The sequence below is a fragment of the Triturus cristatus genome, chromosome 1_1, assembly GCF_964204655.1.
Source record: "Triturus cristatus chromosome 1_1, aTriCri1.1, whole genome shotgun sequence".
Classification (NCBI taxonomy): domain Eukaryota; kingdom Metazoa; phylum Chordata; class Amphibia; order Caudata; family Salamandridae; genus Triturus; species Triturus cristatus.
Genome location: NC_140579.1, coordinates 389,286,290 through 389,430,468, shown reverse-complemented (window position 1 = coordinate 389,430,468; position 144,179 = coordinate 389,286,290).

Sequence of the window (144,179 nt, the reverse complement as noted above, 5' to 3'; positions counted from 1 at the left end):
ACAAGAACAAATTCATTTTGGTTGTAGACATGGGGAGACTAAGTGATTTGACCAGAATCACAGAATGTCGAGCTGAAGCAGAAACTCCAACCTGGTTCCCCAGTTGCAAAGTCTGCAGTTCTGGAAGTAACACCACATCCTCTCCCCTAAGTGCAACATTTAATCAAGTGGTCAACTGGATAAAAAAACATAAAGGTAACAAATAATTTAAAAGTGCTTTATCGCTATTTGAAAACTCAGAAAATATGTCCTTATTTTAGTCTTTTAGAGCACTAACCATTATTTTGATGCCAATAAGACCCTCTCATTTATGTAATTTCTAAAGGAAATGCTCTAGGTATTACAGTTTTGATTACATCAAGATGACGTCAGGCGTTCCACACTTTTGTAATAAATATAGAATGTTAGCAATCTAGTTGTTCATTAGGATACTGTTGAGAGGGAGAGGCCAGGGGCACGGACTCTGAAAATTGAAGGCAGGTAGGAGGGTGCAAAGGCAACAATTTAACCACACTGAGCAGGCAGGAAGGGCCGTGGCATGCACAACAGACTATGGAGGGCAGTGGAAAGGGGGGCAGGGGCAACAAACCAACAATACAGGACTTGCAAGAGAGGCTGTGGCAATGTAATAGACCATTGTGAGCAGAAGGAAGAGGCAATGGTAGTACAACCATACATGCCAACAGACCCGATTCAGCCAGGAAACGTCTAATGTTTTTAAGCTCAAATGGGCTTTATTTGATCTGTCTCCTGTCTACAATCTCCTCTTTTTCAATGTAACTCAAAGGGGAAAATCAATACCCCAGTTTTTTTTTCAAAATCTCCCTCTTACCAAGTTCAAAATGTTCACAAGTATGGTACATTGGATCATGGAAGGAAATGGGGTAGGGACATGGACTTGGATAACAGATGACAGGAGGGACATGGAGAGGTGCACCAAACTGACCCTGCAGGGCAGGCATCAGGGTTTGCAGCAGGACAATACACCACACAGGGCATGCGGGACGGGAGTGCAGCACAACAATCCATAGAAAGCTAGAGGGAGGGGACAGGACCATGCACATGGACAACAGAGAACAGAGGGGCAAGAGGCAATGGTAGCTAGCTGACCATAATGGACAGACAGGAGAGAAAGCTGCAGAATAACAGACCATAAAGGGCAGGAGGGACGGATCAGGGGCATTACAATGGAACAGACAAGCCAGGAGGGATGGAGTAGGGATCTGCACATGTAAACAGAGGGCTTGGGGCAAGGGGGCAGGGCAGGAGCAGCAAGATAGCCATGGAGGTCAGGCAGGATGGGCATTAGAAGCAAGACACACCATGAAGAGCAACAGTGAGACTGTGATGGCATACGCACAGACCATGGAGGGAAGGTGGGAGGGGTTCAGGGGCAGCTAACTGACCACACAGGGAAGGTGGGAGGGGCCATGGCAGCACAGAAGACCATGCATGGCAAGTGGGAGGGTCAGTGGCAGCACAATGGCTATGATGGGCAAGAAGGAGGGTGCAGGGGCATGCACAAAGGCCGATGGAGGATAGAAGGGAGGGTCAGGACCTGTGCATAGACAAGAAAGTTCAGGGGAAGGGGCCTCACAACAGACCACACGGGGCAGGCAGGAGGAGCAGTTGCAGCACAACAGACCAGGGAGGGCAGAAGGGTGTGGCAGTACAATGGACCATGTAGGACAGGAGGAAGAGGATAGGGGCATGGCATGTGGACAGGCAGGGTGGAGGTGGCAGGGACAGGTTACAGTCATCTGACAATGCTAGGCAGGTGGGAGGGGAGTGGCATCTCAACAGAACACTCAGAGTAGATAGGAGTGGCAGGTCCATGGAACATGGTGGGCAAAAAGGATGGAGCAGGGGCATGCACAAAGACATTAGAGGGCAGGGGGAAGGAGAATAGGGGCAGCAAGCTAAGCACAGAGTTTAAGCAGGAGGTCAATGATGGGGCATAGAATTGGGCAATGGAGGGCAGGAGGAGTGGACTGGTACATCATACTAAATTGAGGGCAGTGGCAGCACATCAGACCATGCATGGCAGGAGGGAGGAGGCTAGTCCATGGATTCACACAACAGAGGATAGTGAGGAGGGGGATGGGGCAGCAAGCTAACTGTTCAGAGAAGGCGGGTATTAGGAACTTTATTGTTTTTAAAACGTGTGTCTGTGCGAACTACTTAAAATATGAACAAGTATGCAGCATAATCTCACTTTTATTCAGGAAGAGGAGGACGTTTGTGACTGTGACTCCGGGCTCACTTGGCAGAAACTCCCCCTGACCCTTCACCCCCTATCGCAAAATGTAATGCCCGTGAAAAGGGTAGGTGAACACAGTGCTATATAGAACATAGTCCTGAGAGCACAATTGAAAATGAAAACTAGATATAGTGTATGGTATAAACTATGCACCAAAAAGTGTGATATAAGATGAACCGGGCGTGAAATATAATATGCAATACATTGTGCGCAATGACAGATTCATTGGAGAGCGCGAGATAGCACAGGCACTAGCGCGTGCTATGCGATATGCGCCTTGGAGTGTAATATGCACAGGGCAGTGTTGTGTAACCTAACTAGTCTCTAAAGTTGTAATATAAAATATGTGCTGGGGAGTGTAACATTGCATATGCACTGTGACAAAGATATGGATCCCAGATTGTAATATGTATGGCATAGCACTGTGCGTTATAACATAGGCATCGAGGAAGGCACGTTAGATGGGGCAATATAACCTGTGCGAAGACAAGTGTGGCATGACATATTCACGGGGTGGTGTTACAGTGCACATGGGCTAGAGAGTGTCATAGCATATGCACTAGCTAGTGGAATACAACACAGAGGTGTATGGCACTCAGCAGACAATGGTGGGTGTAACACAGCATTGGGCTCTGCCAGGAGCGCGCTGTGACTCTCAAGTGATGTTCGTCCCCTTTCCAGAGAGTAAAATAAAAAGTATTACACATCCGGCAGTGGATGTGTGTTTTATTAACTGTGAGGGGGGTTTCTTGCATAGTTTTGGTCGAATTTTTGTCGAATCCCCTTTGAATGGCTTGGTGTGCATGTGTATTAAATGTGCCCGTCAATAGCTACCCATGTTTGTATAAATAAACGACAAGGGTGTCTACCGGGATTAGGCACGGTAGGGCATCAGACATGTCAGAGCTTCACTAGTGGTGTAAATACATTCCACGTGGATTCATTGTATGCATAGTCGCCTTTTAATGAATATCACGCAAATCATCATGGTGATAGGTACGTACGGTTTGTCCAGCATGTCCTAGGTGTGTCTATAAATATATATTTTTTTAAAATAATAAAAAACAGTGGCCGGCCCTGGGGATAGGGGTCAAAAAAATATAATTAGGAGACAGGCCCTGGGGGATGGGGTCATCAGGGCCAATAAATTAGAATAAGAAGGGGAACCACACAGCCCCCCTTCTTAAAAAATTAAAATAAATAAAAGACTGGCATCGTGCCGGAGGCCACGCCCCCTCCTTGCAGCACTCTGCAAACGCGCCCCCAGGCGAGTTGTAAGTTGGCGAATTAATTCCTCTTCAATACTGAGGGTCCCTGAGGGCCAACTAGCCCAACAGGCATCTCCAGTATGCGCCAGGGAGCTGCGCTGCAGACAGGTGTTCTGAGGCCAAGCCCCTTTTTACACCTCTCTAGCAACGCAGCTCTGTGGCGCTTACTGGAGGTACCTAGTGGTCTAGTTTGACCCTAGGGACCCTTAGGATTCAAGGGGACTTAATCTCTCAACTTAGAACAGCCACAGGGCGCGTTTACACAGTGGTGAAGGGAGGGGACGGGGCCTGAGGTGACGTGTGCAAACATGCACTATGGCACGTTTTAAATTGGGGATATAATTTTCCTTCAATACTGAGGGCCCCTGGGGGCTAACTAGCCCACCAAGTGCTTCCAGTAAGCGCCACTGAGCTGCATTGCAGAGAGGTGGTCCAGGCCGTGCCACTTTTTACACCTCTCTGCAACGCAGCTCTGTGGCACTTACTGGAGGTACCTAGTGGGCTTGTTGGACCCTATGGACCCTCAGGATTCAAATGAACTTAATCTCCCAACTAAAAACGGACACAGGGCGTGTTTACACAGTGGTGAAGGGAGGGGACGGGGCCTGAGTTAACGTGTGCAAAAACGCCCTGTGGCCTGTTTTAAGAGGTAGTTTTAATCCCCCTGCCCTATTATATACTAGGGGCTTACAGAGGAGGTCATGCTAATCACAGGGGGACCCCAACGCATAATGTTCCCTAGTGTATGTAGGTGTTTTCACTGTAGTCTAAGTGTCTTTTAACATAGCACTGGCTCTAGGACTGGTTAGTCAGACTCAGTTACCACCAGTATCCGTCTGAAAAAGTTGAGGGTACAGGATGATTTTGCAACAAGGCTTCTTTCTGCTCTTCTTTTTGTTCTTTCTGCACGTTATCCTTCTTCCTGCACTTTTCTTCGTCTTTGAGGACTTCTGTTGCTTCTTTCTGCACTTCTTTTTTTTTCTTTCTGTGCATTTTTTCTTCTTTCTTCACATGTCCTATCTCTGTAGGCATAGTTAGAAATTAGCATTTAAAAAACCTTTGAAATTCACAGAAAAATCCATAGGTTTCAGACACGTTATAGTTAGGACTTAGCATTTAAAAAACCTCAGAAATTCACTGAAAAAACCATAGGTTTCAGGGGTGTTATAGTTAGCTGGACTTTTCACTTGTACAAAACCATTGAAATTCCCCCGTTATAGTTAGTTCAGCTAACTATAACTCGCGCGCCCGCAATGCACTGCTAATGACGTCACATATTACATCACTCATGACATGGTCAGTGACATCACTCATGACATCACTGATGACATCTCAAATGACATCACTGATGACATCACTGATGACATCATCCTTGTGATAGAGTGGTAGACCTCCTCTCACCCTAATATAACCTTTTATACACACATTCAAAAATAGAGACTAAACTTTTCAAAACAATGGACATACCAATACCAGTTACATCAACCTCTTCAGTAATTCTAAGATCCACATACACATCCACTCATTCACCAACAGTCCTATACAGTTACTCATATATGTACTCACTCATCATATGTACTCATACACCTATACATCCTGTTACACAATGCCACTCATCCATAGAGTTACTCACACACATAGTCACTCATGCTAATAAAGAATCAAACATACATTTACTTGCATATACAGTTATACACACACCACCACACTTACTTCTACGGAAACTTACACATACTTAGTCTTTTAAACAATCACTTATAGAAACACATACTTATTCATACAGGAACTCTTTCAATCTCTCACTCTCACATATACTCACTTATACACACCAATAGTCACATATACTAGTTTAAAACATATGTAGTTACTCATAAAGACACTATTGAGACAGTCATTCACTCACTAACACACCCATACACACACTCATCCACCCATACAGTTCTGCACACATGCTGTCTTCAACACATACAAAGAGTGAGTCACTCATTCATGCACCTATGCACTACGTAATACCCCCCACCGAACCATGCAGACACTCAGACTGATACTCAAAAAACCAACTAATAACCTATATAGACACCCATGTAGCTACTCATCAAACCATGCAGCCACTTATACACAAAGTGAGAGACTGATACAGATATTTACATATTTAAACATTACTCACTAAGCCATGTATTCACTATGATACACTTAATCAGTCAGTTACACAATCAATTTTTCAAAAACAAATCATCCATTTAGACACTTATATACCCATTTATTCTTCCATCGACCTTGAGATATACATATATAAAACATATTTAATTTTCAGAAAAACACACATTCACTGGATGATGTCATCAGTGATGTCATTTGAGATGTCATCAGTGATGTCATGAGTGATGTCACTGACCATGTCATGAGTGATGTAATATGTGACGTCATCAGCAGTGCATACCAGGCGTGCAAGTTATAGTTAGCTGAACTAACTATAACGGGGGAATTTCAATGGTTTTGTACAAGTGAAAAGTCCAGCTAACTATAACACCCCTGAAACCTATGGTTTTTTCAGTGAATATATATAGATATATATATTACCTACTGGCGGTCGCCAGTAGGTAGTTATAGTTAGGACCAAGTTTCCATAGGAAGAGCATTTATTGTTTTGCTTATAACTTTGGCATCGTTTGATGAATCTTCATGAAATTTGCCAAACCAATTCTTTGTTCATATCAGCTCCTATGTGGGAAGTTTGGGGGTGATTCATCAAGGGGGGGCCAAGAATAAAGGGGGGTCCCAAAACATGTTTTCTCCATGCAATTTCCATAGGAAACTTTAGACAAGGCTACAGGTCGAACGGGTGAACGGAATTACCCCAAATTTGGCAGGGAGAAGGGTCTTGGTCTAGAAAGGAGTAAATCCGTTCAGTAGTTTTTGAGAAATATCGAAATTTACAGATATCGATATTTGGGAATTCTGCGTTACGAGCACGAGCTTCCTGCTTATTGGCTGCGAGCGGTTGCAACTAGCAAGTGTTGGCCGCCATTTTGTGATTCCATCGAAGCGAGTAAGGGGAAAAAAGGGCAAAAAAAGTGGGAAAGAGGAGGGTAGGAGCACTGTAACCTCTGTGGGGTGTTTAGGGTGTGCTATAGACGGGGTGTGAAGCGAAGTATTCACCCCTAGCGGTGTGAAAGTGCTGGGCTACGGAAATTAAGTGAGGTATTGCCTAGAGTCTGATGCTGCTAAGGTGAGCTGGTGCGGGAGTCGGGGATGAAAGCGTGAGCCCAAATTGTGTGTCTTATGCTGTGAAGTCATATGCCACTGCACTACACCTGTGGAAGTAGTGTCAGCATGTGTTTATACCTACTAGGATGAACTACTGACCCGTACTGGTATGAAAGTGCTGGGGTATGGAAAATATGTGAGGTATTATGTACAGTCTCATGGTGCTAGTCTGAGCTGCTGCCGGACTCAGGGATGAAAGCGTGAGTCCAAACAGTGTGTCATATACTGTGAAGTCATGTGCTCTGGCCGCTGTGCCACATCTGTTGAAGTAGTGTCAGTATGTAGTTATACCTACCCGGAGGAACTTTTGCTTCAAACATTGTAACTTGTGTATGGTGCTTAAGGGGTGTTATACAGTGAGTGCGAAGGTAAATTCACGCGTATCAAATCAATTTGGTATTTGTAAAATGCAAACTACTCACTCCTAAGGGTCTGATGGCGCTGGGGGCGTAAGCTGAGCTGCTGACGGACTTGGGGTAAAGCCGGTGAACTACTGATCCCTACTGGTCTGAAAGTGCTGGGTACGGAAATTAAGTGAGGTATTGCCTATAGTGTCATGCTGCTAAATTGAGGTGCTGCTGGACTCGGGTATGAAACCGTAAGCCTGTGTTTGCTATGCTGTGAAGTCATGTGCTCTGGGCGCTGTGCCACACTTGTCCAACTTGTATATGGTGCTTAGGTGGTGTTGTACAGGGAGTGCGAAGGTAAATCAATACGGTATTTGTAAAGCGCAAACTACTCACCCCTATGGGGGAGTAGAGGTGGTGATCAAAGCGAGAGCTCTGTGCTGCAAAGTCAGATGGTCTGGCCGCTGCATCACAACTGTGTGGAGAATACATTTTGGCGAGGGTCCGGGAGTTGCCGTTACCTGGCCCTAAAATAGCGGGCCTAAGTTGTCAGTTATAGGGTGGCTCTAAAGAGAGCCCTTATGTTGATTAGTTGGATTTACATATAAGTGCGGATGCACAGCTTCAAGTTATTCAGGAAAACTCGATTTCCGTGATCTGTGAAGTGTACTCCATCACTTCTGTAGATTTCAGCCATATCAAAACGTATGTTGTTGTTGTAGATGGACCCCATTTTGTGGTCTCTGAGGTATGCAGACACAGCTTTGTTGAGTTTCTTCCTAGATTTTTCAATCTGAGGACAAAATTGTTTTGACCATTTCCACCTCTGTTTTTGGCATATATTGGAATATACAAAGACAGTTTGAGGCAAAAGTGACATCAATTGTCCAAAGGTGTCCTTCAGAAGCATTTACAAACCTACCCCAGTCAATGTGCCTAGGTCGTTTCCACCACAGTGCACAATCATGAGGTCAGGGTTTTGGAGATGCAAACAGGTCTTTAACCAAAGGCAACAATTGGTGCCACTTCAATCCTCTCTGTGCAAACCATTTAATGTCCACATTTTGTAAACCTAGGTCTAAGTCAATACGTCTCTGTTCTGCATACCTCTTGCACCAGAAAATATAGCTATGTCCTATGATCCACACTAGCATTTTGAAGGTATGGCTGGAAGGTATGGAAAGATGTCTGTAGCTCATGCAGTTCCTTGGTAGAATTAGAGATATGTTTAAAGAAGGGGAACTACTTTTTATTGCCATACAAAACGATACGTGATGGGGAGACGAAAAGCATTCTTTTTTTAAAAGTAGGGTGCACATTCGTTTTGTGGAAAAGCATCTTTGTGATTGGTTAAGAAAAAGCAGTTTCAACGAGGAGTACATATCATAGGATAAAAGTTGTCAACTCAACCACACCTGCTACTTGCATTTGGAAGGCACTGTTCGAACTTAAAACAATTGTGAACTTTTAACCTGCACGTGCCGTTAAATGTTCGAGAAAATGTTGCAAAAAAATTTGGTTAAGTTTAAAAAGATTGATGAACTTTTAACCTGCACGTGTTGTAGAATGTTCTAGAAAGTGTGTTGATAGAATACGTTGCACTTGTGACTTCTATGTGTTGTTGAATATTAAAAAAAACTGTTTATATGGAAAATTAAAAAGAAACCAAGAGAGAGAGGTTTTGAAACCTAAAAGAATCAAGGAACTATTCTAATTTGTTCTTTACATGTATTTATGTGTGGAGCAACAAAATTATAGACAGAACAGCACCAGGAAGAGGAAGAAGCAGGGAGTGGGGGGACGGGGGACGGGGGAGATGGGAAGAATGGCAGACATGCACAATTAAGTATAGCACAAGTATAGACAAACAATGGCCATAATGAAACACACCAGCAAGGAGCACAAGTCACACAACTCGCCAACATCACACCAGTGAACGAGCATTGAAGTGAAAACCACGCTGCATTCATAGAGAAAGTGTACAAAGGCAGGTTGTTGGTGTTGTGGGATGTCTGTGACCGTGGTGATCATGGATGAGATGCCCATCGTGTGGCACATGGGCAAGTTCACTGTCTGTTACGTTGCAAACAGCTGCTCCTCCCTCCCACGAGCTGCCACACTTTTGCATGGTGCGGTGTTGTATCTCGTGCACACGTACGGCACACCATTGTAATGCCTACTTGCGCATGTGCTGCTGCATTCCAACTACACCATCACAGTGTCGTTTGGAGGTGGAACATGCCACTTTACAACATTGACTGCTTGTGACAGGCCAGCACACGCCGGTTGCGCATGCAGGAGGATGCGTGCGTAGCTGCATGTCCAGGCTAACTGCCAACGCTGAGGTGATAGCACACTGTGATGTTGCAGGGCTGGTGCTTATCATGCTAACACAATGACCAGAGGGACACACTTGCTCTGATGCGGGTTTAGGGGGCGTTGGCGGTCCCGGAGTTGTCCCGAAGAGTCTTGTGGCCCTCATGGGTATCCCTGTATCATGCTCATTTATTCTATGGCACCTGTAGGTGTTCTGGTGTGGCTCTAGGCTGTGTTCTCTTTCATGGTGCAGGTAGTCGTCCTGCTTAACACCATCAGAAAGCAGGTGTAAAATCCCTGGTGCTAATGTGGCTTATCGCCAGAATTTGTTTCGCATTGCAGTTGGTGTGAAAGTTGTGATGTGATTTTTTGCGTGTGCAGGACAATATACGAACTGGGCAGTGTATCTCGTCAAGATCCAGCACCTGAGGCCCGATTCCCAATCAATATAAATACAATGAGGTTTCGTAAATGATTTTGTGTGTACACTGTGAGTGCAGCCACTACGTCAGTGCAATTCAATATAGGATTTTAGTATTTAGAATAAATCGCAAAGGTGCACCTCGTGTCTTTTTGCACGGGAACGGCAAGTCTGCATTTCATTATCAGCACTTTAATGGAAGTAAAGTTGAGATAAATCTAACACAGTATTCAGAAGTTGCTGGAAACTGCATCACCAGTATTCCTGCGATAAGTCCTACAAGATTTAAGACCATGGTGGACTTCATCAAATAACAGTAAAAAGAACAAGAAAGAGTTACAAAGCAGTTAAGAAAACAAACAAACGTTATTAATTTTGTTTTTCAAACTTTATTTTTTTATTAACGTATGAACGATAAAGTCATAAACAAAATTTATCCAAAAAAATACAAAATAACAAGGTGGAACACTGCTGTGGGGACCATGGATGTGGACGACAGAGCCTGGAAAATAAAGCACAAAATAAGGACGTGTGTAATGCGCATATGAAAGGAGAGAGACATAGAGAAAAAGAGAAGGAAAAAAAAGCCAGAGAGAAAAAGAGAGGGAAGGAAAGAAAGGGAGTGAGAAAGGGAGAAGGAAGAGAGAGTTAGAGAGATAGTAGGAAAAGAAGGAAGAGAGAGAGAGAGTGAGAAAGAGAGAGAGAGACACAGCCGCCCCTGCATATCCATGAGCAAATAATTACCTGGTCCACCGGAGTGTGCAGCAGTGGGCACTCCACGTCCCCGTCAAAACTCCGCGCATCCCAGATATGTCGCTGAGTCATGAATGGCAGAGACCACATCATCTTCTCCACGGCCCGGTAGATCTCACACATGTTGCGGAGTCCTGAGTCATCAATGGCGGAGACCACATCAGCTTTTGGGGCTGCTAAGCTTGTGGAAGTTAAGTTTGTGCCACGTGGTGGTAGGCCCCTGATGGCCATATGAGCTTCGGGTGGCACTAAACCTGTGCATCTGAAGTCCACGCCAAGGGGGTGGTAGGCCCCTGAGGGCTATACAGATTAGGGTGCGAGTAACCTTCTGTGGAAGTTTTGAAAGACTCTTTATGGTTGAGACACGTGGAGTGTCCGGCATCTAGTCAGCACTGGCAATAAAGGATGTGATGTTGTCGATCTAATATATTTGCGTGGTCACATGGCCTGTGACATGTGTTCCGGACTGGTGTGGTGTGTGTGCAAACCTGCCCTGAGGGAGTGGGCAGGAGATGTGGAGAACTAGACCACTGACCTGCACACCAACAGCGAGTACGCCTGCGACAGGTAGCTATGTGGGGCCATAGTCGGAACGTAATCTAAGTGGCGTGGCATGGCGTGGCGTACAGCGGAACTGGGCAGGGATAGCTACAATGGCGCGGATGGCTCATAGTACTGCATCTGTGAGTGGAGTGGAAGGGCCGCAGTTGTCCCTCTGCGAGCCTGGGTGGGAACTGTTCATAACTCACACTACATAAGTATTGAAAAATCATTTTGTGATTCAGTCCGTCAGCTGGCATTTGTCCGAGGTATTTGTGAAAACATATCAGAGTTCTTTCTGTGATAGATACCCCTTTGATGCTGCCTCTCCCCACATCAGCAGGTAACGCACCCTCTTCCCACATTACCATCATACCCCCAACAACCTTCTTGGGCCCGGAAGTGTCCCTGTGCGGTTGGACAAAGAAGAGTCTTAGACATGTATAGATTTACATATAAAAAAATGTATTTAAAGAAATGAACAACAAATAAGACTGAAGGGAGTCTGGTGCTGTGGTTGCTGGCGCGAAGTTGGGGTGACTGCCATTCAGGATTCAGGACAGAGTTACACATGTGGGATCGGTTTGTGTTAAAGAGGGTTAGTGGCAAGACGTGCTGTTGGCCTTGCATATGGAAATATGCCTCACTGATTAGAGGGAGTCTGGTGCTGTGGTCGCTGCCACGGACTTGGGGTGACTGCCATTCAGGACTCAGGACACAGTTAAACACGTGGGATCGGCTTGTGCTAAAGAGGGTTAGTGGGACTAGGTGTCGCCAGCCTTGCATATCGAAATATGCCTCACAAATCGAAGGGAGTATGTTGTGTGGTTGCTGCCTCGGACTTGGGCTCACTGCCATTCAGGACTCAGGACACAGTTACACATGTGGGATTGGCTTCTGTTCAAGAGGGTTAGTGGCACCAGAAGTATTGACAGTGTATGAGCCTGTGATGATGCTTGGTGTGGACGGGCTGCACTGGTAGCAATGTGTCTTGGCTATAGGACTGCGTCATGTGGAATCATGACTCTATCTGAATTGTGAGGCCTGCTGATCGTAGTGTAGGCCAGAGGTAGCAGTGATCAAGGACCCACAGCCACGTGCATACATTGGTGGCGTCACCGGCCTGCGTAGTGCAGGTTCAGTGGCACCACTTGTCGCCAGTCTTCAATATGAAAATACTACTCACTAATCGAAGGGAGTGTGGTGGTGTGGTCGCTGTCATGAAGTTTTGGGTCACCGCACATGGAAATATGTCTAACTGATCAAAGAGAGTTTGCTGCTGTGGTGGCTGCCATGGACATGGGGTCACTGCCATTCAGGACTCAGGACACAGTTACACATGTGGGATCGGCTTGTGTTGGACAGTGTTAGTTGGCACCACGTGTCCAAAATTCAAATTGCGAGGTCTGCTGCCCGCAGTGTAGACTGCTGAGTGTTCGTTTGTACTTGAAAATGAATTTGGTGATTGTACTAAAGGTATAACTGATATAAAAAATGTTCAAGAAGAAAGGATACTAAGTAGATTTGAGGCCTGTAGTAGTTACTTGCCTAGTGACTCTGTAGTTAATGAATGAAGAAATAATTTGAATTGGGAGCCCTAGTGAGTACAGTGTAGGCGTATGATGAAAAGATGAAATAAGTATAGAATACACTGACGAAGTGTTGTATTTTCTGAGTACAATCTTGTTGTTAGAAATTAGCATTTAAAAATGGAATTGCGAGCTGTACTGCCTGCAGTGTAGACTGCTATTCCATTTTAGTTTTCATTTGAAGATTCAATCAATCAATCAATCAATCAATCAATCAATGCATTTGTAAAGCGCGCTACATACCCATGAGGGTCTCACGGCACTGGGGGGGGGAGGGGGGCCGCTACTGATCGAAGAGTCAGGTCTTGAGGAGTCTCCTGAAGGCCAGCAGGTCCTGAGTCTGTCGTAGGCTGGGGGGGAGGGCGATCCAGGTCTTGGCAGCGAGGTAGGAGAAGGATCTGCCGGCGGTGGTGGTTTTCCGGATACGAGGGACTGTGGCGAGGGCGAGGTTGGCTGAGCGGAGGCTTCGGGTGGGGGTGTGGTAGCTGAGTCGGTTGTTGAGGTATGTAGGTCCGGTGTTGTGTAGGGCTTTGTGTGCGTGGATGAAGAGCTTGAAAGTGATCCTCTTGTTGACGGGGAGCCAGTGCAGGCCTCTTAGGTGGGTGTGATGTGGCTGCGTCAGGGGACGTCGAGGATCAGTCGTGCCGAGGTGTTCTGGATTCGTTGTAGTCGTCTCAGGAGCTTGGTTGTTGTTCCTGAGTAGAGGGCGTTCCCGTAGTCGAGTCTGCAAGTGATAAGGGCCTGGGTGACGGTTTTCCTCATGTCGGGAGGGATACATTTGAAGATCCTGCGGAGCATGCGGAGGGTGTTGAAGCAGGACGCGGAGACGGCGTTGACTTGCCTGGTCATGGAGAGGGTGGAGTCGAGGATGACCCCCAGGTTGTGTGCGTGGTCTGTGGGTTCCGGGTCTGTGCCTAGCGATGTGGGCCACCAAGAGTCATCCCAGGCTGAAGGGGTTGGTCCGAGAATGAGGACCTCCGTCTTGTCTGAGTTCAGCTTCAGTCTGCTGTCCTTCATCCAGTCGGCAACGGCCTTCATTCCTCTGTGGAGGTTGGCTTTGGCGGTGTGGGGGGTCTTTGGTGAGGGATATGATCAGCTGGGTGTCGTCGGCGTAGGAGATGATGTTGAGGTTATGTTGACGTGCGACGTGGGCGAGCGGTGCCATGTAGACATTAAACAGCGTCGGGCTGAGGGAGGATCCCTGTGGGACGCTGCAGATGATCTCGGTGGATTTTGAGCGGAAGGGTGGGAGCCGGACGCTCTGGGTTCTGCCGGAGAGGAAGGATGTGGTCCAGGCCAGGGCCTTCCCTTGAATACCGGCGTCATGGAGGCGTGATGATAGGGTGCGGTGGCAGACTGTGTCAAAGGCTGCTGATAGGTCCAGGAGGATGAGGGCGGTTGTTTCTCCTCTGTCCATCAGGATCCTGATGTTGTAAGTGGCAGCGATGAGGGCGGTCTCGGTGCTGTGGTTTCTGCGAAAACCGGATTGGGAAGGGTCCAGGATGTTGTTGTCTTCGAGGTAGCGGGTTAGCTGTTTATTGACAATCTTCTCTGTCACGGGAGCAGGGAGATGGGCCGGAAGTTCTTGAGGTCCTTGGGGTCCGCCTTGGGCTTCTTCAGAAGGGCGTTGATCTCGGCGTGCTTTCAGCTTACCGGGAAGGTTGCTGTCTCGAAGGAACTGTTGATTGTTTTTCAGAGGTGGCTTTGTTGAAGACGTGGTGAGGGCAGGGGTCAGATGGGGATCCGGAGTGGATGGAGTTCATGGTTTTGATGGTGTCTTCGTCGCTGACGTTGGACCAGGCGGTCAGGCGGCTGGTGCGGGTGGTGGTTGCAGGGGTGATGAGCTCGGTGGCGGTTGCGGGGGTGTCGGAGTTGAAGCTGTCGTGGATGCCGGTGATCTTGCGGTGAAAGAAGGAGGCCAGGGAGTCGCACAGGTCCTGTGATGGTGAGATGTCGTTGGTGTTGGAGCTGGGTTTGGAGAGTTCTTTCACGATGCTGAAGAGTTCTTTGGTGTTGTGTGCGTTGTTGTCTAAGCGGTCGTAGGAGGTGGTCCTCTTGGCGGCCCTGATGAGTTGGTGGTGTCTGCGGGTGGCGTTCTTGTGGGCTGTGCGGCTGTCAGATGTTCGGTCGTGGAACCATTTCTTCTCCAGCTTCCGACAGGTGTGCTTGGAGATTCGGAGGTCTTCGGTGAACCAGGCGGCTGTCTTGCTGGTGTGGTTGGTTGTGGCGGTTTTAAGGGGGTGAGGGTGTTGACACAGTCCTTGATCCACTGTTGGGGTTGGTTGCGGCGGTGTCTGGGTCGGTGGGGTTGGCGGGTGGTCTCAGGGCGAGGGTTGTAGTCAGTTGGTCCTTGGTGACCTTGCCCCAGCAGCGGTGTGGCAGCTGTTGGGTGCGGTGGTGTGTGGTGGGTTTCCTGAAGGTGAAGTGGACGCATCTGTGGTCGGTCCAGTGGGGTTCGGTGGTGTGGTTGAAGGAGACGTGGGGGCTTGTGGAGAAGATGGGGTCCAGCGTGTGTCCAGCGGCGTGGGTGGGTGTCGTCACGAGCTGTTTGAGTCCTAGGTTGTCGAGGTTGTCGATCAGGGCGGTGGAGTTGGCATCGTTGTTGTTCTCGAGGTGGAAGTTCAGGTCCCCGAGGAGGATGTAGTCTGTGGAGGCGGGGGCGTGGGTGCTGACGAGGTCAGCGATAGTGTCGCTGAATTGTGGTCGTGGTCCGGGAGGTCTGTAGACGAGTGTTCCTCTGAGGGTGGTGTTGGGGTCGGTGTGGATCTGGAAGTGCATGTGCTCGGCGGTGGTGAGGGTGTCGTCAGTGTTGGTCAAGATTCTGATGGTGTCTTTGTGGATGATGGAGATTCCCCCTCCCCCTCCGTTGGTGCGGTCTCTGCGGGAAATCTTGTAGCCCTGTGGGATGGCTATGGTGATGTCTGGTGTTAAGGTGGCGTTCAGCCAGGTCTCCGTCAGGAAGGTGACGTTGTTGTAGTAAAGCTATAACTGATATTAAAAAAGTTCTTGAAGCAAGGATACTAAAAGGATAATATATAGGGTGTAGGACTGTGATACTTACTTGCCTACTGGAGTCTGTAGTTCCATATGGAAATACCCCTCATGTGTGGTGTGTGGTGGTACGGAGTTGGAGTGACTGCTATTCAGGACTCAGGACACAGTTACACATGTGGGATCGGCTTGTGTTGAACAGAGTTATTGGCACTACGTGTCGCCGCCGTTGTATATGGAAATATGTCTAACTGATCAAAAAGAGTGTGCTGCTCTGGTTGCTGCCACGGACTTGGGGTCACTGCCATTCAGGACACAGTTACACATGTGGGATCGGCTTGTGTTAAAGAGGGTTAGTGGGACTACGTGTCGCTGGCCTTCCATATCGAAATATGCCTCAGTGATCGAAGGGAGTGTGGTGCTGTGGTCGCTGCCAGGGACTTGGGGTGACTGCCATTCAGGACTCAGGACACAGTTACACATGTTGGATCGACTTGTGTTGAACAGGGTTAGTGGTAGTACATCTACATTCCTAGTTTGAATTTTATAATGAGTACGTCGGCAATAAATATAAACATAGTTGGCATTTTCACTAGAAACTACTTTAAACTATGTTATTTCTTTTTCAAACTTCACAACAGTATTATCTTCCATTTGTTGATCAACACCTAGACATATCCAACTGTTATTTTCTGTACAGTTCTCTTGACTAGCAAAGAAACGTAAGTCTATATCATCACAAATTTGTTTTATAACATTTATATTAAAACTCGATTTTGTGCCGCAGGAAAACCTAGACTTATCCAGATGGTTCCTGTTCACTTTGAATATAAACTTATCGATCCGAACATTGGTAGGATCTAATTTCTCGATGTGAAAGTATCTTCAAACTGAAGCTGTAAATTTTTTTCGCAAGTGTCTTCTCCTATGAAATTTCTTCCCACATTTCTTTCAATTCTGTCTTCTCAGAGTTGGTAATATATGACAAGACATAGTGAGAAACAGCAATTGAGTTATGTGCATCATATTGTATGTTCATATTTGCATTTCACATCTTCAAAATCTCCATATTGTAATCATTATTGTACTTCGATGCTTCTGTTCTGGGTGATTTTCGAGTGATGGTATGTCTCATTGCTGACATAAAACTGTTCACTCTTCCTTTGGAAATTACTGGACATGGAAAGGGGAAATCGACAGTTTGTGTAAAATTTATCTTTTGTGTTATGTTTTTGTCGGCAATACTTTCCACATTGATGACTTTAATATGCAAATACGCCACACTAATCGAAGGGAGTCTGGTGCTGTGGTCGCTGGCAAGTTGGGGTCACTGCCATTCAGGACTTAGGACACAGTTCCACTTGTGGGATCGGCATGTGTTGAAGACGGTTAGTGGTACCATTTGTCGCCGGTCCCCCACAGTGTAGGGCAGAGGTAGCGGTGAGGTAGGGTCCACAGCCACGTGCATACATTGGTGACCCAAACAAACCTTGCGTAGTACAGGTTCAGTGGCACCACGTGTCACCGGTCTTCCATGTGGAAATACCCCTCGGTGATCGAAGGGTGTCTGGTGCTGTGGTCGCTGCTATTGAGGACTCAGGACACAGTTACACATGTGGGAACGGCTTGTGTTGAAGACGGTTAGTGGTACCATTTGTCACCGGTCGCCCACAGTGTAGGACAGAGGTAGCTGTGAGCTAGGGTCCACAGCCACGTGCATTCGTTGGTGGCCCCACCGGCCTGCGTAGAGTAGGTTCAGTGGCACCACGTGTCGCCGGCCTTCCATATGGAAATACCCCTCACTGATCAAAGGGAGTCTGGTGCTGTGGTCGCTCCCATTCAGAACTCAGGACACAGTTACACATGTGGGATTGCTTGTGTTGAACAGGGTTAGTTGGCACCACGTGTCGCCGGTCTTCCACAGTTTAGGCCGGAGGCAGCAGTCAGCAAAGGCCTACAGGCATTTGATGTTAACTTGAGCTGCACAGATTGGGAACATTTGGTCTTCTTAACCCATTATAATCTCTTACACAATTTGCATCGCTACTAATGTTGAATTGTGAAGCATGTAACTGTAGTGTAGGGCGGAGGCAGCGGTCAGGATGGAAGCACAGGCACGTGGCATTGAGTTGAGCTGCACAGTTAGTGGCACCTGGAGTACTCAGCGTGTGCGCACCCTGCGATGAGACGTGGTCCCTGCCGGCCACACTGGGAGCAATGTGTTTTGTCTAAAGAATTCTGCGTTGATAAGGCCACGTGGCGATGAATTATGGTGTAGTGAGTTAGTAGCACCTGAATCACACAGCGTGTGCGCACCCTGCGATGATGCGTGGTCTGGGTGGGCCACACTGGGAGCAACGTGTCTTGCGAACTGGACTGCGATATCTGCAATTGCCCCTACATCTGAATTGTGAGCCGTGATGTCCGTAGTGTAGATCGAAGGCAGTAGTCGGTACAGACATAAGTCTGCGGTGCTGTGCCGCTGGGTTCACAGGGTCACTGTGTCGAGGAGGCCCGCGGTTATGGCGGCTGCCACGTGCCAGGGTGAGGGCTGCCGTTCTGACAGACTCGGTGGTCTTCCCACAAGTGAACCACGTCTAGTGCCTGGTCTATTTATTCATACTCCTACGCTGGAGTGGCAGCCCACTTCCCTTCCGCTTCCAGGGGGGGACAACAAAGCTACATGACCGAGATCTTCCCCACTGCCTGAGGTAACATGGTTGCGTCCACTGTGCACTGCAGTACAAGTATCAATAGTATATCTCCACATGTAGAGGTTTGTGCTTTGCATAGTGAGGTTTGTGCAGCACATGGGCGTTACACTTGGCATTGTGTGCTTTATCAGTGATGGGTAACTTGCCTCCTTCATATACAGTTGGTTGCTCATCTCCCATCATCTATTGTGTGGCTCAGGGGCATGGCATTTTGTTCTGTTTTGTGCTGCCTCGGTGGTAGTAGGGTGGGTGGTCCGGGGGGGAGTTTCTGGTGGTGGTGGGGCTGGGTGTTGTGGCGCTGTTGGGTGTCAGAGCTGCATGATCAGTAGCTGTATCACGTGTTGGTCTTTAGATGTGGCTGTGAATTGGGTCGAAATAATGGAGTAGATACTCGACCTCCTTACACCAGTTAAAGGTTGATGTTAATTTGTTACTGCTAACTCGGCTTATCACCTGCTTTTTGGATCGCATTGCAGATTTGGCTGGTTGTTGAAAATATGGGGAAGTGGTGTTTTCGTGGTTTTTTTGCATGGGAACGCCTACTGTGCATTTCATTAGCATTAGATGTGGCTCTTGTTTGTGGCGATTTTTTTGGTGTAAGGTATTGATGGAAGAGTGGTGAGATTTGCAGTTTTCACCAAGTTGAGAATGGGATGATAATTAAAAAACAGAAAAAAAGATAGGTTTAATGAACGTTATAAATAGAAATTAGCATTTAAAAAACCTTTGAAATTCACTGAAAAAACCATTGGTTTCAGGCACGGTATAGTTAGAAATTAGCATTTAAAAAACCTTTGAAATTCACCGAAAAAAACATAGGTTTCAGGCACGTTATAGTTAGAAATTAGCATTTAAAAACCCTTGGAAATTCACTGAAAACACCATTGGTTTCAGGCACGGTATAGTTAGAAATTAACATTTAAAAAACCTTCGAAATTCACTGAAAAAACCATAGGTTTCAGGCACGTTATAGTTAGAAATTAGCATTTAAAAACCCTTGGAAATTCACTGAAAGGACCATAGGTTTCAGGGACGTTATAGTTAGCAATTAAAATTTAAAAATCCTTAGAAATTCACTGAAAAAACCATGCCTACCATTGAATTTTCTGTGAAAAGAGCCCACCCCAGCAGACTGGAATTCTATTGTCTAAGGTATGCTGCTATTCCCAACTGAACCTCTTAATGTTGTTTCTGAATTATCCTAATCCAAATAAACCCAGAGCTCCTCCTCATTATTTAGGCCTCGTGGGGCCTTGGTCTGCAGCTCAACAATGTAGCGCGATTCTAGCTTTCTAAGCTTCCTAATTCTGTCCTCTCCTCTCTCACTTTTCGGGACCTGGTCCAGACAGAAAAACTTGAGCATATTTGCATTTGAGTGATGTTTGTCCTCAAAATGCCGCGCTACCGGATACGTCATATCATGGTTTTTTATTGCACGCATGTGCTCAATTATCCTCTTCTTTGTTGGATGAATAGTACTTCCAATTTAGTTCCTATTACACGGACATATCAAGCAATACACCGTGTAATCGGAATTGCAGTTCATAAGTTTTCCAATCTTCCGCTTAGTTTTCCTTCCTGGAATACTGAACTCTTTAGTCTTCTGGCTATTTCTAAAGCTTTACAGCTCATACAGGGATACAATCCTGTTATTAGATCTTTCTTTTTGGGTCTCTTCATAAAGTGGCTCCTCACTAATTGGTCTTTAAGTGCCGGTCCTCTTCTGTATGTGATCAGGGGACTAGATGGAATTATGGGTCCAATTATGTTGTCAGCTTTTAAAACCTTCCAATTTTTTCTAAAAATCTGGAAAACCTCAGTGGAGCTGGTAGTGTACTCTGTAATCATTCTGACCATCCCTTCGGCTTCTGGAGTGCAGCCTTGTGGCTTTACAGTTTCTAGCAAAAGATCTTTCCTTGCTACATTTTTTATTTTCATTTTAGAATTCACCAGAGTTTCCTTTCTGTACCCACGATTTTCAAACCTGTGTAATACATTATTACTTTCTTTTTGAAAATCCTCGTCTAGTGAGCAGTTATGTTTCAGCCTCACCAGTTCTCCATAGGGAACACCATTTATAACGCTCTTTGGATGAAAGCTATTGGCGTGTAAAGTGCTGTTCCCAGCTGTGGGTTTTCTATAGAGAGTTGTTTCAATCTTGTTTTCTTTAATATATACCATTAGATCTAAGTATGGTACATTGGTGTTGCTCATACACTCTGTGATTTTTAAATTCATGTTGTTATTGTTCAATATTGCTATGTATTCAGTTGCCTCTTCAATTGACCCCCTCCATATGATGAAGAGGTCGTCAATATACCGGGACCATAGAACTATTTTTTCAAGTACTATTATATATATATATATATATATTCACTTAAAAAACCATAGGTTTCACACATGTTATAGTTAGGTGGATATTTCACTCGTAAAAAACCAATGAAATTCCCCCGTTATAATTAGTTCAGATAACTATAACTCGCGCGCCCGCAATCCTCTGCTCATGACGTCACATATTACATCACTCATGACATGGTCAGTGGCATCACTCTTGACATCACTGATGACATCATCCTTGTGATAGAGTGGCGGTCGCGCGAGATATAGTTATCTGAACTAACTATAACGGGGGAATTTCATTGGTTTTTTACGAGTGAAATATCCACCTAACTATAACATGTGTGAAACCTATGGTTTTTTAAGTGAATTTGCAAGGTTTTTTAAATGCTAATTCCTAACTATAACGTGTGTGAAACCTATGGTTTTTTCAGTGAATTTGTACGTTTTTTTAAATGCTAAGTTATGTATGTAATATAATTTTTTTTATATATTTATTTTACAATAAACTACGTATTACATTTTTTTTTTTTTTTTATGGTTTTTCACCGTGCACGCACGGTGCATGCACCCCCGCGATTTAAAGAATTTTTTTTAAATGTTTTTTTCTGCCTTCGCGGTCCTTCAGGGACCCCCTGACAAAGGCTAGGGGGTCAGGAACTCTCTACCCTGCCCCCTTTTCACGTTCGCCACCTTCTTTTTCCACTCTCGCACTGAAAACAAACAAAATGGCGGCCGACACTTCCTGATTTCGACCGATTCGAACGTTGACTGACATGTAACAACCAATCAGAATTACGCTCGCGCACGTAAGGGTCCGCGCAGGGTGCGCGCACGGTGCGCGGCTATAGATATGTATGTGCTTTTAACTGCAATTTTCTCAGGAACTACTGAACAGATTGACTCCATATATGCAAAAGGCACATCCCTGACCTGAGGACTACCTCTCTGCCAAATTTCAAGTAATTCTGTTCAGCCGTTCGGGCTGTACCTTCGACTAAAGGTCCTACGGAAAAATGCATGGGGAAAACGTGTTTTGGGCCCCCCCTTTTTTCTCGGCCCCCGCTTGACGAATCCCCCCGAGACTTTCAGGGTAGGAGCTGAGCGGAGCGCCCCATTAGTTTTGAAAATTTCGCGAAGATTTGTCAACCGGCGCCAAAGTTATTCAAAATAGAATTTTCAGATTTCCTATGGAAACACGGTCCTAACTATAACTATCTACTGGCGACCGCCAGTAGATAATATACATACATATATCTAATTGCCACTCATGTGTGCATTCACGCACGGCGAGAGAAACGGACAACTTCATGTGCTGATTTTGCCAATGCAGCGTTTATTTTTAGTTGTAGGTGCAGTCAATCATGACGCGTTTCAGCCAACGCAGTGGCCTTGGTCACATGATCGCGCTACGTGAAAGTGCATATTTTATTGGGTAACCTGATACCATGTGACACTGAGTCTGCAACTAGTATAGACATGGAAAGAATACTACCATTTATGCCTGGATGTTAAGCTATCGATTGAAAGCAACTGTTAAACAAAGTTGTAACGAGGAAATGGTGACATGTTTAAAAATCTGACATAAACTTAATTAATTTGGTAAATAGTCAATACGATCTCATCTTAGTGAATACTTAATATTAAATGTACAAATACTGCAAATATACAAGTTTCAACTATAAAAACATATCAAAATACCGCCTCGCATAAAAACTGCAAACATGCTACTAATACCTAAAACATCCTTTGAGCTATAAATAAATAAATATTACTTAATAAGAGCAAATTCAGTGTGCAAATACTGCTTTGTAAACATGAGGTTCATAATCCATAATCATAAGCTTGATGAATAGAAAAAAGCTCTACTGGATACTTATTAGCGTCTCTAGCGCAGAACTATTTCTAAAGTGCATGTGTAAAGTGCCTAAGTGCAGGATGTGCAAAAAACATGAATACAGAAGTGCAAAAAATGTAAACATACAGATAAGCAGCTGTCCGAAATATCTCCAGATTGGAACATTATACAGTATTCCAAAATTTTAAATTACCACTACTATCTAATAGGGAGCCTTGGAGTCCCCAGGTCTAGCCCAAGATTGACTTGGGGAAAGTAACTGCAGTCATGTAGTATTATGTGCATACTGACATCTCTAGTGCCCCAATTAGCTATATCACTAATGTAATAAAATGGACACAGAGAACCCTGTTGAAATACAGTCAGATAATGTGCAAAATTGGCCGTTGGGGATCCTCATAGAATGTAATCTCACAGGTAGTTATGCAGATCTTCGCATAAATTCAGACCATGTGGTGCTTTAGTATTCAACTATGTATTGTGATTCTAGTTTTCTCGATTACCCCCACGTTTATTGGGGTGCACACTGTCAATGACATAATACTGCAGAACATTCAAGTTGTTGTTGTGTTCTGCTTTGATATGTATTGCGACAGGGTATGAAGAATCCGAATTAACAGTAGCGCATAAGTGTTGTAAAATACGCGCAAAGGCCTGTAACTTAGTACTACCAACATAGCGTAAACCGCATTTGCACTGCAAAACATATACGGCGTATTCAGTACGGCATGTAAAGTGACCTCTAAGTTTAATAGAAATGTCAGAAAAGGCAGTGGAGTAAGTAGTAGTATTAACTCCAAATTTACAAGCAAGGCAAGTGCTGCACTTACAAAAGCCTTTCTTGGGCGATAACCAGCTGTTTTTACTATTGCATTCTGGACTGGTTCTAACCAAGTCATTAAGTTTAGGGAAAGATTATAGCAACCTTGAAAGAAAAGTACCACTCGTTTACCAGGTGTATATCTATATAGATTGACTAGTAGCAATTCATAAGTGCAGCTCCAACAAATTGAGATATTTTTAAAATCATTTATTGAATATTTTCATAAAAAGTAGTCAATAATAATATACAAAAATATTATTTTCAAATTATATCATTAATTCCAACTGATTGAGAATATGATACACCACATATATACACATAAGAAAATTGATACTAAATTCAAATCAAAATTGATGAAAGCAAAGCGGTGGATAGAGACTACACGCATTTCGGCAAAGAATGCCTTCATCAGGACACCGTCTTATTGCATTGTCGCTTTAATTGCTATCAGGTAACATTTTTTAGTATAGAGGATGCGGTACCAACATCTCTTTTTGTCCAGTAGCCTCTCTATACTGCAAAGATTTTATATCTGTGAAAAACTAGAACGAAGGCTTAGAATAAAGTAGGCCCAGGGTTAAAGACACGCTGGTAGTTGAGGAAAATCCGGATAAAGAAGATCTTATTGAAAACAATGGAGGATAATTTTTTTAGAAAAGTAGTTATGAACGGGCGTACTGTCAAGAAATTTGTCGGTCTTGAGAGTGTAGTAAAGCCGCTTTTATTCCAAACAGATGATTCTGACTTGTATGCGGGTATAATCTCTGATGGGATAATATCTGGTGGATAGAGTAACGCCGTATATCAAGGGGGGGCCTGATTTGAAAAAGAGCTTCGCTAGTCAGCTGGCGATCGAATTGATGGCCCCCCTTGGGGGGAATAAAAGCGGCCAGCTTACTGGAGGTAAGAGGTAGGCTAGTTGGCCCCTAAAGGACCCCCAGCAGCGAAGGGGACTTCAATCCCCATCCATGAGCGTGCCAGGGAGCGTGTTTGCAGAGTGGTGGGCAAAGGGGGCATGGTCTGCTATGAGAACTTAGCAATCCTGATGTGTGGGACTTACTGGAGGTAATAGTTGACCCCCAAGGATGTCCTTGGGGGCCAACTACCCCACTTGTTACCTCCAGTAAGTCCCACACAGTGGGATTGCTAAAATGTCTTCGGAGGCCATGCCCCCCTTTCTCCACCACTCTGCAAATGCGCCTCCTGACAGACAACAGGATGGGGAATAAAGTCCAATTTACTTCTGGGGGACTTTCTGGGCCAAGAAAACCTCCTGGTACCTCCTGTAAGTCTTATGCAGTAGAATTCTTGAATGCTGGTCAGCGGTCCAGCACCCTTTCTCCACCACTCTGCAAATGTGACTACTACTTAAAGAAGCATCTTTCTGCATCTCTGACTTAGAGGTAGTTTTAATCCCCCTGCCCTATTAGGTACTAGGTCCTTACAGAGGCGGTGATGCTAATCACAGGGTTACCTCAACGCATAGTTTTCCCTAGTGTATGTAGGTGTTTTCACTGTATTCTAAGTGGCTTTTAGCATAGCACTGGCTCTAAGCCTGGTTAGTCAGTCAGTTACCACCAGTACCTGTCAGTAAAAAGTTGGGGGCACAGGACAACTTAGCAATAAGGCCTCTTTCTACTCCTCTGTTGGTTCTTTGTGCATATCTCTTGCTTCTTTCTACACCTTTCTTCCTCTTTCTGCACATGTCCTACCTCTATAGGCATAGTTACAAATTAACATTTAAAAAAACCTTTGAAATTCACTGAAAAGACCATAGGCTTCAGGGACGTTATAGTTAGAAATTGGCATTTAAAAAACCTATGAAATTGACTGAAAAAAACATTGGTTTCAGGGACGTTGTAGTTAGAAATTAGCATTTAAAAAAACCTTTGAAATTCACTGAAAAAACCACAGGTTTCAGGGACGTTATAGTTAGTTGGACATTTCACTCATACAAAACCAGTGATATTTGGCCGCTTAGTTAGTTCAGCTAACTATAACTTGTGCCCCCACAAAGCACTGCTGATGACGTCACATATTACATCACTCATGACATGGTCAGTGACATCACTGATGACATCTCAAATGACATCACTGATGACATCACTGGTGACATCAACCATGTGATAAACTGATGCATCTTCTCACACCCTAATATAACCTTTTATGCACCCACTCTAAATTACAGACTGCCATACTCAAAACTATAGAGACTCCAACACCAATAACTACATACCCACTCATGATTCTTAGTTCTACACTCACATCCACTCATTCACCCATGCAGTCACTCTTACGTTTGGTCACTCATCAGTACAGGACTATCATATGCACTCATACACCTATATAGACACTCACACACTGCCACTCATCCATAGAGCTACTCACACACCTAGCCAGTCAGGCAAAGAATTAATCACACTCCCATTTACTCACCTATACAGTTATACACACACCACCTCACTTACTCATACAGATACTAACACATATTTACGCTCTTATACAATCACTGATACAAGCACACACTCATCCATACAGCCACTCTCACAATCACTCACTCTCACATATAGTCATTTATATTCTCCAACACTCAACTTCAAAATAAGCTTTATTCGATTGCGAAGAAACAATCATAAAAGTGCAATAAAATATAATTACAGCAACAATTCATAGGTAAAAACAAGTTCATAGGAATTCATTTACTCAGAATTTATAAAATTTCCATAAAGATAAAACTTTGTTAAAACTGACAGAACCCCCATTTAAATTAGAGAAACATTTAGGTGAGCATTTGTTTTCTTTGACTCAGGACCTTTTTCAGGAAAATTGCTGTCCTGTAGACAGAATGCACGTTGTCTAATTGTTGTAAAGCCAAAAGTGCAGGTTGACATTGGCGAAGCCCAAACAATTTTAATACGGTTACTAAACACAGTCTTCTAGCAAAAGAATAAATCTACAAAAAAGAATAATATGTATCATAGTTTGTTTAGAAGTATTATTACAGGGGCACAGCTGAAGGTCGTGAGACAAATCGTTCACTTTAGGGAAAGTGACTCATCTACTCCAACACTCACATATATTGCCTTTTACATATGTAGTTACTCACACATATACCACTGAGACATCCATTCACTCAACAACACACCCATACACACACCCACCCACCCATACAGCCCTAAACAGATGCACTCTTGAATCCATACACCCAGTGAATCACCCACTCACACATCTAGGCACAGAGTCACACACACCCCACCCACACAAACACTCAGGTACCCATACAGATACTCAGACAACCAATCAATAACCCATATAGACACTCATGTAGCTATTCACCAATCCATGCAGCCGCTTACACACCAACAGACAAACTGACACAGACGTTCACACAGTTTAGTCACTAACCCATGCATTCAGTAAGATACGTTTAATCACTCACTTATAGAGTCAGTCATGCACCTACCAAATCATCCATTCAGACACTCATACACCCATTCATTCTTCAATACGACTAGGCCTATATATATGAAACATATTTAAACTTTACAAAAACCCACAGTCACTGGATGATGTCATCAGTGATGTCATTTGAGATGTCATCAGTGATAGCATCAGTGATGTCACTGACAATGACATGAGTGATGTAATATGTGACATCATCAGCAGTGGATTGCGGGGGCGTGAGTTATAGTTAGCTGAACTAACTATAACGGCTGAATTTCACTGGTTTTGTACGAGTGAAATGTCCAACTAACCATAATGTCCCTGAAACCTGTGGTATATATTTCAACAAAACATACCCAGTTGAAGACACACTCGAAAAGCAGATGAATTCCACTGATTCTTTTAATAAAAGGAGACTGGCATTTTCATTCAGATGTATTTAATTGCCTTACGCGTTTCAAAGCATTCAGCTCCTGGTTCACAGGCTCAATAATGCTGCACTGGAGGGCTTTTAAATTAAATGAACATTTTGCTACAGCACAGAAACCTACTAAAGGTAAAGGAATTTTGAAAGTGCACTACTGATCCCAGCAGGCAACACTTAGTTGAACTCACCTGTAAGGCCCACTGAAGGCTAATTAAATGGACATGCAGAGGGGGAGTGCCTTTTCACCATTTCTGTGCAGTATCATGGAGCCTGTGACCAAGGAGCTGTGCTCTGAAACGTGTAAGGCAATGAAATGCATCAGAATGAAAATGGCAGTTTCCTTTTATTAAAAGAATCATTGGAATTCATCTGCTTTTCGAGTGCGTCTTCAACTGGGGATGTTTTATTGAAAAAAAACAAAAATATATATATATATATATATATATATATATATATATATATATATATATTCACTGAAAAAACCATAGGTTTCACACACGTTATAGTTAGGAATTAGCATTTAAAAAACCTTAGAAATTCAGTGAAAAAACCATAGGTTTCACACATGTTATAGTTAGCTGGACATTTTACTCGTAACAAACCAATGAAATTGCCCCGTTATAGTTAGTTCAGCTAACTATAACTCGCGCGCCCGCAATGCACTGCTGATGACGTCACATATTACATCACTCATGACATGGTCAGTGACATCACTCATGACATCACTGATGACATCTCAAATGACATCACTGATGACCTCACTGATGACATCATCCAGTGAATGTGTGTTTTTCTGAAAATTAAATATGTTTTATATATGTGTATCTCAAGGTCGATGGAAGAATAAATGGGTATATAAGTGTCTAAATGGATGATTTGTTTTTGAAAAATTGATTGTGTTACTGACTGATTAAGTGTATCTCTCACTTTGTGTATAAGTGGCTGCATGGGTTGGTGAGTAGCTACATGGGTGTCTATATAGGTTATTAGTTGTTTTTTTGAGTATCAGTCTGAGTGTCTGTATGGTACGGTGGGGGGTATTACGTAGTGCATAGATGCATGAATGAGTGACTCACTGTTTGTATGTGTTGAAGACAGCATGTGTGCAGGACTGTATGTGTGGATGAGTGTGTGTATGGGTGTGTTATTGAGTGAATGACTGTCTCAATAGTGTCTTCAGGAGTAACTACATATGTTTTTAACTAGTATATGTGACTATTGGTGTATATATGTGAGTATATGTGAGAGGGAGAGATTGAAAGAGTTCCTGTATGAATAAGTATGTGTTTCTATAAGTGATTGTTTAAAAGACTAAGTATGTGTAAGTTTCCGTAGAAGTAAGTATGGTGGTGTGTGTATTACTGTATATGCAAGTAAATGTATGTTTTATTCTTTATTAGCATGAGTGACTATGTGTGTGAGTAACTCTATGGATGAGTGGCATTGTGTAACAGGATGTATAGATGTATGAGTACATATGATGAGTGAGTACATGTATGAGTGACTGTATAGGACTGTTGGTGAATGAGTGGATGTGTATGTGGATCTTAGAATTACTGAAGAGGTTGTTGTAACTGGTATTGGTATGTCCATTGTTTTGACATTTTTAGTCTCTATTTTTGAATGTGTGTATCAAAGCTTATATTAAGGTGAGAGGAGGTCTGCCACTCTATCACAAGGATGATGTCATCAGTGATGTCATCAGTGATGTCATTTGAGATGTCATCAGTGATGTCATGAGTGATGTCACTGACCATGTCATGAGTGATGTAATATGTGACGTCATCAGCAGTGCATTGCGGGCGCGCGAGTTATAGTTAGCTGAACTAACTATAACGGGGCAATTTCATTGATTTGTTACGAGTAAACTGTCCAGCTAACTATAACATGTGTGAAACCTATGGTTTTTTCACTGAATTTCTAAGGTTTTTTAAATGCTAATTCCTAACTATAACGTGTGTGAAACCTATGGTTTTTTCAGTGAATTTCTAAGGTTTTTTAAATGCTAATTCCTAACTATAACGTGTGTGAAACCCATGGTTTTTTCAGTGAATTTGAAAGGTTTTTTAAATGCTAATTCCTAAATATAACGTGTGTGAAACCCATGGTTTTTTCAGTGAATTTGCAAGGATTTTTAAATGCTATTTTTTTTTTTATTCTTCATTTTTTTCAAACATATTTTTAATTTAATTTTCTTATCTTTTATAAAGACTATGCTTAAATTTTTAAAATCCTTAAATATTTTTTTTATATATATTTTTTAAAATAAACATGTAAAATTTATTTCCAGTTTTTTTTTTATTTTTTTTTATAGTACGCGTACCGTAAGCTCACGGTAAGCGTACGGTTTATGCAACGCCCGTAATCTATCTACGCTGCTTGCGTATAGTTCCGTACTTTGCGTAGCCGCGCGTACTGCGCGTGGGACGCGTGCGCGCTTACGCAACACGCGCACGTTACGCGGAAGTGCCGGGGAGTGACTGTTATGCGCATGCGCGCAAGCGCGTGTCTTTTTTACGCGCACGCGTACTTTTTGCCGTAAGCGTACCGTAAGCGTACCGTAAGCGTACGGTAGGTCATGTGATCTTGAAACACAACTTTTGATTGGTTGAAACTACTTTCAGTTCTAGAACTCTCCTACACCACACCCATTCCCCTCATTTCTGCTTGTGATCCCTTGGGAGAAGGAGCTGGTTTGTCTTTGGGATACGATGGCAGAACAGCAGAGCTCTTCTGAGAGTGAGGCTAGCACCAGCAGCACTGTCTTGAGGCAGAGAGCGAGGAAAGTAAAGCCTTCTTACGTTTGGGAGTATTTTACTTTTCCAGAAGGCCAGCAAAAGGTGAATGCACCCTTAGTTACTTGCAAGCTGTGTAAGCGTGTACTTTCTAGAGGTAATCCTAACAGGAAGTATTCCTTTGGGAATCACACCATGAAGAGACACCTCCAGGAAGTACACAGAAGGACACATGGTCATCTTTTTGGAGGTAACTCTTCAGAAAGACGAGCCAGTACATCCACAGCAGCTCAGCCTGGACCATCATCTGCAGGGCAGACTCCTTCTTCTGCAGGTCAGGTGAGCCCTTCATCTGTGGGGGGAGAATCTCCTTTTGCTGGCCCTCTGGAAATTAACCCTCGGTTTGCGAGGGTTGAAGTACGGTGCGCCACTTGTCACGATCTAATTACTTATAGGGAGACCAGTGTTTCCCTGGTGAACAGTAAAATAGATCAGCACACTTGTCGTACCGTCTAATATTCCCAATCTTTCTTTCCTCTGTCCCTGCATGAACACAACGGTTCTTTTAAGAGCCAACCTTATCTTTCATCTTTTTTTTTCTTTTTTTTTAAAAACTTTTTTTTTTTTTTTTTACCGTACGCGTACGGTAAGCGTACCTTTTTTTTATTTTTTAAAAAAAAACACTAAAAATCATTTATCTCATTACAAAGTCCTTGAGAGACTACAATTTTTATTTTTAACTTACCATACTCACTCAAAAAAATATTTATTCATTTGTTTTTTTAAAAAATAGTTTTTAAAATGGTTGTAGTTTCCGAAAATTTTCTATATCGATCTGAAAATAAAGAAAAAAGTATTAATATTTTTTATCCATTTTATAATACAATACACATATTTACATTTTTTACAAAAAAATATTTTTGCCTTATTTTTGCTGTTTTCAGAATATATTGCATTTCACTATTAATTGTGAAAGCAATTGCATTCATCATTTTACAGCGGGCAAAAAAAATTAACAATCACAAAGATTGTATTAAAAAAGCCCAGAATGTCTTCTCACTTAAACTTATCATTACAGAAATGCATATTATTCTAAAAAAATATCATCTAAAAACAATACTTTTTTCTTTAAAATACCGTCTGATATGTTTGTTTCAGAAGTATAATCACAATATTATATCTCAAATAACTCCAAAATACATCTGATTTTATTTCCTTTAGGCCAAATAGTATTTTTTTTTTTTTCCTGGAATAAATTTCCAAGGGAAAACCATTAAAATTCTAAAGTTTAATCTGTCCAGATCTCACCAATTCTCTGTAACATTTTGGTTCACGAAAATTTTTTGAATAATTTATTTAGTCCACAATAGAATTGCTTACTTTTCCACATGGCCAAATAGTAATTTTTTAAATCATTTTTGAAAAAATTTCCAATGGCAGTCCAATAGCATTCCATAATTTAAAATGTGCAGAAGTTACCGATTATCTCTAAATTATTGGTTTTTGAAAATTGCATTAAAATTTAAAAAAGTCCACATTACAATTGGTTATCTTTCCTTTAGGCCAAATGATAATTTTAAAAATCTTTTTTCTACAAAATTGCAATGGTAATCCAGTAAAATGGTAAAATTATTTTGTCCAGATCTTGCCAAATCTCTCTAAAATTTAGGTTTCAGGAAGATTAGATAGGAATTTGCTAAATCAAAAGGCAAACGTTGTTTGAAAATCAATTGGGAATCATTACACAGTGTCCAGCCTTTTTCACATTTTAGATAAACTGTGTAATGTCCAGAAGTAACAGTAGGTCCATCATGGAAAATTATTGCAACAGTTACAAAAGTTTTTCCTGAAATTGATAATTGCTGTCCTGTAAACTTCTTTATTAAAGTATCCAATTTTGATCCATCAGCTCTACATCGTTGCATCATTAAAATTACATACTGTCCGTATTCCCTTAAAATTAATGTTGAAAACATGTCAGAATTACACTCACCACATTTCATGCTATGATTTGCATCTTTAACTAATTTTGCAAAAGTGACTGTTTTACTCTCTGGCAATGTCAAATAAATAAACCTTTCATTATCAACAATAGAGCCACATATATTATAACAATTATCACAACTATGTTCCCATTTATAAGAGAGACCAAAAAAAATGTCAATGGGAACTCCTTCTTCTTCCACTACCTGAAGAAAATACATCAAAAATTCGTGTGCATCTTGCTGTTCATTTTGAGAAAACTGTGTTCGTCCTGAACATACATCTAAAAGTTTTCTAATTTCAGTAGCACTTTCTATTTGAGTTTTATCTTTACTCAGCTTTTGAAAAAGGAGACTGAGCTCTGAACAGAATCTTTTTCCCTGATTTACTATTATCTGCTCTTGCAAACTTTCCAGATAAAATGCAACATTCAGCACTACATTAGCGTAGCAGTTGACACCAGAGCTATTTTCAAAATGACATCCTACAACCTGTTCTTCATTTTCCTTATTCTTTTTGCTTGCAATTACATCACTCCTCTTTTTTTTCCTCTTCTCTACATCTTCATTACAGATATTCTCATTTCTCCTTTTACGAGAAACTACACGTTTCTCCAACACAGGATACTGACCTAAATGAGGAGCATAGCTTCTTCTTAATCTATTATACTCCTTTACACAGTTTGTATCAGCACTAACTTTTGAGTCATCAAAGTCTATCATGAATAAACCTGATAATGTTTTGACTCGTGACAAAGCTACATATGCCATACCTTCTTTGAACACAGTTGAACCAATGTTCACAAATGCACAATCTACAGTCAATCCTTGAGACTTGTGGATAGTTACAGCATATGCTAGTGAAAACGGAAACTGCTTCCTACGTACATATAAGTCTTTCACAAGCATGAAACGAACTGAACAACGACAAATGTCTTTAACTTCCTCTATCTGATCAAATTTTATCTGTAAACATTCAATTCCTTCTTTTTTCTGATAATTAATAAAACCCACAACTCTTCCCATCGCTCCATTCACTAAGCCTTTCTCAACATCCAAATTTCTCCTTAAAAACACTCTACAGTTCATGCAAACATAAAGATTTTTTTCTAATCCTGCTGTTTTGGAGATGTTCTTCTCTAGTGAGTCCAATTTATTTTTCAGTTTGCCTGTTACTGTGACTGTAATTCTTCCATCCTCAATTTTGTCCACTGCTTCCAATTTCCTGATGTCTTCCTTTTCCAATTTCAAAAGCTCCTCATTAAATATTGAGCATTCACGTAGAGTTGGCATTAAGCAGATGACACTTTTGTTTTCTGCAATATTCTTGTATATTTTCTCTGCAACTATTTCTTCCTTTGGAAATAAATTATGTAGCAGCCGACTCTGTAATGCTTTTTTCCCAACATCTGTGAGTAGTCCAATCCTGATATCTTTCAGAATACTTCCATATTCTTCATCGTTTGCTTGCCTCATATTAGTTGTAAGTTCCTTGTACTCAAAGAAGGACCAAATATTTGTATTTCCAATGCTTCCCAATGACTTCTTTGTGTCTTCATGTGTCACAGTATTAAACACTGGTTGTCCTTTAACTGGAGTAAGTTGCAAAAGATCCCCAAAAACTATGACGTGTTTTCCACCAAATAACACGTCATAGTCTGTCTTCAAAATTTGCTGCATTCTTAAATGCACAAAGGCAAGCATTAAGTTTGATACCATGCTCACCTCATCAATAATGAGAACTTGCATCTTCTTCAATACTCGTGAAACTTCCAAGGATGCTTCTCCAGTTAGCTTGTTGAATTGTATTTTGTTCTCATGCTCCACTGGTAACATTAGCAAACGATGTAAGGTGATTCCTTTTATGTTATATGCTGCTAACCCAGTTGGAGCAGTAACCACACAAGACAAAGTAGAATCCGTTTTTTGCTTTAGGTAGCTTCTGATGACTTTAATTAGGAAACTTTTTCCAGTGCCAGCTTGTCCGCTTACATACATCCTGATTGGATGAAATGATGTGCATGAGCACTCTTTTTTGATATGTAGAAATCCGTGATCAATTTTGTTTTTGATCTCTTCATAAATTTGTTGCTGCTCTTGATTCAGTTGTCTTTCCAAATTTTCTAAGTCTATAAATTCTTCTTGAGCTTGATTCATAGCCGTTTCCACTTCATTCATGGCTATTGATGCTTCATTTTCAACGATTGGTTGTCCTAGGGGATCTTGACTGTGTGTTCCTGAACTTTGGCTGTCCTGAGAACTGTCTCTAGCTATTTCTGCTGCAATTGTAGTTTCCTGTTCAATTTCTTCATTTAACATTTGCAGATAAGTTGAGAATGTACTGCATTGTATGCTGTCTTTGCAAGCATTAAAAGAATCTTCATAGCTCTGGAATTCTCCCAGTAGTTCATCCTCTGTACGCCATGGTTTAAACAACTGTAAAAGAGCCAAGTAGTAAAATTCTTTCTTGTCGGTAGTGTCGCAACTCAGCTTCCGGTGATTTATCAAACTTCCTTTGGTTTGCTTCACCAAACATCCTTCTTCACCAACAACTTTATATTTTCCACTGTTGATGTCTTCTGCAGCTTTCCGTGAATAAATGTAGTTCTGTAACACTTCATAGAGACACATGTTCTCCAGATGATGACTTCTCTTGGGATAATATGTGTCCAACATGTTTGTTTTCAATATGTCTGTACTTTCTGGGTCATTCTCAGCCAAATATTCAATTTCTCCAACAGATTTCAGTACCCGATTTCTCATTGCTGCAAGGCCTAAACTTGCCCAAATTATTCTTCTTGACTTCGAGTAGAGACTTGCAGAAGATAACCTATCTGAACATTCGTAGGATCCAATTTCTCGATGCGATAACATCTTCAAACTGAAACTGTACAGCTTCTTACTGACAGTCTTCTCGTGAGAAATCTCTTCCCACATTTCCTTCAATTCTGTTTTTTCTGATTTCGTAATGTAAGACGTTACATATCGAGCAACAGCAATGGAATTGTCAGCAACATACTGTATATCCATGTTAGCGTTCCACATGGATAAAATGACTGGGTTGTAGTCATTTATATTTTTTGATTCTTCTTTTCTTTTAAGGTTGTAGGTATTCTTAGGTGATTTTCTTGTGATAGTATGTCTCACAGCTGACATAAAACTGTTGACTCTTCCATTTGTAAGAACAGGTCTAGGAAATCCAAATCGACATTTAGTGTAGTATTTTTCTTTGCTCTTGTATTTCCGTCGACAGTATTTTCCACACCGATGACTTTGGAAACGTAGAACTTGCTCCTTTAACTTGTTCTCTTCTGTGCTTTTAGGTATAGCACATGTTGCATATTCTTCAATGTAAGATAACACTGCTTCATCAGTATCTGTTCCAAACTTTGGGGCATCCTTGATCCACAGCAGCATATGAATATGAGGAGCACCTCTTGCCTGGTACTCTTTTCTCCAAAAGAAATCCACTACTTCTCCAAGGGGTGGATTTTTTTTATTGCAGATGAAGGACATCATAGCCTCAAATCTATGATTGAAATATCTGCAAACATTAACCGGATCCAATGAGCACAGTTCTCCTGCTGTCTTGTATTCGATGTTTTTAATGTTTGAATTGGCCTCTCGTAGAAAATCCAGTAAATCATCCCAAGCGTACTCGGCACAGCTTAGGGTAAGGAACCATGTTGGTGTTCCTAAATTGCGTAACATGCATTTTAGTTCACCATGGCGTCGGTACCAATATTCATTTGTCCCACGCTGACAAGCCATCAGATTGATCAGTTGTGTTTCCAAATGATCATCTCGGTGCTGCACTTTCTCCATAAAATCCTTAGCAGACACATTTTGTAAATGTACTCCACTTTTTAAAATGTGATTTACTGCATAAGACAGTGCAGACAAGTCGCTTTCAAATAAAAGATGGAACAAATAAGGAATACTTTGTCGAAATCTGGGATCTTCAGCATATAGTCTTGTAGTTCGATACTCTGAAGCTGGAATCTGTTCTGGACGTTCATCGTATCGTCCTCCTTTTCCTTTAGGAAACAGCTGGGGAAAACATCGAGCTTCCAAGCTCTCCTCCCATACACTCACGGGATTTCCTTTTGCTTTCTTCATCTGAAAGAGATCAATATTGTCTCCCATAACTTCTTTCGAATGGAGAGGATGTATGCTAAAATGTTCATAAATTTCTTCTTCCTTTGACTTGTCCACTTTTTCAATTTGTCCAGTTGGTGTTTCTGTGTCTCCTTGTAAATCTTCTTCTTCTTCTTCTTCTATATAAATTGATTCATACCATTTGTTATTTTTTTTCAAATACAAATTTGCTCTTTGTACTTTCCGCACATCTACCAGCTCCTGCCAAATCTTCTTATTCTTTGTAGGTACACCATTAACCAGAATAATTAATGGTTCAGTTTCCAAAGTATCCGCATCAATAGTTTCCATATTTTTTTTCAAATCCAAGGGCAAATACACCACTCTACCTTTTAAACCTCTCAGTAAATCTGAAGGAGGTAATTTACCAGTTTTGGGCTCCATACGTACTATGGTCTGGAACGGATGAACACATTGAATGAGTATAGACTCATATGTATTTAATTCAGAAAGTTCAGCAGGAATAGCATCCAATTCTAAATTATTATGTACAGCTCTGGTCGGCATTCTATTTTCCTCTAACTTGTTGTAGCAGTATTTACAAATACGCTGATCTTCACCCAATTCAAAACAATTTTCAAGAAATATATATGTGGCAAAATCCATCCACTTATAATTATCTTCATTTTCACTCTTTCTGTAGAGATCAACATTCCTAGTTTGTTTTCTATAATGAGTTCTGCGGCAACAAATACAAGTAACATTTGGTCTTTCATTAGAGATTATTGCAAATTTTGTTATGTGATCATTAAATGTCTTACTTACACAAGGTTCTACATTCTCTTCCACTTCTGCCTCATTTACTGTGTCCTTCTCTGCACTGTTTTGTTCAGGACCAAAGTAACAAAACTGAATTTCATCAACAACCTTCTCTACATCTGATACCGTTCCTCGGAACAGAGCCCTATTCAATTCATTTAACTTTATTGCTGGACTTTTGGCAAAATACAACCGTCTCACAAACTTTCTCATTTCAGTATGATGAACAGCCAGCATCCTAAAATGATGGAAAACACTATTGCACACTTTTCTAGATAGACAAGCAAGAGAATGACCCTGCAAACCAGTATTCTCTCTCACTCTGCATGGATCCAGACTTTGAAGCACCTTAATCTTTTGTTTTACACTTTTTTTACTATATTCTCTTAGAAACTCTCGAAATCTGTCAATAGATTCCTGACGCACAGTGCAAATACTACTACAATTCCAAGTGTACACTGGGGCTTTAGGACGTCTCCCCATTGCCTCATCTGCCATCACTTGTACCTCATCTCTTGGAACCATTATCTCCTTCTCCATTATGCAACCATTTTTTACTTCGTATGAACGACCTCTGGTGTCAACTGCATGCAGCAAACTATTACTTTGAAAATAGCTCTCTTCATTAAAAAAAGGTTCACTACTTGAACTATGCATCCACTTTCCTAAAAAAACTTTACAAAAGTTTGTTCTGTTCACTACTCTTTTGCTTTTGCTTTGTGATTTCAGTACATTAACCATTTTATCTAATGTACGCATCCTATTCAAAATTAAAATGAATAGTTTCCTTTTTAATTCTAATGCCTTTGCTGCAATGGCTTCAATTTCTTTTTTTCTCTTGTAATATTTTGCCTTTTGCTTATATTTCTTTATATCCTTTATCAAATTGGACATAACTCTTCTCTGAAACATTTTTCTACGTATCTCTTTAAATGCTGTTTTTCTGTTTATGTTAAACTTTTCAATTGCAGAAGGTATATTTGCATTAACTAAATTCTCAATTTTTTGCTGTTCTCTATTTTTTGTTACATTTTTCCGAGAACAGACATTTTGTACATTTTTCTTTGTTTTGAATATTTTGTTTAGAAATTGTTTTTTTTGCTTACCAGAAGATTTTTTCTTTTTCCCAACATCAGCATCTTCTACTAACTTTGGTCCTCCAGTTGTCTTCAAATATAGTTTTTTTTTTAGCGTTTTTTGAACTCGAGATTTTGTAGGCATCTTAAATTTTGTTCACTGTTCTTCAGCAATACCTGAAAAAAACTAAAAAAAAAATCCGTTATTGTATTTAAATATATTACTAAATTTCTTTTCACAATAGTCACAAAACGAAATTTCTTTGCCAATTTGAATGCACACAAACTGCTCTTTTTTTTGGGCAAGTGAAAATCTCTTTTACAAACTGTCACATTATGAAACCACTTTTCAGATTTTTTAAAAAGCCCATGTCCACAGTGCTACACTCCACCAAGGGCAACCAGCCTTAGTGATGCTGAATGTATTTGCATTACAGACTTAAACCTGAAAACCCCACTGGCTTGTACATACTGTGCATGACTATACACGGCAAGGACATGGGTGTGTGCTAAGCCTCTGCTTCTTCCCCAAAAAATTCGCTCCCCCTTTCCATCTAATGCAACTGTGAAATCACCAGAGCAAGACGCAATAAATCTCTGTCTATAATTCTTCTATGCACACAGAGTCATGTTTTCACATTAGTGCCAAAACGAAATTTCTTTGCCAATTTCAAAGCACACTTACTGCTCTTTTATTTTTTCAGGGGCAAGTGAAAATCTCTTTTTACAATTTGAAATCACTTTTACAGACTGACACATTATGAATCCACTATTTTTGCTTTATTTAATTGCACGTGTCCAAGCTGTTTTTTTTTCAGACCACCACCATGTGCATTCTCTGTGACTGCCTACACTCCACCAAGGGCAACCAGCCTTAGTGATGCTGAATGTATTTGCATTACAGACTTAAACCTGAAAACCCCACTGGCTTGTACATACTGTGCATGACTATACACGGCAAGGACATGGGTGTGTGCTAAGCCTCTGCTTCTTCCCCCAAAAATTCGCTCCCCCTTTCCATCTAATGCAACTGTGAAATCACCAGAGCAAGACGCAATAAATCTCTGTCTATAATTCTTCTATGCACACAGAGTCATGTTTTCACATTAGTGCCAAAACGAAATTTCTTTGCCAATTTCAAAGCACACTTACTGCTCTTTTATTTTTTCAGGGGCAAGTGAAAATCTCTTTTTACAATTTGAAATCACTTTTACAGACTGACACATTATGAAACCACTATTTTTGCTTTATTTAATTGCACGTGTCCAAGCTGTTTTTTTTTCAGACCACCACCATGTGCATTCTCTGTGACTGCCTACACTCCACCAAGGGCAACCAGCCTTAGTGATGCTGAATGTATTTGCATTACAGACTTAAACCTGAAAACCCCACTGGCTTGTACATACTGTGCATGACTATACACGGCAAGGACATGGGTGTGTGCTAAGCCTCTGCTTCTTCCCCAAAAAATTCGCTCCCCCTTTCCATCTAATGCAACTGTGAAATCACCAGAGCAAGACGCAATAAATCTCTGTCTATAATTCTTCTATGCACACAGAGTCATGTTTTCACATTAGTGCCAAAACGAAATTTCTTTGCCAATTTCAAAGCACACTTACTGCTCTTTTATTTTTTCAGGGGCAAGTGAAAATCTCTTTTTACAATTTGAAATCACTTTTACAGACTGACACATTATGAATCCACTATTTTTGCTTTATTTAATTGCACGTGTCCAAGCTGTTTTTTTTTCAGACCACCACCATGTGCATTCTCTGTGACTGCCTACACTCCACCAAGGGCAACCAGCCTTAGTGATGCTGAATGTATTTGCATTACAGACTTAAACCTGAAAACCCCACTGGCTTGTACATACTGTGCATGACTATACACGGCAAGGACATGGGTGTGTGCTAAGCCTCTGCTTCTTCCCCCAAAAATTCGCTCCCCCTTTCCATCTAATGCAACTGTGAAATCACCAGAGCAAGACGCAATAAATCTCTGTCTATAATTCTTCTATGCACACAGAGTCATGTTTTCACATTAGTGCCAAAACGAAATTTCTTTGCCAATTTCAAAGCACACTTACTGCTCTTTTATTTTTTCAGGGGCAAGTGAAAATCTCTTTTTACAATTTGAAATCACTTTTACAGACTGACACATTATGAAACCACTATTTTTGCTTTATTTAATTGCACGTGTCCAAGCTGTTTTTTTTTCAGACCACCACCATGTGCATTCTCTGTGACTGCCTACACTCCACCAAGGGCAACCAGCCTTAGTGATGCTGAATGTATTTGCATTACAGACTTAAACCTGAAAACCCCACTGGCTTGTACATACTGTGCATGACTATACACGGCAAGGACATGGGTGTGTGCTAAGCCTCTGCTTCTTCCCCCAAAAATTCGCTCCCCCTTTCCATCTAATGCAACTGTGAAATCACCAGAGCAAGACGCAATAAATCTCTGTCTATAATTCTTCTATGCACACAGAGTCATGTTTTCACATTAGTGCCAAAACGAAATTTCTTTGCCAATTTCAAAGCACACTTACTGCTCTTTTATTTTTTCAGGGGCAAGTGAAAATCTCTTTTTACAATTTGAAATCACTTTTACAGACTGACACATTATGAAACCACTATTTTTGCTTTATTTAATTGCACGTGTCCAAGCTGTTTTTTTTTCAGACCACCACCATGTGCATTCTCTGTGACTGCCTACACTCCACCAAGGGCAACCAGCCTTAGTGATGCTGAATGTATTTGCATTACAGACTTAAACCTGAAAACCCCACTGGCTTGTACATACTGTGCATGACTATACACGGCAAGGACATGGGTGTGTGCTAAGCCTCTGCTTCTTCCCCCAAAAATTCGCTCCCCCTTTCCATCTAATGCAACTGTGACATCACCAGAGCAAGACGCAATAAATCTCTGTCTATAATTCTTCTATGCACACAGAGTCATGTTTTCACATTAGTGCCAAAACGAAATTTCTTTGCCAATTTCAAAGCACACTTACTGCTCTTTTATTTTTTCAGGGGCAAGTGAAAATCTCTTTTTACAATTTGAAATCACTTTTACAGACTGACACATTATGAAACCACTATTTTTGCTTTATTTAATTGCACGTGTCCAAGCTGTTTTTTTTTCAGACCACCACCATGTGCATTCTCTGTGACTGCCTACACTCCACCAAGGGCAACCAGCCTTAGTGATGCTGAATGTATTTGCATTACAGACTTAAACCTGAAAACCCCACTGGCTTGTACATACTGTGCATGACTATACACGGCAAGGACATGGGTGTGTGCTAAGCCTCTGCTTCTTCCCCCAAAAATTCGCTCCCCCTTTCCATCTAATGCAACTGTGAAATCACCAGAGCAAGACGCAATAAATCTCTGTCTATAATTCTTCTATGCACACAGAGTCATGTTTTCACATTAGTGCCAAAATGAAATTTCTTTGCCAATTTCAAAGCACGCTTACTGCTCTTTTATTTTTTCAGGGGCAAGTGAAAATCTCTTTTTACAATTTGAAATCACTTTTACAGACTGACACATTATGAAACCACTATTTTTGCTTTATTTAATTGCACGTGTCCAAGCTGTTTTTTTTTCAGACCACCACCATGTGCATTCTCTGTGACTGCCTACACTCCACCAAGGGCAACCAGCCTTAGTGATGCTGAATGTATTTGCATTACAGACTTAAACCTGAAAACCCCACTGGCTTGTACATACTGTGCATGACTATACACGGCAAGGACATGGGTGTGTGCTAAGCCTCTGCTTCTTCCCCCAAAAATTCGCTCCCCCTTTCCATCTAATGCAACTGTGAAATCACCAGAGCAAGACGCAATAAATCTCTGTCTATAATTCTTCTATGCACACAGAGTCATGTTTTCACATTAGTGCCAAAACGAAATTTCTTTGCCAATTTCAAAGCACACTTACTGCTCTTTTATTTTTTCAGGGGCAAGTGAAAATCTCTTTTTACAATTTGAAATCACTTTTACAGACTGACACATTATGAAACCACTATTTTTGCTTTATTTAATTGCACGTGTCCAAGCTGTTTTTTTTTCAGACCACCACCATGTGCATTCTCTGTGACTGCCTACACTCCACCAAGGGCAACCAGCCTTAGTGATGCTGAATGTATTTGCATTACAGACTTAAACCTGAAAACCCCACTGGCTTGTACATACTGTGCATGACTATACACGGCAAGGACATGGGTGTGTGCTAAGCCTCTGCTTCTTCCCCCAAAAATTCGCTCCCCCTTTCCATCTAATGCAACTGTGAAATCACCAGAGCAAGACGCAATAAATCTCTGTCTATAATTCTTCTATGCACACAGAGTCATGTTTTCACATTAGTGCCAAAACGAAATTTCTTTGCCAATTTCAAAGCACACTTACTGCTCTTTTATTTTTTCAGGGGCAAGTGAAAATCTCTTTTTACAATTTGAAATCACTTTTACAGACTGACACATTATGAATCCACTATTTTTGCTTTATTTAATTGCACGTGTCCAAGCTGTTTTTTTTTCAGACCACCACCATGTGCATTCTCTGTGACTGCCTACACTCCACCAAGGGCAACCAGCCTTAGTGATGCTGAATGTATTTGCATTACAGACTTAAACCTGAAAACCCCACTGGCTTGTACATACTGTGCATGACTATACACGGCAAGGACATGGGTGTGTGCTAAGCCTCTGCTTCTTCCCCCAAAAATTCGCTCCCCCTTTCCATCTAATGCAACTGTGAAATCACCAGAGCAAGACGCAATAAATCTCTGTCTATAATTCTTCTATGCACACAGAGTCATGTTTTCACATTAGTGCCAAAACGAAATTTCTTTGCCAATTTCAAAGCACACTTACTGCTCTTTTATTTTTTCAGGGGCAAGTGAAAATCTCTTTTTACAATTTGAAATCACTTTTACAGACTGACACATTATGAAACCACTATTTTTGCTTTATTTAATTGCACGTGTCCAAGCTGTTTTTTTTTCAGACCACCACCATGTGCATTCTCTGTGACTGCCTACACTCCACCAAGGGCAACCAGCCTTAGTGATGCTGAATGTATTTGCATTACAGACTTAAACCTGAAAACCCCACTGGCTTGTACATACTGTGCATGACTATACACGGCAAGGACATGGGTGTGTGCTAAGCCTCTGCTTCTTCCCCCAAAAATTCGCTCCCCCTTTCCATCTAATGCAACTGTGAAATCACCAGAGCAAGACGCAATAAATCTCTGTCTATAATTCTTCTATGCACACAGAGTCATGTTTTCACATTAGTGCCAAAACGAAATTTCTTTGCCAATTTCAAAGCACACTTACTGCTCTTTTATTTTTTCAGGGGCAAATGTAAATCACTTTTACACACTGACACATTATGAAACCACCATGTGTAACTACAACAAAAACAATTCCCATTTCTATTATTCATTTCTTAAGTTACCACATACATACCCTCTCAAACTGTAAACTCACCTTTAAAATTAGTTAGTTCTGAAAGAAATGTGACACTCAAACAGCAGATTATCAGAGCCAGGATCTCTGTTGTGTTCACCTGTCTCCTCTCAGCAGAACCAGATAATGGCAAACTTTCCCTCTATTTTTCCACACATATACATGTAAGTTTCAAATCTCAGTGCTTCCCCCTTTTTTTTAAATGTAATCACACATTTCTATTGGTTGAAAACCAACCCTTTTCCAAAAGTACCCTGCCCCCAACTTGACTTCTGCCTAGTACCCTTCCCCCAACTTGACTTCTGCCTGCTACCATAGCAACAGCTCATGGAACACTGCTGTGTGCAGTTAGGTCAGAAGTTCGACACACAATGTTTCAATTCCACAGAGCAAGAGTGCTTGACTTTTCAAACCTAACAGCAAATCCATAGTACTGTTCTTTGGTTACACATTTTTTTGTACCAATACAAAACATGCTTCTATTAATTTTCACATACAGCCTAGTTTTTATTCTGGAATGGTTTGAAACAGCCAATCAGTTCTTTTTAATTTGTAAAAAATATGTATGCCTCCATTTCCAAACTGTCTTTCTTTTCTTATTGCCATTCTACTGAAAGACACCTCCTGAGTGCATCCAGTTCTCCTTTGAAGATGTTCACAGTGTGGATTGTAGGGCACAGCTATGTCTTCTGGAGTGAAAAGTTTGCAGAGAAAACAGATATGGTGAGAGACCTTGCTTTGCCAAATGTAGACATTAAATGGATTGGTCAGAGAGGGTTAAAGTGGCACCAATTGATGCCATTGGTGAAATCCTTCATTCAAATCCAACACCCTGACCTCATAATAGTGCACTGTGGTGGCAATGACCTAGGCACTTTGACTGGGGTAGGTCTGGAAATGCTTATGAAGGACACCTTTGCACAACTGTTTACACTTTTCCCTAAAACTGCCTTTGTGTTTTCCAACATATGCCAAAGGCAAAAATGGAACTGGTCCAATCATTTCTGTCCGCAGATTGACAAAGCAAGAAAGCACGTCAACAAATCTGTTTCTGCTTTCCTCCGTGACTATGGTATGGGTGCCATTTACCACAACAACTTGCGTTATGACATGCAAGACATTTATAGAGGAGATGGTGTGCACTTCAATGATGAAGGGAACAGAGTCTTCCTCTTGAACCTTAGACTCTGCATCGGTACTTACTTGTAGGTACCACTTAAAAAATCACTTCATAAACACAACGGCTCTTTTTAGAGCCCCCTAATATCTAAACTCTTAAATCTGCTTTTCATTTATTTATTTTTTTTTTTTTACCGTACGCTTACCGTAAGCTTACCGTACGCGTACCCCGTGATTTTTTTAAAAATCAATAAATGTTTTTATTGTACTTTTCTGTCCTTCTTTGACCCCCTTACAAATGTTAGGGGGTCTGTAACTCTCCTCATTGCCCCCTTTCCTTGTTTTCACTCTTTTTTTTCAGAGTGAAATACACAAAATGGCGGCCGCCGCTTCCTGGTTTCGGCCGATTCGAATGTTTACTAAGATCTAAGAGCCAATCAGAATCGCGCTCGCGCACGCCACCGTACGCTTACCGTAAGCGTACGGTAAGCGTACCGTAAGCGGGCTCAGATATATATATTGATTTAAAGGCTATTTTCTCAGAATCTACTGAACAGATTTACACCAAACCTACAAAAGGCACTTCCTTGACCTAGGGACTACCTCTCTGCCAAATTTTGAGTAATTCTGTTCAGCCATTCGGGCTGTAGCTCGTTCTAAAGGTCCTATGGAAAAATGCATGGGAAAAACGCGTTTTGGGACCCCCCTTTTATCTCAGCCCCCGCTTGATGAATCCCCCCGAGACTTTCAGGGTAGGAGCGGAGCATAGCGCCCCACCTATTTTGAGAAATTCGCGAGGATTCGTCGACCGGCGCCAAAGTTATTCAAAATAGAATGTTGAGGTTTTCCTATGGAAACGTGGTCCTAACTATAACTACCTACTGGCGACCGCCAGTAGGTAATATATATATATATATATATATATATATATATATATATATATATATATATATATATATATATATATATATTCACTAAAAAACCATAGGTTTCAGGGACGTTATAGTTAGTTGGACATTTGAACATTTGACTCATGTAAAACCAGAGAAATTCGCCCTTTATAGTTAGTTGAGCTAACTATAATTTGCGTGCCCGCGATGCACTGGTGATGACGTCACATCACTCATGACATGGTCAGTGACATCACTGATGACATCACTGATGACATCTCAAATGACATCACTGATGACATCATCCAGTGAATGTGTGTTTCTGTAAAGTTTAAATATTTTTCATATATATCTATGCCAAGGTGTATTGAAGAATGAGTGGATTTACAAGTGCCTGAATGGATTATTTAGTAGGTGTGTGGCAGACTGTATAAGTGAGTGATTGAACATGTGTTACTGAATGTATGGGTTAGTGACTAAACTGTGTGAAAATCTGTATTAGTATCTCAGTTGGTGTATAAGCGGCTGCATGGGTTGGGGAGTAGCTACATGAGTGTCTATATGGGTTATTGATTTATTGTCTGAGTATCTGTATGGGTGCCTGAGTGTCTGTGTGGGTGGGTGGGGGGGTGTGTGACTATGTGCATAGATGTCTGAGTGGGTGATTCACTGATTGTATAGATTAAAAAGTGTATCTGGGAAGGGCTGTATGGGTGAGTTAGAGTGTGTATGGGTGTGTTAGTGAGGGAATGAATGTCTCAGTGGTATATGTGTCAGTAACTACATATGTTTTAAGGCAGTATATGTGAGTGTTGGAGTATATAAATGACTATACGTGAAAGTAACTTATTTGAAGAGTGGGTGTACGAATTAGTGTCTGCTTGTATCAGTGATTGTATAAGACAGTAAGTATGTGTTAGTATCTGCATAAATAAGTGATGGGGTGTGTGTATAAATAACGGAGTTGGTGTGTATAACTGTATACATGAGTAAATGGGTATGTGATAGATTCTTTGCATGACTGACTAGGTGTGTGAGTAACTCTATGGATGAGTGGCAGAGTGTGACTGTATGTATAGGTGTATAAGTGCATATTATAGTACTGTATTGATGAGTAACTGCATGTATAAGTGACTGGATGTGTGTGTAGACCTAGGAAATAGTGGGTGGTATGTAGTATCTGGCATTGTTGTGTGTATGGTTTCAAAAATAGTAGTCTGTATTTTAGAGTGTGTGTATCAAAGTTATATTAGGGCATCAGTATGTGCATCAGATTATCACGTGGATGATGTCATCAGTGATGTCATCAGTGATGTCATTTGAGAAGGTTTTTTAAATGCTAATTTCTAACTATAACGTCTGTAAAACCTATGTTTTTTTCAGTGAATTTCAAAGGTTTTTTAAATGTTAATTTTATATTTTAATATTTATAAAACCTATATTTTTTCTATTTTTTTGGGTAATATTTTGGAACTCTGTTATCCTTTTTATATCTTCAAAAAAAGTATGTATATATTTTTTTTAAACTAGACTCCCGTACCAGTAGTGTACCAAGCTCCATCACCACACGAATCCTATCCGCCATATTGCTAAACTCGTAAAGGATGCGCATTCCGTATCCGACGGCTTCGTAGCACAGTGTCCTGCCTAACATCATATACGTTTAAGGTCGCGCCAGCTCCTAGTTTGGTATGCGACGGGTGCATGGTACCAAGCCGCGCGTTACGTCACATATGTCTGGGGTTGCACCAGCTGCGCGTTCAGTATGCGACGAGTGCACACTGCCAGGCACTGTGTTACGTCATAGACGTATGACATCGCACCGGGTACGCCATTCCCTCATTTTTAGGTCTCGCCTGGCGAACGCAGCACGAAAACGCTATCGCCAGCGAAATCTATTGTTTCTGACTTGCCTCGGAAGTGGGACAGGAGATGGGCACGCGCAGGGCGATTGGCGATTGGAGCCTGTAAACGCGCACGTACAGCCCCGCGGTGTGCACATCTCTTGTCCTCCTTCCGTCCTCGCAAGGCTCATGCAATATCCCTTTTTTTTTTAATGCACACGCGAGCTTTAAACTGCAAATTCAATAAATCGCACACTTCTAAACCCTAGTACTCCACCGTATAAGCATTTCGCGTGTCAGCTTTAGATACAATTCTCCAACAAACAAAGCGTTTTGTAAGGTCTTGGCAGTATAAAGCATGCGAGCTCCAAGCGCAGCGCGCTTTACACTTACAGCATGCCTCACCCCACTTACCGGCTCTTGTGGGGACTCTGTGCTTCTCCTCGGCTGGTCTCCGTCTTCAGCCGATCACTGCAGCAACACGGGGGCTCCGTCTAGCTCACAGGAGATCCACCTGAAATCTTGCTTTGGCTGCACCATGCGGCATTCACGAAGGCGGGGTGTGCTCCCGCCGGACTTCCGGTACTGCTTTTTTTTTGTGCTTTGGGCGCGTTGGCGGCCCCCTCCCTGGGCCGCACCAAGCCAAGCAGCATTTATTCAGGTGCCGCCACTGGGCATAAGCCGCAGGCCATGCCGATGTGCACACTCACGCCGTGCCTACAACGCACGAATGGCGCTCTTTCACTTTCCCTTGTTGTAGGAAGCGGTGGGTGTAACAGCACCCCTGACGGCTTATGAAGATGGGCGCTGAGCGGGCGGGACAGGGACGACAGGCTGAAGTACCAGCAACCAACTCATGCCCGTCCCAGGTCTCGAGTATCTTGCATGTGAGTGTGCTAGGCACAGCCCCCTCACTCTTAGACCCTCTCCATATGCTGCTTGTCTCCCTCCTTTCTCCTCTCCACTACTCTTTCCTTCCTTCCTACTTTATTTCTTATCCCTTCCCTCCCCACCTTGCTCCCGTTCTTACTTTACTTTCTTTTCTCTCTACTTCTTTCCCTCCGGACTTTCACTGCCAATCTTTTCCTTCTTCCTCACTCCTTCTTTCCTACCAGGTTTCTTGCTCTCTTCCTTCCTTCCTCCCCGCTTCCACTCCCACCTTAGTCCTCTCTGGAGACCCTGTTTGCGTCTCAGCCGCGCTTGTGTTTATTCTCTCCCTCCACCCTTCCCGGTCTCGTTAAAAGTTTGGCCTGGGGACTTTGAAGCTTGCCAGAGATCTGGTCACCTCTTCGGTAATGCGAGGAGCGGTGGCATCGCTGTCGCACAGGGTGTCCCCGGGCACTTCCGCTGTCCTGTACACAAAGGCTCGCATGTGCGCACGCGGCGCGGTGACCTGTTTTAAACTTCCCCGCTTACGAAATGCTTCACGCTGTATTTAAGGCATGGCGGGGCTCACCACCACTTCACTACAGCCGCCAGGCACAAACAGTTTCACACTGAAAAGGACTACGCGTATTTGTACTTATTCTTTTAGTCTGCCAGTTTCTTCACAGATAATTTTTTGTATTTATATCTATTTTGGAAACAAACTAGTGAGTACATTTGGGATTGTCACCTATCGACGCGTTTACATCGAACAGGATATCCTGGTGGTAGCCCCGTTTGTCTTCTTCGGTGTGATCATCCCCACTGCTTAGAAGGAGCAAGGAAGCAGGTGTGCGACCAGGGCCTGGGATGGTAGCACTAGTGTCCCCCCTGTGGCCCCTGCACCTGGCCCCATCTCTGGGCTCCTGTGCTCTTCCTGCGGGTTCCTGCTTATCCAGCCCAAGCAGACCGAGTGGGGGCACCGGTACTGTCCCCCCTGCGTGCAAAGGCTCTTCAGGTGAGCGTGGAAGTCTGGCTGTGGGGTGTGCTGTACTGTAATTGTATTTGTATAGCGCTTCATACCAGTGACGAGGCATTGAAGTACTGTTAGTAAATGCAGTAAACACTAAAGACCCCTGATTGCTGATTCGGATATATTTGGGTGAGCTCTACAGCACCACATCTGCCCCTACTCCTTCTTATTTTGCTTCTACCCCCATACATGTATATTCACCAACAATTGTGAGTCCGTCCCTTTGTAACAATTGACACTAACCTCTATCCCGTCATGTTGCATCTTGTAAAACCTGTTATTTTTTAAAGCACTCTAATACCTTTGGGTACTTTTCGCGCTATTTAAAATGCATAAATATCTCATTCACAATTCCTCTCCTTCGCCCCACAGACATTTCAACACCATTTTCTGCTTCATTAAATTACCTGCACCACTAAGGACGTCACACCACCAACCACATCACTGATGGTGGCATCATATGCCGCCAGGAAACACGCTGTTAGCATGTGTCAAGATCTGTTGTTGATCTCATCTATATCCCCATCATGCCAACAGTCACACTGGCTACCCCAGTGCATTCTGGCAATTGCAGTCTCGGTCAAGAACAGGTCAAGCTCATGATATATCAGAATTTCTTACTGCTTGATGGGGCAGTTGGTCATTGGGCGCACTGGAGCTGCTGGACCGTTCTTAACATGGAGTGTTCAAACCAGGGCTGGTGTTACTACCCATCTGGCTGCATCTAGGGCTCCCGGTGACATGTACCGGGGGTGACAAGGAGGGAGGACGGGGACTTCACTGGCTGGGGTTGTGCGCCAAAGGTCACACTGCGCAAGGACTCACTCCTCAGCCAGAGCACGGAGAGTAGATAGAAAGTACTGAAATCTGCACCCTGTAATCCACTACCCCCTCACCATCCAATCATAATCAGGGCTCCCGAGCCTCCCGCGACATGTACCAGCAGTGACAAGGACAGATGGCGGGGACTTCACTGGCTGGTGCCATGCGCCGCAGGTCACACTGTGCGCAAGGGCTCACTCTGCAGCCAGAGCACGGAAGGTAATTACAAAGTACTTTGCCCTCCCTCCCCCCAATACAATCATAATTAGGGCTCCAGGGCCTTAAGGTGACATGTACCGGGGGTGACAGGGAGGGCGGGGACTTCACTGGCTGGGTGCCATGCGCCAAAGGTGACACTGCGCAAAGACTCACTCTGCAGCCACAGCATGGAGGGTAGTTACAAAGTACTGAAATCTGCACAAGGATCCAGCTTCGCAGTGCCCTTTATTTCTGTTTATCGCACATTCATGTAGCACTAACTATGGAGAGGTTGTGGCCTTAGGGCCACAGCTGCCTACTTTGGAGCTGGGGAACCAGATTTGAGCCTCAACGTCGGCTTGGCTCAACTTCCTGTGATTCTTGGCAAATTTCTAAATCTCCCCATACTTAACTAATGAATGTATCCTTGTGTAACATAACTGGTGCTCATATAAAACGCTCCAATACGTTCGTGTGTAGTTTGCGCTATATTAATCTGCAAACAAAAAAAAAACTCGCCACGAAGGGCCTGAAGTGCTTTGCATGAGCACCACTTCCATTACCAGGGACACATAGCCCAGTGCATCTGCAGCTGTCTTTACTAACCCCCCACCCTTTCTGTAGTTGCTGTTTTGAACTAACCAATGCTTTTGACAGCCCCCCCCTCCCCACGTCCCCCGCGTGACCCACAACGTCCTGCTCCCTGCCTCCATTCCCATTGCTTGGCCATAAAAGTCAAGTTTATGGCCTCGTAGCCATGTGGTGATCTCTCGACCTCTCTGAAAGTGGTGCGGCCTGCATTGATGTGTGTGCCACTGATCGAGATTTCTGTAAACTGAGCATTGCTTTGTCTTCCTCCTACTTAACATTTCTTCTACTTCAATGCAAGTTAATCTGTAAATGCAATGCACGCTGTGTTTGTTCTCAATCTTTCTCTTATCTGAGCGCAAATACTGGCATGTGTCCCCGAATCCTTTCATTGCTCACCAGAAGACGGCTTCGAGTGGTTGGCTTGCTTTTTGTTTGGGGCGTGAGTAATGTCATCTATGTGTGCACACAACCGTGACACATGGTTCAGTGCTGCAGTGTCTGCTTCTGACCTTCACGCCTCACCACAGACCCACAGCACCCCCTGACACTGCCGCCACCCCCGGACACAGAGAACCTCTCAGCCGTCGGTGCTTTAACCACAAGGGCTGCCCTGCACTAGCCCTGTGCACATTCCGGTGCTACACCCAAGCAAGCCACATAAGTGAATTCAGAGAACTGCATTTGTCAATACAACAAAGGTCACGCTGGTATGTTATTAACTGCACCATTTTACTGTGTTCACCAATGACACTCAGGTTAAAAAATGGAAACTACCATTGGCAAAGCAAATCTGCCTTGTATTTTGAGTGCTGCCTATGATATTCTAAAGGCCTGTTGCTGTAAAAACAAAACATACTTCTCTCTATATACGAATGATCTTTGAGATAACTAATCGCTTATGTGATGATTCAGTGTACTTTTGCATACGAAATGGCCCCTTGTGCATTGCAATGCAATAGGTGTTGTTTTTGTTATTGTAAATAACAATGCTTTTTAATTTTATTAAAGGCATTGGCATTTACAATGCCAATAACTCCATAACTCGCAGTTGCGAGACCTATTGCATTGCAAATGCTTGTTTTTTTTATGTCTCAAAACTATATCTAAATAAGTTTAAAGTGTATTTGAGAGCAAGCGATAATCTAAAATATTTTAAACATTTATATATTTCTAACTGTAATAAACTTATATTATGGTAAATATATTTTCTCCAAATCACGTCGGGTGCGGCCTCCTTGCGCGCTCGGTGCGTGATTGCCATGTGACCCTCAAAAAAGGCATTTGATTGGTTCATAACATTTCCCAATGTAACAGTTGGAGGACCCCACCCATTTTAGTCATTCTCTCTACAGCGTTTGTTGAGAGACAACTCTTCTGCTTAGAGAGCTTTTTTGAAAAGTTTTTTGCTGTGTACACATATCTTATAGTACACACAACATGCAACGATCATCTTGATCAATATTCATGCACTGTACAGTAGCCTTTCACGTGTGACGGCCATGCATCTGAAACGTTACATCAAAAAACAAATGTATGTTACGCGATGCCCCTGGTGTGGGTGTGGGTGTGTGTGTGTGTGCGCATTATTGTGCTGCCTTTCGGCCTGGGTATTGGTGGCTCGAAGGGGTATCATCAGCCACGGGCAGAGTGTACATCCTAGATCACATGTGACAAACATTAAAGAGTAATTTGTAGATTTGTGTTGCAGTATGCTCTGGTGTCAGGCTTTTCCAGTATAGTAGTGTGTCATATGTGAGACTTTCAGATTCACATTTGACATGCATTGCTTGACTGTAATGAGCGTTACCACTGTGTATGACGTAACCTCACTGCTGATGATCCTCCCTCCATCCAAACACATTCACATATGTGCGCTTCGCGATAGCGGCTCTTTCAATAATATCGCACACCATTGACATGCGTGTCTGCGCATATCCACCAGCTTGACAATGACATGTGATGTTGGTCATTCAATGTTTTCGGGCAGCATCTCATTAGCGATAGTTGCCGCCCTCCCGGTACATGCTACATTAATGTAAATTGCGGATTGTGCGACGTCAAAGCTGCAACAGGGACACACACATAAGTTCACTTCCTGCCCAGGCAGGAACTGAACAACGCCCAGGTCCCCGGAATAATTATTCACACCCCTACGCTGGCCTGGCGTACTCAAGCCCAGCCCACTTTGCGTACATATAAATAGGATAACGACGCCGCCACATGTCCCAGTTCTTCCACACTGCCTCAGGTGATATGGCCGCATCCACCTCGCATATCACAATGCGCAAGAAACAAAAAGGGATCCATGAGGTGTACACCATCCTGGCAATCAAAACTACATCTGAATTGTGAACCCTGCTGGCCATCGTGTTTGGACACACACCAATGATAGCAGGTGAGCAGTGGGGCCTGGGTGCACAGGGGCTGCATTTGAGCACGTTGCGGCGGGAGGGGTGAAGTGCATCAGCCTGGGTGCGCAGGTGCAAACAAGCTATGTTGCCGTGCGTAATGATGTGATCTCTGACCTAATTCAGTCACATCTCTGTCTCATTTTAAGGACCTGCTGGACCATACTGTAGGCCTGAGCCAGCGGGCAGCGTTGCCCTACAGACATGTGGCATTGGCTTTTGGGGCACTGTAGTGAGCTGACTACTAAGTGTACATGCACACAGGCTTGCGCCACTGCATTGCACGCGCACATTATACTTCTAGCATGCGCTCTGTTCCTTTGTATGTGAACATTGGCATAACATATTATTATTTAACCTTGTGTATTCCCGTGCACTCCAACTCCTCTTTGAACCACGATTACCACTAACAGTTGGTAGATCGTACTTCAAGAAGGAAGGATGCACTCAACTGATGTTCTCTATTAAGCTTGAAATAAACCTTCATTTACCTTAAGACGTTTCCACCATTATATTATTTCTCCCTTCTCAGACACTGAGTTAGTGGCACCATAATCGGCGGAGCGGATGCTCAGCCCATGATGAGGCCCTGGGCATTCTGATGCCTTCCATCATGGTATCAAGACACCGTCCCCGACCGGAGACCTGCTGTGCCACCCTAAGAGCGGCACCCCGGAGATGGAGCTCGTACCAGCACGTCGTTGGACACACCGGTTGTGGCAGGTGAGCAGTGAAGCCTCAGTGCGCAGGAGCTGCAATTGAGCACAGTGCGGGGGAAGGCGCTGGAGTGCATCAGCCTGAGTGCACAGGTGCAGGCAAGTGATGTTGCCGTAGATAATAATGTAATCTCTGGCCTCATTCATATCTCTGTTTCATTTTAAAGACTTCCTGGCCCGCACTCTTTCTCGCGGACCCAAGCATCCCAGACACACGGGTGACGGGAGGTGAACCGTGAGGGCTGGGTGCAGTAGGCCAATGCTCTGTCTCCTCCTCCCTCTGTTCTTTTGACTCTCTCTCCCCTTCTCCCTTCCACCCACTCGCTCTCTGTCCCATTCTCACTTTCTTCCTTTCATTCTGACTACCTTTCTTTTTCTCTTGGACATGGCACACATACTTATGTTTCTTTTTTCTCTTGCAGGTTTTTTACGCTACTTCCGGAGGAGTCCCACCCACTTATTGCATGTTTTACTGTTGTTTGTTCGAATAAAGTTACGTTTCCATTTATTTGTGTTGTTTTAATAAAAGTTATGTTTTTTTACCAATAAATAAGTGAGTGTATGGGTCTTCTTTTTCTGACAACACTTGTCTGTAGTTTATTGTGAAAATCGGCGGTTGATAGGAGGTTATGAGGGAAAACATTTGTAATTTTGCGGTGCACCTACAAAATATAAACCAACAGACTATTACATAAATGAAGCCTGGGTAATTCTACAACTGCAAGGGTTCTATGAGTGTATCACTTTATAACACCATGAGTACTGCCAGTGTGATTACAGAACCATTAAGGCACTGCCTAGGGCCACCGAGGCTTCAAGGACTGGTGAGGCTCATCCTGCATATTTAAGTAAAGCCCCGGAGGTTGCCGATCCCCGGACTTGAGTAGGCCTCGAAGCCCCCAGAACAATTAGTAAACAATACCCGGGGAGGTGGCGATCCCCTAGGCTGCAAAAAGTCTCTGTACCCTCCCGCGCCTAATTTACATGTGAGATTAAGGTTCCCAGTGCTGCAGAGACCCTGCAATATAATAATAGGATTGGCCCCGGAACTTTACCAACCAGGGGGCTCATTTAAATGAACGGGCGAGACCCAGCTTCATTTTTTTTTATCTCCATTTTTACCATCCGGATCCACTTTATTGAAGCGATACAAGGTTTTCCTCATCTCGCTTCAACGAGGCAAACAAGGATTTGCTATCACAGGGTGGAAGCCATGCTCCCGCCCTGTAATAGCAAACATAAATTTCCAGCCGATGCACACCCCGGGACATTGTATGAGCTGCGCCTGGGAGGTGGCGCTCCATAGGGCCATGTTGCATTGGTTACTGCATAACTACAAAATTAGTATAAACACATACTAACACTACTTGCACACGTGTAGTACAGCGACCAGAGTGTAGTGGAGAAGCAGAGGAAGCCCAAAATCAAAAAATATAAATCCTACTAGAGGTAGGATCACATAGTTCGATGAGCCGACGACCCTGGGATGAGTAGAAACAGCTTTACCAAGAAAACGGGTTTTCAGCAGAACGCAAAGAAGCTCAAAATATTGGTGAGTGCTGCCTTCTTTTTACCTTCTCCCGCTTGTCGCCAAATTCATGTAGTGAAGAGGAAGACAGTAGTGGATCTGATAAGTAGATTTATTGCAGGAAAAGAAGACAGCTTAAACAGCCACCAACAAGAGCAGACAGCAAGGCAACCGTCTTCTCGAGCACCGTGTACAAACTCCCCAAGATTCCCCTCATGACAGCCCTACATTCTAACATTACATACTTACATTCTAGTAGCATTACATACTAACATTCTACTATGACTTACATTGGAATACTACACAGTGCACTTGACTTTACAGCAATGAGCTCATGGTTTCATCCATGAGTCTTGAGACCGGTATGGGTGAGTAGTTTGCTTCCCACTCCCTGTATTGTATAAACGCAAACTAACACTACTTCCACAGGTATGCTACAGTGCCCAGAGCACATCACTTTACAGCAATGAGCTCACGGTTTAATCCCCGAGTCTTCACACTGGTAGGCGTGAGTACTTCGCTTCTCACTTCCGGTATAGTATAAAGGCGCGGTAGAGGTCAGTAGTTCACTTCCCACTCCCTGTATGGTATAAACGCTTACTAACACTACTTCCACAGGTATGCTACAAAGACCAGAGCACATCACTTTACAGCAATGACCTCACGGTTTAGGCTCTCGGTTTCATACCCGAGTGTAGCAGCATCTCATCTCAGCACCATGTCACTCTGAGCAACACCACACTTTCAGACCGGTAGGAGTGACTACTTCGCTTCACACTCCTCCACAGAGGTTACAGTGTGCCTATCCTCCTGTTTCCTACTCTTTTCGCCCTTTTTCCCCCTTACTCATTTCAACGGACTCACAAAATGGCTGCCAACACTTCCTAGTTGCAACAGCTCGCAGCCAATAAGCAGCAAGCTCATGCTCGTAACGCCTCAGCCAATCAGATGGCAGAATTCCCAAATATCAATATATGCATATTTCGATATTTCTCCAAAACTCCTGAATGGATTTACACCAAATAAACAAAAGTGTGCTTTCTAGACCAAGACCCTTCTCCCTGCCAAATTTGGGGTAATACCGTTCACCCGTTCGACCTGTAGCCTTGTCTAAAGTTTCCTATGGAAATTACATGGAGAAAACATGTTTTGGAACCCCCTTTTTTCTCGCCCCCCCTTGACGAATCACCCCCAAATTTTCAACATAGGAGCTGATATGAACAAAGAATTAGTTTGGAAAATGTCATGAAGATTCATCAAACGACGCCAAAGTTATAAGCAAAACAAAAAATGCTCTTCCTATGGAAACTTGGTCCTAACTATAACTAGGTAATATATATATATATATATATATATATAGATATAGATATAGATATAGATATATATGACACTGGGGCTCTCGTTTTGTCCTGAAAGCAATTTCAATTATGTCCAAACACGTGTTGATATATATAAATTTATCCGCAAAATGAAACTGAAAAAATATTTTGAAATAAAAAATTCTAAAAAAAGCACAGCACCCATGACAACTATTGACGATGAGCCAGAATCCAATCTAACCACCTCAGATATTACTACTCTTCTAACTATGGCCAATCTTAACAATCAAGACAACACTATTGGGTCTACACAAGAACAAGCAGCAGAACTGGGCATCAATGTTTGTGGCAGAGTTAAGTCTCCCTTTAAACCCAAATCCACCTTTGTCCCCATTATGCCACGAGACGCAATAGATATTTATCAGGACATCATTATAGACGAAATCAAAAAGCTACGTCTTACCACCAAAAAGCGCAAAATGGGAACCAATTTCAAATTCAAACAATATCAGAATTTGATAACGAAGCTACAGAATCACAATGAGGTCATCATTAAACAATCTGATAAGGGGGGTAACATAGTGTTATGGCCCAGGGAAGAATACTTGATGGAGGCAGAGAAGCATTTAAATGACCCTCACTGCTATGCAAAATCTAATGCACAACAGTTAACAGTGCTAAAGACAACTGTTTCAAAGCAGCTTTTCAAATGGAAAAGAGACAATCTAATCACTAACGATGAATTCAACTATTTACGAACAGAATTCCCAATAACGCCAGTGTTGTATTTCATACCTAAAATACACAAAGAAATCTTGCCAGTGCCAGGAAGACCAATTATCAATGCAAGAGGAGGAATTCTGGAAAAAATCTCAGAATACGTTGACTTTCATCTCCAAGAATTGGTAACCACTCTACCTTCATATATCAAAGACACCACTCACTTTTTGGAAAAACTTAAAGACATTGTGTGGTCATCCGAACATTTATTGGTGTCTCTTGATGTGTCTGCGCTGTATACCAGCATCAACCATTCGGATGGTATCAATGCAGTCAATTTCTTTTTGGGTGGTAGGCCGATTGAATTTTATCAGCATGGAAAGATGCTTGTTGAAATGATTAGGTTATGCTTGTACAACAATTATTTTTTATTCAATAGAGATATCTACCATCAGATTAGAGGAGTAGCAATGGGGGCCTGTTTTTCCCCCAGCTACGCGTGTTTACACGTGGGCTGGTGGGAGGAACAGGTCCTCAAAATAGAACACAAGACAATATGGGATGAGCGCATCACAGGATGGATGCGCTTTATCGATGACATATTTTTTGTTTGGAAAGTATCTGAAGTACTGGTTAAAGAATTCATCAATGCACTTAACAACAATAATCTCAATCTCCATTTCACGGCAGTGGTCAGTAATAGGTCCATTGATTTTTTAGATGTGCAAGTCTGTGCTGACGAAGGCAGTATTGAAACTACACTCCATAGAAAGAACACTGCGGGAAACTCAACGCTTCATGCGTCTAGTTTCCATCCCTCTCATCTAATAAAAAGTATCCCTTATGGGGAATTCTTGAGACTTCGTAGAATCTGCAGTACAGATTTCTATTTTGAAAAATGTATCAAAGAGAGCAAGATCAGATTCTTGGCAAGGGGGTATAGTGATCAAATGATCAATATGGCTTTGGCTAAAGTCTGCACCCAATCCAGGGATGATCTACTGTCTAGTACCATTACCACTGAACATAGGAACAGGGGATGTGCAACCTCTGAGAACACTGACAGGAATCCAATGAGATTTATAACAACTTATAGCAGTCAGCACAGAAAAATCAGGACTATCATCAACAAGCATTGGCCCATAATACAAACTGATATGATACTCACTCAGTTATTTCCTGATCCACCAACATTGACATTCAGAAAATGCAAATCTACGCATGATGCCTTAGTCAAATCAAGTCCAGAGTTGACAGCTCCAACTAACAAAACCAGCACCATGTGGCTTAAACCACAAAATGGGTTTGTAAAATGTAGTACTTGTAGGGCCTGCAGGTTCGGAATCAACACCACCCAATACACTACTATATTTGGTGCTGATAAAAACCAAATCAAGGCCAGATACAATTGCCGCACGGAGTTTGCAGTCTATGTATTGAGCTGCACTTGCAATCTTAAATACATAGGTAGCACCAAGCTCCAGGTGCATGTTCGTATCCTTCAACATCTTAGGGCGATAGTCAACTCCGACATGACATATCCTGTGGCCAGACATTTTAAGGCAGTCCACATGAACAAATTGGAGGACCTCAAGTATTTTGTTATCTCTGCTGTTCCACCCATGAGAAGGGGTGGTAACAGAGAGAGAGCACTCAGGCAATTAGAGGCCAAATGTATACTTGAATTGAACACTCGCACACCGAATGGTTTAAACAATGGGGAGGAGTTATACAATTTTTTATGAGGTCATACTTGTTGGTGTTTGTTTGATGTCATCATAATTTACTGTAAAGGAAAATAATTTTACATGTTACTGTGGGAATTGAATCTTTTATATTGCATTTTATTGAAATTTTGAAAAGTCTTTTTATACATTTTTGTATTTTGTTAGAAATTTTAAGAATGTATTTTTATAGATCTTTTTAAAGGTTATTTATAATATTGTCGAAATGTTTACATACTCTATCAAGTTCATTTAGATTGAAGTAAGATTATTGATAGTACAATGGGATTCAAGTACACTACATGTTGATTTTTCCTTTCCTTTTCTTACAACGGTCATTGATTAGATAATCTCCTCGTATCAATATGTACTATCGAACACCTATTTTCTATGAGGTTTACACATTTAGTAATTGAGATTCTGGTTATTTTATGACTTCTTGGCTTCTAATTCTCATTTACGCAACAATATCAAGTAGAATCACAAGTGTCCATTTTGATGTAGAATTTAGAGTTCATGGGTACATGTCCCTCCAACAAATTATATGTCTCTTACCAACTGGAAACATATTTTATAATGGGTTAATGAATCTTACAACTTCTGTTTCCAATTTCACTTAATATGATTTTTAATCACAATGGATATAATTGTGATTATTTTTTACATTATTATTTTTAGCACTTTAGAAGACTTTCACACAAAAATAATCCAAACAGTTTTTTTAAACCTTTTTGTAGGGGATTGACTTTTTTATAATTATGACTGTAGACGCCAGGTAAAAAGTTATATTGGAATTTTTTCCTAATTCTATACCAACGACGCCATGCAATATGGTGCACGAAAAATGATGTTCAGGTTTCATTGAGGTATTGGTACCTACAAATGTTTAACTATTTATTGTTCATTGATTTGCACATTTGCATATTTGCACTATATAACATATCAATTATTTTAAATTATTTATTTAATTTATATAATAATTGTGGTTTTTACATGATATTAAGTGTACAGTCATTGAGGAACTAATAACTGTTTGCTCGCTACGTTTTTGGAAAGATCACCCTACTAAGAGTATTTCTTCTGTGTTCACTGCATCACATGACGCAATGAGTGGCACCTGTGTAAGTGCTTTATATAGTGAAGTTTAGTACTTTTCATTATGTGATCAAGCCCACTTGTTGGGCGAAACGCGTCATGCTGCCATGCCGAAGCGTCTATTTGCCTAAAAAATAAAAGAAGAAAACCACGCACCTACCTTGGAGTCCGTGTCCCGATTTTTTGCCTTTTTGAATTGGAGGTGACAATAGTGGGAACTCTGGTGTTTGTTCATATATATATATATATACACACCAGTAGGTAGTTATAGTTAGTACCTAGTTTCAATACAAACAGCGTTTTTTGACTTGGGTTAGATCTTTAGCGCCATTTAAAGAATCTTCATGACATTTTCCAAAAGAAGTGTCAAGTTGGGTCTTGTTATGCATGGAAAGTTTCAGGATGATCTGTCAAGCAGGGGCTTAGAAAATGGGTGGGGGCTAAAAAAGTTGTGTTTCCCATGTTAATTCCTATAAAGATTGTAGACATGCCTACAGCCCAAATCGATGGACGGAATTACACTAAATTTGGCAAAAAGGCAGATTTTGGTCCAGAACGCATGGTTTTTGTTATTTGGTGTCAATTTGTTCAGTAGTTTTTGAGAAATTAAAGGAAATCCAAAGTTGTATATCTAGGATCTCGAAGCCTTCGCGAATATTGATGAGCTCGTGCAGAGATCTACAGGGCTCTGATTGGCTGCCAACACTTCAATCAGGAAGTTTTGGCAGCCATCGTGGAACTTGATTTCAGCCAAATCCTAAAAAAAAAAGAAAAGAAAATGAAAGAGGGGCAGAGTATGAATCCCCTAATCCCCTATTCTTGGTCCTGGGGTCCCACAGGTACCACACCAGGGCAAAAGAAGCATTAAAAAAAAAAATTCTCAGTGAAATTCTCGAATATTCGTGAATATCGCCATGAATTTAAAAAAAAGTGGGGTCTCCTGCGCTTGTTATAATTGTGGCCCCTGGGAAGGCCATGCCCAGGGAAATTTAGATTTTCTTCACAAAAATGGATAGGGGCGCTCAGGGCCCCCTTGAAGGGCTTAATAATGCCTGAGAACCAGCACCTCCCCAAGGCTAATGCCAATCTTAAGCAGGGGTGTTGCGCAGACTCCACAGGCCTCGGGGACAACCACTACCCTGAGGCTATAAACAAAAAATGATATGGGGGGGCTGCACAGACGCCCCCAACCCTGGGGACCACCAGCTCCCGGGGCCAATTAATTTTTTTAAAAGAAGGACAGACCCCCCCTCCTGAGCCATATCTGGCCCAGGGGACTGCTACCCCCAAGGCCGGATCCTGCTATCTCTCGAGGTGCCCACCCTCAGGAGGAAGCTGTTTGCTTTTGCTTGGCGGGAGCTGTGACAGCTCCCACCAAGCAAAGCCAAACACTCCGCTTCAAGTAAGTGGGAGCTGTTAAATTGCTCGCGCTTGCTGAAGCAGAGCTTTCATCTCTTTCCCTGCCCACAGACATGCTTGCAGGGAAAGAGATGGAAGTATTGCTCCCACTCACAAGGAGCATCCTTTCCGGCAGCTCCCTGCGTGTGGGAGCAATGCTGGCTCCCGCACAAGGCGGGGAGTCGCCTGGGACTGCAGGGCCTTGAGACTCCCCCTGCAGTCCCCAACATGCATACTGTGTGCCCTGGGTGGGGCCAGGGCACCCAGGGAGACATGGCTAGGCCCTAAGGTATGGGATCTCTTGTGCCAAAATCAGCCCAGGCCCCCCCTCCCCATGTGTTAAAAAATGATATTAACTTCCTGGTTTGGGGAAGGCAAAGCAAATATGTTTCCTCTCGTATTCCATGTTGAAAAACAATGTGAAATCCTTAATGGAGGTGACTGCATCGTTGATCTATTGGAGCTCAATCTGATTTGGGGTGACTGCGATGTGTGATTTCTTTCTCGTCGTTTCCTGGTGAGAGCAGAATCCATGATTCTCCCTTTTAATTTTCCTGAAAGCACAAATGCTCCAAATCATCTCCAAGCTCCGGCCGTTTAGCCACGCCCCATTTTTCTTAGTAGAATGCAAAGGTCTTCCCGCCTTTTCAAAAGTTGATGGACAGCTTAACAAAAGGCCCTCAAGCACATTTCCAGCCAATTTTGGTGACACATTATTGATGCAGAGGAATATGGGGACATCTCCACCTAACAAAGAAGCACTTACTTCATTTTGTTAAGGAGACGTACCCCTGTTTGGTGGAGATTCACCTCTTTGTAGTCTTGTCATCTTCTTTTGCCGAGGATTCACATTATCACAGATTTGTGGATGAAGATGCTTGAGGAACAATCACATTGCCAAAATTACATTCACAGCTCATGGTCCTTTAGGCAGCTGTAGTGTAGAATATTCACAGACATTTACCCAACGAGGTAGCACTTACTAATTAACAAAATGAAAGTACTCCAGGTGGGTAGATGTTTTCATCAAACCTGTAGACTCCTCTTGGAAAAAATTAGGTTTGAGTCTGGCCCTGGTTCTGATTTCACAGAAATTAAACCTCAACAGGAAGAACGTACAAATATAAAGATAGCAGGTGCCCCAGTTGAAGCTCCACTTCAGAAAAGCACAAACAATCCTAACTTCTTGGGCTTGGCAATGGCAAATCAAGTGTGTTTTCTCTCGTATTCTACTTTGAAAAACAATATTAACTCCTTAATAGAGGTTAATTCATCCTTGAGCTATTGGAGCACAATTTGATGCGTAGTGACTGCGATGAGTATTTTCTTTCTTGTTGTGTCCTGGTGACAGCAGATTTCATGGCTCTCCCTTTTAAATGCCCTAAGAATGCAAATGCCCAAAATGCATTGAACCACTCACACACCCACTCAGAGACATACAAAGACAGTCACACACCCATTAACAGACCCACTTATAGACACACACAGGTACTCACAGACCCACACAGACACTCACACCCACTCATACACTCACACAGGCACTCACAGACCTACTCACAGACCTACAAAGCCACTCACACACCCACTCTAAAAGGCGACTGGTTACAGTTAGGATTAAAAGGGTACAAAAACGTAGAAATTCACTGAAAAAACCCAAAGGTTACTAGGACATTACAGTTAGGAAAATGAATTAAAAACAACTGAGAACTTCACAGACAAAACCCATAGGTTACAGGGAAGTTATGGCTAGACTCAGATTTCTCTCAAACAAAACATTGAAATTTAGCAGTTATAGTTACCTGAACTAACTATTACTTACGCCCCTTCAATGCACTGCTTATGACCTCACATATTACATCACTCATTACATGGTCAGTGGCATCAATGATGACATCACCGATGCCATCTCAGATGCATAAATGGCCCCACAGACCACCACCTCCCAGGGGCCGGTCCGTCAACTACAAAGAGGTGGGGGCATGTGGCCCCCCTTCAGAAGCCATAGACGGCCCTGGGGACCACCACCCCCCAAGGGCTGGCTCCTGCTATGTTCCTGGGGGCACGCCCCTGGACACAGCTGTGGGCTGTGAGTTGACAGAAGCTTTCACAGCTCCTCCAACTTAGAGCAAACAATCGGCTAACAACAAGGACAAAATCCTCCCGCTTGCCAGAAGCACATATTTCATCTGTTTCCCTGGCCACCGTCAAGAGGGCAGGGAAGCAGATGAAACAATTGCTCTCACAGACAGAGCTGCGTGTTTAGCAGCTCCCTGTCTGTGAGAGCAATGAGGACTCTGGCAGGAGGCAGATAGCGGGCAGGGACCGCAGAGACCTTGACACTCCCCCCACGGTCCCGAGGAAAAGAGCAGCAAGAGGCAAAGTAAAGGTGTGAAAGGAGCAGAAAGATGCACAATAAAGGCCAGCAAGGAGCGGAAAGAGGCAAGATAAAAGTGAGAAGTGAGCAATACGAGATAGCATAAAGGTCAGCAACGAGCAGTTAGAAGCAAGATAAAGTTGAGAAACAAGCATAAAGAGGCAGATTGCAGGTCAAAAACTAACAGAAAAAGACAGAATAAAGGTCAGAAACTAACATAAAAAGGCAGAATAAAGGTGAGATACAAGCAGTAAGAGGCAGGCTAAAAGTCAGAAACGAGCACAAAGAGGCAAAATAAAGAAGTATAGGTCAGCAATTAGCAGAAAGAGGCAAAATAGAGGTCAGAAACTACTGCAAAGAGGCAAAATAGAGGTAAGTAACGAACAGCAAGAGGCAGAATAAAGGTGCAAAATGAGCAGAAAGAGGCAGAATCAAGGTTGAAACAAGCAGAAAGATGCAAAATAAGGGTAAGCAATGAGCAGAAAGAGGCAGAAAAGGCAAGAAACAAGCAGAAAGAGGATGAATTAAGGTCCATAATGAGCAGAAAGAGGCACAATAAAGGTGAGAAACTAGCAGAGAAAGGCAAAATTAAGGTCAGCAACAAGCAGAGAGAGGCAAAAAAAGTTGAGAAACAAGCAGAAAGGGGCAGAATAAAGGTTAGAAACTAGCAGAAGGCAAAATAGAAGTCAGAAATTAGCAGCAAGAGTCAGAATAAAGGTCAGAAACAAGCAGAAAGATGCAGTATAAAGGTCAGCAGAAAGAGGCAAGATAAAGGTGAGAAATGAGCAGGAATAGGCAAAATAAAGGTGAGACAAGCTGAAAGAGGCAAAATTGAGATCTGAAACGAGTAGCAACAGGCAAAACTGAGATAAGCAACAAGCAGAAAGAAGCAAAATAAAGGTCATAAACTAGCAGAAAGATGCAAAATAAAGGCCAGCAATAAGCAGAAAGAGGCAAAATAGAGATCAGAAACGAGAAGAAATAGGCAAAGTAGAGGTCAGAAAGGAGCAGAAAGAGGTAAAATAGAGGTTAGAAAGGAACAGAAAGGGGCAAAATAAAGGTCAGAAACGAACAGAATGAGGCAGAAGTGAGAAGACAAAAAGCAGAAAACAAGCAGATAATGAGCAGAACCCACTCAGACATTATGCACCCACTTACAGAACACCTCAGATACTCTCAGCCACTCACAGACCCATTCATACACTCATGCACCCACTCACAGACAAACTGAGATGTACACACACTCACAGAACCAGCCAAACACTCATGTACCGACTTACAGAAATCCCCCATGCTCTCTCTCATGCCCTTACAGACTTACTCAGAGACTCATGTACTGACTCAGCCAGAAACTCACACACCAACTCACAGACCAACTCATACACTCATGCACTCACTAGCAGACTGACTGACATACTCATGGAGGCACTCGCAAACCCACTCAGACACTTTCACACCCATTCACAGACCCACTCAGACACTAACTCAGGCACTCATGCACCCACTCAGACACTCACTCAAACACTCACTCACCCACTAACAGACCCACTCAGATACTGACACACCCACTGAGACACTCACGCACTCAGGCTACAGTTAGGAAATAACATAAAAAAACTGTTTGCACATGTCTTAGCTTACTGACGAGAAGCACAGGCTTACGATGGCCTTGTCATAACTGTTTGCGTACCATTGCTGTAACTTTATTGATACTAAAATTGTTTCAGCACTAAGTGGTTAAGATTATTGGGCCTACTTTAGCCCACTACGCAGTGATACTTTCTCACCTACTCTTTTGGCAGTAGGAATCATATTTACTCCTCGGGTCCTTGCGGCCCGACTGGGCCGTTCCAGCTGGCTATACTAGTCAGCCTTGAAAAAGTCATTTGAGAAGAAACACATGTCAGCTGTTTGCTTATGTACAAATACCACAATCACTGCTGGACTTTTGAAAAAATTGGAATTGCTTCATCAGCAGACCAACAAAGAGACTTTTATAGTGCTGTGGGCTCATTAATTATAAATTATGCCACTGCAATGCACTGCTTATGTCCTCACATATTACATCACTCATGACATGGTCAGTGACATCACTCAAGACATCACTGATGACATCTCAAATGACATCTCTGCTGAGATCTCAAATGACATCACTGATGGCATCCTCCACTGAATCACTCACACCCCCATACAACCTCTCATACACCCACTTAAAAAATAATTTGGGGCAATTTCTTGTCCGGGACCACTCCATTTGTTCTATTGGGTCAGGATACCTATATTCTGACCCCTTATGTGGTTTAACACTTTATTTTCGCTCCCCGGGCCAAGTGACAAAGAAAATGGCGTTCCTTTTCACCCACGGGAAGATCCGCAAAGGATCCACATCTCTTGTTATGTATAAACTTCTTTATTTAATATCTCGCAAACAACTTAACAGATATACCCCAAATTGCAGAAAGCACCCTTTCTACACGAAGATCTACCTTTTTACAAAATGTGGTGTAAATCAGTTTAGCGGTACAGGTTGTAGTCGTGTTCAAAAACTAAAAAATTCCCATAGACATTGCATGGGGAAAAAGCATTTGGGGGTCCCCTCTTTTCTCTGCCCCCACTTCATGAATCACCCCAAAAGTTTCGAAACAGCAGCTAAAGTAAATTATACACTGGGCGTGGTTACGTCAGTGGCAAGATGGCTGCGCTTTAAGCGAGCTCTGCCGGCCGAGCGAAAGAATCCTGCATCATCCTACAGCACCGAGGGGACAGAACCGCACAACAGGCAGGCTCTCCTTGCATGAAGCCCCAGGAGCCAATATCGCTGCTTTCTGGCTTCCCGGGCGCCTCTGGGCACCAGAACACTGAGGTTGGCGAACCCACCACAGATGCCATCGAGCCCACATGGTGACTGCGGCCCACCGGGCTGAGACTGCCTGTGCCTCCTCTTGGGGGACCTGGCCCGCCGAGTCCTCATGCCCACCAATCTCTTGAACCAAGGAGGCTGCCGCTGCCCAGCTGCGGGCGCTGATTCCTCCAACGCCTGGGTGGTCGCGGCTTGGGCTTGGCCGAGGATTGGCTTCCGCAGCAGCGCGGTCTACGCTGCAACCTCAGGGCTGAAGGTCGAACTGGGCCTGCGCCATGAGGACAAGGCCGTTGCAGAGGCAAAGCGACGACATAGGGGGCTGGCTGTACAGCGGCACCTAGAACCAACGTCATTCACCAAGTAAGGTGCCAGAGTGGGGGACATTTGCTGGAGGGCTAGTGGGCCGTGAGGGGCATAAGATTCAGACTGCCTGGACCTGCTCCCCTCACCCTTCACTGGCATTACAAGATCCTTCCCCTGCCCTGATGTCTGCTGGGCCTGGCTGCCTGGTGCGCGCCCGCCCTGCTAATCCAACCCGATGTTGACCAAGGTGCGCCTGAAGATCTGCGGTGCCACTGACACCTAATTTCTGGAGGGCTGTAGTGATTGCCTCCCCGGCTAGATCCCTGGTCCATGTGGGCCTATCCGGCCTGATGTACGACTCTGCCCCACACCGCAGGGTGGATCTGGCTGTTGCAAAGTGTAGGAGGGGATCATGCTGGCCTAGTTGCAGGTGTCTGGGAGTCTTTGGTAAGTGGCTCCCACCTGCCTAAACACAATAGGGCCAAACAGACACTGCTTCCTACCTCCTCCGGCTACATCTGCATGATAGCTATTGGTCACGGTGGTGTGCCCAATCTGACCGAATAGAATTGGCATTTGATTCACTGGAATGGCCTTTCCTCTTCACTCTGCTTGGCAGCTTAGCTTTCAGCCCAGCCTTCATAAGCAAAATTAAACTGCTATATACGCTGCCCTCAACGCACATCTGAATCAATGGACAAATCACAGAGTTAATACGCATAACCAGAGGCACAAGGCAGGGCTTCCTCTTGTCACCCATGCTTTTTGCCATAGCGATGGGGCCACTCGCTGCTTGGCTGCGACAGCACCACACGCAGCGTGGCATCTGGTCCTCAACCCGCGGCTTAGTAACCTCCTTGTACACAGATGATGTGCCACTATACATTCGCGAGCCCCAAGAAAACCTGGCCCCAATGACCAGAGAGGTCATCAGGTTTGGGGCTACTCTGGCATACAGATAAACTGGAATAAATCTATCCTATTTCCCTTAACGGATGTGACTCGACCCTTCCCCACGGAATACCTGATAAAGTGGGCTACTGGCCAGACTAAATATCTCGGTATCTGGATAACCAGGGACACGGAGGAGCTTTGGAGGGTAAACTACGGCAAGACCATGGACCGGCTACAATCCAAAATACCTATATGGAAAAATCTTCCGCTGTCCCTAGCGGGACGTATTGCAATTGCCAAAATGGTGGTCCTGCCCAAGTTTCTCTAATTGTTTTTAAATATCCCGCTGCCGCTTACCTCTCACTTTTTTCAAAAGGCTATGCTCCAACATGATTACGCTTCTCTGGGCAGGTCGCCAACCGCGTATTACCTATGAAACACTCACACTGCCATTTTCGGAAGGCGGGATGGGCACCCCAAACTGTAAACTCTATGCATACTCTGCTCATGTCAGTTTTCTTCATTTCTGGCTACACCCTACGGCCTTTTAGCTGTATGTTGCAGTTGAAACAGACCTCGCTTCCCCGTGGCCACTACAAACGGCATTGTTCTTACCCTATATGGCTCCGAGAGGCGAAATAGACACTGTTGAATGCACACACAGGGTCTGGGAGGGGATCCGTAGACACCTAGGGGCAGATTTATGAGCCCCTTGCGCCACTTTTGCGTCACTTTTAACATGGGAAAAGTGACGCAAAAGTGGCGCAAGGGGCTCATAAATCTGCCCCCTAGTGGTTAAGACCTTACACGCGCCGGCAATGCAACTCGCTAGCAATCCCTCCTTCCTTCCACTGCAAACGAGTGGCATGGCGCACTGAGCCTCAGCGCAGGGCATTCGCACTAACACGGACTTCTATCCTAATGGACAATTCCTTTTCCTCCCCGACAATGCAACTTCACTAGACAATCTATTATGCTATCAGATAAGAGCAACCTGCAGAGACATGAATTACGCATTCCCCAGTCATCCGCCGCCAAATGCAGCACTTGAATACACCCATATGGCGTCCTCTTTCCGCACAATCATCACTAAACTGTATGCCCAGACTCTCGCAGCTTCCCCTGTGGATACTGAGCAGCCACGCTGTGTATTGGGTAGCGGACTTGGTAGACGAGCCCTCACCGGAACAATGGCAATACTGCTGCAATCAGTCCCAAAAACATTCTCCCAAACTACCGGCTACACCTGATACATTTTACGTTTTTACAAAGACTGTACGGTACCCCTGCAGCACTCCCCAAAATGGGCTTGAAAGAGGACACAAGATGCGCAAGATTCTGTGCTCCCAAAGCAACGTTTGCACACCTTGCCTGGTCATTCCCGAGGATAGCGATATTCTGGTAAGATTTATGCAGAATTATAGGCAACATCACCTCTGACACCATTACACCCGACCGTCTCACATGCCTCCTGGATTATGTCAAAGACATCCCGGAAGCCAACCACAGACTGGTCGTGATGCTGCTGGTGCTGGCGATCTACTGGGGCCGTAAGCCAGCACCATTTACCAAACCCTGGCTAGCCGATGCAACGCAGCGCACTGTCAGTCACACTCGAGTGAATATTGGAATTTAATGCCCCTAGCGAGCAGACCACACGACCTTTGGACACCCTTGGTGTCCTATCTCCAAGAGGCAGCCGGGGCTGACCAAACCCCCAACCACCCTTCAGGCTCTGTAGCTTCGAATGAGTAGGTTAACAAGGTTAACAAGGGAAGTGGAGGTTAACAAGGACTGTGGCAGACATAACTCCCACGACAATGTGACGTTGTGAATAATAGATCTGCCAATCCAAGTTTGTTGTTTTTGTGTCCAAATTGCAACTATACCATCATGCACAGTTAATTTATTGTTATTACTAGAATGCCTCATTAACGTGCCTTGGCCTAATTGAATGCATAACCTATAATGTGCCTTACTTCGAATAAAGTTTATAAAATAAAAAAATAAAAAAAATTAAGTTATACACTAGATTTGAGAATTTCGTGAAGATTTGTCAAATGGCATCAAAGTTATTAGCAAAACAAAAAACACTTTGGTGCCGATCACGATCCGGTAAAAAATTCCCCCGTGCGACTCGTATCGGGTCTTTTTACCGTACGAATCGTACAAGTGCCGTACGAACTGGCAATCACGATTCGCATGGTAAAAAGTCCATACGAACCGCACTGGGAATCATTCCCCACACGTCCCCGGGTCGGAAAATGTGTCCGACACGTCCTCGGACGATTTACCTTACAAACGTGAAAAACCAAGTCCGACCTAGGAATCACGATCCATCCCGTGCGTCCGAGGTTACAACCGTATGGAAAAAACACCGTCCGCACCGAACTCCTACAGCAACCATGGAGACATGTGCCCGCATACGCGCCCAACACTCCCCCCAGCCCCCGTACGTCCGACACGTACCCCCCGTATATGTATACCCCCACCCGTCTAGGTACACCCCAGTACGTTCCAGTCGAACCCCCACCCCAGGACGTGTCATAGCCCCGTCTACCCACACCCCAGTACGTTCCAGTCGTACCCCCACCCCAGTACGTGTCGTACCACCGTCAATGTACACCCCCCCACCCCAGTACGTGTCGTACCACCGTCCATGTACACCCCCCCCTGTACGTGTCGTACCCCCCGTGTACCTACACCCCAGTACGTGTGAGCCACACCCCCACCCCAGGACGTGTCATAGCCCCGTCCACCCACACCCCAGTACGTTCCAGTCGTACCCCCACCCCAGTCCAGTCGTACCCCCACCCCAGTACGTGTCGTACCCCCCGTGTACCTACACCCCAGTACGTGCGAGCCACACCCCCACCCCAGGACGTGTCATAGCCCCGTCTACCCACACCCCAGTACGTTCCAGTCGTACCCCCACCCCAGTACGTGTCGTACCACCGTCAATGTACACCCCCCCACCCCAGTACGTGTCGTACCACCGTCCATGTACACCCCCCCCCCCTGTACGTGTCGTACCCCCCGTGTACCTACACCCCAGTACGTGCGAGCCACACCCCCACCCCAGGACGTGTCATAGCCCCGTCCACCCACACCCCAGTACGTTCCAGTCGTACCCCCACCCCAGTACGTGTCGTACCCCCGTGTACCTACACCCCAGTACGTGCGAGCCACACCACCACCCCAGGACGTGTCATAGCCCCGTCTACCCACACCCCAGTACGTTTCAGTCGTACCCCCACCCCAGTACGTGTCGTACCCCCCGTGTACCTACACCCCAGTACGTGCGAGCCACACCACCACCCCAGGACGTGTCATAGCCCCGTCTACCCACACCCCAGTACGTTCCAGTTGTACCCCCACCCCAGTACGTGTCGTACCACCGTCAATGTACACCCCCCCACCCCAGTACGTGTCGTACCCCCGTCTACCCACACCCCAGTACGTTCCAGTCGTACCCCCACCCCAGTACGTGTCGTACCACCGTCAATGTACACCCCCCCACCCCAGTACATGTCGTACCATCGTCCATGGACACCCCCCCACCCCTGTACGTGTCGTACCCCCCGTGTACCTACACCCCAGTACGTGCGAGCCACACCCCCACCCCAGGACGTGTCATAGCCCCGTCTACCCACACCCCAGTACGTTCCAGTCGTACCCACACCCCAGTACGTGTCGTACCACCGTCAATGTACACCCCCCCACCCCTGTACGTGTCGTACCCCCGTCTACCCACACCCCAGTACGTTCCAGTCGTACCCCCACCCCAGTACGTGTCGTACCACCGTCAATGTACACCCCCCCACCCCAGTACGTGTCCTACCATCGTTCATGGACACCCCCCCACCCCTGTACGTGTCGTACCCCCCGTGTACCTACACCCCAGTACGTGCGAGCCACACCCCCACCCCAGGACGTGTCATAGCCCCGTCTACCCACACCCCAGTACGTTCCAGTCGTACCCCCACCCCAGTACGTGTCGTACCCCCCGTGTACCTACACCCCAGTACGTGCGAGCCACACCACCACCCCAGGACGTGTCATAGCCCCGTCTACCCACACCCCAGTACGTTCCAGTCGTACCCACACCCCAGTACGTTCCAGTCGTACCCCCACCCCAGTACGTTCCTGGCGCACCCCCAACACAACCTCCTAAGTACGGAGCGCACCCCATGCCCCAACATCACAACCGCATGTACGAGTCGTACAAAGCCACACACAAGGACCAAATCGTACAACCAAATGGCCCATGTACACACCGTACACACGCTCAAAACGCACGTACACAACAAGGACAAAACAAAACAACTCAACAATACACCATTCGAAAGGCACACAGCCACTAAACATGGCCAACAACCACTAAAATAACACAATCACTGACCTGCAACTGTCAAAAACAAACAGAGGCCCAATACACCACCACTCCTTATAACACACCCACCCAAAATTCAAACACTGCCACACCCACCCATGGACCAATGAAAAGGGCCCACACACACAAACCATGAGCCTTTGCAACAGACCCACTGCTGCCAGACACCACAGAACCAGACTACAAGCGACACCACATCTTACACTTGCACACCTTCACACGACCACCCTCACAAACACCCTCTCATCACATTCACACACACACACAACCATCCACACCCCCCCCCCAACATCCACACACCCCCCACACCCACACCATCCCCACCCACACCCCTCACCATGCCCACTACCAAGAATCCAAAGTTCAGTCACCGAGAGTTGGAGGTCCTTGTTGATCAAATCCTCAGAGTCGAGCCACAGATCTTTGGAACATTGGTCAGAAGCACCAGCCAGGCAGCCAAAACAGCCATGTGGCAGACCATCGTCGATGCTGTGAATGCTGTTGCGGACACCAGGAGGACCAAGCAGGATTGCCAGAACAGGTGGTACGATCTGCGGAGGAGGGTCAGAGCCAAGAGACAGGAGGAACACGACCAGGCCAACGCCACCGGAGGAGGGCCCTCCCGCAGAGCCGTACAGTACCATCCCTGGGAGGAGAGGGTGATGGCCATACTGCCGGTGGAGGCAGTTGAAGGAGTAGAAGGACTCCGAGACCCGGGTGAGTACACAAACAACGCACCTCACATGGGGGGAACTGCAACCACAACCAAAATTAATAACAGGCACGCAACCACCACAAGCCATCGCATTACTCAACCACACTCCATGAGCAGGCACATGCCACTGCTGCCACCATGCCCCATGCACCCAGCTGGACAATGTCAAGTCACAGGCCACAGAAGACAACAACACATGACACGGTAACCCGGATGTCGGGAGGCTGGGCACCAAGAATCACATAGTGCGACTCCAAAGCAGACAACAATGCCCTCTGCCCATATGGCCTAGGTCACAGGCAGACAAACACTGTGTCCCAACACAGGAATGACTTGCCAGCAAATGGCGGACGCCTTGCATCAACACATGGGGGTGAAGGCACTGTTTTGCACATGCCAGCAGCTAATCAACAGCCAACAGTGTGAAAGAGTGGCAGCACACACCACCACAGCAGCAGCGCACAGACACACAGCAGACAAAATGGGTGCCTGGAGATCAGAAACAAACTCACATCAACAGGCCAAGGGCCACTCAAAGATCTGCTAACAGTGTGTGCCCAGGAAGCTGGGCCAAGGTGACAGAGGGTGACACACGGAGGGAGGGAGAGGGGGACACAGAGGGAGGGAGAGGGGGACTGAGAGGGAGGGAGACGGACAGAGGGAGGAGGCTGACACACAGAGGGAGGGAGAGGGGGACAGAGAGGGAGGGAGAGGGGGACAGAGAGGGAGGGAGACACAGGAAGATGGACAGAGGGAGGAGGCTGACACACAGAGGGAGGGAGAGGGGGACAGAGAGGGAGAGAGAGGGGGACACAGAGGGAGGGAGAGGGGGACTGAGAGGGAGGGAGACGGACAGAGGGAGGAGGCTGACACACAGAGGGAGGGAGAGGGGGACAGAGAGGGAGGGAGAGGGGGACAGAGAGGGAGGGAGACACAGGAAGATGGACAGAGGGAGGAGGCTGACACACAGAGGGAGGGAGAGGGGGACAGAGAGGGAGGGAGAGGGGGACAGAGAAGGAGGGAGACACAGGGAGAGCAAATCAGTCCTGTGGTGTGTGGGAATGTCTGCTCGTCAGCAGGTGGACTGCGTGCATGTAGACAAGGGTGGCCAGTGCCAGAACCCCCCCTCTTCATCATGGCAAAACGCAGGGCCATGTCACAACCTGTACACGAGCACAAGGACAGCCACCTGCATCATATAAGTGTGTGGATCCACTCCATGTGCACATGTACAGTGCTACAAGGAAGGCGCAAATGCATAGCTCGGCACACATGCACACTCCACTGCTGACTGCAGTCACACTTGACGCAGCAAGTAAGACTGTGCCACACATAGTTAAAGGGGCCAAATTGGTGCCCAAGGGACACACACATGCACAAGTGCACTGTGAGTGGAATGCAAGACAGATCCTAATTCCAAGAGGAAATGTGCCAACTTTGTAACGGATGAAACATGGATGTTGCATGGATCAAAATTAACATTTTCTCTCTCACACACAGGTCAACGTCGTGCTGCACCCCCCAACACTGGGGGGGAACACTCACAGGACCCGGATCTGCAGGAGACCGATCCCACCGGCAGCGACCACTCTCACCACTCTGCGGACGACCCCGACCGACCTGGCCCCTCTGGTGTCCAACCACCTGCAGCACCTGCGTCAGGTACAACCGTGCCAACCACCACCCCCACTCCTGCCACATCCCAGGAGACACCCAGGATCCCTGCCCCAACACCACAATGCAGCCAGGCTCGCCAGGAGGGACACGGTGTCCCGGGCACCCAGGAGGAGGCAGGCGACAACGCCAATGCCACCCCTCAGGGGTCCCGGAGACCCGATGTGCCCACAAGTGCAGGCCAGACGCAAGTGGGCAGGGGTGGTGGGAGTGGAGGACGGCGGAGGCGCGAGCCTGACCAGTTGGCTGGGGATCCGGTATTTTCCCATGTCCGTAACATCCTGGACTGATACCGGCAGGACACCACGGGCATGGCCCAGGTTGTGTCCGTCCTCGAGGGGATCAAGGTCCAGCAGGCCCAGCAACATGCGGAGCTAATAGCCTGTCTACAGCTACACCAACGGAGGATGGAGGACAGACAGGCTGAGCAAGTGACGGCGTCCCAGGGGATTCACGCTGAACTCCGTCGGATGGCCGACACCATGGCCGACCCTCCCTGTGCCAGAAGGCGGAGAACATCACCACCCACAGGGAGGGATCATGAGGAGGAGGAGGAAACATCCGACGGAGCATCCCAGACGTCGTCACGGCCTGCTGCTGAGGTTCCCCGCAGGAAGCCGGGTCGTCCACGGAAAGGACCGTGAGGGTGGCTGCTACATCACCATCTCCCAGGACACCTGGCCTGGCACCTGGCCCACTGGAGCAACAGCATCACAGCATCAAGAGACATTCTCTGCCACATGGCCCTGCTGGTCACTGGCTGACCAATGTTGACAAAGACTGTGGCATGGACCCTGAGGATTTCCAATGGCAAGGACACCAACTCCCCTACTGAACTTTGGATTCCCTAATCCCGGAAAGCCCCTCACTTTGTCCCCCCCCCCCAATAATAAATCACACTATTAAGAGTAGATGCCTGCTGGTAGCATTATTACCTAACATGTGTCTTGTACAGTCTAAACATGCCTGAGTCATCTGTTCACTTCAACCATCCACACCCTGGGGCCTGAGTCTGGCACAGGACACATGGGTCACAGTTTATTAGGCAAGACAGACATGGAGCACCATACACACCCGTGATGGTCAGAACCAGCTGAGGGGGTGGCCGAACAACCGTGCTGACAGACACATTGAGTACAGCAACAGTCATGCGCAGAGGTCAGGGATCCTGGCCCGTGTCCTGGGGGGCACCCAGGTACGTGTAGACAGGTGGCAGAACCATGTCCTGCAAGCTTGAGTCCGGTGGATGCAGAGAATGGGGGCCTGGACAACGTTGGATGCATGGGGATGGCACATGTCACACTACCCACACAGTCATGGACATCATGCCCAATACACAGTCTCAGCACACACACACAGCTTGCATCTTGCCACTCGACACATTGACACATAGCCACAATCAGGGAATACCATGCCAGACATGCAGGATGCACCGTGCCAACACACCAGCATTGACTGAGAAGAGGCACCTTGGAGGCATAGGGACACCTTTAATAGTCATGTTTTTGGGATTGCAGAGGCAACTTGAAGTACACATGAACACATCATGTGGAGTAACATGTGGCTCAAACACTGGCACCCCCCTTCTCTTCTGCAGCACAAATGCGTGATAGCCATGGAACTGGCACACAAGTGTCGGCTAACAGCTAAATACCCACAGCTGCTCACGGAGAGACTGCCATACACCATACATCCGCTGATGTGGAAGTCCCACGCCATGTCAAGACAATGTTAACCGTATGTGTGCGAGGGCAGTGTCACACACATTGATGCCTTCATCACAATCCACTATCCCATCACTGATGACTGACAACCAGGCAGCCCATCTATTCAGGTGTACCCAGCTGCATGTTGTGTCCCATGGGGATGCCACATGTCTGCAGAGGAACCAAACCCCGACCGGGCCAGTGTGCACACATCGTGAACAACTGCCACACCCAATACACCCCAGATGCATCCCTTACCCCATGGAGACTTCCAAACGTGTCCGTGCCTGTAACGCTGAGTCAGCCCACGATGCCATGTCCATGAGGAATAGCAGTGCCACAACAATGCAACCAGAAGACGGCATGCGCAGGTACCTGGGGAAGAGAGACACACAAGAAGTCAGCCACAAAAAGCACAGCCACTTGCATGTGCATTGACTCGACACATGTATGGATGAAAAAATGCTAGGTCACAATTATGAGTGGGGAAATACTACCATCACTGCCACCATCACTCCAGTGACACACCCACGCACACCTCTGACTCACGTGCCATACATGCAGGTGGAGACACGCATCACAACACATGCCACACGGGGACCAAGGCGTGCACACTCAGACACTGGTACTCACCACTAAGCAAAGAAGTCGCGTATGAGCCGAGTCCGGATGTCCTCTTGCGGCTCCACATCCTCCACATCACTAGCCCCATTGCCAAGCCCTTCGTCCTCCACGGGTGGATGGTCCTCGTCATGTTCATTCAGGATGAGTGGCACAGCTCTTTCAACTGCCATGTTGTGCAGCATGCAGCAGACCATGAAGATCTTGCAAACCTTTGCCGGGGCATATGGGAGTGCGCCGCCGGTCTTGTGGAGGCACCGGAATCGGCTCTTCAGCATGCCAAACGTCCTCTCTATCACTCGCCTTGTCCGGCCATGGGCGGTGTTGTAGCGGAGCTGGGCCGGCGTGATGGGGTTGCGGAGAGGTGTCAGCAGCCAAGGCATGTTGGGATAGCCAGCGTCCCCTAAATGGAAAGCACATGGATATCGTTAGAACTGGCGAAGCGGTAGTGCTGCTCGGCCAAACAGAATACAGGACAGACAGACTGTACCCACCAACAACACATGCTCGTTCGTTGCGCAGCTGCATCATCATATCAGGCATCCCGCTACGCCTCATGATGTAGGCATCGTGTGCTGATCCTGGGAAACGAGCACAGACATGTGAAATCACCATGTTGGACAGACACACCACAAGGGCATTGATGGAGTGGTAGTGCTTCCGATTGCGGTACGCCACCTCCCGTGCGTGTGGTGGTACCAAACCTACATGTGTCCCATCTATGGACCCAATGACATGGGGCATCCCTCCCAGGGCATAGAAACCACGCTTGACCTCAGTCATCTGTTCAGGGGTTGGGAACTTGAAGTCATCCAGGTGAATCAACATGGCCTCCAAGAAATCATGCAGCACACCGCTGAACATGCTCTGGGACATGCCACCAACATGAGCTATGGTATTTTGGAAGGTACCCGTGGCAAGGAAATGTAGGGCAGCCATTACCTTCAGCTGGGGTGTCAGTGCCGTAGGATACCTGTGCTGCGGTTGCAGGTGTGGTGCCAGTCTCGCCGTCAGCTCCAGAATCAACGGTTGGGTGAAGCGGTAGAGCCGGATCCTGTCATTCTCCTGCATGGTGGCCAAGTCTGGAATTCTTCGGGCAACAGGAGGCGCTCTGCAGTAATTTGGAAGTGACAAGGAAGAGTGTCTGCACGCGTATGCGTACCCGTAGTGGTACGGACCGTACACTCGCATCTACGCTCACTATCACTATGGGTCTGCACGCGTATGCGTACTCGTAGTGGTACGGACCGTACACTCACATTTACGCATTTACGCTCACTATCACTATGGGTCTGCACGCGTATGCGTACCCGTAGTGGTACGGACCGTACACTCACATCTACGCTCACTATCACTATGGGTCTGCACGCGTATGCGTACCCGTAGTGGTACGGACCGTACACTCGCATCTACGCTCACTATCACTATGGGTCTGCACGCGTATGCGTACCCGTAGTGGTACGGACCGTACACTCGCATCTACGCTCACTATCACTATGGGTCTGCACGCGTATGCGTACCCGTAGTGGTACGGACCGTACACTCGCATCTACGCTCACTATCACTACGAGTACGCATACGCGTGCAGACCCATAGTGATGGAGAGCGTAGATGCGAGTGTACGGTCCGTACCACTACGGGTACGCATACGCGTGCAGACCCATAGTGATGGAGAGGGTAGGCATGCATGTACGGGCCGTTGCCATGCATTTGGGGTGCCCTAGGGCCCCCACACGCACCGTACCTGTGTGTGATGCTCCAAATTACATAGGGGACAAGTATTAAGGCCTACATGCATGCTGGTTGTCATGGAGACCAAGTTCAAAATTCGAAATTGTTCTGGAAGGTGCACAGCAGAAGTCAGTTGGAATTTGTCTACTTTGTTGCAATGTGTTTGTGGGGCTGACATCATGCAGGAGAATGAAACCGATAGAGAACCCACAGACTGCTAGGTTTGTAGGGATTGGTGGAAACATAGGATGCAAATGTGAGTGACCAATCTCTCTGTACTCCTGTGCATGAGACTGGGCAGAAGGGCACATATAAGGCAGCCAGGTCCCATGAGGGAGCACTTGCCTGCACATCTTTGCATTCGTCGACCCAGCTGCTGCTACTGATTCCCTGGAACCATGTCAAGGGCTGTGGAGAGGACACAGCCATTCACCCTGGAGGAGAACATGGCTCTGCTGGATGTGATCCTCCCACAGTACTCCATGCTGTATGGGCGACCAGGGTATCAGGTGAGTGCATAGGCCACTGCCACAGACTGTCCCTATGTTGTGACTGTGACTTCTGCCATTGCGTCCAGGTGTAACACACATGCCATGTACTGTCGAGGGGGTCCCAGGGGGGGGGGTGCCTGATGTCTCCCAGCAGTGCCCTGAGACAGGAGGGGTGGGGGCCTATCACTCACAGCAGTGCCCTGAGACAGGAGGGGTGGGGGCCTAGAACTCACAGCAGTGCCCTGAGCCAGGAGGGGTGTGTGCAGAGTCCTCCCAGCAGTGCCCTGAGACAGGAGGGGTGGGTGTGATGCACAGTGTGAGCCTTGATCATTGATTGTGACATTGCCATCATTCCACCTGTGTACCCACTGTGGCACGTAGTGCTTTTTCCCTCACCAGGGGATGATGTCCCTATGACAAAGGTGCAATGCGTTGGCTGCATGACATGCCTTGTTGTAACCAGCTAATTTGTACCCATATGTCTCTCTGTGACATGTGGCTGGTGTATTGATGTGGTGTCACTTGTTCCTCCTCACAGGTAGGCGCCACTGCCAAGGAGCAGATCTGGCTGACCGCCGTCAGTGCCGTGAGGGGTGTGGATGGTCGGAGGCGGAGCCTGCCCCAGGTGAGGAAACGCTGGCAGGATATCCGGTGCTGGACGCGGAGGATTGCACGGCTCCTGCTGGGGGACTCACCTGAGAGCCACAAGAACCGCGGCCGCCGCCGTCTGAGCCACCTCCACAGGCGTGTGCTGCCGGTGGTCTTTCCAGACCTGGAGAGGCGCTTACAGGCGATGCAGCAGCCGGAAGGGGGTAGGTACATGTGTGTTTGTTGTGTGTCACCGGCATTTGTAAGGGCACAGTAGCATGAATTCACTGGCAGGGTTTAAAGGTGCTGTGCAGATCCTGTTTGCCCCAGTATAGCGCTGTGCCCCTGCCACCCTTCCCCTCCTTGCAATGTGTTCCCTGGTCTGTGTGTAGTCACTCCTTCACAGGGTAATGTAGGCTGGCGCTTTGTCCACGGGAACAATGTCTGTAGCATCATGTGTGGGGGTGGTGTGTAACAGGTTGTGGAACATTGCCTGTGCACTGTCAAGTTCACTGCATGTGGGTTCCATGTCAGTTGGCACTGATGCTGACTCCAGACATGGGAGTTGGTCTCTCATGTGTCATGCCTTACAGCGCGCATGTCCCATGTAGTGGCCTGTGACATGATGTGCATGAGTGTGCGATACACATAGTGCAGGGATGGTGACGTGTGTTGCAGTCATTACCATTCAGTAGCATGTAGTTGCGTGCCCACTACTGTCCCCTGGGGCACCTTTTCCTCAGTGGTGTATGTGTCATCATAAACGTGGCCACTGTCAGTGTCTACAGCGTAAGTTGTGCTCTGTGCCATTGTCCCCTGTCACCATGTATATAGACGTGCTATTTTGTACAGGTGTCCACTGTGCAGCCTGACCTGATTGTCCTTCTTCATACTCACAGTTGCCAGTGCCTGTGTGTCTTGCTATACTCATCTGAGGATGGGCACTGGTACCTCATTATTTGTACAGGCGCACCTTGGCTGTTTGGCGTCCAATCTTGCTTTTTGCCTGCCCCTGTGTGTATCACCCAGACTATGAGATGTTGGTGCCACCTGTGTCTCAACAATTTGCCTCGTGTAGGGTCTTGTTGGGGCGGGCAATGCCTATGTGTTAAATCCTGATTACCACTTGCTGGGTCTGGGCAGTGTGTGATGTGTCTGGACACACACGCAATGTGCAGTGACAGAGTCATGTTGTGCATGTTTTCAGCATTACCTATGCAGCATGTGTCTCAAGTTCATGGATATGGTCCCTGGTCATCGGTATTTTCGCCAACGCTGTGTGGTGCAGATGCAGTGCTGGATTGTCCCCAGGGCCTGGGTGCTATGTCAGACTCCTTTTCCTGTGTTTAGCTATTGTCTCATGCTCTCCATGGTATTTCAGTGGCATGGTGGCTCAACCAACTGTGTGTTTCATGCCCTACATCGGTACCCTGTTCAGTAGATGTTAGGGATCTTCCTTTTCAGGCCATGCAATGTTACCTATGTAGATTGGACTCATGTGACAGATGTGTACAGATGTCTGATTATTTCTGTCTCTCCACCCTGCCCACAGCATCGTCGGGGGACACAGAGGGAGACATGGACACAGACCAGGCGGAGGGACCGAGCACCAGTGCCAGCCGTGACATCGGGTCTGGCACATCGAGTGGTACAGAGGCGGAGGAGAGTGTGGCCGAGGACCTGTCGACTGGCACATCAGACTACGAAGCTGACAGGTCCGGGGACGATGTCTCCGAGTGGGCGAAGGCTGCACCAGCAGCTGACAGCGGAACAACACCTCGCACCGCCCCCTCAGTTTCCACCAGCCGCCTCCCACTTGCTCGTGTCCCTTCCCAGCGTGCCCGGTCACAGCATGTCTCCTTCCTGCCAGGCACCGCACCCCCTGCCCCTGTCTCCACTGCTGCCGCCAATGCAGAGTCTGTGGACATCCAGCGGCAACTGCAGGTTGGTCAGGCTGCGATCCTTAATGTCCTCCATGCCCACGGCAAAACCCTCACCAACATCGAGGCTTTCTTGGAGGGCATTCATTCATCGCAGGCTGACCAACGCAACTTGCTGAGGTCCATCGACTCCACACTGACTGCAGCAGTGGGTCTCCTGCAGCGCGACCTCCCCCCACCTACCCCTGCCCCATCCACACTTCCCACTCCCATGCCTGTCACACGTACACCCAGACGTCGGCATGCACCCACATCAACGGACACGGGCACCACACCAGCAGGGAAGGTCCACCGCACTCCTCCTGACACGCACACACAGGGTGAGGTAGGCACACCCACTGGGTCGGGGGGCAAACGTGTGACACACAGCCATAGTGGGAGTCCGCATTCCACCCAGTCCACTCCCTCCAAATCCCCTCCCCTCAGCTCTCCTGGCCACATCTCCCCCAAGGACTCCTTCATGGCCGCTCTGTCCCTGAGCCCCACAGTTACACCACCACGCAAGCGGTCAAGGAGGTCCCCGGTCAGGGTGGTTGAGTCTCCCCCCCTGTCTCCACCCTCCCCCGGTGGCGCTGCGACCCATCCCTCTGACCCCCCCCCCTCCTTGGGGCCTGAGGTCCCTTCGGGTGCAGGGGACTCCCTGGAGGACCTTGCAAAGGTGTGTAGTGCCATCCTGGCCTCCGCCTTTGGCACTGACCCACCCCCTGTGGTGGAGTCCTCCATCCCTGCACCCACAACGCCGCCCCTTTGCCCTGATGTCCCTGCGGTGCCTGTTGCTTCCCCCCCCCCTGATGCCCTCACCAGTGTGGAAGACGATGCCATTTGACTGTGCAGGCAATGTAGGGGACACGCATCCCACTGTGTCCCCCATCCAGCTGAGAATCATTGACTGCCCTATGGGCTTTGTGAAGATTGAACTGCCTGCGATCCACGGACATTGTGCTCATGCTGAATAAAGCTTAATTTTGTTTTCATTATCACACTACTGCTATGCTGGTATTGGTGTTGGTGGGGCTGCTACATGGTTTTGGGTGGTGTGTAAGGGTTTGGGTGTGTGGGATATGTAGTAGTGTACTGCTCATTGGTGGGACCCTGTGATCTGTGTGCCATCACAAGGTGTTGGCTAACTTTCTTTGTTCATGTAAGCAGTTACTGCATGGTGCACTTGTCCCAGGGTGTATTCCTTCCTCTGTGTACCCAGCTTTCTTCCCTGCAGGGTGTTCCCAATGTTTAGCGCAGAGCTGTGTCTACATGAGCTGTGTGTGTGACGGAGCCCTTCTACTTTGGCCATGCATGCAGGGCCATGTCTCCACCTGCGACAATCGTGGCATCCTTGGTGATCACTGTACTTGTGTGTGGAGTCTGTTGACATGAGTTCATGGGGACATGTTCCCTTGTAGCCAGTATGCATGTGGATAATTCTGGCCTCACACACATGTGTTACACCCCTCCTGTCTCAGGGCACTGCTGGGAGTGATGGGCACCCACCCCTCCTGTCTCAGGGCACTGCTGGGAGGACTCTGCACCCACCCCTCCTGTCTCAGGGCACTGCTGGGAGGACTCCACACCCACCCCTCCTGTGTCAGGGCACTGCTGGGAGGACTCCACACCCACCCCTCCTGTCTCAGGGCACTGCTGGGAGTGATAGGCACCCACCCCTCCTGTCTCAGGGCACTGCTGGGAGGACTCCACACCCACCCCTCCTGTCTCAGGGCACTGCTGGGAGTGATAGGCACCCACCCCTCCTGTCTCAGGGCACTGCTGGGAGTGATAGGCACCCACCCCTCCTGTCTCAGGGCACTGCTGGGAGGACTCCACACCCACCCCTCCTGTCTCAGGGCACTGCTGGGAGGACTCTGCACCCACCCCTCCTGTCTCAGGGCACTGCTGGGAGGACTCCACACCCACCCCTCCTGTGTCAGGGCACTGCTGGGAGGACTCCACACCCACCCCTCCTGTCTCAGGGCACTGCTGGGAGTGATAGGCACCCACCCCTCCTGTCTCAGGGCACTGCTGGGAGGACTCCACACCCACCCCTCCTGTCTCAGGGCACTGCTGGGAGGACTCCACACCCACCCCTCCTGTCTCAGGGCACTGCTGGGAGTGATAGGCACCCACCCCTCCTGTCTCAGGGCACTGCTGGGAGGACTCCACACCCACCCCTCCTGTCTCAGGGCACTGCTGGGTGGACTCTGCACACACACCTCCGATTTCAGGATATGTGCGCTTGGCACATACACGGTGGGGGTACGCACAATGCATTCGAGTTGAGGGTACGAGTCTACTGACACTGGTGTGGTGGGGGTACGCTCCGTACGTCCGCGGGTGTGGGTACGGGTCGTACTTACACTGTTGGCATGGGGGGTACGCTCCTTGCATTCGCGGGTGGGGGTACGGGTCGTACTTACACTGTTGGGCTGGGGGGTACGCTCCTTGCATTCGCGGGTGGGGGTACGGGTCGTACTTACACTGTTGGGCTGGGGGGTACGCTCCTTGCATTTGCGGGTGGGGGTACGGGTCGTACTTGCACTGTTGGGCTGGGGGGTACGCTCCTTGCATTCGCGGGTGGGGGTACGGGTCGTACTTACACTGTTGGGCTGGGGGGTACGCTCCTTGCATTTGCGGGTGGGGGTACGGGTCGTACTTACACTGTTGGGCTGGGGGGTACGCTCCTTGCATTCGCGGGTGGGGGTACGGGTCGTACTTACACTGTTGGGCTGGGGGGTACGCTCCTTGCATTTGCGGGTGGGGGTACGGGTCGAACTTACACTGTTGGGGTGGGGGTACGCTCCGTACATCCGCGGGTGGGGGTACGGGTCGTACTGACACTGTTGGGCTGGGGGGTACGCTCCTTGCATTCGCGGGTGGGGGTACGGGTCGTACTTACACTGTTGGGCTGGGGGGTACGCTCCTTGCATTTGCGGGTGGGGGTACGGGTCGAACTTACACTGTTGGGGTGGGGGTACGCTCCGTACGTCCGCGGGTGGGGGTACGGGTCGTACTTACACTGTTGGGCTGGGGGGTACGCTCCTTGCATTCGCGGGTGGGGGTACGGGTCGTACTTACACTGTTGGGCTGGGGGGTACGCTCCTTGCATTTGCGGGTGGGGGTACGGGTCGTACTTGCACTGTTGGGCTGGGGGGTACGCTCCTTGCATTCGCGGGTGGGGGTACGGGTCGTACTTACACTGTTGGGCTGGGGGGTACGCTCCTTGCATTTGCGGGTGGGGGTACGGGTCGTACTTACACTGTTGGGCTGGGGGGTACGCTCCTTGCATTCGCGGGTGGGGGTACGGGTCGTACTTACACTGTTGGGCTGGGGGGTACGCTCCTTGCATTTGCGGGTGGGGGTACGGGTCGAACTTACACTGTTGGGGTGGGGGTACGCTCCGTACGTCCGCGGGTGGGGGTACGGGTCGTACTGACACTGTTGGGCTGGGGGTACGCTCCTTGCATACGCGGGTGGGGGTACGGGTCGTACTTACACTGTTGGGCTGGGGGTACGCTCCTTGCATTCGTGGGTGGGGGTTCGAGTCGTACTTACACTGTTGGCATGGGGGGTACGCTGCATGCATACGCGTGTGAGGGTATGGGTCGAACTTACACTGTTGGGGTGGGGGTACGCTCCGTACGTCCGCGGGTGGGGGTACGGGTCGTACTGACACTGTTGGCATGGGGGTACGCTCCTTGCATACGCGGGTGGGGGTACGGGTCGTACTTACACTGTTGGGCTGGGGGGTACGCTCCTTGCATTCGTGGGTGGGGGTTCGAGTCGTACTTACACTGTTGGCATGGGGGGTACGCTGCATGCATACGCGGGTGAGGGTACGGGTCGAACTTACACTGTTGGGGTGGGGGTACGCTCCATGCATACGCGGGTGGGGGTACGGGTCGTACTTGCACTGTTGGGCTGGGGGGTACGCTCCTTGCATACGGGGTGGGGGTAGGGTCCGTACATATCCGTCCCCACGCTATGTGATGTTTGTGCGGCCCGTACCCAGGCCTTTGCCACGTGGGTGCGATCCGTCCCGCCATTGTTGGGGTGACGTGTGTGGGCGTGGTCCGACTCGTACCCACGCTCTTCAGGCGTGGGTACGGGACGTACCTGTCTGGTTGTGTTGCCGGTTCGCGTGGTGACGGACTTCCGTTGTGGCGGTCGCTGGCTTATCAGGACACGCCCCCACCCCCTCGTGGTGACCAGGGCATGGGAGTCAGGTATGTCCAGGCCATGTGTGGTGTGTGACTTATGTGGTTGTTTTGTGGCCTGCCCTGGTCGTGCCACCCCCACCCCACCCCACTTTCCCCCCTCCCTTAGTTATTCTGACCTTCTGCGGCGTCTGCGTCGTAACCTGTAGAGGAGGTGTACTGCTATGAGGGCAGGGATGACTCGTAGGTTCGGGTCCATGTCTGTCCGTCGCGTACTGGTCCTCCTTGTTCGCGTCGTCGTCTGTCCGTCGCGTACTGGTGGTCCTTGTTCGCGTCGTCCTGATTTCCCGGCAGTTTTTGGCTGCCGCAAAATATTCACCGTGCGGGGTGACGTCGGTGCGAATCGTGATTCCTGGGTCGTGAATGGCTGGCTGCGAGCGTCCCGACGTCAGGTCGGCGCTTTCCCGGATCGCATTGGTAGGTGTTTTTTGTTCGGTCGGGCTTTTTTACGAATCGTACGGTAATGGTGTACCCGTGCGAATCGTAATTCCTTGTTTGTAAAAATTGTCGACCGGGTACGCGTCGGGCGGAGATTATGCTCCGTCCGACGGTTCGTACCCGGTTTTTGCCGGATCGTGATAGGCACCTTTGTCTACGGGAAAAATTGGTCCTAACTATAATTACCTACTGGCTATGACATGCAAAAATACACTGCACTCAAAAAATCGTTAGTAATTCTTCTTTATTCAGAACACCACTTCTCCACCAACGTGATTCGACCTCACACGGTCTGTGAGAAAGACTGTGTGAGGTCGAAACACGTTGGTGGAGTAACGGTGTTCTTAATAAAGAAGAAATACAGGCAATGTATTGAGTGCGGCTTATTTTTGCATTTGGATATTTCATGGGATTTATGAGTCAGCCCTACGCCAGCACCCGCAGTTGAGCGGGCCGAGCTTGAACCTAATTGCGGGCAGGTGCGTTTGCAGAGAGGTCAAGAAAGGGGGCTGTTCTCTGACCACCTCTCAGCAATCCAGCTGTGTGGGCCTTACTGGAGGTACCAGGAGGTCTAGTTGGCCCCCAAGGACCCTCAAGAGCCAAGGGGACTTCATCCCCCAAATATAAGTGCGCCAGGAGGCGCGATTGCACAATGGAGGTGAAAGGGGGCATGGACACCGAAAACCTCTCAGCAAACCCACTGTGTGGGGCTTGCTGGAGGTAACTGGTGGAGTGCTTGTTCCCCAAGGATTCTCAAGAGCCAAGGGGACTTCATCCCCAACCATTCATGTGCCAGGAAGCGTGTTTGCAGAGTGGTGGAGAAAGGGAGTGTGGTCCCCAAAAACCTCTCAGCAAGCCCACTGTGTGAGACTTGCTGGAGGCAATAGGAGGGGTATTTGGCCCCCAAGGACTACTTAGTACATTAGGATATATGTTTAACAATCATAAACTCTTACAAAATACTTACACTCACTGGATGGTGTCATCAGTGGTGTCATCAGTAATGTCATTTGAGATGTCATCAGTAATGTCATCAGTGATGTCACTGACCATGTCATGAGTGATGTAATATGTGAGGCCATAAGCAGTGAATTGCAGGTACTCAAGTTATAGTTAGCTCAGGTAAGTGTAACTGCTGAATTTCACTGGTTTTGTACAAGTGAAACACAACACTACCTATAACGTCCCTGTAACCATCGTTTTTTTCCATGAATTTCTACGTTTATTTAAATTCTATTTCCTAACTATGAAGTCCCTGTAACCTTTGTTTTTGTTAGTGAATATATATATATATATAAATATATATATATATATATATATATATATATATATATATATATATATATTCACTTCATAAACTCGCCGTGACGCGTTTCGCCACTGTCGTGGCTTGTTCACACAGCGATACACCGTAAGAAACACCATTACATACTTTCGCCTTTCATAAACAAAGAAAGAGGACTGTAACCTCGCAAACTCGCTGAAAAACTCCTGAACAAAACGGTCGCCATTTTAGCAAGTGCAAAATATAATGTTACAAACACAATATAAACGTTATATGGCACCATTGTTTATGTAGCAAGGGGCATTTACATAAAAATATTTGTCATAAATTCTATGGTTATTCTATGATACAAAATTGATTAGTACATAGAAAATTTATGTCACAAAGTTGGTAGTAATTCGTTCGTAAATACGAACAAACTTCACTTAATTGAGATTGCCTAGAATTCTAATCACTTAGGATCGTTCCTGTATCGTAATTCTATAGATTTGTCATTAGACCTCATTGACATAGCCCCTTGTACTACATGATATTACAAAGTTTTTGCTCACATGGTTTCTCAGTCACATTGCAATTCAACCCTTGTTAGTGGGTGTTTTGATGTATTAAGGCTCTCTATGCATGGTGTCCTCTTCCCTTATATCACCCATATATTAAAATTAAGAGCCAATTGGTCTTATCTCACACAAAGAGAACCGTCGGATGATCTGAGGAGAATGAGCAGAGATCACAAACTGGATCAGCCATACCACCCTTTCTTCCTTCCTGTCAAGAAGATACAGATATGATTAAGTCATAGGGAAAGTTATAATCTCACATTAAAACAATATACACACTCATTCATTTTGAAGATGTATTGCCATTTCTTCATCAAGATTATGGCCATTCGGAAAAAGGGTACACATCCCTATAATATGTTTCGACTCCCGTTGTCTGAGTCTTAGAACCCTGTTACCCCCTCTGACTTTGGGTGTGATCTGCTCAATAGCATAGCATGTTAGTTTAGTAGGGTCTGAGAAATGGTGGCTTGCAAAATGTCGGGCAATGGGATATTGTCTATCATGGTTGGTAATCGCACGCATATGTTCAAGCACTCGTTTTTTTGCCATATGCGTGGTATTACCCACATATCGTAGCTTACAGGGGCACTCCAACACATAGATAACAAAAGTGCTGGTGCATGTCAAGAATTGTGAGATATTCATCATTGTTCCCGTGCTAGTGTAAAAATATGTTTTAACCATTTTACTATTGCCACAGGCCTTACAATGGCCACACGGGTAAAAACCTGGTAGGTCAATGCCTCTATTCTCACAATTAGATTTGAGATCACTGTGGACTAGTGCATCCCTGAAGCTACGTCCTCTTCTGTACGTGATCATTGGATATGTTGGTAAAGTTTTACCTATGATGGAATCACTTTTTAAAATTTCCCAATGTCGTTGTACAATCTTGCGGACTTGGGTAGAGTGTCCATTAAATGTCATGATCAGCCTAGCTGTTCCCTCCTCTTCCTTTTGTGTTGTGATCATTTCTGGAGGTGCTAAGGTACTGGATCTTTCAACAGATTCTACTCTTTCTGTTGCTTTTTTGAGAACCCATGATGGATACCCTCTTGCTTTGAATCTTTCGATCATTATTTTTTCTTCATTTTGGTAGTCTGATGTTAGGCTGCAGTTCCTTTTGGCTCTGAGTAGTTCCCCATAAGGGATACTCCACTTCAAGCTGTCAGGATGACTACTTAAAGCATGGAGCAGGGTATTCCCAGCTGTGCATTTACGATATAAAACCGTATGTACACTGTTGTTCTTCACTTGGACACATGTGTCTAGATATTCCACTTTTTCTCTGCTAATCGTGCTGGTAAGGACAATGTTCTTGTTATTGTGGTTTAGTTTATCGACAAAAAGTACAGCTTCTTTCTCCTCTCCTTGCCATACAAAAAATATATCGTCGATATATCTAAGCCACAATATGACCCTGGTGAACTCCTGTTGAAGATCTACCCTGGCCTTGGTATCTTTCTCCCATGCCCCCATGAATAGATTCGCGTAACTAGGCGCGAAACATGTACCCATCGCGGTCCCGTGTTCTTGTTTATAGATCCTGCCATTGAACATAAAAAAATTATTCATAAGACAGAATCTGATCATGTCTAGGATCATGCCTGTGTGTTCCAATAGATCCAGACTCCTACGTTTCAGGAATTCTGCACATGATTGAATCCCTTGTTCATGGTCAATTATCGTGTACAGTGAGTTTACATCCAAAGTTATAAGGATGTAATCTTCCTGCCATACAAGATTTGAGATTCTATTTAAAAAATCTTTTGTGTCTTTGACGTAGGAGGGGAGAGTGAAAACAAATTCTCGTAAGAAGTGGTCTACATATCGTGAGATATTTTCAAGGGCACTCCCTCTTGATGAAATGATTGGTCTGCCTGGTGGATTTTTTCTATTCTTGTGAACCTTCGGGAGTAGGTACATAACCGGTAAAATCGGACAATCTTTTTTCAAGAAACAAAATTCCTCCCACTCTATCAGGCCTTTATCTTTCCAATCATTCAGCAGTTCCCACCCTTTGTTAACACTCTCATTATATTCAGCCCGTGTTACATTGGTATAGGTTTTGTCATCATTCAATTGTCTTAAGGCCTCATTGATGTACATGTCTTTAGGTAAAATCACGATGTTTCCGCCTTTATCGGCAGGTCTGATTATAATACTATCATCAGAGGCTAGATCTTCAATTGCTTTCTTCTGGGTTGCCGTGAGGTTGTGTTTGAAAGTTTTCATTTTTTTCGTCCAATTATTCATTCTGAATTTCAGCATGTCTGCACTCACTAGCTCTTGAAAAGTGTCGATATTATCATGGCCCATTCTGGGGACAAAGGTTGATTGGGGTTTGAAGTTGCTACAGGCTAATTTATCATGTTGTACTTCCAATTCATTAAGGATAGTTAGAGAATCTGAGCTCATCCCTGTCCCATCTGGATTGTTCTGGAGCTCATGTAAAGTTATCATGGTATCTATGTCACCAATGGTTAACACCTCTTCCTGTGTACTACACAGTGTTGGAACTATCTCTTTACTTTTTGAGGGTTTCAGTTTGTGCCACTTTTTTAATTTCATTTTCCTACAGAATTTAAACACATCAATTTTACTTTCAGTAACATCAATCAACAACAGAGCGTACAAGTAGATGACATTGCTGAAGTCAGCGATACCAATACAGAAGAATCACTTGTAAGAACATCAGAAAGCTCGACCTCGGACACAGAAAGAACAACCTACCCAAAACCCACTTTTTTAGACGAGTACCGGTTGATGAAGGAGAACCGGCATACAATAAGATCAGCAACGAACCAAATGGAGAATTCACCGAAACCGAGAGGAAGGGGCAGAGGAAGAGGAAGGGGTACCAGAGGAAGAGGAGGAAGAGGACAAGGCAAAGAAGGAAGAGAAGAGAGAACTACGGAGTACATGGGAAAAAGACAAACTCGCTCCAAGAAGAACTAATGATGGATGATCTAATGGTAAATCAGACTATAGTTAACCTCAGTGCTAGAACCATCAGTGACAAAGTTAAACGAACTTTGTGTTTAGGATTATCCTTCTGTCCTTCAGTTCCTATGAATTACACTGAAAGTAAAATTGATGTGTTTAAATTCTGTAGGAAAATGAAATTAAAAAAGTGGCACAAACTGAAACCCTCAAAAAGTAAAGAGATAGTTCCAACACTGTGTAGTACACAGGAAGAGGTGTTAACCATTGGTGACATAGATACCATGATAACTTTACATGAGCTCCAGAACAATCCAGATGGGACAGGGATGAGCTCAGATTCTCTAACTATCCTTAATGAATTGGAAGTACAACATGATAAATTAGCCTGTAGCAACTTCAAACCCCAATCAACCTTTGTCCCCAGAATGGGCCATGATAATATCGACACTTTTCAAGAGCTAGTGAGTGCAGACATGCTGAAATTCAGAATGAATAATTGGACGAAAAAAATGAAAACTTTCAAACACAACCTCACGGCAACCCAGAAGAAAGCAATTGAAGATCTAGCCTCTGATGATAGTATTATAATCAGACCTGCCGATAAAGGCGGAAACATCGTGATTTTACCTAAAGACATGTACATCAATGAGGCCTTAAGACAATTGAATGATGACAAAACCTATACCAATGTAACACGGGCTGAATATAATGAGAGTGTTAACAAAGGGTGGGAACTGCTGAATGATTGGAAAGATAAAGGCCTGATAGAGTGGGAGGAATTTTGTTTCTTGAAAAAAGATTGTCCGATTTTACCGGTTATGTGCCTACTCCCGAAGGTTCACAAGAATAGAAAAAATCCACCAGGCAGACCAATCATTTCATCAAGAGGGAGTGCCCTTGAAAATATCTCACGATATGTAGACCACTTCTTACGAGAATTTGTTTTCACTCTCCCCTCCTACGTCAAAGACACAAAAGATTTTTTAAATAGAATCTCAAATCTTGTATGGCAGGAAGATTACATCCTTATAACTTTGGATGTAAACTCACTGTACACGATAATTGACCATGAACAAGGGATTCAATCATGTGCAGAATTCCTGAAACGTAGGAGTCTGGATCTATTGGAACACACAGGCATGATCCTAGACATGATCAGATTCTGTCTTATGAATAATTTTTTTATGTTCAATGGCAGGATCTATAAACAAGAACACGGGACCGCGATGGGTACATGTTTCGCGCCTAGTTACGCGAATCTATTCATGGGGGCATGGGAGAAAGAGACCAAGGCCAGGGTAGATCTTCAACAGGAGTTCACCAGGGTCATATTGTGGCTTAGATATATCGACGATATATTTTTTTGTATGGCAAGGAGAGGAGAAAGAAGCTGTACTTTTTGTCGATAAACTAAACCACAATAACAAGAACATTGTCCTTACCAGCACGATTAGCAGAGAAAAAGTGGAATATCTAGACACATGTGTCCAAGTGAAGAACAACAGTGTACATACGGTTTTATATCGTAAATGCACAGCTGGGAATACCCTGCTCCATGCTTTAAGTAGTCATCCTGACAGCTTGAAGTGGAGTATCCCTTATGGGGAACTACTCAGAGCCAAAAGGAACTGCAGCCTAACATCAGACTACCAAAATAAAGAAAAAATAATGATCGAAAGATTCAAAGCAAGAGGGTATCCATCATGGGTTCTCAAAAAAGCAACAGAAAGAGTAGAATCTGTTGAAAGATCCAGTACCTTAGCACCTCCAGAAATGATCACAACACAAAAGGAAGAGGAGGGAACAGCTAGGCTGATCATGACATTTAATGGACACTCTACCCAAGTCCGCAAGATTGTACAACGACATTGGGAAATTTTAAAAAGTGATTCCATCATAGGTAAAACTTTACCAACATATCCAATGATCACGTACAGAAGAGGACGTAGCTTCAGGGATGCACTAGTCCACAGTGATCTCAAATCTAATTGTGAGAATAGAGGCATTGACCTACCAGGTTTTTACCTGTGTGGCCATTGTAAGGCCTGTGGCAATAGTAAAATGGTTAAAACATATTTTTACACTAGCACGGGAACAATGATGAATATCTCACAATTCTTGACATGCACCAGCACTTTTGTTATCTATGTGTTGGAGTGCCCCTGTAAGCTACGATATGTGGGTAGTACCACGCATATGGCAAAAAAACGAGTGCTTGAACATATGCGTGCGATTACCAACCATGATAGACAATATCCCATTGCCCGACATTTTGCAAGCCACCATTTCTCAGACCCTACTAAACTAACATACTATGCTATTGAGCAGATCACACCCAAAGTCAGAGGGGGTAACAGGGTTCTAAGACTCAGACAACGGGAGTCGAAACATATAATAGGGATGTGTACCCTTTTTCCGAATGGCCATAATCTTGATGAAGAAATGGCAATACATCTTCAAAATGAATGAGTGTGTATATTGTTTTAATGTGAGATTATAACTTTCCCTATGACTTAATCATATCTGTATCTTCTTGACGGGAAGGAAGAAAGGGTGGTATGGCTGATCCAGTTTGTGATCTCTGCTCATTCTCCTCAGATCATCCGACGGTTCTCTTTGTGTGAGATAAGACCAATTGGCTCTTAATTTTAATATATGGGTGATATAAGGGAAGAGGACACCATGCATAGAGAGCCTTAATACATCAAAACACCCACTAACAAGGGTTGAATTGCAATGTGACTGAGAAACCATGTGAGCAAAAACTTTGTAATATCATGTAGTACAAGGGGCTATGTCAATGAGGTCTAATGACAAATCTATAGAATTACGATACAGGAACGTTCCTAAGTGATTAGAATTCTAGGCAATCTCAATTAAGTGAAGTTTGTTCGTATTTACGAATGAATTACTACCAACTTTGTGACATAAATTTTCTATGTACTAATCAATTTTGTATCATAGAATAACCATAGAATTTATGACAAATATTTTTATGTAAATGCCCCTTGCTACGTAAACAATGGTGCCATATAACGTTTATATTGTGTTTGTAACATTATATTTTGCACTTGCTAAAATGGCGACCGTTTTGTTCAGGAGTTTTTCAGCGAGTTTGCGAGGTTACAGTCCTCTTTCTTTGTTTATGAAAGGCGAAAGTATGTAATGGTGTTTCTTACGGTGTATCGCTGTGTGAACAAGCCACGACAGTGGCGAAACGCGTCACGGCGAGTTTATGAAGTGAATAAACTCCCTTTTGTTTGGATTGAAGTTCGTTGTCTTTTTGCCAATTGCCATCCGAGAGCGCGAGTGGGATTCCGTTTTTGATAAATATTGAAGTGCCGGTTTTGCTCCGCCGGTCTCGCGCCACCCCACAATAGATTGAGGATACGAAAGGAGGATCTTGTTGTACATATATATATATATACATATATATATATATATATACATATATATATATATATATATTCAATGAAAAAACCAAAGGTTTCACACACGTTATAGTTAGCTGGACATTTTACTCGTAAAAAACCATTGAAATTCCCCCGTTATAGTTAGTTAAGCTAACTATAACTCGCGCGCCCGCAATGCACTGCTGATGACGTCACATATTACATCACTCATGACATGGTCAGTGACATCACTCATGACATCACTGATGACATCTCAAATGACATCACTGATGACATCACTGATGACATCATCCAGTGAATGTGTGTTTTTCTGAAAATTAAATATGTTTTATATATGTATATCTCAAGGTCGATGGAAGAATAAATGGGTATATAAGTGTCTAAATGGATGATTTGTTTTTGAAAAATTGATTGTGTAACTGACTGATTAGGTGTATCATAGTGAATACATGGCTTAGTGAGTAATGTTTAAATATGTATATATCTGTATCAGTCTTTCACTTTGTGTATAAGTGGCTGCATGGGTTGGTGAGCAGCTACATGAGTGTTTATATAGGTTATTAGTTGGTTTTTTGGGTATCAGTATAAGTGTCTGATGTCTTTATGGTTCGATGGGGGGTATTACGTAGTGCATAGGTGCATGAATGAGTGACTTACTGTTTGTATGTGTTGAAGATAGTATGTGTGCAGGACTGCATGGGTGGATGAGTGTGTGTATGGGTGTGTTAGTGAGTGAATGACTGTCTCTACAGTGTTTTTATGAGTAACTACATATGTTTTAAACTAGTATATGTGACTATTGGTGTATATAAGTGAGTATATGTGAGAGTGAGAGATTGAAAGAGTTCCTGTATGAATAAGTATGTGTTTCTATAAGTGATTGTTTAAAAGACTAAGTATGTGTAAGTTTTTGTAGAAGTAAGTGTGGTGGTGTGTGTATAACTGTATATGCAAGTAAATGGATGTTTGATTCTTTATTAGCATGAGTGACTATGTGTGTGAGTAACTCTACGGATGAGTGGCATTGTGTAACAGGATGTATAGGTGTATGAGTACATATGATGAGTGAGTACATGTATGAGTGACTGTATAGGACTGTTGGTGAATGAGTGGATGTGTATGTGGATCTTAGAATTACTGAAGAGGTTGTTGTAACTGGTATTGGTATGTCCATTGTTTTGAAAAGTTTAGTCTCTATTTATGAATGTGTGTATCAAAGGTTATATTAGGGTGAGAGGAGGTCTGCCACTCTATCACAAGGATGATGTCATTAGTGATGTCATCAGTGATGTCATTTGAGATGTCATCAGTGATGTCATGAGTGATGTCACTGACCATGTCATGAGTGATGTAATATGTGACGTCATCAGCAGTGCATTGCGGGCGCGCGAGTTATAGTTAGCTTAACTAACTATAACGGGGGAATTTCAATGGTTTTTTACGAGTAAAATGTCCAGCTAACTATAACGTGTGTGAAACCTTTGGTTTTTTCATTGAATTTCTAAGGTTTTTTAAATGCTAATTCCTAACTATAACGTGTGTGAAACCTATGGTTTTTTCATTGAATTAGCAAGGTTTTTTAAATGCAAATTCCTAACTATAACGTGTGTGAAACCTATGGTTTTTTTCATTGAATTTGTACGGTTTTTTAAATGCTAAGTTATGTATTTTTTTCTATTTTTTTTACATATTTTTTTTTAAATTTGCTATCCTTTTTTTAAGACTGTGGTTAAATTTTAAAAATTCTATAATATGTTTTTTTAAAAAAATTTTATAATACAAAAAGGTAAAATTTATTAGCAATACATTTTTTTTTTTTTTTTTAGTACGCGTACCGTAAGCTTACGGTAAGCGTACGGTTTACGCAACGCCCGTAATTTTTCTACGCTGTTTGCGTATAGTTACGCAATTTGCGTAGCCGCACGTACTCCGCGTGGGACGCGTACGCGTGTACGCTACACGCGCACGTTACGCGGAAGTGTCGGGTAGTGACTGTTATGCGCATGCGCGCAAGCGCGTGTCTTTTTTACGCGCATGCGCACTTTTGCCGTAAGCGTACCGTAAGCGTACCGTAAGTGTACGGTAGGTCATGTGATCATGAAACACAACTTTTGATTGGTTGAAACTACTTTCAGTTCTAGAACTCTCCTACACCACACCCATTCCCCTCATTTCTGCTTGTGATCCCTTAGGAGAAGGAGCTGGGTTGTCTTTGTGATACGATGGCAGACCAGCAGAGCTCTTCTGAGAGTGAGGCTAGCACTAGCAGCACTACCTTGAGGCAGAGAGCGAGGAAACAAAAGACCTCTTATGTATGGGATTATTTTACTTTTCCTGAAGGCCAGAAAAAGGTAAATGCACCCTTAGTAACTTGCAAGCTGTGTAAGCGTGTACTTTCAAGAGGTAATCCTGACAGGAAGTATTCCTTTGGGAATCATACCATGAAGAGACACCTCAAGGATGTACACAGAAGGACACATGCTCGACTTTTTGGAGGTAACCCTTCAGAAAGTCAACCAAGCACATCCACAGCAGCTCAGCCTGGACCATCATCTGCAGGGCTGACTCCTTCTTCTGCAGGTCAGGTGAGCCCTTCATCTGTGGGGGGAGCATCTCCTTTTGCTGGCCCTCTGGAAATTAACCCTCGATTTCTGAGGGTTGATATTCGATGTGCCTCTTGTCATGATCTAATTTGTCATAGGGAGACCAGTGTTTTCCTAGTGGACCTCAAAATAGATCAGCACACTTGTCACAGAGACTAATTTTCCCATTCTTTCTTTCCTCTCTCCCTGCATGAACACAACGGCTCTTTTAAGAGCCAACCTTATCTTTCATCTTTTTTTTATAGATATTTTTAAAAACTTTTTTTTTTTTTTTTTACCGTACGCGTACGGTGCGCGTAATTTTTTTTTTTTTTTTTTTTAAAAACACTAAAAATCAATAATCACATTACAAGGACTTTGAAACACTACAATTATTATTATTGACTTACCATACCCACTCAAAAAAATATTTATTCATTTGTTTTTTTAAAAAAAAATTCCTTTAAAAATGGGTCTAGTTTTAGAAAATTTTCTATATCAATCTGAAAAAAAAGAAAAAAGTATTAATATTTTTTAAAGATTTTAAAATACAGTACTCGTATTTACATATTTTTAAAAAAATATTTTTGCCTTATTTTTGCTGTTTTCAGAATATATTGCATTTCACTTTAAATTGTGAAAGCAATTGCATTCATCATTTAACAGCGGGCAAAAAAAAAATAACAATCTCAAAGATTGTATTAAAAAAGCCCAGAATCTCTTCTCACTTAAACTTAACATTACAGAAATGCATAATATTCTAAAAAAATATCATCAAAAAACAATACTTATTTCTTTAAAATACCGTCTGATATTTTTGTTTCAGAAGTATAATCACAATATTATATCTCAAATAACTCCACAATACATCTGATTCCATTTCCTTTAGGCAAAATAGTAATTTTAAAAAATTTTTTGGATTAAATTTCCAACGGTAATCCAATAAAATTCTAAAGTTTAATTTGTCCAGATCTCACCGATTCTCTGTAACATTTTGGTTCAAGAATTTTTTTTAAATAATTTAATAAATCCACAATAGAATTGGTTACTTTTCCGCATGGCCAAATAGTAATTTTTTAAATCATTTTTGAAAAAATTTCCAATGGCACTCCAATAACATTCCAAAATTTAAATTGTGCAGATGTTACCGATTATCTCTAAATTATTGGTTTTTGAAAGTTTCATTAAAAATTTAAAAAGTCAACATTACAATTGGTTATCTTTCCATTAGGCCAAATGATAATTTAAAAAATCTTTTTTTTAGAAATTTCCAATGGTAATCCAGTAAAATGGTAAAATTATTTTGTCCAGATCTTGCCAAGTTTCTCTAAAATTTAGGTTTCAGGAAGATTAGATAGGAATTTGCTAAATCAAAAGGCAAACGTTGTTTGAAAATCAATTGGGAATCATTACACAGTGTCCAGCCTTTTTCACATTTAAGATAAACTGTGTAATGTCCAGAAGTAACAGTAGGTCCATCATGGAAAATTATTGCAACAGTTACAAAAGTTTTTCCTGAAATTGATAATTGCTGTCCTGTAAACTTCTTTATTAAAGTATCCAATTTTGAACCATCAGCTCTACATCGTTGCATCATTAAAATTACATACTTTCCGTATTCGTTTAAAATTAATGTTGAAAACATGTCAGATTTACACTCACCGCATTTCATGCTATGATTAGCATCTTTAACTAATTTTGCAAAAGTGACTGTTTTACTGTCTGGCAATGTCAAATAAATAAACCTTTCATTATCAACATTAGAGCCACATATATTATAACAGTTTTCACAACTATGTTCCCATTTATAAGAGAGACCAAATACATTTTCAATGGGAACCCCTTCTTCTTCCAGTACCTGAAGAAAATACATCAAGAATTCCTGTGCATCTTGCTGTACATTTTGAGAAAACTGTGTTCGTCCTGAACATATATCTAAAAGTTTTCTAATTTCAGTAGCACTTTCTATTTGAGTTTTATCTTTACTCAGCTTTTGAAAAAGGAGACTCAGCTCAGAACAGAATCTTTTTCCCTGATTTACTATTATCTGCTCTTGCAAACTTTCCAGATAAAATGCAACATTCAGCACTACATTTGCGTAGCAGTTGACACCAGAGCTATTTTCAAAATGACATCCTACAACCTGTTCTTCATTTTCCTTTTTCTTTTTGCTTGCAATTACATCACTCCTCTTTTTTTTCCTCTTCTCTACATCTTCATTACAGATATTCTCATTTTTTCTTTTACGAGAAACTACACGTTTCTCCAACACAGGATACTGACCTAAATGAGGAGCATAGCTTCTTCTTAATCTATTATACTCCTTTACACAGTTTGTATCAGCACTAACTTTTGAATCATCAAAGTCTATCATGAATAAACCTGATAATGTTTTCACTCGTGACAAAGCAACATATGCCATACCTTCTTTGAATACAGTTGAACCAATGTTCACAAATGCACAATCTACAGTCAATCCTTGAGACTTGTGAGTAGTTACAGCATATGCTAGAGAAAACGGAAACTGCTTCCTACGTACATATAAGTCTTTCACAAGCATGAAACGAACTGTACAACGACAAATATCTTTAACTTCTTCTATCTGATCAAATTTTATTTTTAAACATTCAATTCCATCTTTTTTCTGATAATTAATAAAACCCACAACTCTTCCCATAGCTCCATTAACTAAACCTTTTTCAACATCCAAATTTCTTCTTAAAAATACTCTACAGTTCATGCAAACATATAGATTTTTTTCTAATCCAGCTGTTTTGGAGATGTTCTTCTCTAGTGAGTCCAATTTATTTTTCAGTTTGCCTGTTACTGTGACAGTAATTCTTCCATCCTCAATTTTGTCCACTGCTTCCAATTTCCTGATCTCTTCCTTTTCCAATTTCAAAAGCTCCTCATTAAATATTGAGCATTCACGTAGAGTTGGCATTAAGCAGATGACACTTTTGTTTTCTGCAATGTTCTTGTATATCTTCTCTGCAACTATTTCTTCCTTTGGAAATAAATTATGTAGCAGCCGACTCTGTAATGCTTTTTTGCCAACTTCTGTGAGTAGTCCAATTCTGATATCTTTCAGAATACTTCCATATTCTTCATCGCTTGCTTGCCTCATATTAGTAGTAAGTTCCTTGTACTCAAAGAAGGACCAAATATTTGTATTTCCGATGCTTCCCAATGACTTCTTCGTGTCTTCATGTGTGACAGTACTAAACACTGGTTGTCCTTTAACTGGAGTAAGTTGCAAAAGATCTCCAAAAACTATGACGTGTTTTCCACCAAATAACATGTCATAGTCTGTCTTCAAAATTTGCTGCATTCTTAAATGCACAAAGGCAAGCATTAAATTTGATACCATGCTCACCTCATCAATAATGAGAACTTGCATCTTCTTCAATACTCTTGAAACTTCCAAGGATGCTTCTCCAGTTAGCTTGTTGTATTGTATTTTGTTCTCATGCTCCACTGGTAACATTAGCAAACGATGTAAAGTGATTCCTTTTATGTTATATGCTGCTAACCCAGTTGGAGCAGTAACCACACAAGACAAAGTAGAATCTGTTTTTTGCTGTAGGTAGCTTCTGATGACTTTTATAAGGAAACTTTTTCCAGTTCCAGCTTGTCCGCTTACATACATCCTGATTGGATGAAATGATGTGCATGAGCACTCTTTTTTTTCATGTAGAAATCCGTGTTCAATTTTGCTTCTGATCTCTTCATAAATTTGTTGCTGCTCTTGATTCAGTTGTTTTTCCAAATTTTCTAAGTCTATAAATTCTTCTTGAGCTTGATTCATAGCCGTTTCCACTTCATTCATGGCTATTGATGCTTCATTTTCAACGATTGGTTGTCCTAGGGGATCTTGACTGAGTGTTCCTGAACTTTGGCTGTCCTGAGAACTGTCTCTAGCTATTTCTGCTGCAATTGTAGTTTCCTGTTCAATTTCTTCATTTAACATTTGCAGATAACTTGAGAATGTACTGCATTGTATGCTGTCTTTGCAAGCATTAAAACAATCTTCATAGCTTTGAAATTCTCCCAGTAGTTCATCCTCTGTACGCCATGGTTTAAACAACTGTAAAAGAGCCAAGTAGTAAAATTCCTTCTTGTCAGTAGTGTCGCAACTCAGCTTCCTGTGATTTATCAAACTTCCTTTTGTTTGCTTCACCAAACATCCTTCCTCACCAACGACTTTATATTTTCCATTGTTGATGTCTTCTGCGGCTTTCCGTGAATAAATGTAGTTCTGCAGCACTTCATAGAGACACATGTTCTCCAGATGTTGACTTCTCTTGGGATAATATGTGTCCAACATGTTTGATTTCAAAATATCTGTACTTTCTGGGTCATTCTCGGCCAAATATTCAATTTCTCCAACAGATTTCAGTACCCGATTTCTCATTGCTGCAAGGCCTAAACTTGCCCAAATTATTCTTCTTGACTTCGAGTAGAGACTTGCAGAAGATAACCTATCTGAACATTCGTAGGATCCAATTTCTCGATGCGATAACATCTTCAAACTGAAACTGTACAGCTTCTTACTGACAGTCTTCTCGTGAGAAATCTCTTCCCACATTTCCTTCAATTCTGTTTTTTCTGATTTCGTAATGTAAGACGTTACATATCGAGCAACAGCAATGGAATTGTCAGCTACATACTGTATATCCATGTTAGCGTTCCACATGGATAAAATGACTGGGTTGTAGTCATTTATATTTTTGGATTCTTCTTTTCTTTTTAGGTTGTAGGTATTCTTAGGTGATTTCCTTGTGATAGTATGTCTCACAGCTGACATAAAACTGTTGACTCTTCCATTTGAAAGAACAGGTCTAGGAAATCCAAATCGACATTTAGTGTAGTATTTATCTTTGCTCTTGTATTTCCGTCGACAGTATTTTCCACACCGATGACTTTGGAAACGTAAAACTTGCTCCTTTAACTTTTTCTCTTCTGTGCTTTTTGGTATAGCACATGTTGCATATTCTTCAATGAAAGATAACACTGCTTCATCAGTATCTGTTCCAAACTTTGGGGCATCCTTGATCCACAACAGCATATGAATATGAGGAGCACCTCTTGCCTGGTACTCTTTTCTCCAAAAGAAATCTACTACTTCTCCAAGAGGTGGATTTTTTTTATTGCAGATGAAGGACATCATAGCCTCAAATCTATGATTGAAATATCTGCAAACATTAACCGGATCCAATGAGCACAGTTCTCCTGCTGTCTTGTATTCAATGTTTTTAATGTTTGAATTTGCCTCTCGTAGAAAATCCAGTAAATCATCCCAAGCGTACTCCGCACAGCTTAGGGTAACGAACCATGTTGGTGTTCCTAAATTCCGTAACATGCATTTTAGTTCACCATGGCGTCGGTACCAATATTCATTTGTCCCACGCTGACAAGCCATCAGATTGATCAGTTGTGTTTCCAAATGATCATCTCGGTGCTGCACTTTCTCCATAAAATCCTTAGCAGACACATTTTGTAAATGTACTCCACTTTTTAAAATGTGATTTACTGCATAAGACAGTGCAGACAAGTCGCTTTCAAATAAAAGATGGAACAAATAAGGAATACTTTGTCGAAATCTGGGATCTTCAGCATATAGTCTTGTAGTCCGATACTCAGAAGCTGGAATCTGTTCTGGACGTTCATCGTATCGTCCTCCTTTTCCTTTAGGAAACAGCTGGGGAAAACATCGAGCTTCCAAGCTCTCCTCCCATACACTCACGGGAGTTCCTTTTGCTTTCTTCATCTGAAAGAGATCAATATTATCTCCCATAACTTCTTTTGAATGAAGAGGATGTATGCTAAAATGTTCATAAATTTCTTCTTCCTTTGACTTGTCCACTTTTTCAATTTGTCCAGTTGGTGTTTCTGTGTCTTCTTGTAAATCTTCTTCTTCTTCTTCTTCTATATAAATTGATTCATACCATTTGTTATTCCTTTTCAAATACAAATTTGCTCTTTGTACTTTCCGCACATCTACCAGCTCCTGCCAAATCTTCTTATTCTTTGTAGGTACACCATTAACCAGAATAATTAATGGTTCAGTTTCCAAAGTATCCGCATCAATAGTTTCCATATTTTTTTTCAAATCCAAGGGCAAATACACCACTCTTCCTTTTAAACCTCTCAGTAAATCAGAAGGAGGCAATTTACCAGTTTTGGGCTCCATACGTACTATGGTCTGGAACGGATGAACACATTGAATGAGTATAGACTCATATGTATTTAATTCAGAAAGTTCAGCAGGAATAGCATCCAATTCTAAATTATTATGTACAGCTCTGGTCGGCATTCTATTTTCCTCTAACTTGTTGTAACAGTATTTACAAATACGCTGATCTTCACCCAAATCAAAACAATTTTCTAGAAATATATATGTGGCAAAATCCTTCCACTTATAATTATCTTCATTTTCACTCTTTCTGTAGAGATCAACATTCCTAGTTTGTTTTCTATAATGAGTTCTGCGGCAACAAATACAAGTAAAATTTGGTCTTTCATTAGAGACTATTGCAAATTTTGTTATATGATCATTAAATGTGTTACTTACATTCTCTTCCACTTCTTCCTCATTTACTGTGTCCTTCTCTGCACTGTTTTGTTCAGGACCAAAGTAACAAAACTGAATTTCATCCACAACCTTCTCTACATCTGATACCGTTCCTCGGAACAGAGCCCTATTCAATTCATTTAACTTTATTGCTGGACTTTTGGCAAAATACAACCGTCTCACAAACTTTCTCATTTCAGTATGATGAACAGCCAGCATCCTAAAATGATGGAAAACACTATTGCACACTTTTCTAGATAGACAAGCCAGAGAATGACCCTGCAAACCAGTATTCTCTCTCACTCTGCATGGATCCAGACTTTGAAGCACCTTAATCTTCTGTTTTATACTTTTTTTACTATATTCTCTTAGAAACTCTCGAAATTTGTCAATAGATTCCTGACGCACAGTGCAAATACTACTACAATTCCAAGTGTACACTGGGGCTTTAGGACGTCTCCCCATAGCCTCATCTGCCATCACTTGTACCTCATCTCTTGGAACCATTATCTCCTTCTCCATTATGCAACCATTTTTTACTTCGTAAGAACGACCTCTGGTGTCAACTGCATGCAGCAAACTATTACTTTGAAAATAGCTCTCTTCATTAAAAAAAGGTTCACTACTTGAACTATGCATCCACTTTCCTAAAAACACTTTACAAAAGTTTGTTCTGTTCACTACTCTTTTCCTTTTGCTATGTGATTTCAGTACATTAACCATTTTGTCTAATGTACGCATCCTATTCAAAATTAAAATGAATAGTTTCCTTTTTAATTCTAATGCCTTTGCTGCAATGGCTTCTATTTCTTTTTTTCTTTTATAAAACTTTGTCTTTTTCTTATATTTCTTCACATCCTTCATCAAATTGGACATAACTCTTCTCTGAAACATTTTTCTACGTATCTCTTTAAACGCTGTTTTTCTATTTATATAAATCTTTTCAGTTGCTGAAGGTATATTTGCATTAACTAAATTGTCAATTTTTTCCTCTCCTTTTTTGTTCAAAACATCCTTTCGAGTACAGACATTTTGTACATTTTTCATTCTTTTGAATATATTTTTTAGAAATTGTTTTTTCTGCTTACCAGAAGATTTTTTCTTTTTCCCAACATGAGCATCTTCTACTAACTTTGGTCCTCTAGTTGTCTTCAAATATAGGTTTTTTTTGTGCGTTTTTTGAACTCTGGATTTTGTAGGCATCTTAAATTTTGTCCACTGCTCTTCAGCAATACCTGAAAAAAACTTTAAAAAAAATCCTTTATTTTATTTAAATATATTACTACATTTCTTTTCACAATAGTCACAAAACGTAATTTCTTTGCCAATTTGAATGCACACTTACTGCTCTTTTTTTTTGGCAAGTTAAAATCACTTTTACAGACTGACACATTATGAAACCACTTTTCAGTTTTTTAAAAAAGCCCATGTCCAGACTGCTTTTTCAGACCACCACCATGTGTATCCTCGGTGACTACCTACACTCCAGCAAGGGCAACCAGCCTTAGTGATGCTGAATGTATTTGCATTACAGACTGAAACCTGAAAACCCCACTCGCTTCTAAATACTGTGCATGATTATACATGGAAAGGAGCTGGGTGTGTGCTAAGAGTCTGCTTCTTCCCCCAAAAAATCGCTCCCCCTTTTTCCTACTAATGCAACTGTGAAATCACCAGAGCAAAACGCAATAAATCTCTGCCTGTAATTCCTATTTCCACACAGAGTCATGTTTTCACATTAGTCCCAAAACGAAATTTCTTTGCCAATTTGAAAGCAAACTTACTGCTCTTTTTTTTTGGCAAGTGAAAATCACTTTTACAGACTGACACATTATGAAACCACTTTTTAGATTTTTTAAATTGCACATGTCCAGACTGCTTTTTCAGACCACCACCATGTGTATCCTCGGTGACTGCCTACACTCCAGCAAGGGCAACCAGCCTTAGTGATGCTGAATGTATTTGCATTACAGACTGAAACCTGAAAACCCCACTCGCTTCTAAATACTGTGCATGATTATACATGGAAAGGAGCTGGGTGTGTGCTAAGAGTCTGCTTCTTCCCCCAAAAAATCGCTCCCCCTTTTTCCTACTAATGCAACTGTGAAATCACCAGAGCAAAACGCAATATATCTCTGCCTGTAATTCCTATTTGCACACAGAGTCATGTTTTAACATTAGTCCCAAAACGAAATTTCTTTGCCAATTTGAAAGCACACTTACTGCTCTTTTTTTTTGGCAAGTGAAAATCACTTTTACACACTGACACATTATGAAACCACTTTTCAGATTTTTTTAAAAAAGCCCATGTCCAGACTGCTTTTTCAGACCACCACCATGTGTATCCTCGGTGACTGCCTACACTCCAGCAAGGGCAACCAGCCTTAGTGATGCTGAATGTATTTGCATTACAGACTGAAACCTGAAAACCCCACTCGCTTGTAAATACTGTGCATGATTATACATGGACAGGAGCTGGGTGTGTGCTAAGAGTCTGCTTCTTCCCCCAAAAAAATCGCTCCCCCTTTTTCCTACTAATGCAACTGTGAAATCACCAGAGCAAAACGCAAAAAATCTCTGCCTGTAATTCCTATTTGCACACAGAGTCATGTTTTCACATTAGTCCCAAAACGAAATTTCTTTGCCAATTTGAATGCACACTTACTGCTCTTTTTTTTTGGCAAGTGAAAATCACTTTTACAGACTGACACATTATGAAACCACTTTTCAGATTTTTTTTAAAAAGCCCATGTCCAGACTGCTTTTTCAGACCACCACCATGTGTATCCTCGGTGACTGCCTACACTCCAGCAAGGGCAACCAGCCTTAGTGATCCTGATTGTATTTGCATTACAGACTGAAACCTCAAAACTCCACTCGCTTCTAAATACTGTGCATGATTCCACATGGTAAGCAGCTGGGTGTGTGCTAAGAGTCTGCTTCTTCCCCCAAAAAATCGCTCCCCCTTTTTCCTACTAATGCAACTGTGAAATCACCAGAGCAAAACGCAATAAATCTCTGCCTGTAATTCCTATTTGCACACAGAGTCATGTTTTCACATTAGTCCCAAAACGAAATTTCTTTGCCAATTTGAATGCACACTTACTGCTCTTTTTTTTTGGCAAGTGAAAATCACTTTTACAGACTGACACATTATGAAACCACTTTTCAGATTTTTTTAAATTGCACATGTCCAGACTGCTTTTTCAGACCACCACCATGTGTATCCTCGGTGACTGCCTACACTCCAGCAAGGGCAACCAGCCTTAGTGATGCTGAATGTATTTGCATTACAGACTGAAACCTGAAAACCCCACTCGCTTGTAAATACTGTGCATGATTATACATGGACAGGAGCTGGGTGTGTGCTAAGAGTCTGCTTCTGCACCAAAAAATCGCTCCCCCTTTCCATCTAATGCAACTGTGAAATCACCAGAGCAATACGCAATAAATCTCTGCCTGTAATTCCTATTTGCACACAGAGTCATGTTTTCACATTAGTCACAAAACGAAATTTCTTTGCCAATTTAAATGCACACTTACTGCTCTTTTTTTTTGGCAAGTGAAAATCACTTTTACAGACTGACACATTATGAATCCACTTTTCAGATTTTTTTTAAAAAGCCCATGTCCAGACTGCTTTTTCAGACCACCACCATGTGTATCCTCGGTGACTGCCTACACTCCAGCAAGGGCAACCAGCCTTAGTGATCCTGATTGTATTTGCATTACAGACTGAAACCTCAAAACCCCACTCGCTTCTAAATACTGTGCATGATTCCACATGGTAAGCAGCTGGGTGTGTGCTAAGAGTCTGCTTCTTCCCCAAAAAAATCGCTCCCCCTTTTTCCTACTAATGCAACTGTGAAATCACCAGAGCAAAACGCAATAAATCTCTGCCTGTAATTCCTATTTGCACACAGAGTCATGTTTTCACATTAGTCCCAAAACGAAATTTCTTTGCCAATTTGAATGCACACTTACTGCTCTTTTTTTTTGGCAAGTGAAAATCACTTTTACAGACTGACACATTATGAAACCACTTTTCAGATTTTTTTTAAAAAGCCCATGTCCAGACTGCTTTTTCAGACCACCACCATGTGTATCCTCGGTGACTGCCTACACTCCAGCAAGGGCAACCAGCCTTAGTGATGCAGAATGTATTTGCATTACAGACTGAAACCTGAAAACCCCACTCGCTTGTAAATACTGTGCATGATTATACATGGACAGGAGCTGGGTGTGTGCTAAGAGTCTGCTTCTTCCCCCAAAAAATCGCTCCCCCTTTTTCCTACTAATGCAACTGTGAAATCACCAGAACAAAACGCAATAAATCTCTGCCTGTAATTCCTATTTGCACACAGAGTCATGTTTTCACATTAGTCCCAAAACGAAATTTCTTTGCCAATTTGAATGCACACTTACTGCTCTTTTTTTTTGGCAAGTGAAAATCACTTTTACAGACTGACACATTATGAAACCACTTTTCAGATTTTTTTAAATTGCACATGTCCAGACTGCTTTTTCAGACCACCACCATGTGTATCCTCGGTGACTGCCTACACTCCAGCAAGGGCAACCAGCCTTAGTGATGCTGAATGTATTTGCATTACAGACTGAAACCTGAAAACCCCACTCGCTTGTAAATACTGTGCATGATTATACATGGACAGGAGCTGGGTGTGTGCTAAGAGTCTGCTTCTGCACCAAAAAATCGCTCCCCCTTTCCATCTAATGCAACTGTGAAATCACCAGAGCAATACGCAATAAATCTCTGCCTGTAATTCCTATTTGCACACAGAGTCATGTTTTCACATTAGTCACAAAACGAAATTTCTTTGCCAATTTAAATGCACACTTACTGCTCTTTTTTTTTGGCAAGTGAAAATCACTTTTACAGACTGACACATTATGAATCCACTTTTCAGATTTTTTTTAAAAAGCCCATGTCCAGACTGCTTTTTCAGACCACCACCATGTGTATCCTCGGTGACTGCCTACACTCCAGCAAGGGCAACCAGCCTTAGTGATCCTGATTGTATTTGCATTACAGACTGAAACCTCAAAACCCCACTCGCTTCTAAATACTGTGCATGATTCCACATGGTAAGCAGCTGGGTGTGTGCTAAGAGTCTGCTTCTTCCCCAAAAAAATCGCTCCCCCTTTTTCCTACTAATGCAACTGTGAAATCACCAGAGCAAAACGCAATAAATCTCTGCCTGTAATTCCTATTTGCACACAGAGTCATGTTTTCACATTAGTCCCAAAACGAAATTTCTTTGCCAATTTGAATGCACACTTACTGCTCTTTTTTTTTGGCAAGTGAAAATCACTTTTACAGACTGACACATTATGAAACCACTTTTCAGATTTTTTTTAAAAAGCCCATGTCCAGACTGCTTTTTCAGACCACCACCATGTGTATCCTCGGTGACTGCCTACACTCCAGCAAGGGCAACCAGCCTTAGTGATCCTGAATGTATTTGCATTACAGACTGAAACCTGAAAACCCCACTCGCTTCTAAATACTGTGCATGATTATACATGGAAAGGAGCTGGGTGTGTGCTAAGAGTCTGCTTCTTCCCCCAAAAAATCTCTCCCCCTTTTTCCTACTAATGCAACTGTGAAATCACCAGAGCAAAACGCAATAAATCTCTGCCTGTAATTCCTATTTGCACACAGAGTCATGTTTTCACATTAGTCCCAAAACGAAATTTCTTTGCCAATTTGAATGCACACTTACTGCTCTTTTTTTTGGCAAGTGAAAATCACTTTTACAGACTGACACATTATGAAACCACTTTTCAGATTTTTTTAAATTGCACATGTCCAGACTGCTTTTTCAGACCACCACCATGTGTATCCTCGGTGACTGCCTACACTCCAGCAAGGGCAACCAGCCTTAGTGATGCAGAATGTATTTGCATTACAGACTGAAACCTGAAAACCCCACTCGCTTGTAAATACTGTGCATGATTATACATGGACAGGAGCTGGGTGTGTGCTAAGAGTCTGCTTCTTCCCCCAAAAAATCGCTCCCCCTTTTTCCTACTAATGCAACTGTGAAATCACCAGAACAAAACGCAATAAATCTCTGCCTGTAATTCCTATTTGCACACAGAGTCATGTTTTCACATTAGTCCCAAAACGAAATTTCTTTGCCAATTTGAATGCACACTTACTGCTCTTTTTTTTTGGCAAGTGAAAATCACTTTTACAGACTGACACATTATGAAACCACTTTTCAGATTTTTTTAAATTGCACATGTCCAGACTGCTTTTTCAGACCACCACCATGTGTATCCTCGGTGACTGCCTACACTCCAGCAAGGGCAACCAGCCTTAGTGATGCTGAATGTATTTGCATTACAGACTGAAACCTGAAAACCCCACTCGCTTCTAAATACTGTGCATGATTATACATGGAAAGGAGCTGGGTGTGTGCGAAGAGTCTGCTTCTTCCCCCAAAAAATCGCTCCCCCTTTTTCCTACTAATGCAACTGTGAAATCACCAGAGCAAAACGCAATAAATCTCTGCCTGTAATTCCTATTTCCACACAGAGTCATGTTTTCACATTAGTCCCAAAACGAAATTTCTTTGCCAATTTGAAAGCACACTTACTGCTCTTTTTTTTTGGCAAGTGAAAATCACTTTTACAGACTGACACATTATGAAACCACTTTTCAGATTTTTTTAAATTGCACATGTCCAGACTGCTTTTTCAGACCACCACCATGTGTATCCTCGGTGACTGCCTACACTCCAGCAAGGGCAACCAGCCTTAGTGATGCTGAATGTATTTGCATTACAGACTGAAACCTGAAAACCCCACTCGCTTGTAAATACTGTGCATGATTATACATGGACAGGAGCTGGGTGTGTGCTAAGAGTCTGCTTCTGCACCAAAAAATCGCTCCCCCTTTCCATCTAATGCAACTGTGAAATCACCAGAGCAATACGCAATAAATCTCTGCCTGTAATTCCTATTTGCACACAGAGTCATGTTTTCACATTAGTCACAAAACGAAATTTCTTTGCCAATTTAAATGCACACTTACTGCTCTTTTTTTTTGGCAAGTGAAAATCACTTTTACAGACTGACACATTATGAATCCACTTTTTAGATTTTCTTAAAAAGCCCATGTCCAAACTGCTTTTTCAGATCACCACCATGTGTATCCTCGGTGACTGCCTACACTCCAGCAAGGGCAACCAGCCTTAGTGATGCTGAATGTATTTGCATTACTGACTGCAACCTCAAACCCTTAAAGTATTCCTTATTTTTACCAGTACACCTTAATTTATCATGAAAAAATTGTCCATATTATTTTACATGTTCCTCACATTTAAATTTCTCCCAAAACAGAAAATAATAAACACAGTGCACTATTATGAGGTCAGGGTGTTGGATTTGAATGAAGGATTTCACCAATGGCATCAATTGGTGCCACTTTAACCCTCTCTGACCAATCCATTTAATGTCTACATTTGGCAAAGCAAGGTCTCTCATCATACCTGTTTTCTCTGCAAACTTTTCACTCCAGAAGACATAGCTGTGCCCTACAATCCACACTGTGAACATCTTCAAAGGAGAACTGGATGCACTCAGGAGGTGTCTTTCAGTAGAATGGCAATATGAAAAGAAAGACAGTTTGGAAATGGAGGCATACATATTTTTTTCAAAACAAAAAGAACTGATTGGCTGTTTCATACCATTCTAGAATAAAAACTAGGCTGTATGTGTAAATTAATAGAAGCATGTTTTGTATTGGTACAAAAAAATGTGTAACCAAAGAACAGTACTATGGATTTGCTGTAAGGTTTGAAAAGTCAAGCACTCTTGCTCTGTGGAATTGAAACATTGTGTGTCGAACTTCTGACCTAACTCTACACAGCAGTGTTCCATGAGCTGTTGCTATGGTAGCAGGCAGAAGTCAAGTTGGGGGAAGGGTACTAGGCAGAAGTCAAGTTGGGGGAAGGGTACTTTTGGAAAAGGGTTGGTTTTCAACCAATAGAAATGTGTGATTACATTTGAAAAAAAGGGGGAAGCACTGAGATTTGAAACTTACATGTATATGTGTGGAAAAAAAGAGGGAAAGTTTGCCATTATCTGGTTCTGCTGAGAGGAGAGAGGTGAACACAACAGAGATCCTGGCTCTGATAATCTGCTGTTTGAGTGTCACATTTCTTTCACAACTAACTAATTTTAAAGGTGAGTTTACAGTTTGAGAGGGGATGTATGTGGTAACTTAAGAAATGAATAATAGAAATGGGAATTGTTTTTGTTGTAGTTACACATGGTGGTTTCATAATGTGTCAGTCTGTAAAAGTGATTTACACTTGCCCCGAAAAAAAAAAGAGCAGTAAGTGTGCTTTCAAATTGGCAAAGAAATTTCGTTTTGGGACTAATGTGAAAACATGACTCTGTGTGCATAGAAGAATTATAGGCAGAGATTTATTGCGTCTTGCTCTGGTGATTTCACAGTTGCATTAGATGGAAAGGGGGAGCGAATTTTTTGGGGAAGAAGCAGAGTCTTAGCACACACCCATGTGCTTGCCATGTATAGTCATGCACAGTATTTAGAAGCGAGTGGGGTTTTCAGGTTTAAGTCTGTAATGCAAATACATTCAGCATCACTAAGGCTGGTTGCCCTTGCTGGAGTGTAGGCAGTCACAGAGAATACACATGGTGGTGGTCTGAAAAAAACAGCTTGGACAAGTGCAATTAAATAAATTAAAAAAAAAGGTTTCATAATGTGCCAGTCTGTAAAAGTGATTTTCACTTGCCCCGAAAAAAAAAAGAGCAGTAAGTGTGCTTTAAAAATGGCAAAGAAATTTCGTTTAGGGACTAATGTGAAAACATGACTCTGTGTGCATAGAGGAATTATAGGCAGAGATTTATTGCGTCTTGCTCTGGTGATTTCACAGTTGCATTAGATGGAAAGGGGGAGCGAATTTTTGGGGGAAGAAGCAGAGTCTTAGCACACACTCATGTGCTTGCCATGTATAGTCACGCACAGTATTTAGAAGCGAGTGGGGTTTTCAGGTTTAAGTCTGTAATGCAAATACATTCAGCATCACTAAGGCTGGTTGCCCTTGCTGGAGTGTAGGCAGTCACAGAGAATACACATGGTGGTGGTCTGAAAAAACAGCTTGGACATGTGCATTTAAATAAATCAAAAAAAGTGGTTTCATAATGTGTCAGTCTGTAAAAGTGATTTCCAATTGTAAAAAGTGATTTTCACTTGGCCCGAAAAAAAAAGAGCAGTAAGTGTGCTTTCAAAATGGCAAAGAAATTTCGTTTTGGGACTAATGTGAAAACATGACTCTGTGTGCATAGAGGAATTATAGGCAGAGATTTATTGCGTCTTGCTCTGGTGATTTCACAGTTGCATTAGATGGAAAGGGGGGCGAATTTTTGGGGGAAGAAGCAGAGTGTTAGCACACACCCATGTGCTTGCCATGTATAGTCATGCACAGTATTTAGAAGCGAGTGGGGTTTTCAGGTTTAAGTCTGTAATGCAAATACATTCAGCATCACTAAGGCTGGTTGCCCTTGCTGGAGTGTAGGCAGTCACAGAGAATACACATGGTGGTGGTCTGAAAAAACAGCTTGGACATGTGCAATTAAATAAATTAAAAAAAAAGGTTTCATAATGTGTCAGTCTGTAAAAGTGATTTTCACTTGCCCCGAAAAAAAAAAGAGCAGTAAGTGTGCTTTAAAAATGGCAAAGAAATTTCGTTTTGGGACTAATGTGAAAACATGACTCTGTGTGCATAGAGGAATTATAGGCAGAGATTTATTGCGTCTTGTTCTGGTGATTTCACAGTTGCATTAGATGGAAAGGGGGAGCGAATTTTTGGGGGAAGAAGCAGAGTCTTAGCACACACCCATGTGCTTGCCATGTATAGTCATGCACAGTATTTAGAAGCGAGTGGGGTTTTCAGGTTTAAGTCTGTAATACAAATACATTCAGCATCACTAAGGCTGGTTGCCCTTGCTGGAGTGTAGGCAGTCACAGAGAATACACATGGTGGTGGTCTGAAAAAACAGCTTGGACATGTGCATTTAAATAAATAAAAAAAAGTGGTTTTATAATGTGTCAGTCTGTAAAAGTGATTTCCAATTGTAAAAAGTGATTTTCACTTGGCCCGAAAAAAAAAGAGCAGTAAGTGTGCTTTCAAAATGGCAAAGAAATTTCGTTTTGGGACTAATGTGAAAAAATGACTCTGTGTGTATAGAGGAATTATAGGCAGAGATTTATTGCGTCTTGCTCTGGTGATTTCACAGTTGCATTAGATGGAAAGGGGGAGCGAATTTTTGGGGGAAGAAGCAGAGTCTTAGCACACACCCATGTGCTTGCCATGTATAGTCATGCACAGTATTTACAAGTGAGTGGGGTTTTCAGGTTTAAGTCTGTAATGCAAATACATTCAGCATCACTAAGGCTGGTTGCCCTTGCTGGAGTGTAGGCAGTCACCGCGAATACACATGGTGGTGGTCTGAAAAAAACAGCTTGGACAAGTGCAATTAAATAAATTAAAAAAAAAGGTTTCATAATGTGTCAGTCTGTAAAAGTGATTTTCACTTGCCCCGAAAAAAAAAAGAGCAGTAAGTGTGCTTTAAAAATGGCAAAGAAATTTCGTTTTGGGACTAATGTGAAAACATGACTCTGTGTGCATAGAGGAATTATAGGCAGAGATTTATTGCGTCTTGCGCTGGTGATTTCACAGTTGCATTAGATGGAAAGGGGGAGTGAATTTTTGGGGGAAGAAGCAGAGTCTTAGCACACACCCATGTGCTTGCCGTGTATAGTCATGCACAGTATTTAGAAGCGAGTGGGGTTTTCAGGTTTCAGTCTGTAATGCAAATACATTGAGCTTCACTAAGGCTGGTTGCCCTTGCTGGAGTGTAGCACTCTGGACATGGGCTTTTTAAAAAATCTGAAAAGTGGTTTCATAATGTGACAGTTTGTAAAAGAGATTTTCACTTGCCCAAAAAAAAGAGCAGTTTGTGTGCATTCAAATTGGCAAAGAAATTTTGTTTTGTGACTATTGTGAAAAGAAATGTAGTAATATATTTAAATACAATAAAGGAATTTTTTTTTAGTTTTTTTCAGGTATTGCTGAAGAGCAGTGAACAAAATTTAAGATGCCTACAAAATCCAGAGTTCAAAAAACGCTAAAAAAAAAACTATATTTGAAGACAACTGGAGGACCAAAGTTAGTAGAAGATGCTCATGTTGGGAAAAAGAAAAAATCTTCTGGTAAGCAGAAAAAAGAATTTCTTAAAAAAATATTCAAAACAAAGAAAAATGTACAAAATGTCTGTCCAGGGAAGAATGTAACAAAACGAAGAGAACAGCAAAAAATTGAGAATTTAATTAATGCAAATATACCTTCTGCAACTGAAAAGTTTTACATAAACAGAAAAACAGCGTTTAAAGAGATACGTAGAAAAATGTTTCAGAGAAGAGTTATGTCCAATTTGATAAAGGATGTGAAGAAATATAAGCAAAAGGCAAAATATTACAAGAGAAAAAAAGAAATTGAAGCCATTGCAGCAAAAGCATTAGAATTAAAAAGGAAACTATTCATATTAATTTTGAATAGGATGCGTACATTAGATAAAATGGTTAATGTACTGAAATCACAAAGCAAAAGCAAAAGAGTAGTGAACAGAACAAACTTTTGTAAAGTGTTTTTAGGAAAGTGGATGCATAGTTCAAGTAGTGAACCTTTTTTTAATGAAGAGAGCTATTTTCAAAGTAATAGTTTGCTGCATGCAGTTGACACCAGAGGTCGTTCATACGAAGTAAAAAATGGTTGCATAATGGAGAAGGAGATAATGGTTCCAAGAGATGAGGTACAAGTGATGGCAGATGAGGCTATGGGGAGACGTCCTAAAGCCCCAGTGTACACTTGGAATTGTAGTAGTATTTGCACTGTGCGTCAGGAATCTATTGACAGATTTCGAGAGTTTCTAAGAGAATATAGTAAAAAAAGTGTAAAACAGAAGATTAAGGTGCTTCAAAGTCTGGATCCATGCAGAGTGAGAGAGAATACTGGTTTGCAGGGTCATTCTCTGGCTTGTCTATCTAGAAAAGTATGCAATAGTGTTTTCCATCATTTTAGGATGCTGGCTGTTCATCATACTGAAATGAGAAAGTTTGTGAGACGGTTGTATTTTGCCAAAAGTCCAGCAATAAAGTTAAATGAATTGAATAGGGCTCTGTTCCGAGGAACGGTATCAGATGTAGAGAAGGTTGTTGATGAAATTCAGTTTTGTTACTTTGGTCCTGAACAAAACAGTGCAGAGAAGGACACAGTAAATGAGGAAGAAGTGGAAGAGAATGTAGAACCTTCTGTAAGTAAGACATTTAATGATCACATAACAAAATTTGCAATAGTCTCTAATGAAAGACCAAATGTTACTTGTATTTGTTGCCGCAGAACTCATTATAGAAAACAAACTAGGAATGTTGATCTCTACAGAAAGAGTGAAAATGAAGATAATTATAAGTGGATGGATTTTGCCACATATATATTTCTTGAAAATTGTTTTGAATTGGGTGAAGATCAGCGTATTTGTAAATACTGTTACAACAAGTTAGAGGAAAATAGAATGCCGACCAGAGCTGTACATAATAATTTAGAATTGGATGCTATTCCTGCTGAACTTTCTGAATTAAATACATATGAGTCTATACTCATTCAATGTGTTCATCCGTTCCAGACCATAGTACGTATGGAGCCCAAAACTGGTAAATTACCTCCTTCAGATTTACTGAGAGGTTTAAAAGGTAGAGTGGTGTATTTGCCCTTGGATTTGAAAAAAAATATGGAAACTATTGATGCGGATACTTTGGAAACTGAACCATTAATTATTCTGGTTAATGGTGTACCTACAAAGAATAAGAAGATTTGGCAGGAGCTGGTAGATGTGCGGAAAGTACAAAGAGCAAATTTGTATTTGAAAAAAAATAACAAATGGTATGAATCAATTTATATAGAAGAAGAAGAAGAAGACGAAGATTTTCAAGAAGACACAGAAACACCAACTGGACAAATTGAAAAAGTGGACAAGACAAAGGAAGAAGAAATTTATGAACATTTTAGCATACATCCTCTTCATTCGAAAGAAGTTATGGGAGACAATATTGATCTCTTTCAGATGAAGAAAGCAAAAGGAACTCCCGTGAGTGTATGGGAGGAGAGCTTGGAAGCTCGATGTTTTCCCCAGCTGTTTCCTACGGGAAAAGGAGGACGATACGATGAACGTCCAGAACAGATTCCAGCTTCAGAGTATCGGACTACAAGACTATATGCTGAAGATCCCAGATTTCGACAAAGTATTCCTTATTTGTTTCATCTTTTATTTGAAAGCGACTTGTCTGCACTGTCTTATGCAGTAAATCACATTTTAAAAAGTGGAGTACATTTACAAAATGTGTCTGCTAAGGATTTTATGGAGAAAGTGCAGCACCGAGATGATCATTTGGAAACACAACTGATCAATCTGATGGCTTGTCAGCGTGGGACAAATGAATATTGGTACCGACGCCATGGTGAACTAAAATGCATGTTACGCAATTTAGGAACACCAACATGGTTCCTTACCCTAAGCTGTGCCGAGTACGCTTGGGAAGATTTACTGGATTTTCTACGAGAGGCCAATTCAAACATTAAAAACATCGAATACAAGACAGCAGGAGAACTGTGCTCATTGGATCCGGTTAATGTTTGCAGATATTTCAATCATAGATTTGAGGCTATGATGTCCTTCATCTGCAATAAAAAAAATCCACCCCTTGGAGAAGTAGTGGATTTCTTTTGGAGAAAAGAGTACCAGGCAAGAGGTGCTCCTCATATTCATATGCTGTTGTGGATCAAGGATGCCCCAAAGTTTGGAACATATACTGATGAAGCAGTGTTATCTTACATTGAAGAATATGCAAAATGTGGTATACCAAAAAGCACAGAAGAGAACAAGTTAAAGGAGCAAGTTTTACGTTTCCAAAGTCATCGGTGTGGAAAATACTGTCGACGGAAATACAAGAGCAAAGAAAAATACTACACTAAATGTCGATTTGGATTTCCTAGACCTGTTCTTTCAAATGGAAGAGTAAACAGTTTTATGTCAGCTGTGAGACATACTATCACAAGAAAATCACCTAAGAATACCTACAACCTTAAAAGAAAAGAAGAATCAAAAAATATAAATGACTACAACCCAGTCATTTTATCCATGTGGAACGCTAACATGGATATACAGTATGTAGCTGACAAGTCCATTGCTGTTGCATGATATGTAACGTCTTACATTACGAAACCAGAAAAAACAGAATTGAAGGAAATGTGGGAAGAGATTTCTCACGAGAAAACTGTCAGTAAGAAGCTGTACAGTTTCAGTTTGAAGATGTTATCGCATCGAGAAATTGGATCCTACGAATGTTCAGATAGGTTATCTTCTGCAAGTCTCTACTCGAAGTCAAGAAGAATAATTTGGGCAAGTTTAGGCCTTGCAGCAATGAGAAATCGGGTACTGAAATCTGTTGGAGAAATTGAATATTTGGCCGAGAATGACCCAGAAAGTACAGATATATTGAAAACAAACATGTTGGACACATATTATTCCAAGAGAAGTCATCATCTGGAGAACATGTGTCTCTATGAAGTGTTGCAGAACTACATTTATTCACGGAAAGCTGCAGAAGACATTAATAATGGAAAATATAAAGTTGTTGGTGAAGAAGGATGTTTGGTGAAGCAAAGCAAAGGAAGTTTGATAAATCATCGGAAGCTGAGTTGCGACACTACCGACAAGAAAGAATTTTACTACTTGGCTCTTTTACAGTTGTTTAAACCATGGCGTACAGAGGATGAACTACTGGGAGAATTTCAAAGCTATGAGGATTCATTTAATGCTTGCAAAGACAGCATACAATGCAATACATTCACAACTTATCTGCAAATGTTAAATGAAGAAATTGAACAGGAAACTACAATTGCAGCAGAAATAGCTAGAGACAGTTCTCAGGACAGCCAAAGTTCAGGAACACACAGTCAAGATCCCCTAGGACAACCAATCGTTGAAAATGAAGCATCAATAGCCATGAATGAAGTGGAAACAGCTATGAATCAAGCTCAAGAAGAATTTATAGACTTAGAAAATTTGGAAAGACAACTGAATCAAGAGCAGCAACAAATTTATGAAGAGATCAAAAACAAAATTGATCACGGATTTCTACATGTAAAAAAAGAGTGCTCATGCACATCATTTCATCCAATCAGGATGTATGTAAGCGGACAAGCTGGCACTGGAAAAAGTTTCCTAATTAAAGTCATCAGAAGCTATCTAAAGCAAAAAACGGATTCTACTTTGTCTTGTGTGGTTACTGCTCCAACTGGGTTAGCAGCATATAACATAAAAGGAATCACCTTACATCGTTTGCTAATGTTACCAGTGGAGCATGAGAACAAAATACAATTCAACAAGCTAACTGGAGAAGCATCCTTGGAAGTTTCACGAGTATTGAAGAAGATGCAAGTTCTCATTATTGATGAGGTGAGCATGGTATCAAACTTAATGCTTGCCTTTGTGCATTTAAGAATGCAGCAAATTTTGAAGACAGACTATGACGTGTTATTTGGTGGAAAACACGTCATAGTTTTTGGAGATCTTTTGCAACTTACTCCAGTTAAAGGACAACCAGTGTTTAATACTGTGACACATGAAGACACGAAGAAGTCATTGGGAAGTATCGGTAATACAAATATTTGGTCCTTCTTTGAGTACAAGGAACTTACAACTAATATGAGGCAAGCAAACGATGAAGAATATGGAAGTATTCTGAAAGATATCAGGATTGGACTACTCACAGAAGCTGGCAAAAAAGCATTACAGACTCGGCTGCTACATAATTTATTTCCAAAGGAAGAAATAGTTGCAGAGAAGATATACAAGAACATTGCAGAAAACAAAAGTGTCATCTGCTTAATGCCTACTCTACGTGAATGCTCAATATTCAATGAGGAGCTTTTGAAATTGGAAAAGGAAGAGATCAGGAAATTGGAAGCAGTGGACAAAATTGAGGATGGAAGAATTACTGTCACAGTAACAGGCAAACTGAAAAATAAATTGGACTCACTAGAGAAGAACATCTCCAAAACAGCTGGATTAGAAAAAAATCTATATGTTTGCATGAACTGTAGAGTGTTTTTAAGGAGAAATTTGGATGTTGAGAAAGGTTTAGTTAATGGAGCGATGGGAAGAGTTGTGGGTTTTATTAATTATCAGAAAAAAGAAGGAATTGAATGTTTAAAAATAAAATTTGATCAGATAGATGAAGTTAAAGATATTTGTCGTTGTACAGTTCGTTTTATGCTTGTGAAAGACTTATATGTACGTAGGAAGCAGTTTCCGTTTTCTCTAGCATATGCTGTAACTATTCACAAGTCTCAAGGATTGACTGTAGATTGTGCATTTGTGAACATTGGTTCAACTGTGTTCAAAGAAGGTATGGCATATGTTGCTTTGTCACGAGTCAAAACATTATCAGGTTTATTCATGATAGACTTTGAAGAATCAAAAGTTAGTGCTGATACAAATTGTGTAAAGGAGTATAATAGATTAAGAAGAAGCTATGCTCCTCATTTAGGTCAGTATCCTGTGTTGGAGAAACGTGTAGTTTCTCGTAAAAGAAAAAATGAGAATATCTGTAGTGAAGATGTAGAGAAGAGGAAAAAAAAGAGGAGTGATGTAATTGCAAGCAAAAAGAAAAAGGAAAATGAAGAACAGGTTGTAGGATGTCATTTTGAAAATAGCTCTGGTGTCAACTGCTACGCAAATGTAGTGCTGAATGTTGCATTTTATCTGGAAAGTTTGCAAGAGCAGATAATAGTAAATCAGGGAAAAAGATTCTGTTCAGAGCTGAGTCTCCTTTTTCAAAAGCTGAGTAAAGATAAAACTCAAATAGTAAGTGCTACTGACATTAGAAAACTTTTAGATGTATGTTCAGGACGAACACAGTTTTCTCAAAATGAACAGCAAGATGCACATGAATTTTTGATGTATTTTCTTCAGGTAGTGGAAGAAGAAGGAGTTCCCATTGACATTTTTTTTGGTCTCTCTTATAAATGGGAACATAGTTGTGATAATTGTTATAATATATGTGGCTCTATTGTTGATAATGAAAGGTTTATTTATTTGACATTGCCAGAGAGTAAAACAGTCACTTTTGCAAAATTAGTTAAAGATGCTAATCATAGCATGAAATGTGGTGAGTGTAATTCTGACATGTTTTCAACATTAATTTTAAAGGAATACGGACAGTATGTAATTTTAATGATGCAACGATGTAGAGCTGATGGTTCAAAATTGGATACTTTAATAAAGAAGTTTACAGGACAGCAATTATCAATTTCAGGAAAAACTTTTGTAACTGTTGCAATAATTTTCCATGATGGACCTACTGTTACTTCTGGACATTACACAGTTTATCTAAAATGTGAAAAAGGCTGGACACTGTGTAATGATTCCCAATTGATTTTCAAACAACGTTTGCCTTTTGATTTAGCAAATTCCTATCTAATCTTCCTGAAACCTAAATTTTAGAGAGACTTGGCAAGATCTGGACAAAATAATTTTACCATTTTACTGGATTACCATTGCAATTTTGTAAAAAAAAGATTTTTAAAATTATCATTTGGCCTAATGGAAAGATAACCAATTGTAATGTGGACTTTTTTAATTTTTAATGCAATTTTGAAAAACCAATAATTTAGAGATTATCGGTAACTTCTGCACATTTTAAATTTTGGAATGTTATTGGACTGCCATTGGAAATTTTTTCAAAAATTATTTAAAAAATTACTATTTGGCCATGTGGAAAAGTAACCAATTCTATTGTGGACTAAATAAATTATTCAAAAAATTTTCGTGAACCAAAATGTTACAGAGAATCGGTGAGATCTGGACAAATTAAACTTTAGAATGTTATTGGATTTCCATTGGAAATTTATTCCAAAAAAAAAATTAAAATTACTATTTGGCCTAAAGGAAATGAAATCAGATGTATTTTGGAGTTATTTGAGATATAATATTGTGATTATAGTTCTGAAACAAACATATCAGACGGTATTTTAAAGAAATAAGTATTGGTATTAGATGATATTTTTTTACAATATTATGCATTTCTATAATGTTAAGTTTAATTAAAAAAAGAATCAGGGCTTTTTTAATACAATCTTTGTGATTGGTATTTTTTTTTGCCCGCTGTAAAATGATGAATGCAATTGCTTTCACAATTTATAGTGAAATGCAATATATTCTGAAAACAGCAAAAATAAGGCAAAAAGATTTTTTGGTAAAAAATGTAAATATGTGTACTGTATTATAAAATGTTTAAAAAATATTAATACTTTTTTCTTTTTTTCCAGATAGATATAGAAAATTTTCGAAAACTACAAACATTTTTAAAACTATTTTTTAAAAAAAGAAATGAATAAATATTTTTTCAGTGAGTATGGTAAGTCAATAATAATAATTGTAGTCTCTCAAGGACAATGTAATGTGATAAATGATTTTTAGTGTTTTTTTAAAAAAATAAAAAAAAAGTACGCGCACCGTACGCGTACGGTAAAAAAAAATAAAAAAAAGTTTTTAAAAACATATGTAAAAAAAAGATGAAAGATAAGGTTGGCTCTTAAAAGAACCGTTGTGTTCATGCAGGGACAGAGGAAAGGAAGCATGGGAAAATTATTAAAAGCGACAAATGTGCTGATCTATTTTGTTGTTCACTAGGGAAACACTGGTCTCCCTATGGCAAATTAGATCTTTACAAAATGTGCAATGAATATCAACCTTCCGAAATCGAGGGTTCATTTCCAGAGGGCCAGCAAAAGGAGATTCTCCCCCCACAGATGAAGGGCTCACCTGACCTGCAGAAGAAGGAGTAAGCCCTGCAGGTGATGGTCCAGGCTGAGCTGCTGTGGATGTACTGGCTCGTCTTTCTGAAGAGTTACCTCCAAAAAGATGACCATGTGTCCTTCTGTGTACATCCTGGAGGTGTCTCTTCATGGTGTGATTCCCAAAGGAATACTTCCTGTTAGGATTACCTCTAGAAAGTACACGCTGACACAGCTTGCAAGTAACTAAGGGTGCATTCACCTTTTGCTGGCCTTCTGGAAAAGTAAAATAATCCCAAACATAAGAAGGCTTTTGTTTCCTCGATCTCTGCCTCAAGACAGTGCTGCTAGTGCTAGCCTCACTCTCAGAAGAGCTCTGCTGTTCTGCCATCGTATCCCAAAGACAAACCAGCTCCTTCTCCCAAGGGATCACAAGCAGAAATGAGGGGAATGGGTGTGGTGTAGGAGAGTTCTAGAACTGAAAGTAGTTTCAACCAATCAAAAGTTGTGTTTCAAGATCACATGACCTACCGTACGCTTACGGTACGCTTACGGTACGCTTACGGCAAAAAGTACGCATGCGCGTAAAAAAGACACGCGCTTGCGCGCATGCGCATAACAGTCACTCCCCGGCACTTCCGCGTAACGTGCGCGTGTGGCGTAAGCGCGCACGCGTCCCACGCGCAGTACACGCGGCTACGCAAAGTGCGTAACTATACGCAAGCAGCGTAGATAGATTACGGACGTTGCGTAAACCGTACGCTTACCGTGAGCTTACGGTACGCGTACCAAAAAAAAAAAAAAAAAAAAAAAAAGAACTGGAAATAAATTTTACATGTTTATTTTAAAAAATATATTAAAAAAAAATATTTAAGGATTTTAAAAATTAAAGCATAGTCTTTATAAAAGGTAAGTAAATTAAATTAAAAATATGTTTGAAAAAATTGAAGAATAAAAAAATATTAGCATTTAAAAAACCTTGCAAATTCACTGAAAAAACCATGGGTTTCACACACGTTATAGTTAGGAATTAGCATTTAAAAAACCTTTGAAATTCAGTGAAAAAACCATAGGTTTCACACACGTTATAGTTAGGAATTAGCATTTAAAAAACCTTAGAAATTCAGTGAAAAAACCATAGGTTTCACACATGTTATAGTTAGCTGGACATTTTACTCGTAAAAAACCAATGAAATTGCCCCGTTATAGTTAGTTCAGCTAACTATAACTCGCGCGCCCGCAATTCACTGCTGATGACGTCACATATTACATCACTCATGACATGGTCAGTGACATCACTCATGACATCACTGATGACATCTCAAATGACATCACTGATGACATCACTGATGACATCATCCTTGTGATAGAGTGGCAGACCTCCTCTTCCCCTAATATAACCTTTGACACACACATTCAAAAATAGAAACTACAATATTCAAAAAAATGGACATACCAATACCAGTTAAAACAACCTTTTCAGTAATTCTAAGATCCACATACACATCCACTCATTCACCAACAGTCCAATTCAGTCACTCATACATGTACTCACTCATCATATGTACTCATACACCTATACATCCTGTTACACAATGCCACTCATCCATAGAGTTACTCACACACATAGTCACTCATGCTAATAAAGAATCAAACATACATTTACTTGCATATACAGTTATACACACACCACCACACTTACTTCTACGGAAACTTACACATACTTAGTCTTTTAAACAATCACTTATAGAAACACATACTTATTCATACAGGAACTCTTTCAATCTCTCACTCTCACATATACTCACATATATACACCAATAGTCACATATACTAGTTTAAAACATATGTAGTTACTCATAAAGACACTATTGAGACAGTCATTCACTCACTAACACACCCATACACACACTCATCCACCCATACAGTCCTGCACACATACTGTGTTCAACACATACAAACAGTGAGTCACTCATTCATGCACCTATGCACTACGTAATACCCCCCACCGAACCATGCAGACACTCAGACTGATACTCAAAAAACCAACTAATAACCTATATAGACACCCATGTAGCTACTCACCAACCCATGCAGCCAATTATACACAAAGTGAGAGACTGATACAGATATTTACATATTTAAACATTACTCACTAAGCCATGTATTCACTATGATACACTTAATCAGTCAGTTACACAATCAATTTTTCAAAAACAAATCATCCATTTAGACACTTATATACCCATTTATTCTTCCATCGACCTTGAGATATACATATATAAAACATATTTAATTTTCAGAATAACACACATTCACTGGATGATGTCATCAGTGATGTCATCAGTGATGTCATTTGAGATGTCATCAGTGATGTCATGAGTGATGTCACTGACCATGTCATGAGTGATGTAATATGTGACGTCATCAGCAGTGCATTGCGGGCGCGCGAGTTATAGTTAGCTGAACTAACTATAACGGGGCAATTTCATTGGTTTTTTACGAGTAAAATGTCCAGCTAACTATAACATGTGTGAAACCTATGGTTTTTTCACTGAATTTCTAAGGTTTTTTAAATGCTAATTCCTAACTATAACGTGTGTGAAACCTATGGTTTTTTCACTGAATTTCAAAGGTTTTTTAAATGCTAATTCCTAACTATAACGTGTGTGAAACCCATGGTTTTTTCAGTGAATATATATATATATATGTATATATATATATATATATATTCACTTAAAAAACCATAGGTTTCACACAGGTTATAGTTAGGTGGACATTTCACTCGTAAAAAAACAATGAAATTCCCCCGTTATAGTTAGTTCAGATAACTATAACTCGCGCGCCCGCAATCCACTGCTCATGACGTCACATATTACATCACTCATGACATGGTCAGTGGCATCACTCATGACATCACTGATGACATCATCCTTGTGATAGAGTGGCGGTCGCACGAGTTATAGTTATCTGAACTAACTATAACGGGGGAATTTCATTGGTTTTTTACGAGTGAAATGTCCACCTAACTATAACCTGTGTGAAACCTATGGTTTTTTAAGTGAATTAGTACGGTTTTTAAATGCTAAGTTATGTTTTTATTAATATATTTTTTTTTAAAGGTTTTTCACCGTGCGCGCACCTTGCACGCACCCCGCGATTTTTATAAAAAAAAAAATGTTTATTTCACCCATGGGGGTCCTTCTGTGACCCCCTGACAAAGGCTAGGGGGTCAGGAACTCTCTTCCCTGCCCCCTTTTCACGTTTTCCACCTTTTTTCCCCCTTTCCTTTTCAGTGCGAGAGACAAAATGGCGGCCGACACTTCCTGAATTCGACCGATTCGAATGTTGACTGACATCTAACAACCAATCAGAATTTTGCTTGCGCACGGCACATGCACGCACGTGCGCGAGCGCGCACGTGCGCGCACACAGTGCGCGTGTATAGATATTTATATGCTTTTAAATGCTATTTTCTCAGGAAATACCGAACAGATTGACACCAGACCTGCAAAAGGCACTTCCCTGACCTGAGGACTACCTCTCTGCCAAATTTCAAGTAATTCTGTTCAGCCGTTCGGGCTGTACCTTCGACTAAAGGCCCTATGGAAAAATGCATGGGGAAAACGCGTTTTGGGACCCTCCTTTTTTCTCGGCCCCCGCTTGACGAATCACCCTGAGACTTTCAGGGTAGGAGCTGAGCGGAGCGCCCCATTAGTTTTGAAAATTTCGCGAAGATTCGTCAACCGGCGCCAAAGTTATTCAAAATAGAATTTTGAGATTTCCTATGGAAACACGATCCTAACTTATCTACTGGCGACCGCCAGTAGATAATATATATATATATATATATATATATATATATATATATATATATATATATATATATATATATATATATATATATATAAATATATATATAAATTCACTGAAAAAACCATAGGTTTCAGGGGTGTTATAGTTAGCTGGACTTTTCACTTGTACAAAACCATTGAAATTCCCCCGTTATAGTTAGTTCAGCTAACTATAACTCGCGCGCCCGCAATGCACTGCTGATGACGTCACATATTACATCACTCATGACATAATCAGTGACATCACTCATGACATCACTGATGACATCTCAAATGACATCACTGATGACATCACTGATGACATCATCCAGTAAATGTGTGTTATTCTGAAAATTAAATATGTTTTATATATGTATATCTCAAGGTCGATGGAAGAATAAATGGGTATATAAGTGTCTAAATGGATGATTTGTTTTTGAAAAATTGATTGTGTAACTGACTGATTAAGTGTATCATAGTGAATACATGGCTTAGTGAGTAATGTTTAAATATGTAAATATCTGTATCAGTCTCTCACTTTGTGTATAAGTGGCTGCATGGGTTGGTGAGTAGCTACATGGGTGTCTATATAGGTTATTAGTTGGTTTTTTAAATATCAGTCTGAGTGTCTGCATGGTTCGGTGGGGGTATTACGTAGTGCATAGGTGCATGAATGAGTGACTCACTGTTTGTATGTGTTGAACACAGTATGTGTGCAGGACTGTATGGGTGGATGAGTGTGTGTATGGGTGTGTTAGTGAGTGAATGACTGTCTCAATAGTGTCTTTATGAGTAACTACATATGTTTTAAACTAGTATATGTGACTATTGGTGTATATATGTGAGTATATGTGAGAGTGAGAGATTGAAAGAGTTCCTGTATGAATAAGTATGTGTTTCTATAAGTGATTGTTTAAAAGACTAAGTATGTGTAAGTTTCCGTAGAAGTAAGTGTGGTGGTGTGTGTATAACTGTATATGCAAGTAAATGTATGTTTGATTCTTTATTAGCATGAGTGACTATGTGTGTGAGTAACTATGGATGAGTGGCATTGTGTAACAGGATGTATAGGTGTATGAGTACATATGATGAGTGAGTACATGTATGAGTGACTGTATTGGACTGTTGGTGAATGAGTGGATGTGTATGTGGATCTTAGAATTACTGAAGAGGTTGTTGTAACTGGTATTGGTATGTCCATTGTTTTGAAAATTTTAGTCTCTATTTTTGAATGTGTGTATCAAAGGTTATATTAGGGTGAGAGGAGGTCTGCCACTCTATCACAAGGATGATGTCATCAGTGATGTCATCAGTGATGTCATTTGAGATGTCATCAGTGATGTCATGAGTGATGTCACTGACCATGTCATGAGTGATGTAATATGTGACGTCATCAGCAGTGCATTGCGGGCGCGCGAGTTATAGTTAGCTGAACTAACTATAACGGGGGAATTTCAATGGTTTTGTACAAGTGAAAAGTCAAGCTAACTATAACACCCCTGAAACCTATGGTTTTTTCAGTGAATTTCTGAGGTTTTTTAAATGCTAATTCCTAACTATAACGTGCCTGAAACCTATGGTTTTTTCTGTTAATTTCAAAGGTTTTTTAAATGCTAATTTCTAACTATGCCTACAGAGATAGGACATGTGAAGAAAGAAGAAAAAATGCACAGAAAGAAACAAAAGAAGTGCAGAAAGAAGCAACAGAAGTCCTCAAATACGAAGATAAGTGCAGGAAGAAGGATAACGTGCAGAAAGCACAAAAAGAAGAGCAGAAAGAAGCCTTGTTGCAAAATCATCCTGTACCCTCAACTTTTTCAGACGGATACTGGTGGTAACTGAGTCTGACTAACCAGTCCTAGAGCCAGTGCTATGTTAAAAGACACTTAGAATACAGTGAAAACACCTACATACACTAGGGAACATTATGCGTTGGGGTCCCCCTGTGATTAGCCTTACCTCCTCTATAAGCCCCTAGTATATAATAGGGCATGGGGATTAAAACTACCTCTTAAAACAGGCCACAGGGCGTTTTTGCACACGTTAACTCAGGCCCCGTCCCCTCCTTTCACCATTGTGTAAACACGCCCTGTGTCCGTTTTTAGTTGGGAGATTAAGTTCATTTGAGTCCTGAGGGTCCCTAGGGTCCAACTAGCCCACTAGGTACCTCCAGTAAGTGCCACAGAGCTGCGTTGCAGAGAGGTGTAAAAAGTGGCACGGCCTGGACCACCTCTCTGCAATGCAGCTCAGTGGCGCTTACTGGAAGCACTTGGTGGGCTAGTTAGCCCCCAGGGGCCCTCAGTATTGAAGGGAAATTATATCCCCAATTTAAAACGTGCCATGGTGCGTGTTTGCACACGTCACCTCAGGCCCCGTCCCCTCCCTTCACCACTGTGTAAACGCGCCCTGTGGCTGTTCTAAGTTGAGAGATTAAGTCCCCTTGAATCCTAAGGGTCCCTAGGGTCACACTAGACCACTAGGTACCTCCAGTAAGCGCCACAGAGCTGCGTTGCAGAGAGGTGTAAAAAGGGGCTTGGCCTCAGAACACCTGTCTGCAGCGCAGCTCCCTGGCGCATACTGGAGATGCCTGTTGGGGGCGCGTTTGCAGAGTGCTGCATGGAGGGGGCATGGCCTCCGGCACGATGCCAGTCTTTTATTTATTTTATTTTTTTAAGAAGGGGGGCTGTGTGGTTCCCCTTCTTATTCTAATTTATTGGCCCTGATGACCCCATCCCCCAGGGCCTGTCTCCTAATTATATTTTTTTGACCCCAATCCCCAGGGCCGGCCACTGTTTTATAATATTTTTAAAAAATATATATTTATAGACACACCTAGGACATGCTGGACAAACCGTACGTACCTATCACCATGACGATTTGCGTGATATTCATTAAAAGGCGACTATGCATGCAATTAATCCACGTGGAATGTATTTACACCACTAGTGAAGCTCTGACATGTCTGATGCTCTACCGTGCCTAATCCCGGTAGACACCCTTGTCGTTTATTTATACAAACATGGGTAGCTATTGACGGGCCCATTTAATACACATGCACACCAAGCTATTCAAAGGGGATTCGACAAAAATTCGACCAAAACTATGCAAGAAACCCCCCTCACAGTTAATAAAACACACATCCACTGCCGGATGTGTAATACTTTTTATTTTACTCTCTGGAAAGGGGACGAACATCACTTGCGAGTCACAGCGCGCTCCTGACAGAGCCCAATGCTGTGTTACACCCACCATTGCCTGCCGAGTGCCACACACCTCTGTATTGTATTCCACTAGCTAGTGCATATGCTATGACACTCTCTAGCCCATGTGCACTGTAACACCACCCTGTGAAAATGTCATGCCACACTTGTCTTCGCACGGGTTATATTGCCCCATCTAACGTGCCTTCCTCGATGCCTATGTTATAACGCACAGTGCTATGCCATACATATTACAATTTGGGATCCATATCTTTGTCACAGTGCATATGCAACGTTACACTCCCCAGCACATATTTTATATTACAACTTTAGAGACTAGTTAGGTTACACAACACTGCCCTGTGCATATTACATTCCAAGGCGCATATCGCATAGCACACGCTAGTGCCTGTGCTATCTCGCGCTCTCCAATGAATCTGTCATTGCGCACAATGTATTGCATATTATATTTCACGCCTGGTTCATCTTATATCACACTTTTTGGTGCATAGTTTATACCATACACTATATCTAGTTTTCATTTTCAATCGTGCTCTCAGGACTATGTTCTATATAACACTGTGTTCACCTACCCTTTTCACGGGCATTACATTTTGCGATAGGGGGTGGAGGGTCAGGGGGTGTTTTTGCCAAGTGAGCCCGGAGTCACAGTCACTAACGTCTTCTTCTTCCTGAATAAAAGTGAGATTATGCTGCATACTTGTTCATATTTTAAGTAGTTTGCACAGACAAAATGTTTTAAAAACAATAAAGTTTCTAATACCCGCCTTCCCTGAACAGTTAGCTTGCTGCCCCATCCCCCTCCTCCCTATCCTCTGTTGTGTGAATCCATGGACTAGCCTCCTCCCTCCTGCCATGCATGGTCTGATGTGCTGCCACTGCCCTCAATTTAGTATGATGTACCAGTCCACTCCTCCTGCCCTCCATTGCCCAATTCTATGCCCCATCATTGACCTCCTGCTTAAACTCTGTGCTCAGCTTGCTGCCCCTATTCTCCTTCCCCCTGCCCTCCGATGTCTTTGTGCATGCCCCTGCTCCATCCTTTTTGCCCACCATGTCCCATGGACCTGCCACTCCTATCTACTCTGAGTGTTCTGTTGAGCTGCCACTCCCCTCCCACCTGCCTAGCATTGTCAGATGACTGTAACCTGTCCCTGCCACCTCCACCCTGCCTGTCCACATGCCATGCCTCTATCCTCTTCCTCCTGTCCTACATGGTCCATTGTACTGCCACACCCTTCTGCCCTCCCTGGTCTGTTGTGCTGCAACTGCTCCTCCTGCCTGCCCCGTGTGGTCTGTTGTGAGGCCCCTTCCCCTGAACTTTCTTGTCTGTGCACAGGTCCTGACCCTCCCTTCTATCCTCCATCGTCCTTTGTGCATGCCCCTGCACCCTCCTTCTTGCCCATCATAGCCATTGTGCTGCCACTAACCCTCCCACTTGCCATGCATGGTATTCTGTGCTGCCATGGCCCCTCCCACCTTCCCTGTGTGGTCAGTTAGCTGCCCCTGACCCCCTCCCACCTTCCCTCCATGGTCTGTGTGTATGCCATCACAGTCTCACTGTTGCTCTTCATGTTGTGTCTTGCTTCTAGTGCCCATCCTGCCTGACCTCCATGGCCATCTTGCTGCTCCTGCCCTGCCCCCTTGCCCCCAGCCCTCTGTTTACATGTGCATACCCCTACTCCCTCCCTCCTGGCTTGTCTGTTCCATTGTAATGCCCCTGATCCGTCCCTCCTGCCCTTTATGGTCTGTTATGCTGCAGCCTTCTCTCCTGTCTGTCCATTATGGTCAGCTAGCTACCATTGCCTCTTGCCCCTCTGTTCTCTGTTGTCCATGTGCATGGTCCTGTCCCCTCCCTCTTGCTTTCTATGGATTGTTGTGCTGCACTCCCGTCCTGCATGCCCTGTGTGGTGTATTGTGCTGCTGCAAACCCTGATGCCTGCCCTGCAGGGTCAGTTTGGTGCACCTCTCCATGTCTCTCCTGTCCTCTGTTATCCAAGTCCATGTCCCTATCCCATTTCCTTCCATGATCCAATGTACCATACTTGCGAACATTTTGAACTTGGTAAGAGGGAGATTTTGAAAAAAAACTGGGGTATTGATTTTCCCCTTTGAGTTACATTGAAAAAGAGGATATTGTAGACAGGAGACAGATCAAATAAAGCCCATTTGAGCTTAAAAACATTGGACGTTTCCTGGCTGAATCGGGTCTGTTGGCATGTATGGTTGTACTACCATTGCCTCTTCCTTCTGCCCACAATGGTCTATTACATTGCCACAGCCTTGAAGGAGGGTAGATTTTGTATCACAGGGGGCCCCTGGCCCGTTCTGTCCACACCTGAAGTATGAGACCCTTGTCCTTGCCCTGCCAGCCGCATTTGTAGGCCGTATTAAATTGACCAGCGGGTCCTGTGTTGCTATATAATTATCCTGAGACATCCTTACCACTCAGCCAGCATAAAACCCCTGTGTAGGCCCTTCTGTTCAATATGTAGGCCTCTTTGTTAAATTGACCATAGCTCTGCAATTTTAGTGTATAGCAGTCTGAAGGCAGGTCTGCGAGGCCTTCTGCTCCAAACTAGTAGCCCCCACCCTACCCGAGTGCTCCGTGCTCGGTATCAAAGTTCAACATCCCCCTGAAGCTGTCGACATACAGTAGGCTGCATCCTGGACTGGTACTTGCTTCCTGGGCAGGTTTCCCGCTTTTAAGGAAGTGGCAACCGCAGAGTGTCAAGTTAGGAGAACTGAGGAGATTTTATACATGAATATATTGAATTCCTGTACAATACCCATTATTTTCTGCTTGCTCTATGGAACTTACGATAAGCGATTGGCCTGAGAGACTGACCTTTTCACCCAGTCCATTGTCAGCATTAAGTGGGTAAATGACGAAATGTCTGGTAAAATCTGCAGACGAAGCTTTTGGGTAGCATACGTAGGTAGATGTAGCGTGCAAAGGAGCCCACAAAATGATATAAAAAGGGAGCACCCACAGATATCGACGGACAACCTCGCCGTCTGTATGTAGGTTAACAGGCTGTGCAGGTTTTCTCCAAGAACTGGGAGCTCTTGTCTTCCTTTGCTTAAAATGTCTTGCTCGGCTTTGCTTGAAGTATCTTATTCTATTTTACCTATATGAAATGTCATGTTATGTTTAACCATTGTTCTCTTTACTTTTGCATTTAAAAGATGTTGTATTGTAATTGCAGGAATGCTTGCTCTAAGAGTAAATGTGAGTGTCCCTAGGTAACATTTTCCTTGGTGTAACTTGTTTCTCATGATGCATTTATAGATGTGTTTTCTCTCTCTCTCTGTCAGTCCATTAATTGAGATACAGAGAATATCATGACAGCTGTATGATTATCTGGATTCTGTATTTTGTACTTTAGGTCTCTATTCTGCGGTTTCTTTGAAGTTGCATCTTCTCATTAAACTGCCATTGTATTCTGCCTCCAATTCCATGTCTCATATGTCTGTTTTCTTCATTTTTGGAGCAAGCGTTCCTAGGCACCCCGGCTCAAATTAAGGTGCCCCTTTTGTCCCTGACTCACTCTCCTGCTCAGTTCTGTGGTGGCTCCCGGGGCTCTGGGGACCGCCCCTAGCTTCCTTGACCCGTAATAGATCTTCCCTCCAACAGCCTCTCTTGCAAGTCCTGTATTGTTGGTTTGTTGCCCCTGCCCCCCTTTCCACTGCCCTCCATAGTCTGTTGTGCTTCCACGGCCCTTCCTGCCTGCTCAGTGTGGTTAAATTGTTGCCTTTGCACCCTCCTACCTGCCTTCAATTTTCAGAGTCCGTGCCCCTGGCCTCTGCCTCTCAACAGTATCCTAATGAACAACTAGATTGCTAACATTCTATATTTATTACAAAAGTGTGGAGCGCCTGACATCATCTTGATGTAATCAAAACTGTAATACCTAGAGCATTCCTTTAGAAATTACATATATGAGAGGGTCTTATTGGCATCAAAATTATGGTTAGTGCTCTAAAAGACTAAAATAAGGACATATTTTCTGAGTTTTCAAATAGCGACAAAGCACTTTTAAATTATTTGTTATCTTTATGTTTTTTTATCTAGTTGACAACTTGATTAAATGTTGCACTTAGGGGAGAGGATGTGGTGTTACTTCCAGAACTGCAGACTTTGCAACTGGGGAACCAGGTTGAAGTTTCTGCTTCAGCTCGACATTCTGTGATTCTGGTCAAATCACTTAGTCTCCCCATGTCTACAACCAAAATGAATTTGTTCTTGTGTGATGTAACCAATGCTCATGTAAAGCACTCCAATACCTGACAAGTCTGCACTATATAACACTGCAAAAACACAAAATAATAAGTGTTTTGCACACTTCTGTCATTGGGCTATATTTGGGCTATATCTGGGTGATTTTGGGCTACATTTGGGCTCTTTTGTCTCCGGTGGCCATCTTGGGAGATTTATTTGTTATGAAGTTTCCTAATTTCCTCATGTACTGCAGTCTCCTCAGTCGGAAATGCTTTCAGTTTTTTACTTTGATTCCATCATGAAGGTATTCAGATGTGTCACACATTTGCCATGAATTCTGAATGTTAGCACTCTAGTTGCTCATTAGATCACTGTAGTAAAACTACTGCTCACCATGGAAGTCTGCTCCTGGTATTAAAAGTGCATGTTTCAGTCTGCATGTCAGAATTTTTTAATGAAATAGAAGAGGATTTGAGAAGTCACTCAAAATGTGCCCTCATTTTCTTTCTTCAGCATTAATCATAATTTCTATGGCAAAATGAACCCCCTCATTGTGTTCCTTTTTAAATTAAATGTTTTAAGTGTTACCAGTTTATTCCAATCAAGATGGCTTCAGGTGTGCCATACTTTTGTCATAATGAAGACAGTAAGTGCTCTAGTTGTTTTTAAGAACATTCTTGGACATTCTGTCATTGGGCTATACTTGGGCTACATCTGGGTGATATTTGGGCTACATTTGGGCTCTTTTGTCTCTGGTGGCCATCTTGGGAGACTTATTTGTTATGAAGTTTCCTAATTTCCTCATTTACTGCAGTCTCCTCAGTAGGAAATACTTTCAGTTTTTTACTTTGATTCCATCAAGAAGGCATTCAAATGTGTCACACATTTGCCATAAAATCAGAATGTTAGCACTCTTTTTGCTCATTAGATCACTGTAGTAAAGCTACTGCTCACCAGGGAAAACTGCTGCTGGTATTGAAAGTGCATGTTTCAGTCTGCATGCCAGGATTTGAGAAGTCACTCAAAATGTGCCCTAATTTTTCTTTATGCAGCACTAATCATACTTTTTATGGAAAAATGAACCACCTCATTTTGTTCCTTTTTAAATTAAATGTTTTAAGAGTTACCACTTTAATCCAAGCAAGATGGCTTCAGGTGTGCCATACATTTATCATAAGTAGGACGGTTAGCGCTCTAGTAGTTCTTTGGAACACTCTGGAAAGCTGCAGTAGAACACAAAGGAATCAACTGACAGTCTCTGCCCTTGTTGGATGTACATGTTTTACTGAGAATGTCAGACTTCATTCTCACATGACTGAGAAAGATAATGTGAATTTACAGAAAATAAGCTCTCAGTTTAGCTTATAGATCACCTTCCAAACCTCTGTGGTAAAAGCATGAGAAAATATTTTTCTCTCAATCATGATATCCCAGCAGAAGGCTTTTTCACATGGTGAAATCACCTTAGAACATACCACAATTCCTAAAATGAGTATGGTACCATCAACAAATGATTTATAATGTAACTAAAGTCTTAAAATCTTCTATTAACTGCAATGCTTTTTAATGAGGTGCTATCATGTATATTGGTCCCAAGATGGCTGCCAACACTTCTTGGATGAAGTGCTGACAGCCAATCAGATCTCAGGATGAGATGTGTGGTTAGGCTCCGCCCACATATATATATTGATTTAAATGCTATTTTCTCAGGAACTACTGAACAGATTTACACCAGACCTACAAAAGGCACTTCCTTGACCTGAGGACTACCTCTCTGCCAAATTTCAAGTAACTCTGTTCAGCCGTTCGGGCTGTAGCTGTGTCTAAAGGTCCTATGGAAAAATGCATGGGAAAAACGCGTTTTGGGACCCCCCTTTTTTCTCAGCCCCCGCTTGACGAATCCCCCCGAGACTTTCAGGGTAGGAGCGGAGCGTAGCGCCCCACCTATTTTGAAAATTTCGCGAGGATTCATCGACCGGCGCCAAAGTTATTCCAAATAGAATGTTGCGGATTTCCTATGGAAACAGGGTCCTAACTATAACTACCTACTGGCGACCGCCAGTAGATAATATATATATATATATATTTATTCAATGAAAACACCAAAGGTTACGGGGACGTTATAGTTAGGAAATGGAATTAAAAAAACTTAGAAATGGATTGGGAAAAATACAAAGGTTACAGGGACATTATAGTTAGGCTAAGGTTTCACTTGTACAAAACCAGTGAATTTCAGCCCCTATAGTTAGTGCACCCCCGCAATGCACTGCTTACGTGCTCACATATTACATCACTCATGACATGGTCAGTAACATCACTGCTGACATCTCAAATTACATCACTGATGACATCACTCATGACATCATCCAGCGCTGCCCCCTTCCTGAGCCGATTTTGTCCCAGGGGACCCATTCCCCAGGCCTGCCCCTTTTTTAATTTAAAAAGGGAGGGGGCAGAGTGCCCCCAGGTCAATTTTGGCGCTAGGGACCCCATCCCTCTACTGGGTGCCCTGTTCCCACCCAGTCATTTTCTTTGGGGGCCACAGAGGGAGCCTCAAGGCCCCTGCAGTCCCTGCCGGCTCTCCGCATACTGGGGTAGCCGGAATTGCTTTTGGACAGAGGGAGCTGCTAACATGCAACTCCCTCTGTCCAAAAGCATTTCTGCTCCGCTTCATGCAAGCGAGATTATTTTCTGCTGTTTAGGGTGCTACCACCAAGTCATAGCAAACGGCAATCTCCTAGGGGTGGGTACCCCGGGGCAGAGCTGGAGCCCGCCTTGGGGGGTGGAGGTCAACTGGGCCATCTTTGGCCACCAGGAAGGGAGCCACGGTACCCCCCTGCTTTATTAATATTTGCCATGGAGAGGTGGTGGTTCCTGGTGCTAAGGGGGGCCGGAAGGCCCTCCGCATTTTTGTTGAGTAAAGCCTTGGGCAGATGATGGCCAACGGGGCTGTGGGGGGTCCAAGAAGCCTCCCATTTATAAAAATATAAGCCCCAGGCAGGTGGTGGTCACTGGGGGAGGCCGTAGGGGCCTACCCTGCATTCAATATGAAAAAACTCACAGGAAGGTGGTGGTCCCCAGGGCATAAAAAACCCCTTAAGGGGGGCCCCCTCTCTATTATTAAAACAATGCCCCAGGGACCTGGCCCATTTGGGGGCCGATAATGAACGAAACGCTGGAGACCATGCTTTGCTTTTAAAAATAAAATTTGCCCAGATCCACAGATCCTGCCAGAAAAAAAATTGGGTCCCAGGGGGTCCGAGTGGGACACGCCGAAGAGACCCCTGGGGGGTCAGGGTGTTTCTATCCTGCCCCCCTTTTTTAGGTCTCGCGAGCCAAAGGCTCGAAGAGACATTTTATATCTGGGCTTTGAAAGTGCTGCCGTGGCCTAAAGCTACAGTGCATGTGCGCGGGCGTGCGCGCCGCGCTTACTTTCACTTTCGCGGCCGCTTTGATCGCGATCACTTTCAATTTCGCGCAGACCCAGCCTCCTCTGCCGGCACACCCACAACTGGCAACATTACTAGCGCTTGTTTCCTCGCCCTTTCATGTTGACATCTTCCACGCTGCTCTGACTTGAGGCAGGTCCTAGAGTGGCTGCACTAGCTCCTGGATGCGTGTGCCCGACGGTCCATGCAGTGCGCGTGGTGACAGATTTTATATGCAAAATTACCGCAGGCCGTCGATCTTGTTTTTTGTTTGCAGCCTCTCATTCCCTCCCAGTCTCTTCTGCTTTCTACTTTGGCTTCTGTTTTCTTTCTCTGCCCACCTCTGCCTGTCCGTCTCTCTCTCTCCCTCCTCGACTCCTTCCTTACTCTTTCCCTCTTTTTCTCAGTCTTTCTCACTTCGAGCATGCCCGCTCTTTCTATCCTGTAGCTCTGTCTCGCTTTGTCTCGTACTCCGTCTTTTGTTACTCCTCCATCCCCACTCCCCCGCTGCACACTTGTGTTGCACCCTCCACCCCCTACTCTCCACCCCCGCTCCATTGTTTGCTCTCCACCCCCGCTCCATTGTTTGCCCCCCCCCATCCTCGCCCTCCTCCCAATGTCTGCTGTATGATTTCCACCCACCTCCACCATCTTTCCTTGTTTGGGATTGGAAGTGCATAGTGATTTACTGTATGGTAGTGTGATGTTCATTCGTCTGTTCATCCTGGTGCAGCCCCTGTTTTGACTACTTTTAGGCATGAAGCAGTTAGAGGCAATTCACTTCGAAGTGCTATGATACATATGCTGTCTGTTCGTCCACCTGCAGACTGAGCTCTTTTGCAGTCAAGTGTCTTTGAACTAGAAAGTGCCTAGAAGTGATCCAGTACAAATGGGGGCGCTATAAAAAGGTCTTCACTTATTCATTTATTCTGCTTTAGGCCGATGGGAAGCTGAAGTCGCAGCGTTTTCTTCCCATAAGATGAGGGGAGGTGTCTTCATGTGGGGAGGGGGCCCTGACGGGGACCTGTAGCACCAGTCATGGCAGTGCCCTGAGTCCACGGAGTGCACCTAGAAAAGTCCAGCTTCTCGTTACTCGTCTGCCATGTGTAAGTCTCGATGCTTTTTTAATATTTTGTTGTCAGGTACATGTTTTTTTTGTATCATAGTATGAACATATTTACCTAATCGCCCCTTTTTAATGTAACAGCACAATATATTGCCTTTCTTAAAAAAAAACAAGTCGTAACACTTGAACAGACTTTCAGTAACTTATATTGCACAGCCATTTGCCATGCTACAGCCTACAACAAACAATAGCTTATTAATTACAAGGGCACAACCGAATGCATTTACCAATGCTTTTTTTAAATTTAATTAAACTAACCTTGAAAGAAACCCACCTCCTCCTTTCTTATTCCACTCTCCTGCAGATGGAACACAGTGAGACTTTGTGTCTTAGGGGACTGGGCAATGACTATACAGTCACTATCCGAGCCCTCGTCTCATAGAGAATGTTGAATCTGTTTGATGAAACATTGCATCACAATTACACACCAGGGTTACTCAAGTGCGCAGATGTGAGTGCAGAGGCCTGGTCAGTCATTTTGCTTATGTTTTCAAGGAACATCATAATCAGTCCATTTAATCTTAAAACTTTGGGGAGGAAGGTATACACATATTATTATAGCCCTTCGTTGTTTTCCAGAGATACCGTCAAAACGCAATTTATCATGATGCTAACCTTCTTGTAGAGTATTGCAAATAACAAGGGGAAACTGCCGAGCAGTGGATTGTGGCATGTTCTGCGGAAGAATACTGAAAAAGTAGGTGTTTTTCTGTGTTCCCTTAACTTGGTTCTAATATTTGCTTGAAAGCATCTAAAAAACTCTCACAAAGTTATAGGAACAGCTGAGCCTCTCTGCCTGTGAGAAGCTGGGAGCTTGTAGGACGGGATGAAAGCGCCTATCCCATAGAGCTCTGGAGCAGAGGGCTTGGCCATATCAGTGAATGTCGGACACCCCGGAGCAGTTTTACTCTCACTTTGAGCGTTGCAGGCATTACGGATAAGATTCACAAATGGCTCATAGATGCACCATATATGTGTGGAACTGAAAGCCTTACCTAACTTTCAGTGTCTTGAAATGAGTGCGCGCTCACACTTGTGCACTCCCATGTCCTTGATCGTACATATAAAGTGGAAATGAAGAGAGGTTCATACAATGTGTCACCACAAAGGTGTAACCACCAGAGTAAACAAGCATTTGCAATGCAAATAGGTCTCGCATTTACATGAGTTTAAGCTATTGGCATTGTAAATGACAAAGCCTTTTATTTATGGTTTAAAAATGAAAACATAAATAAAAGGCATTGTCATTTGCAATGTCAATAGCTCAAACTTGTGTAAATGCGAGACCTATTGCATTGCAAATGCTTGTTTTACATTGTTTGTGGGACTCGGTTCAACCGAGTCAACCGAGTTCAACCAAGAGGGCTGCCAACACTTCCTGGTTGAAGTGTTGGCAGCCAATCAAATTTCAGCTTCAGTAGGCTGTTGGGCTCCCAGATATGTATATTTTTTAAACTTAAATATCCCTGAATCTACTGAACGGATATACACAAAACCACAAAAAGTACGCTTTTTTGACCAACATCTTGCTTTCTGCCATATTTGGTGTAATTCCGTTCAGTGGATCAGGCTGTAGTCGTGTTCAAAAAATGAAAAATTCCCATAGACATAACATGAGGAAAATGCGTTATGGAACCCCCTTTTTTCTCAGCCTGCATGCATGACTGACTGTATGGGTGAATGAATGGATGTGTGTGTATACCTAGGAATTAGTCAGTGGGTATGTAGTAACTGCTATTGGTTTGTCTATGGTTTCCAAAATGATAGTCTGAATTTTAGAGTCGGTGTATCAAAGGTTATATTAGGGTGTGAGGAGGTGCATCAAATTATCACATGGATGATGTCATCAGTGATGTCATTTGAGATGTCATCAGTGATATCACTGACCATGTCATCAGTGATGTAATATGTGACGTCATCAGCAGTGCATTGTGGGGGCGCAAGTTATAGTTAGCTCTACTAACTATAACGCCGAATTTCTCTGGTTTTGAACGAGTGAAATGTCCAACTAACTATAACATCAATGAAACATATGGTTTTTTCAGTAAATTTCTAAGGTTTTTTAAATGCTAATTTCTAACTATAACGTCCCTGAAACCTATGTTTTTTTCTGTGAATTTCAAAGGTTTTTTAAATGCTAATTTCTAACTATAATGTCCCTGAAACCTATGTTTTTTTCAGTGAATTTTCTAAGGTTTTTTAAATGCTAATTTCTAATTATAATGTTCATTAAACATATGGTTTTTTCAGTGATTTTAAATTATCGTCCCATTCTCCACCTGGTGAAAACAGCTGATATCGCCAGTTTTCCAGCGATAGCATCCACAAAAAAAAATCGCCACAAATGAGAGCGACAACTAACGCTACTGATGTGCAGAGTAGGAGTTCCCGTGCAGAAATAACACGAAAACACCAGTTCACGATATTATCAACGACCAGCGAAATCTGTTATGCGATCCAAAAACCGGCGATAACCCGCGTTAGCAGTAGGAATTTAACATCTGCCTTTTACTGGTGTAAAGCAGGACGACTGCCTACAGTGTAAAGGGGAGCCCAGCCCAGAACCATATCTGAAGACCAACACATGTCATAGAGCTGCTGATCATGCAGCTCCGACACCCAATAAGGCCACAACACCCACCACCACCACCCCCACAACCTCCCCCTTGGACCACCCACCCCCCCTACTACCACAGAGGCAGCGCAGAACAGAACAGCAAACCTTCCTAAAACGGCATGGCCCCTCAGCCACACAAACCCTCAATGTTGGTAGACGTGGGAATGAAGTATGTGTGAAGGATGCAAGTCATAACAATGCACACAATGCCAAGTGTAGCAGTAATGTGCTAGACAGAGCTCACTATGCAGAGCACAGACCTCTCCATGTGTACATATACTACTGGGGCTTGTACAGTTGTGGACAGTGGACACAACAATTTTACCTCAGGCAGTGGGGAAGATCTCGGTCATGTAGGTGTGTTGTAGCCCCTGTAAACGGAACTAGAAGCGGAGTGGGCTGCTCCAACGTACGCCACTCTAGCATAGAAGTGTGAATAAATAGGCCGGGACACTGGGCGTGGTTCACTTCTGTGAAGGCCAACGCGTCTGCCAGAGCGGTAGCCCTCACCCTGCCATGAGGCCACCGCCGTGACCGCCGGCCTCCTCGACACAGGCCCCCTGCGAACCTAGCGGCACAGCACCGCAGAGTTATATCTGTACAGACTACTGCCTTGGATGTACACTGCGGAGAGCAGGGCTCACAATTCAGATCAATTTGCGATTGCAGATGACTCAGTCCAGTAGGCAAGAGACATTGCTCCCAGTGCGGCCTACCTGGACCACGCATCATTGCAGGCTGCACACATGCTGAATTCTTCCTGTGCCACTAACTGTGAAGCTCACCTCTATGCCACATGCCTGTGGGCCCTTGCTAACCGCTGCCTCCGGCCTACACTGTGGTGAGCAGTGCTTACATCTCAAATTCAGTCTTGATTCATTAATTTCAGAGTCCAGTAGGCAATTAACTATAACGTCCCCGAAACCTACACATTTCGACAATGTATTCCATACATATTTCATCTTTTATTACCTACACTGCGGTCAGCAGAGCTCACAATTTACATTGAGACATGATTTATTAATTGCAGAGAGAATTGTACTCTATGTCCTCGGATTTTGTCAAGAATAAGTGACAAAGAGCATTCCTCGATGTCTCCGCTGACTATTGCCTTCCATCGACACTGCGAACAGCAGGGCTCACAATTCAGATCGACTCGCAATTGCAGCTGACACAGTCCACTAGGCAAGAGACATTGCTCCCAGTGCGGCCCGACCGGACCACGCATCATCGTAGGTTGCGCACAAGCTGGTGCCACTAACTGTGCAGTTCAACTCTACGCCACGTGGCTGTGGGCCCTTGCTGACCGCTGCCTCTGGCCTACACTGTGGTCATCAGGGCTCACAATAAAAATTGAGTCTTGATTCATTAATTGCAGAGTCCTGTACACAACTAACTATAACGTCCCTAAAACCTACATAATATCCTTTTAGTATCCATGCTTCAAGAACTTGTTTTGTATCAGTTTTAGCTTTAGTACAATGACCAAATTCATCTTACAAGTCCAAAGGAACACTGCGGACAGCTGAGCTCACAGTTCGAATTCAGTCTTGATTTATTAATTGCAGACAGAACTGTACTCTATGCCCTCGGATTTTGTCAAGAGGAAGTGACAAAAAGCATTCCTCGGTGTCTGTGCTGACTACTGCCTTCGATCTACACTACGGACAGCAGGGCTCACAATTTAGATCGAGTTGCAATTGCAGATGATGCAGTCCAGTAGGCAACAGACATTGCTACCAGTGCGGCCCTCCCGGACCACGCATCATCGCTGGCTGTGCACATGCTGAATACTTCTGATGCCCCTATCTCAGTGCACCACAACTCATGGAACCTTTATGATAGAATCTTTTGTGTATAATTTCAGATCTGCTGCCCCTACCACAGTGCACCACAAGTCATGGACCCTTTACGATAGAATTTTTTGTGTATTATTTCACATCTGGTGCCCCTACCTTAGTGCAGCACAAGTCATAGACCCATTACGATTGAATCTCTGTGTGTGATCCGATAATTACTGTTGTACTTGTTGCCAGCACTAATCTTTCCCTGAGGGCTGGCTTACACTCACCCCACACGCATCCAGCACAGACGTCACTGAACATGTGACCCTGGTAATAAAAAGGAGCCGAGCACACGTGCCCGTACCCAGTTCCACTATCTATCTAACTGTGTCCGTGTGTTCATTGTGTATGCATGATGCTGCCCCTGGGCCCTACCACATTACATTCTGCTGTGGACAGCACATGCAACCATGTTACCTCTGGCAGTGGGGAAAACTTCAGTTAAGTAACTTTGTCTCGGTCATTGTATAAGTGCATAGGTAGAGACTGGATCATTAGAGTACTGCAAGGAAAGTGTATAGTGAATTTATAAGTGCTTGGGGATTGGTGGAGTGATTGGATAAGTACATATGTTGGCGGAGCCTAACCCCCGAGCATGAGCTTGGCTCTAATTTGCTGCCCTCCATGTGCCAAAACCTGAAATTTGGGCTTGGCATGGGCCTGCATTGCTACAGTTGCAAAACTCCACTGAATGTGCAATAAACATTCATATCCACACAGATATGTCCTGTGCACAAACTTTCATGTGTGGAAGTATGGAGGAATGTAGGGTCAGTGATTCCCCCTACCTTCCATGTTGGCCATTTTGTGGAACTTGGGTCACAAGATGACACATTGGCGCTTGCGGCCCCGGTGGTGGCAGC